This window comes from Conger conger, chromosome 2, assembly GCF_963514075.1.
Source record: "Conger conger chromosome 2, fConCon1.1, whole genome shotgun sequence".
NCBI classification, from domain to species: Eukaryota; Metazoa; Chordata; class Actinopteri; order Anguilliformes; family Congridae; genus Conger; species Conger conger.
The window spans coordinates 21,641,627-21,768,035 of NC_083761.1; the positions used below are offsets into that span (position 1 = coordinate 21,641,627).

General features: G+C 43.9%; 4 protein-coding genes across 8 annotated transcripts; 1 reads left to right on the forward strand and 3 right to left on the reverse strand.

The window, feature by feature from the left end:
• Nucleotides 1-2,074: 2,074 nt before the first annotated feature.
• LOC133111960 (synuclein-like) lies at nucleotides 2,075-16,211 on the reverse strand. 2 transcript variants are annotated; one of them, XM_061222613.1, is made up of 6 exons: nucleotides 15,785-16,211; nucleotides 10,354-10,395; nucleotides 9,718-9,845; nucleotides 8,765-8,782; nucleotides 5,152-5,202; nucleotides 2,075-4,519 (listed from the first exon to the last, which is right to left on the reverse strand). In XM_061222613.1, the coding sequence occupies exons 1-6, from the start codon at nucleotides 15,903-15,905 to the stop codon at nucleotides 4,511-4,513; spliced, it is 369 nt and encodes a 122-aa protein (XP_061078597.1). In that variant the 5' UTR covers nucleotides 15,906-16,211; the 3' UTR covers nucleotides 2,075-4,510. The 2 variants fall into 2 exon arrangements, with proteins under 2 accessions (XP_061078597.1, XP_061078605.1); XM_061222621.1 differs by lacking the exon at nucleotides 8,765-8,782.
• Nucleotides 16,212-24,305: 8,094 nt separating this feature from the next.
• On the forward strand, nucleotides 24,306-39,442 carry LOC133121100 (multimerin-2-like). Its single transcript, XM_061230389.1, has 8 exons — nucleotides 24,306-24,666; nucleotides 28,731-28,853; nucleotides 29,189-29,295; nucleotides 30,928-31,008; nucleotides 32,868-33,043; nucleotides 33,770-34,201; nucleotides 35,754-37,224; nucleotides 38,144-39,442. Exons 1-8 carry the CDS (start codon nucleotides 24,407-24,409, stop codon nucleotides 38,545-38,547), a joined length of 3,054 nt encoding a protein of 1,017 aa, XP_061086373.1. The 5' UTR covers nucleotides 24,306-24,406; the 3' UTR covers nucleotides 38,548-39,442.
• A 576-nt stretch (nucleotides 39,443-40,018) lies between these two features.
• On the reverse strand, nucleotides 40,019-74,717 carry LOC133112032 (bone morphogenetic protein receptor type-1A-like). 3 transcript variants are annotated; one of them, XM_061222717.1, is made up of 13 exons: nucleotides 74,423-74,717; nucleotides 63,042-63,174; nucleotides 55,647-55,866; nucleotides 48,245-48,419; nucleotides 47,756-47,858; nucleotides 46,996-47,095; nucleotides 46,038-46,134; nucleotides 45,486-45,621; nucleotides 44,928-45,120; nucleotides 43,900-44,197; nucleotides 43,553-43,728; nucleotides 42,822-42,952; nucleotides 40,019-42,444 (listed from the first exon to the last, which is right to left on the reverse strand). In XM_061222717.1, exons 3-13 carry the CDS (start codon nucleotides 55,711-55,713, stop codon nucleotides 42,319-42,321), a joined length of 1,602 nt encoding a protein of 533 aa, XP_061078701.1. In that variant the 5' UTR covers nucleotides 55,714-55,866; nucleotides 63,042-63,174; nucleotides 74,423-74,717; the 3' UTR covers nucleotides 40,019-42,318. The 3 variants fall into 3 exon arrangements, with proteins under 3 accessions (XP_061078701.1, XP_061078708.1, XP_061078716.1); XM_061222724.1 differs by lacking the exon at nucleotides 74,423-74,717 and adding an exon at nucleotides 74,323-74,409; XM_061222732.1 differs by lacking the exons at nucleotides 45,486-45,621; nucleotides 46,038-46,134; nucleotides 46,996-47,095; ... (3 more) ...; nucleotides 63,042-63,174; nucleotides 74,423-74,717 and adding an exon at nucleotides 45,389-45,402.
• Nucleotides 74,718-80,509: 5,792 nt separating this feature from the next.
• Nucleotides 80,510-108,850, reverse strand: ldb3b (LIM domain binding 3b). Of its 2 annotated transcripts, XM_061225029.1 has the most exons (10): nucleotides 108,702-108,850; nucleotides 108,224-108,444; nucleotides 98,760-98,911; nucleotides 91,440-91,515; nucleotides 86,499-86,521; nucleotides 84,848-85,051; nucleotides 83,762-83,785; nucleotides 82,014-82,180; nucleotides 81,626-81,662; nucleotides 80,510-81,079 (listed from the first exon to the last, which is right to left on the reverse strand). In XM_061225029.1, the coding sequence occupies exons 2-10, from the start codon at nucleotides 108,314-108,316 to the stop codon at nucleotides 80,983-80,985; spliced, it is 873 nt and encodes a 290-aa protein (XP_061081013.1). In that variant the 5' UTR covers nucleotides 108,317-108,444; nucleotides 108,702-108,850; the 3' UTR covers nucleotides 80,510-80,982. The 2 variants fall into 2 exon arrangements, with proteins under 2 accessions (XP_061081013.1, XP_061081004.1); XM_061225020.1 differs by lacking the exon at nucleotides 108,702-108,850 and having other exon boundaries at nucleotides 108,224-108,662.
• Nucleotides 108,851-126,409: the final 17,559 nt, after the last annotated feature.

Sequence of the window (126,409 nt, forward strand, 5' to 3'; positions counted from 1 at the left end):
TAACTTTCAGTTTGCAAGCGCATTGTCCTATGTGAGGTGGATTTAAAAAGCATTTGATCTCATGCTATATTGCTGAGCATGTACAGTACAACATCGCTGGCAAGAACATTACATTTTGTCAATGTACTTTTTTGAGTAGAATGTTTGTTTAAATTACGCCTGGGACAGGTATTACATGGGGCGACATGGCTCAGGCAGTAAGAACAGTCGTCTGGCAGTCAGAGGGTTGCCGGTTTGATCCCCTGCCCGGGCTGTGTTGAAGTGTCCCTGAGCAAGACACCTAACCCCCAAATGCTCCTGACGAGCTGGTCGGTGCCTTGCATGGCAGCCAATCGCCGTCGGTGTGTGAGTATGTGTATGAATGGGTGAATGAGAAGCATCAATTGTACATCGCTTTGGATAAAGGCGCTATATAAATGCCTACCATTTACCATTTATTATGATATGCAGCCACCACACAAAGGTGACACTGTGTGTGTGTGTGTGTGTGTGTGTGTGTGTGTGTGTGTTTGCTCATATTACAGTATGTGAGCGCTGACAGTCAAGTGACATGCAGTCTTATAATACAATTTCATAGAAAAATACAATTATAAAATTTGGCAGACACAGTGCTTTTCTACCAAAGGTCATTACGTTTGGCTTCATGCGTAATGGGAGTCAGGGGCGTAGATTTAGGGGGGGGCAGGGGGGACATGTCCCCCTCAATATTTAGAAGAGGTCAATTTCTCCCCCCCAAAACATAATGAATGATAACCTCCTCCCCATTACAGGTAAAAATAACAGCACAGAGGGTCTAAACGCTTAGATATCCTTCTTACCTATTTTACAATTATTTCTTACACCCCTACAGGACCATACCATCTTAACCTTGCTGGGTCTGCCGGCCTCGCTGACTCGCAGTTGCTGTATGTCTACCGTTGCGGAAGCATGATAGTATACTGAGTCTAGTGTAAGTAGTTACCACGCTTGTTTTACCTTCAATGTTTCTGAATGAGAGTATCTGCGGATGAAACGCAAACGTAAATCTAGTTCTAGCCTGAAGTTATCTGAGGTGCGTTAAAGTTCAGCAAACAGGCGAACGTTTGCAAACAATAAATTTTTTTCCCGTTAGCATTCTGTTTGCAAACGGTCTGAAAGATTTGTGGCGAACAATGAGGAAGCTGGACTGAGGGAAATGTGAAGATTTCGATTTGGAATGTGCTTAAAAGCCATCGAACAGTTACTATATGGGAAGCCTCCCTGAATGATGTCTTTTCCTTTACATAAATAAAATAAATGTGCACAGTAAATTGATGCAGAAGAAGAGCAAATTCATAAAAATGTACCAGAATGCAAGAAATGAAGTGAGAGATGCTCAGGATTTCCTGGGGGAGAACACCCAAACCCCCCCGCTTAATGTTGAAATGAAACCTACGCCCCTGATGGGAGTTTATGGTGAGAAATTAAATTCATTCATTCATTCATTCACTATCCTAACCTGCTTATCCTGAACAGGGTTGCAGTGGGACTGGAGCCTATCCCAGCATACACTGGGCAAAAGGCAGGAATACACCCTGGACAGGTCACCAGTCCATCGCAGGACACACACACACACACACACAAAATTGGGCAATTTAGACTCTCCAATGAACATGCAAACTCCACACAGAGAGGCCCTGGCCGACAGGGATTCAAACCCAGGACCTCCTTGATTTGAGGCAGCAGCGCTACCCACTGCACCATCCGTGCCACCGAGAAATTAAATTAGAGAAATACATTTAATGATTTACATTTTATTGAACTACTATATTCTAAATGTAGTCCCTCCACAAGTTACATTATTGCTCAGGCTAGGCTATCGCAACAAGGCGGAAAAGCAGGTGGAAGAGCCAAATGCCCAAAGTACTTTATTATTGCGTTGCATTAGATAGAGGAAAAGAGTCCCCCTGCTGGCCCACTAATGCTACATAACAGTTGAGTATTTTGGCTTTATAAAGTAAATGAAGAGCCTATTCAGTTGGGTCAAGATGCCCACCGCTATCTCTCAGAGACAAGCTGGCTTACCCTGCAGAACAAATAACCCTGACACATAGCCTGGATTTCACCAAAACTGCCTTTATTTCACTTGTACAGTTTATAAAATCAGCTTGTCTGCTTTGATGCCAACTCAAACATGGTGCACATCTGTGTGTGTGTGTGTGTGTGTATGTGTGTGTGTGTGTGTGTGTGTGTGTGTGCCTATGTTTGATGTTGCAGATGTATGGCAGGGTAAATCAGCATGTCTTGCTACATTCTACCTTAGACATTTGCTAGTTGGATTCTGCTTACAGTTTAGCCACACTTGTAGAGGGCTTAGTATAACTGCTTCATCCATGCAGAAAAACAGTAAGCAGAGCTGAACCATGGGCAAACATCCAAAGAATAGGACAATATTTAAGGGGACACCTTGCTGGTCTAGAGGGAGTGGAGTTTGTTCAAAAGAAAATGCTTATGCGCCTCACATTTCGGGACAAAAACACACAAGAAGAGATATATGGTGTATGATCTTTGGTGATTCAAACATTGGGAGGCACCATCATTTAAAGGTTGGTGGAGAGAACATGGCTGTTTCCTCCAGGGTTGGTGCTGGAACTGAAACTAAAATGTGGAGGTTTGACATCAAAGGGGAGGTTCGAAGGAAAGACACTAACCTGAGTCTTCCCCAAATGGGTTCACTGAACTCTGCTTTCACAGGTCTGCCTAAAGTGAGATACAGGCCCTTGTCTACATTGTCATTTTCACCTCAGGAGAACCCAGCTGAAGATACCTCCAGAGGACCTCTCTAACTCTGCCCTGTTGTAACCTCACAAAAAACAACTACAGCTAGTCTTATAACTGCAGTTTCTGGAACTACAATTAGATCATATGTGGGAAGTAAAAATCCCAAAAAATCTATAAACATATTGCTGGCAATTACATGACAAAGAGCCATCCGATGGGGTAGTGAGACATAGAAAACATTATCGCAGTTTGTCAATGTATTTTCGCTATAGAATGTTTGTTTAATTTACGCCTGGCATAGATATACTGACGCAGCCACAACACAAACTCAGGTGACAGCACACGTGGAAATGAGGGAGTGCATGTGTTTAGGTGTGTGTGTGTGTGTGTGTGTTTGTACATATTATGTGAGCGCTGACACTGTAAGGCAACATGCAGTCTTTAGTTTCCAATGGTTTCAACAAAACAACTCTGCGATGTTCAAAAGACCTGTTCTAGTCACCTAACGCAAACACAAGACTGGGTGAAGGGCTAAACACAGTGTTGAGTGACAGGGGTCACGGGGTCGTGGGGTCGTGGGGAGGGGCGGGGAGGAGGGGGGTGGTGGTGTAGCAGAGATGGAAGTCAGACGTTGGGATGGAAAAAATCTTTCTCCTCTAGGGCCAAACCTCCAGCCATCCCAGCATTCCCCCTTGGCAGCTTACGGTACATCACCACCTCGTCACTCAGTTACTTCATCAATCCCAAATGGTTACTGGCGCTATGTTTGTTTTTGTCAAATTTTTACTTTTTTTAAAGAAGTTACTGGTTGCAATAGTCCCTTTCCTCCTCTCTCATTCCGTGTCCAGATGGACAGATACAGCCCTGCTACGTGGAACACTTGATCTCGCCCCAGTATTCCTCTTACGAGTAACAGGGCAACAGCTTTCATTGGGTAAAATAACTGCCTCTGACAAGAGTTAACTTCTCATCCGCTACGAGGAGCCAAACCCAGATGCTCACAGGTTGCCTACTTGACTGACCTCCCTGCTCCTTGAACCCTGAATGGGATTTCATTGGGGGGTCATATGTGAGAAAGGGGTGAGGGTTGGGTTGGTGTGGGGGTGGCATTTTGGGCACTGAGGGCGAGAGATATCAATTAAAGAGCTCTTAATCAGTAAACAAAGTTATGCAAATGAATACACAGTAATTACAACTATTATTACTGGATGAGAAAAGCATTAGTTGCCATGAATGTACACCAGCTTTCACGTCACTAAATGTGGCAGCCCCCAGCTTTTCGTCTCCTTGCTCAGTGACTCCAATACCGTTGTCATCACTCCCTTTCATTTCCTCGCTGTCACAAAACAGTGAAGTTCCTCTCTGCCAAGGGGAGAGATTGTATGGGCGTGTGGTGTGTGCATGTACTAGAATTGTGTGTGTGTGTGTGTGCCTGTTTGAGAGTATCTGGTGTATTGTATTTGTGTGTGCGTGTGTAAATTTACGTATGTACGTGTGTGCACATGTGCACGCGCGTGATGGGGGAGGTGTGACATCGACATTGGTGTGTGCAGTAAAGGAGGCATTGAGACATCAATATCAGACGATGTGGATGGGAAAGCTAAGTGACACTGAGCAGGGATATGTGGGGACTGGGGACTTTTCCATAATATCACAAAAAAATATTAGTAACATCTGTTGTCTCGGAGGGGTGAGGCAAGTTGGGAGGGGTCTCCTGCTGGCAGAGGGCGGGGGTCATGGGGGTCAATGCAATTGATCCCTGGACACAGGACTAATACCCCTATGAGAGAACGAGAAAGACAGAGAGAGAGAGATTGAGAGATAAACAAGCTACAACTATATTATTACACTGTAAAAACCAGTCAAAGAATGTAATGTAACAATGTGCTGTAAACATGATAATAATTTTCACAGAAACAGAAATGATTGACTGTTCTCTAATGGCAAAGACATACATTTGTAAATTGTGAGTGTGTGCGTATGTGTGTGTGCATGTATGAATATATGCTTGTGTGTGTGTATGTGTGTGTGCATTTGTGTGTGTGTGTGCATGCATGTATGTGTGTGTGCCAGTGTGTGTGCATGTGTGTTTGTGTGAGTGCGTACCTGTGTGTATATGTGCTTGAGTGCGTGTATGCGTATGTGCATTTGTGTATGTCTGTGTGTGTGAGTGCATATCTGTGTGTGTGAGTGTGAGTGTGTGCCTGTGTCTGTATGTCTGTATGTGTGTGAGTGTGTACATCTGTGTGTGTGTGTGAGTGCATACCTGTGAGTGTGTGTATGTATGTCTGTGTGTGTGAGTGCGTGCGTACCCGTGAGTGTGTGTGTATGTCTGTGTGTGTGTGAGTGCGTGCCTGTGTGTGTGTGCATACATGCGTGTGCGTGTACCCCCGCCTCATGTGCCCCACTCACCTCGCCTCCATCCCCGCCTTGCTCCATGGCTCCACCGTGAGAGTAGTCAGCCTATGGGCACAGAAAGGGGGGCTACATTAGCCAAATAGCATGGAGGCACCCCCCCTTCCTCTGCATGGGAGCCAAAGACCCGGCCTTCCAGCAGCATGGGGCATGGCTAGCAGCCCAAATCTCGTGCCTTCAGCTTAAACATGTGTCCCGTTAACCCCTGCGCTTGCAGGCAGACCCAGCCGGTCTGAGCGATCAGAAGCCGACCCCTGCATGCACAGCGGATGTGTCTGTAGACCCCCGATCAACCCACTGTCACACACCACACACCCAGCGCTGGATGTAGCCAGGCCAGGTGGATGGTATTCAAATATTCACCAATTCAGCGGATTCAAATAAGCTTCATTTCCAGGACAGGAAGTATCAAGTGTTGCCAAAGCAACACCGATGGGGTTTACCTCTGGGCTCACTTATTGGCCTGGATTCAATAAACATTTGCCTTCTCAGTTCATTTTTGTCCGCAACAGTAGTTTTGCGAGTAATGGTTGAGTTTTGCTGTAAACCAAAGGACAAAATGTTGATCTGGACTATTGTCCCTCATGGGGTTAGAAGAAATGTTTTGGTGAGGGCAATCTTTATGAAAGATCATTGCATGAATGTGCAAACATTTTAAACAGAAATATAGTGTGCCCATATTTCATTTCATTATGTATTCATTCATTTCCAAATATACCATATTTGCTTTTACTTCCGTTTTAAAACAGGGTTACATCCATCTAAATAATTCAGCAGCAGTGACTATACTCACCTTTTCATTTTGAAGTTAAAATACTAACACACAAACATAAATGTACATGCAAGAGAAATCCTAATGGATTCAGGCTGTGATAAGAAAGAAAGAAAGAAAGAAAGAAAGAGAGGCATGGACATGGAATACTGTGGAGAAGCCATCATGGTGTTAGTGACAGAGCCTGGGAGTGAGGAAAGGCTTATTTCTCCCGTTTTAGTTAAGAGAATCCGTCAGACTGCAATGCAGTTGCTGCAGAAGCATGCTGAGTCACTGTAGAAGCAGGTTAATGCATTCATGCATACAGCTGTCTTTGTCTATCAACACCCCCCCCCCCCCCACACACACACACACACACACACACACATACCAGCAAACCTTAAATCTCCTGTACACTCTTGTCTGTGTGTGTCAGTGTCACACCCCCTTCCCTGAATGACAGTTTATTTACAGCCCTGGGACAGCTTGGGGTGAGCGAGCTCACTGCGGCAAAGAGAGACTGAGAGGGAGGGAGGGAGGGATGCTGCGGTGAAGAGAGAGAGAAAGAGAGAGAGAGACTGGGTGGAGAGGGGGAAGTGAAGACCAGATCTCTGAGATCTGTAGAGGAGAATGGTAATATAATTATGGGCAGATGTTTTACATGGTTAAATTAAGTGGTACAAAAAGTCAGAGGGAAAAGCAGATGCACTTTCAAACACACGCACGTACATACACACACACACACACACACACACACACACACACACACACACAAACACAAGCACACCCTGCTCTAAAATTCAGCTATGACCAACTTGTAATTACCAGCTACCCGCCGTTTCAAAATCTAGCTTGAGCAGTTTTTTTCAGCACAAACACACACACACACACACACACACACACACACACACACACACATGCACGCAGACATACAGACATACAGATGCAAGCACAGACAGACGCACATGCACACTTACAGACACACAGACACACATGCACAAACAGATAGACACACGCACACACACACACACTCACTCTTCAAAGGAGTCCTAATTTCTTGCCCAAGGCCTAGCTGGCAACATTTTGTTGCTTGCAGATGTATGTCAAGCTGTCAGACAACCAGTAATAACCCTCACCTTTTTAGCAAGGCCCAAAAAAAGACCCTCCCCACTACATAACCTTGAACTGCCCTTCCACAAGCAGATATCAGCAACAAAAAAATGTAAAGATGGAAAAAGCTGCTGTGACTATAGTTGCATTATGGGTCTGACTCGAAAGTGCATCTGAAGCCGGAATCTCAATACAACGACCTGCAAAGAGCAAACAAGCTCAGCTGCAAAAGACTAGATGGAACCTAGGAAACCTGGAAACCTGTTTGTCACATAATCTTACAATGCATGCCACCAACACATTCCTGATTATGGTATAAATGTTCTCTCATCCCACCTTTTTTTAAATAAGTTGCATCTTCTGGCCGAAGATGTTGTAACAAACAAGTGTATTTCTACAGTGCAGTCCGAAAGGGTATTCACATCCATATCGGGTGATGCATGTAGTCCCCACATTGTAGGGGACCCAAAGTAATTGGCTTCATAGTTGTTTCGGATTTGTCAGGTGTATTCAATCACTTGCTTAGTGCAGTTATCAGAAAGCACGGAGTATCTAGTCTTGATTCTAAGCCTTTGATCATCTTTGGAGTCTGTTATTGTCATCTGTCAAAATGAGGACCAGAATTGTACCACTGAAAGTCAAGGAAGGCTTTATGAGGCTGAGAAATAAGGAAAAAACTGTCAGAGGCATACAGTAGGTCAAAGAATAGGCTTAACTAAACAAAAGACAGCACTGGTAAGCTCAGTAACTGCAAAGTGGCCAATTGGCCAGCGAAGACCTCAAAGCTTTCTTATACCTGCAATAAGAAAACAATTGGATACACCTGACTAATCAGAAACAGCTGAGAAGCCAATTGTCCAATTACTTTTGGTCCCCTAAAATGGGGGAATATGTATTGCCACATGGATCACCCAATTAAATGTGATAGTCTGCACTTTATCCTCATATTCATTGTTTAATTTCAAAACCAATGGTGGAGTACAGAGCCAAAAGAAGATTAATTGTACCACTGTCTAAATACTTATGGACTGCACTGCACTCTCATTAATGCATTTATAACCAAAGCAATGACCATACCTGAAACAGCTTACTTTCTTACTATTGAGTATACAACTTGCATGCAACTTGTATACTCAATATTAGCGCCACAAGCGCCACCTTGTGGAGGAGTGGACGTTCTCTGAACAGCTCTCCGGTGCACAAAAATCAAATTGTTTTGTTCAAGACTCGGTTGGTTTTAAACAGGGTGTTTAGTAGGGGATATAATATTTCTCTTTCGGGACCATGGTCTCATCATAGTGTAAGTAATTTTTAATTATTCATACATTTTGCTCAGTTGAACTTATGTCTTGATTCCAATTCAGTCCTGGTAAGGTACTATAATACTAAATAACAAATCCTCTGAGATTTTTATAAACAAATTACGAAGCGCCTGGTCCAGCCCAATGAAATCAGTGAGAGTGATGTCGCTGGTCCCCAAAGAGCAGCATTGAATTAATGAAGGAAATGCATTGGTTATCATTGTGGGAATGTGTTATTATCCTGTTATCTTGCACAGCAGAGCCAAAGCAATCAGTCCCACCCCTGGCCTACCTTGCCCACCCAACCCTCCCTCAAACAGGCATCCCAGTCGTGAGGAAAAAGGAGATATCAGGCAGTTCTGGAGAGCGGTAACGGCTGCATACACCATGCTGTGCATTCACACCCACCCACCCCCGGACCTATCCGACCCCCTCCCATAAAAAGCACCTCGTATGCGGCTTCCTCCTGTCCTCATCCACAGTGAGGTTCCCAATGGAAAGACAGAACGGTTACAGGTTATCAACAGGAATGACTCAAGCTGTGAGACCAAGAGCTACTCAATTTCAGACCACTACTCAGGTTAGTGAACTTACCCAGGTTGGCCCATATGTAGTGCTGTAACAACCAGGTTAACAATAGGAACGACTGAATCTGTAAGACCTAGAGCTACCAGATGTTGGTAGCTTTCATCAGCCACTACTCAGGTTAATGATCTTACCCAGGTTGGCCCATATGTAGTGCTGTAGCAACCAGGTTAGGAACAGGAAGGACTCTGCAGTTGCACTCAGTTGGGCGCTCACTAAAGTTATATCCTTTTGGTCCCCAGCACTGTGTAGTACAGGCTTATTAAAATGAAATAATTTAAAGTCACATTTCAGTTCAGGCCAGAGGAAAATTGATAATTTTGCAATACCAATGCTTGCCAAGCCTGGTTCCAGAGAGCTACACGGTCTGTTGGTATCTGTTGTTAATCCATGGGCATAGATCTCAGGGGGGACAACAAAGAAGTTCTTGTTCCCTGTCTCCCCCAAAGTTGAAATAAGATCTAAATCTTTGTGTTAGTTGACACAGTTGAAACAGTTAGTTACACAGTTAGCCCACCCAAGAAACCAACTTAGCTTCAAGGTAATGACAAAAATGGGCAGACCCTGCTTCTCTAGGGACCTCTTTGCTGCACTAACCCCAGGATATGAAAGAAGATACCAGTTACGACAAAGATAATTAATACAAGGTTCCTATATCTTCTCTCCTCCTCTTTCAATCTCCAGGATAATTCCCTCTCGGTTCTATTGCAGATGGGATGCCTTGCCTGCTGAGGTACAGGGCACAGTCTTCCCAGTAATTCCAGAAACTTCTACTTCCCCCACCCCACAGGAAAAAAGACTGTGACACCAACTCACCGGGTTGACCAGGCCGGTCGATGCTGCCACGTTCTCCACCCCCTCCACGGTTTTCTGGGACAGGTCGTTGGCACCGGCGACTGCTGTATCTCCCACGATGTTGGCCTGCTCAGTGGTCCTATTGGCCACTAATATGGGAAGAGCACTCATTGGTTAATTTGCCATTTGCCACTTCCAATAATCTCTCCTTCTTTATGTTTTCAGTGTGGTGCAGGTTTGATTAACTTGAGGTGACCTATTCTCCCTTGTTCTCAATTTACACTCTCCTGTGTTTCCATCCTGTGTTTCAATTCTGGATACTGTCTTTTCAATTTCAAATCCAAGTCATTACGAAGAATCACAAATACAACACCAGAATATCACACGAGGTAGGTGAGCAATGTTTTTGTACAGTGTAATAAGTGACCTTTGAAATAATTGTTTTGAATACTTTTTGTCTTTTATTGTTTGAAAAAGCTATTTTTACCATCCGCAAAGAAGAAACTAATGGTCCTTTCACCTGCAGATGAAGACTAAGAAGCCAAAGAGTCACTATTCTGTCTATGTAGATCCATATGTATTTAATCAGTGGCTAAAATGTGTTGGCATAAGCAATATATCATCAGTGTGTAGTGCTGATGGAAGCGTATAACCTACCTGTATTTACACCCGAAACCACGCCTTCCTTTGTCTTTGAGCCTGCAGAAAGAGAAAACAAAAGGGCCCATAAACTTTCAGCAGCGGTATGTTGACTCCATTGTCTCAGAGCCTAGATGCTGTTTTAAAAACGGCTCTCTCGATACTCTCTCGTGGTTGACGTTCAGAAACTGGGTGCTGTCATCCTGTTTTGAAACCCTGAGAAATTACTCTGGAAGCAGCTTGTAGGTTTTAAAACCAGGTTGTATTAATCACTTTTTTGAAGACTCTTTGTCTCTCTTTTTGTTTGTGCGTGTGTGTACTTGCAAAGTAATGATCTAGTATATTTTTATGTTCAAACATACAGGAAAAATATACATTTTTACTTATTTTTACTTTTTACATATTTACTAATGTTTTTTATGTAGTAATCTCATGTTTTTCTGAAAACCACAGGTGCCAAAATGATTGGCACCCCTAACAATTATTGTAAATAAAATCAAACAAAAAAATACATGGGCTTCAACGGTTAAACATACCATTAGCACTGTAAAAGGTGTGAAACATATCAAATAGTTGCAAACTTGCCAGGAAGAGGATGCAAGTGCATATTATCCCCACGGACAGTAAGGAAGATGGTGAGGGAGGCCATACATAACCCAAGGATTGCAGTTTAAGAATTGCAGAGATTGGTTTTATCTTGGGGTCAGTAAGTAAAAAAAAACATAAAATGGCACCTCCATACCAACAAACTCTTTGGAAGGATGGCATAAAGACGGCCCTTACTGAGCATAATAAACAAAATCTTGAGTGTGCCAAACCTCATTGGAATTAAGACTTGAAAAGAGTATTATGGTCTGGTAAGACCAAAATTGAAAGTTTTGGCCATACACACCATTGACATGTGTGGTGGAAAAATTGAATGCATACAAGGAGAAGCACCTCATACCTACTGTCAAAATTCCCTCCAAATGTGTTCTCTAACCTTATCACAAATTATAGGAAAAGTCTCATGGCTGTCATCTTTACCAGGGGTGTTTCACAAAGTATTAAACCAGGGGTGCCAATAATTGTGGAACCTGATTTTTGTGGAAATTTTTTTAAATTAAATTTGGTTGGTTCCATTGAATCATTAATAAAGCACACTGCCAATAACTTGCACTGTATATAAGTGTGAGAGCATATAAACTGCACGGTGGTTCAATGTCCCTGTTGTAAATTCCAGCTATGCTTGAAAATTAGAAAACATAGATTGCTGGGAGTTGGTCCGAACTGGTCAACCAGCTAAACCATGTTGAGCTGTGAGCTGGTCTGAACTGGTCAACCAGCTACCAACTGTTTCAAAACCCAGCTTGAGTCTTTTTTCAGCAGGGGTGTGACCAGTGTTGATGGCTAGAAATGGCCTAGCAGCCTGAAAGAGTGTTTCAGGGTGTCTGAAGTGGATGTCATCCCTCTGTCCTCAAGCAACGAGTGGCTGTACCCCTGCCTCTCAAAGACCCCTTCAAGAAAAGGGTCAATGGTCAATCATTCCTTCTCCTGAATGTTCCATTGTTCTTGAAGGTCTCTGTCCAGCTGCATGTCACCCTTCTGAGAGAACTGGCTGCGTATATGTTTCTCCCATGTCTCAAACTGCTCTCCCGCCCCAGCTCAAAATGACTCGACTCTGCCCGTCCAAAGACTGTTGTGCTCGGTGCGGTGAGATAATCACAACTGCGAACAGCTATCAGACGCTCAGAGCCTACTCTGTGTCCGTGTCATTGTGCTGTCTAAACAAGAGGGACGCTTCAGTGTCTTCGTGTGATGACACGGAACGCACAAAGCGGCACAAGCCCTGTGGTGACACAAACACACAAAGCCACACGAGCAGCGCGGTTACACAAACCCTCGCAGCGTTGCTGCCGCTCTATCTGGTGTCCGATGCTGCTCGTCGAAGGCGCGGTGACCGCCATTTTAGCCATCGGGGAAAAGGTGTGCTGCAGTGCTCGCCTAAATATACTGTATGGGTCATATTTAATCAATCCATTTAAGTGGAATAGCCATGCGTAAGAATGGCAAAGCACCACATTCGTTTACTGCTAATAAAAATAGAAAAAAGATATTCATTATTTATCCTCGTCATTTGTCCTTTCTCTGAACTTAAAGTGAAAGCTAGCCTCTTAGAGGCTCAGAATGAAGGTTCATTTGAAGTTTCTTCCAAATCAAATACGAGGGATGTGTCATAACCTGTCCTCTGCACTCCACTCCAGACGGAAAGATAACTGCAATACTACTCCCATTCATGAGTTTGACGCAGGTAAGCAGATACATAGAGGGTTATTTTAAGGGCCTGGTCTGTTGCCTTTTTCAAAGATACCCCCCTCAGAATCATAGGGAGAGCCACTGTGCAGTGATCTCTCTCTCTCTCTCTCTCTCTCTCTCTCTTTCAGAGCACTTTCGGAACATTTTTTATGATTGAGATTTGGCCTACATGATGAAATGGTACTTATGTAACCAGCAGAGGAGAGAGAGAGAGAGAGAGAGAGAGAGAGAAAGACAGAGAGATTGAGAGGCATAGGTGCTGTTTAGAGAGAGAATGTAGCTGATGGCAAATCCTGTTCAAGCAGACAGAATCACAGTCACGCTTTTAAAAGTCATATGTCTGTTTGTGTGTGTGTACGTGCGTGTATAATTATTGTACCAAAGTACAAAGCATCTGTGCATGTGCATACGGTATGTTCATATGTGCGTGTGAATTTGCACATAATATCATTGAGCGCTGATGCGCGCGATTTCTTGGGCCAGGCCTAGCAGCTCTCGGCCCTAATCCGACAACGCACCGAACCCTCCCCGCACCTACCCCCCCAGCACGGCCGCGTGACTGCCAGACCGCCCACGAGCAGAGCAGCTGTCCCAGCGCCTCGTGCGGAGGCCAGTGCGCACGCTCGCCTGCCTCCCGCCCGCTCCTCCCTCCCTTGCGCCTCCCTCCGCCCCCCTCTCCCCGCTCCGCCTCACGTGACGGAGGAGCGCTGGAGCAGCTGCCGCACCGACGCTCCGGGATTATTCCACAGCCTCGACCTGCGCTCCCCGAAAACAGACAACCTCCCCCCTCCCGATCGCAGCATCACAATCGCCTGTCTGTCCCAGCCGCTGCTATTCTTATTTCTGTACGGCGCTCTAACTTACACCGATATATCTAAAGCAAATGTGTTCTTTGCCTCTTGAGTAAAATAGTGGTTGTCGAGTAAAATGGTCATTGTTTAAAGAAAGACAGTCAATATCTGGCTGGAATTCATCTTGTTACAATAGCTAGCCTCTGCAGAACACTGTCACTCTGATTCCCAATTCTGCTACCCCCTCTATGCAGCCCTGAACCCCCTCTCCATGTCCCCCATCTGTCAGTGACTTCTCTCACTGCGCCCCCTAATCCGACGCATCTGAAAATGAGACAGATGCTGGGAGATCCATGGTGCTTTCTGTAGCCACATCTCCTCACCTGGAGAGAGGGGGGAAATGTACACTACAAAAAGTCTTAAGTATTTTAGTCTTGGAATAACACTAACAAATTTCTCTCCAGTAGAAAATATAATTAAGTTAATGTTTGCTTGGCAAGTTCATTTTTTTTATTCCATTGGCAGAAATGTTTTTTGCAGTGTAGCATCTGGAAGAAGAGAGACCATTACAGAACACTGCTCCCCCTCCCCGAATTAGCAACCAAGCAACCAGCAAAACTTCCCCTCCATTTCAAAACCTGCAGGCCCCACAAGATGGTGTCCTCCAAGGGGAACTGACCTTGAGGGAAGAGAGGTGCGCCCAGGGGGAAATTCGAGCACATTTACTGCAGCATTCTGCAGAGATAACATGCCGACACCTGTCCTGGCACCTGAGTACCCCCAAACCCCACTGTGGTCTTACCAGCCCAATCACCTCAGCACTCCCTGCTCTGCTCTACACACCACGAACAGCCCGGAGACCCCAACAACTACAGCAACCTCCAGAACTCAAACATTCTCAGCACCCTGGCTGATATTGCATTCCCCCATACGCTCTCCAAACCCCACCGTCTGGGAGTAAGAGAGTAAAGCGTGTGTAAGATGGTGGCTAGTGCGGGCGGGGGGATGAGGGGGATGGGTTAAGCTTGGTGTGGTGCTGATGTCTGCATTCTCGGTTGCAGCAAACAAAATGGATCGGGCGGTTGATTGGGTTTATTGATCGCCCCCGGGCTGGGCAATAACTCCCAAATTAATGGCAGAAGAGTTAATCATCGAACAACGCGCTTAGACGAGTCTTGCGTGCTCTCCCCTCCCTCTCCCCCTCTCCTTCTCTCTTCCCTATGCTCTCTCTCTCGCTCCGTCTGTTTGCCGGTGACGGTGTGCGCTCTCCTGTGCTGACGCAGCCTGCCGGTGTTGTGGAGATGGAGTGACATAACGCAGTGGGTCTCTCCGGCTCCCCCTAATGGCCGCCGGGCGAAACGGCAGCACCGCCGGGGAGGCTGCGTCAGCCGCTGGACATGGTGGACACGGGCGAGCGCGCCTTACTGCGACAAGGGCTCAGCTTCTGGGGACACTGCGGTGCCCGGCTGTCCAACCACACACCGGCCCTGAACACCTCGTTTTAACAGGGTCATTCATTTGTTTAGTTCAATTTCTCTCTCTCTCTCTCTCTCTCTCTCTCTCACTATCTGTCTGTCTAGCTGTCTGTCTGCCTGTCTGTCTCCGTCTCTCTGCAGTGAATCATGCCCCATTTTGTCCTGCCCTCACAAACCAAAAAACGGTCTTGCCGCACACCTGGCCATTTGCAATGTTAAACAGGCAGATGTATCCTCCAAGCACTGCCAGACCTGGAATTATGTTCTCTTTTTTTTCTGCAGAAAAAGATGTTTGCTATAGAGCACCGAGGGTCACAGTGGAACTCGAAGCAGCCAAGGACAGATCGTGCACGAGGCACGCGGGGCTTTTTCCCCCCTTTAGAAACTGCAGTCCGTGCAACGTGTGCCGTCACGGTTTCAAGGTCGTTGCCGTCGTCATCGCCGGCATCGTCACCGGTAAGGGTAGCATTTTCGGGCTCGGTTACACGCATTCCCATTTCTGTTCTCTCTCTCTCTCTCTCTCTATCGCCTTCACACCCCCCTCCAACTCTGTCCCTCTAATTCTGAGACACCACACCCCTGCTCCATCCCTCTGCAGCAGTCTGCAGCCCTCCAGCTTGTCACAGCTATAGCAAATGCCCCCCCCCCCCCCCCGAAAAAAAAGACCATTCATAGTTCTCCCTTAACCCTGGTGCCGTTCTACACAGGGTGCCAAAGCGGGGCTGACCAGACCCCCAAATCCCCCCATCCCCCCCGCCAGGACAATAATCTCTACCATCACTGCTGCTGTCCTGTCATCTTCCTCATCAAGCAAGTTTCTGTTAGCATGTTCAGCCCCCCCCCCCCCCCCCACACCCCCCCCCCCCCCCTTCCCTCACTGGCACCTACCTACATACATGACCCCTTCCTTGGTTTTGGCTGCAGCCTCCTCCACTCCCGCTTTGGTCTTCTCTGCAGCAGCCACCACCCCCTCCTTGGCCATGGAAAAGCCTTTCATAAGTACATCCATCCTGGGCTGCGGCTACCGGCTCTTCCCCTCAGACGATCGACTGGCGCTGCTGGACGCGTTCGGCGTGCGAGTGTGTGACTGAACCGTTCGCTCTGCACGCTCGAGTGCGCGTGTGTGTGTGTGTGCCTGTCCCGCTTTTTCTCCGAGAAGAGAGCCGGAAAGGTTCTGCGCTCCGTCGGCCGGGGCTGGGACGAGCGAGATAGCGTGCGAAGGGAGAGAGAGAGACGGAGAGAGAGAGAGACGGAGCGAGCAAGGGAGAGACGAGCAGGTGGGTGTGAGAGCGGGACTCCAGAAAGACGGAACCGAGTGGATGCTGCAGCGTATTTAAGTCGGACTGCCCCCTCCCCTCCCCTCCTCTCCTCCTCCCACACTCCATCATCCCCCCCTCAACCCCCCCTCCACCCCCCTACCCCCTCCTCGCTCCGTCCCACGCACGCACGGCGGACACACACACACACATCCCCGACGTCAGACCAACCGGCTGCATGTTTAATATGCGGGATTCGACAGGCCCGCATCTCATTCACTCCAGAGCAGAGAAAATAACAACGCCATGTCTGTACTGCAATGCTGTCACTGTCCTTTACTGTAGATGTAATGTTTTCTCATTGCAATCTCCATTGTATCTCCCCTTACGTCATGTGCATTTTTACTCCGAGTACAAATCCGCACATAGACAACGCTCTTCAGCAAGCATGCACACGAACATGTAAACATACAAACACAGAAGAGCAGGCACGGGCAGGCATGTACAGGCACGCATGTGCACACGCACATGCACACGCAAACACGGACACACACACACAGCTGAATTTGATCCCCGGATTATCACCTCTCTAGATGCGAATTAATTTTTAACACCCTGAACTCTGAGGGGAGACTGCATCAGAAAAAGAGGCAGCTTGTTGGATTGCAAGCGAAAACCTTGTTTAGTGCAATAAAGCAGAATAATAAGACACATTTATTTGCATATAACGACAGTTAGGATGCCTAACATCAGAGTATGTTATTCTTTCCCAGATGCACTCCCATCGGCCCCTGCTTTCTTGTGAAAAATGTACCATCTGCTGAGTTACAATAATTCATTTTAAATGGAGAGAGCTGGACTCAAAGAATTACACAATAATCTGTTTAATATCCGCATAGCTGTATGACCAGATATGGAGACATAAACAGTTTAGGATCTTAAAGGGGGGATCTTATGAGCATGATTTTTAGAACATTATGCATTATTGTCCATAATACAAATTGACATTCTTTTGCATGAAGATTAATAAGTACAACTGAATGTGTTTTTTATCTCACTGTAATCGAGTCAAGTTTTTTTTTTTTTACTTCAAGGAAAGTGTTATCATGAAATGAATAATACTTATACCTTTATTATACATTATAGCAAATACTATTATTTGCATTATTTTTATTAGATACAGATTTTTTGCCTCTCACTTTTGCCTCCCAGATGGTCCTGCATCTGTTCTCATGAACATAAATGAAGGCACTCTGACTTAACGAATGTGGCCACACCAGCACAAATGAGCTGTGTCTTACTATAAAGAGATATCTTCAAATGATTACAACCTGAAGCAGAATTAGTGGGGGTTTCATGGGCGCGGTGCACCCATACAGGATATGAGCAGACACAGGGCTCTGGATATCCAAACAGAGACACTAACTTAGGCCTAATTTGTGAAAATCACGGTTTAATGAATGTTCACAAGTAACGTTGCGTACCCCCCCCTGTCCATTAAACAAAGTGCATTTCTCTGAGCTCAGTGTGTTCCACCGTCTCCTATTTCAGGCTAGTCCTGGTGAAGGAGAGTCATAATCTATCTGTCCTGGATGTAGAGTACCTATTTTATCTTCCTTTTTTTAGCTGACTTGTAGTGCGTTGGATATTGTACAATGCACTACTTGAACATTGTGTATAATTTGTGTATAAATACAAATAATATACACTCAGTGAGCACTTTATTAAGTAGACCTGTACACCAGCTTGTTAATGCAAATATTTTAATCAGCCGATAATGTAGCAACAACTAAATGTGTAAAAGCATGCAAATGTGGTCAAGAGGTTCAGCTGTTTTTCAGACCAAATGTCAGAATGGGGAGGAAATGTGATCTTAGTGACTTTTATCGTGGAATGATTGTTGGTGACAGACAGGGTGGTTTAAATATTTCAGAATCTGCTGGTCTCCTGGGATTTCCACACACAACAGTCTCTAAAGTTTGCAGAGAATGGTGCAAAACACAAAAAACATCCAGTGAGCAGCAGTTCTGCAGGCAGAAAGGCGTTGTTAATGAGAGGTCAGAGGAGAAGGGCCAGACTGGTCAAAGCTGACAGGAAGGTGACAGTAACAGAAATAACCACACATTACAACAGTGGTGTGCAGAAGAGCATCTCTGAACACACAACGCAGATAGGCTACAGCAGACGACTTAATAAGTCTAAAAAATAAATTGAATAAATACCTAATGAAGTGCTCAGTGAGTGTATATATTTTTAACCAGAGCTGACGTTGAAATGTATCATATCTTTAAAATGGATTCCTTTGTGTTCTTCTAAGTGCAACACGCTATTTCTCATCATGCTTCGTACCCACGTGTATGACAGGCTCCGCCCCTGTTTGCAATGGTTCCCCTCACAATTTTCCTCCTGTGGCTCCAATGATGAAATATTAACCAAACTCAGCCGTGTTTTAAAACTATACATTTCTGACCCTGCCAGTGCTGAATGTGACCCGTAGCACCGCACGCTGGTGCAGGAAGGAGCTGGTGGCGTGCGCATGTCTCGACCTGAACATCGGCTGCCTCCTTTTAATGAGCCACTACCTGTGCTCACTGCGTTTACGGTGTACTCCTCCAATACAAATGCAATATTCACCAATGATGAGTCTCCATGACTTCACATGCAAAAATGAAAGCCAGTTCAAACAATCTTTGCATTGTTTGATGTGACAAATTGGCTTGATGTGACAAATTAATTGTATTTTTTAGACTTCTACTGCTGTAGCCTATCCACTTAGAGTTATGATGCATTGTGTGTTCAGAGTTGCTCTTCTGCATACCACTGTGGTCAGCTTTGACCAGTCTGGTCATTCTTCTCTGATGTCTTTCATTAACAATGTGTTTATGTCTGCAGAACTGCTGCTCACAGGAGATCAGCAGTTTCTAAGATACTCAAACCACCCTGTCTGCAACCAACAATTATTCCACGGTCAAAGTTTCAGTACAATCAAATTTTTTCCCCATTCTGATGGTTGATGTGAACATTAACTGAAGCTCCTGACCCGTATTTACATGATTGTATGCATTGCACTGCTGCCACACAATTGGCTGATTAGATAATCGCATGAATAAGTAGGTGTAATAAAGTAAGAATGTTCCTTATAAAGTGCATGGTAAGTGTATGTGTATAAATATATAATAGATTGTCTTCATCAATAATTATAATTTATACCCTATTTTGATAAAGATGAGGATTATGTTGAGTAATTCACTAATATTAATAGTAATATCCTGTAGTAATATTTGTAGACATGCTTACAGTATGCTCACATTGCCATCTGCATACACACAGGATCAAATAAGTATTAAGCAACCAATTCATTATCCATTATACGGCTATTATTGATTAAGTTTCATTATTGTCTAAATACTGAGGATAAGCATGACCAATGACAAGGTAAAAGGAAAAGCTCTGAGTCATCTTTGGCTTTGACCCAGAGTTGAACTTAGTATTTTTCCCTTTGACCACTGCCAAGTCGGGGGTGTACAAGAGCTATAGCACGTTAATGCACACCTTGGGATAAAACACCTAGAAGATGCCTGGCTCCACCTCACTTGGCTTACTGAGGTCTGAAATCAACAAGCAAAATCTGCAGCTTACTGGAGTTCAAGGTACTTTTGTTGGACCAAAACTGTCTTTAAACACTTATTTGTTAAAAAAAAACACAATTTCAACTGAGTTCACCTTGCTGACACATCCTCTTGGTTGTTTGTTAAAAATATTCTGCGCCTATGATACTGGTTCTGAAAGGTGAACACAAGCTAGTTTGTCAAAGTGATTGATTGTATGATGATAATAAAAAAAATATTCAAATGGAGAGGCAAATATTTGGATAAAGTTTTCAGGAAAATCTCATAATCCTTTGTAAAATTCCACATTCCACTTCTAAGTTTCTAAAATATATACTTGGGATTATATTTTTAAGAACTGTAAGAATACATTTATAATGATGGCAATAGCTATTGGTTTGGTTCAAAATCCCTGGGTTTCAACACTTTCTAAATAGCGGGTACTTGAAGCACAAATCTTCTAGAAACCAAAGAGAAAGAGCTGACTCACTACCACTCATCTCCATTAGCAGTGGATTCTGCCAGGTACACAAATACACCACTCAGCACTTTCAATATCAAGCAGTCTGCAGTGATGTCGCTTGCCCAGCTCCTGTCACCGCCCCCTCTCTCTCCTGATTGGCTGAGGGCCAACCCATGGGTGTTCTGGAAACATGGGAGGTGTTCATTTGCAGGCACTCAGGGGGGAAGAGGACCAGTTTTAAGTACTGGCAAATCACTTCCCATTAAAGACATGGATTAATATATTGAAAAGTAGATTTTCTTATAGTAGTAGGCCTCAGTTAATGAACATCTAACATCTGTTAGACATACTCTCTTCTTGCATATATTCATATTGCCAGAGAACAGCCCCAAGAGGATATATACAGTATAGCCATCATGATAGCTTGTAACTGCTGGCAGTCTGCAAGGCTATCTGTCTGATAATTCACACATACACTCTGCGATCACTTTATTAGGTAGACCTAATAAAGTGCGCACTGAGTGTAAATCTTTGAAATCTCAATTTTGTAAGGACATCAATGTTCAGTGCAGGTCATTTTCAGTCAACATGATTTATTGTATAGAATAATAATATAATTATTAAGGGTGAGCAGGCATCAGTTAACAGACAGCCCACACGGAAACAGACAGAACATACAGAAACAGACAGCGCATCAGAAACAGACAACGCATCAAAAACAGACAGCACATGTAGAAGTAGGCATCACATGCAGAAACAGACAGCACATGTTGAAGTAGGCATCACATGCAGAAACAGACAGCACATGTTGAAGTAGGCATCACATGCAGAAACAGACAGCACATGTTGAAGTAGGCATCACATGCAGAAACAGACAGCACATGCTGAAGTAGGCATCACATGCAGAAACAGACAGCACATGTTGAAGTAAGCATCGCATGCAGAAACAGACAGCACATGTTGAAGTAGGCATCGCATGCAGAAACAGACAGCACATGTTGAAGTAGGCATCACATGCAGAAACAGACAGAACATACAGAAGTAGACAGCCCATACAGAAATGCAGACACTTTTGCTTTCTGTGGTCAGAGAGGGAAAGCATGCAGGGAAGGTTGAGGATGATCGAGAGTGATAGGTGTGGAAAGTAATCAGCTCTGAGGCCCAGGTCTCCGGGTGACTGGTCAGATAACTGAGAAGAAGAGGTAGGACATATGACAGGTATGGGTGATGGACTATTAGAGGTATCAAACAAGATTTATATAGTACAATATACAGTATAAAAAATAATTGTATCATTTTTTATACTGTATTAGAAATATATAATTACAAGAGATATAAATAAATATATGTATATAAATGTATAAATATTGCAACATGTTCTATATTATGTATCTATATATATATTCTATATCATTATTAGAAAATTAAAGAATTCTAGCCCTTCACTACCTGGGGTTCAGTAAATATTATTTTTAATGATGCATTTTGAATATAAAGTTGTTCATCAGAGTATTCAAAATGCATGAGCATATTCTGCCTCAAGAAAGATATCTGGAAAGCAAAATTCTTCCTATTTTTTCTGAAGCTCAACAAGCTGGGCTGTTTAATATTGTAGGCTAGTCGACAGCCTGCAGCAGGGCAAATTGCCATTGATTAGGAGCAAAGTGGTGGCTACATTTCACAGACATTGCACTAGGAAAGCCAATCCTCTCACTGTTCAGAAAGATACATTGTAAAACATTTTTAAAAACAAAGGGAAGCAGGCAGGCAAGTCCCCCCCCCCCCCCCCCCCCCCCGTCTGTCACTGTACTGGACCCATCCATTAGTAAACCGAGGGGGGGGGTGAAAATGCAGCATTCCTGTGGGGGACATCCTGCTGCCTGCCTGCCTGCCTGCCATGAGATGCCGGCTCCCTGATTGGACAATCTTTTTTGCACCCAATTGTGGGAGTGAGCCATTGGTCCCTCTCGCCCGCCTCATATTACATAAGAAATCGCTTCAGCTGCAGCCTGGCAGCCCGACAGCTTTTCGTTGCATTTTTAAGAAAAAAATCCAGGGGTGAAAGTTGCTGCCATTTTGTGAGCTCTCACCTGATTACATCAGTGAAACTGAACCGCAAGCTGCATTTCAGATTCCGATTGAGTAGGAGATGTATAGGATAATTGCGCTTTAAACATGCAGGTGGTAAAACACTGCCATTGATTTCTTTAGAGAAAGAAATGCCATTTTTGAATATTTTAATTTACATGGATACACCTGCACTTGTTCCCACAACGCAATGCATCTTCTGTGCGCCTTCAAAATCAGTACATCTCCAACATCAACCGTAGAATCCTCCATTCCACTGCATCCCGAGGGCTGTGAGAGAGAATGGCGCAGTCTGTTTGCACCCCCTTGCAGAGAGCAGTAGCTCTCTGTAGTAGTGGGTTACACCCTGCTGTTTCCTCCTGCCATGTCTCCAGGAAGCATAAAGTTCACCGCTCACATAAAACAAACCTGAATAAACAGCCTCGCACCAGGTCTGACGTGGAGTTTGGACCTTAGCTACCTCACCGTCGACCTCTGCTGGATTACTACTCTCCATCAATGACAAGCACCAGCTCAGGGCTTTTAGCTGGAACCTCCTTCACTTCTTATCAAAGGTTTTACCTGTGAGATGATCAGTATTTGTTTTGGTATTGTTCATTTTTCTGTATGAGCTGAATTGGACTCAGACAGCACACCCTGCCCTCAGGAACCTCTAATAAGTAAGTTTTCCCTCCACCTGAGTGGTGGGACCTGCCTCATGGTTCAACAAGCTGACAATTTAATTCTCCCTAACAAGCCCACAAGCCATATGGTGTATGGTTGTGGGCAACAAAGCAAACATACCCTTTGTATGCTTAACTGTAAAATTTGTGACCTAATTGGTACATCCATAACAATTGACCTTCAATAGAACTCTGCATGAAACTTCTATATTGCAGGAAATCTCAACTCTTGAGAGTCATTGAGAGAGTTTGGGTCCTGATGACAAGCCACAGGCCTTTCCTGTAATTGAATCACACCTGCACTGTTGTTCTGTACAGGAATTATGGTCTCATTTAGTGCTAGAATCAAGATGTTGATAAAGGTGGAAACCTATGTTGAAAGGTGTTTTGACGTAAACAAACAGGCACTCAGCAGACAGGAAATGAACACAGGGCCGCAGCAGGAAGTGGAGCACAGCCTCTCACACCACCTCCTCTGAACACCTCTTTTTCCTTCTACTCCACCAGCATTTCACAGTGTCTTTGTCTGTGTGATGCACTCCTCCTGGTGCAGCTGTCTTCTTACTCACCAGATGAAGGGTTCCTTTGCTGTGAAATGTTCCTTTGATGCTCCTAATGCGTAAGTATGGCACCACCTGCTGGTAGCATGGAGAGGGTTTAGGCATAAGTGGATTTGAAGGTTTTAGATTCCTGGTTGTAGGTCAAGTTTATGAGCAATTGTTCCCTCGGCATACATTTAAGTGCTACGCTGCTTTTGTCAAAGACAATGAGGAAGGATTTGTTTTCTAAATGTCTTCTCCCTTACGGCCTAATAGTTGGCATGCACCTGTGTCTCTGTGTTTTCCCGTTCTGGCACGTTCCTTCACAGCCACGCAACAAGAACACTGACACGCAGGCCCCATCGGCCCTGTGCGTGCCCTGCACATTTTATGACCCAAAAGGGTAGTCAGTAAGGAAAACAAATGGCACCTCCCTGACTCAGGTCACGTTTCTCGCCTGTTCCTTCACATCCAGTCTCACTTTTTGCTGACTTAAACTTCCTGGTCTCCAAAGCCAGGGGAGGGTGTCATGAGAACTCCCAAGGACCTGCCAAGTGAAGAAGAAGGAGAAGAAGGGGGCGGGGGGGGGCTCGATGCTCCAGCCTCCCCAAAGCAGGCCGGCATTGTTCCAGCACCCGCAACCTTTCCACACAGGGGCCTGCCCTGAGTGGGCGGCCCGTTTCCTCCGATTGTTGTGAAGGACTTTGAAAGCTCGGAGTGGCAGAGCAGGAGGAGAAGCGTGGTGGGGTGGGAGAGGGTGGGGGGAGGTGACCACCGGATGTCAAATGAGGGAAGAAGAGGGGGAGGCGTTTCCGACCCTGGAGGAAGCTGCTCTTAAACAAGTGCCCGCCCCGGAAAGGCCCTCAGAATCAGGGCTGTGGCGCAGAGCTGACGATGGCGAGGGTCCTCCTGCTCCTGATAGGGTTTCTCTTGGAGGCGCTCTGTGACATCAGGGCCCGGGACCCCGAGGTTGAGGATGACAGGGCTCAAGGTAGTGCAACCTGGCAGGGCCAGAGGTTCGGGATGTATGGGCACGGATCCCCTGTCCCCGGATACGGCCCCGTACCAGGGGGTCCCAGGCACACCTATGATGGAACCCCAGAGGAGTCAGCTCACCCTTCGGGAGAATTTCAAAACAATGCCCCGCGAATAGGGTAAGTTTGGTGAATGTCTTTGTTTTTGCCACATAGATGCAATCAGGTTGTCAGATATTTTCATGAGGGACAGATCTGCAGTACTGCAGTAGATCTGCAGGGTGTCAATTCCAGTGTCATGAGCAGTGCAAGTACATTTCACCATGTGGCATGTGGAACTATGGTGTGTCAAAAACAGAATTTGGAGTAAAATACTTGGTGCATTCTGTAGTATTACACAGTAAAAAGGTGATTTAATCTTGTAATGAGATTTGATTATGTAATGAGAAAATCTTACTTTCTTCTCTCAAGTAAAATATTAGCTTGTTTTCATGTACTGTTTGCTTGACAAATGACATTTTTGTACCACAAATCCTGAAATAAGTCAAACTGCCTCACGTCATTGGCTATACTTTTGTCTTGTTTAGCAAAAAAGTAATAGACACAAGATTTTAAGTCAAAATTATAGTTGATATAGGCTTATTATGTTGCCTTATTTTTTGTGTTTGTCAGTGTATTGACATAAAAATAGGAAAATACTGGATTTAATATACATATATTCTCATGTAAGCTGTGTCGCCCGCAGGCCTGTTCTAAAAATAGCACAACTCACAACTCGCATCTAAAATTAAATTTTATTCTGTTGCTATTTTTTTTTAATCACACTTGCATTTATATAGATTTAAAAATGACAATATCTTAAAAATATGTTTATTATACATGAAGTTTAGATAAGTTTAGGTGAACTCTGACCTACTCTAGTTCAAAGGTCAGTATTGTGCGCGTGACAAAACAAACTGGTAGCCCTTAGTATGACTCAGTACCCATGAAGTAGCTCTCAGTTTCAAAAAGGTTGGTGACCCCTGCTGTAAACAGTGTCTGGTTTCACTACTACTACTACTACTACTACTACTTCTACTACTACTACTACTACTACTACTACTAATAATAATAATAATAATAATAATAATAATAATAATTAATTACTATGATATTACATTAAATAGATTTCAAGCATTGTCCTATTACAAAAAATTGTCATCTCAATTTTATTGTCAAAGGACAGTTTAGTGTCATGGTGATCTCACATGCACATAATGAATATAACGGTATGTTACATTAGATGACAACTTCTTGAAAAATCATTCAGTCTCCACAATTTCTCTCCCTTTACCCTCCATTCAGCACGCAACGGATTGCTGCTGTGTTCCGGTCTGGATATTACTGCCACATTGAAATACGTGTCCTCTGTCACATGTCTGCATGCATTCTCTCTTTGCCAGCACAAATCAATAGCAATTCACTCTCATAAGCGGAAAGCATAAAAGGGTTATATATTTCCTGTGTTGAGTGATAGGATCTGACCTTACGACAATGCTTGGGCTGAAATCCAGCTCTGGGATGTAAAGGGGAATTGCTTGTATATCGAGCCATATGAATAGCAGATACCTGTAGGTAAACAGCAACACACCAAACTTCAACAAAATCAGTGCTAATGTGCTAATGCCCAAAATAACAACATATTTTTAAAGGTAGTTTGAAAGTTGTGTTAGTGTGGTTAATATTTACATTTTTCACTTAACAATGAATGTGATGAAGAGCAGTGTGTCCCTGTAACTGTGCATGCAGACCAGGCATCACCAGCTCTGGTTCTGAAGAGCCACCAGGTCTGCTGGTTTTCATCCTCACTCAGCACTTAATTGATCAATTAATCCATTAATAAGCTGATTATACACAGTTGTTAGCTCAGTTCACCTATGGCTGTGAATGCAGACTGTGCAGCCACAATTAGTCTACTGTGCAACTGTTGGGTCCTTGATCAAGGCCCTTAACCCTACATTTGTCCAGGGGGAGAAGCCCCTGCTTAATCTAATCAATTGTAAGTTGGTTTGATAAAAGCATCAACTAAATAACTGTAATGTAATGGGGTACAGTACTAAGAGCATCCATGACAGTGAGTGTGGACTCAAAATGTCCATTTGGTAGATAGACAAACTGACTTTACCTTTTTGGTAGTCGGAGCTTCATCCTGCATCCCACTATCCCCTCCTAAATATATATAAAATTAATAAATAAATGAGTCTACAAACTGCATTGTAGACTCTGTGAAGACAGTATGAGATTATAGTCAGCTGAGTATATAGTATATATTTTATCCATCATTGGTTAAATTAGGCCTAGTCAGCATTGTGTAATATACCTAACATGGCAGTAAGTTAGTAGTCTCAAGCTACAGCTCAAAGACTTTCCAGTGTCAGGTAATGGTACCGCAGAGAAAGCTGATCTGGAGTCTGTGGTGGGCATGCAGTTTCCTTAGCCCTCTGTGTGAAAGCTGATGTTAGATAAGGAGGCGGTGGATGTCCTGCCTGTGTGCACCCTCTGATCTTGGATCAGTGGTCGGTGTCTTGACTTCACCTTTGCGGCAAAGCAGGGTGTTTTGTGTGTTAGCTGCCTGTGGGAGAAGATCCCAGGATGTGTGGTCATGGGATGGATGTCTGCAGAGACAGGAAGGAAGCCATATAGCCTGTTTGGGTCTGGCTGTATGGGACACATTTTCCATGCCATTTTTGTTTTTACAGTTTAAGACTGACTGGATTGGAGGCAACACACCAGTTTTTCCTCACCCCTTCCAGTTCTCTCATTGGGAAAGGTGGCATTTTTGGTAAACATTGTACTCTAAGCCTACTCAAAGACTATTGGTGGCTGTGAACTGGTCTACTACAGCAACTTCAGTAAACCTGGCACATGTGGACTTGAATTCTCATTCATCAGACACATTGAGGTTACCAAATTCCAACATATTTCAGCCAAAGTTACTGTGTGGGTTTTTTAGCAGCTGGTACAGCAAAATTGGTACAAAAATGGAATTAAAGTGAAAAGATTTTGAGAGATTTGAGGTGCACTATGCATGCACGCATTATGTTAGGGTTTGTAAATCAGAATCTCTCTCTGTGGAAGTATGAATTGTAGTGTGCGGATATACACTGTGACTCATGTCACTTCCTGTGGGCTTTGTGCCACACCCGCTAATGTTTTGGCAGGGCAAGTGCTAATCCCTACATAATCCAGTTGAAATCCTGGTAGTGTTCTTTGTTTTTCCAATGGTTTAATCGGTGTGAAAATGATTTATTTACCATTTGACACACACCTGCACAAAAACAACTTGGTCTGATGCAACACAAAGTCTGCTTTCATCCAAATATTTAACTTGAAGGTTGCATGTTGGTTGCATCTACTTCCCAGGCAAAATTATTTGAATAAGAAATACATTTTAATGAGAAGGAAGAAGTCTCAGTTAATTTTCCTTTCGCAAATGCCTATGGTACATGGAACAAGTGAATTAATTAATTCAAATATAACTTTTGCTTTTTAAAGGGGAAGTGGCTCAAATACCATCAAAAACTTGCAGATACATCATTTACAAGTTTGAAAATAACACATACAAATTCTGTTCATTCCCAGTGGCCCAGATAGTCATGATGATCTGTTTGAAAATCTACTGATCTCCGAGTGGAACATCTTGTCCCATACTTCCCTTTGCTTGCTATTACCCTGTCTGAATTTACCTCTGAACAACCCGGCAAAAGTAGGGCTGAGCATCATCAGTTCTTATCCGAGCACACAGCTAAAACAAGAACAGCATTCAAATGTATGAGATCATTACTGCATGGCATGGATCACAACACATAGTTTCACAGTCACTTCTGAGGTGCTGCTCCCATTTCTCCTGAAATTTTGTTTAGGGATGAAGACCCTCTCTTCAAAAAGTCGGCAGAGACCAAATCGCAAATGGCATACCAGAACTGACTGAAACTGCTAAATCATTATGTATACTGCACAAAACAATATCTGCAGGTCCCCAGAAAAAGAAGCAGTGGCTTTAAAAATAATGAGCTACTTAAATGGCTCTTTATGTTCTCAGCAAAGGTGTTCATAATATTTAAGAGTACCTTACGATACAGAAGTAATTTGATCTGGATGTAACTGACAAGATGAAAATAAAGTACTCTACTTTCCCATTAATCATTGTGCCCGTCCTTTAGGGAAGTTGTCAACAAGGTTACCGTGTCTCCTCTCCTCTGTAGAAACTGGTGCGGTTTTGTACACCAGCACATGGTCACCACGGCTGTGCTCTTGTCCTCGGAGAGGTACATAGCCAAGTCCCTGAGCCCCTGTCCCAGGAGCCCCACTGACTGCCGGCTGACCCTGTGAGTACCTCAGATTCCAGAAACACAGCTACTAGCTGTTTCAAAACATGCAGTAGCTTTAGCTGGTCAAACCACATCAAGCTGGGAGCTGGTCTGAACTGGTCAACCAGCCAAGCTGGTCATAAAGCTGGTCTAGCTGGGTATGAGGTGGTCAATCATCTAGTGCTGTTAGCTTGTCTGAGCTGGTAGTTGGTCAACCAGCTAACAGTTGTTTCAAAACCTAGCTTGAGCTATTTTCTTCAGCAGGGAAGCACACACAATCAATCTCAGTCAAATTATGTGCTGCTTTGTTCAGGTTGTTTGAAAATGGCTGTTGTCCATGTGTATGTTATCAGGTACAAGCTCTCTACCAGGCCTGTTTATAAAGAGGAGCAGAAGATTGTCACTTCTCTGCTGTGGAGGTGCTGCCCAGGTTATGGAGGACACGAGTGTGAAGTCTCTGGTATGGTGATGTCATCGAGACTCAAGCCATTAATCACAGGAGACGTCATATCACTGGATTATAAAGCAATTTTAGGAGCTGTTTTTCTTTTTCAGGAAAACTTTAAAAGCATGGGGCCATTAAGTAAAAAGACAGAGATAATATTATACAAAGACTTGAATAGAACCCTACATTTTATCATCATAAGTGAACTTGGTTGAGGTTTTAATGTTCTGGCTAAAATTAATCGAAGGTCATTTTTTCATTACTTTAGTTTTCTCTGTATGTTTAAATATATAGCAGCCCACCAGTGTCAGGGAGTAGTTTAACTACATACTACGTAGTTTAATTACAATTTACAGCAGATTGCTGGTACACTGGTACCCAACACAGCTGCCCACTAATATCAGGTTCTTCTCCTGTGGTGGCATACTGAGGGGAATGTCTGAAACAATTATTTGCAAACAAACGGTTACAGATTTGGCCTAGTACAGATTTATCAATAAATACCGCAGCTCTTAAGCTTGTTTGCTTTTCCCTAAATATGGTTTTAAATATTTCCCTACATGTTCCCTTCAAATATAGAGCCTCCATTTAAGCACTGGATGGGAACATCTTATATAGATAGACATATTTTGGGCCAGCCAACCATCTTCTTTATAGCATATACAAACAACTGGTGAAATTTGGCTTGCTTACTCAGTCAGCTAGCATGGAGTCATTCCTCCGAGTTTAGAATAAACAAACATCTAATATGGACTTCCTGTGTTAGAAATGTTTTGTAATGGTTGTAAGCAGTATAGGGAAATTGAATTTATATGAACCCCACAATGGATGAGTTACTGGGAGCTGTTGATCACTGGCTCACCTGAACCAGTCTAAATATACACTCAGTGAGCACTTTAATAGGTATTTATTAGACTTATTTTTTGACTTATTGGTATTCTGCTGCTGTAGCCTGTCCATTTAGAGGTTTGATGCATTATGTGTTCTGAGAAGCTCTTCCGCATACCACTGTTGTAATGCGTGGTTATTTGCATTATGGTCACCTTCCTGTCAGCTTCCAGTCTGGCCCTTCTCCTCTGAACTCTGTCATTAACATTGCCTACAGAACTGCTGCTCATTGGATGTTTTTTGTTTTTCCCATCAACTGTAGAGACTGTTGTGTGTGCCCTGTCTGGCACCAATAATCAAAGTCACAGTTTATTTCTTCCCCCATTCTGACATTTGGTCTGAACAACAGCTGAACCTCTTGACCATGTCCACATGCTTTTATGATTTAGTTGCTGCCACATGATTGCCTGCATTAACAAGCTGGTGTACAGGTATGCCTAATAAATTGATTACTGAGTGTATACTTGGCTCTCCAGATATGTGGTTAGTTCAAATCACATGATTGCAACTTATTTATAACCCATGGAAATAAAATATGTTCAGGAGTAGAATTTACATTCAACAGCTCATAGGTGTACAGACTGCTGGTTTGCAACGCTCCTGCCTGCTTGTACTAGTCTTTGAATTTGTGGAAACAAGGCCTTGAGAGGTCCTGTAATCCTTCAATGGGAAGCATAGACACGTCTGGGAACCACGGCTAAATTCTGCCTCCAAAAGCTGGGAAAGTAACATCTCCCTTGCCCTCTGTGTGATTTATAGTGGCAGATGCCCATACCTCGGACCCTGGGGACCAGACCTCTTGGGACCCTCGGGCGGGGCTCGGTGACGCCCAGCAGCAGGGTGGGTACACTGGCGCTGCTGTAGGATGTTTACCCGTTTGGAGCGGGAGTGCGGCCTTATCCCCGCCGTGAATGTGTCAGCCTGTCACTCTTTCCCTGTCACCGCCCCTCGTTGCGCTCTCTCAGACAAACGGAGGAAACGCCGCGCTGCAGGGAGAGGGGAATTCTGAGAAGGCGAGCGAGAGCCTTTAAATACCGCCGTGCGGAGGAAAGGGTGGGCCAGCTGGTTCTCAGGGCAACCAGAGGTATGAGGAAGAGGAACCTTAAACAGAGCTCACGTGTAAAACACGCACTCACACTCACTCACACACACACACACGCACTCACACACACAAACACACACACACACACACACACAAACACACACACACACACACACACACACACATACACTCTCTCTTTCTCGCACACACATTCACTTTCTCTCTCTCTCTCACACACAGACACAAACAAGAAACACACATACAGCAATGCACATACTTCTATGGTGAATCCATAGAAGTTAAAAGTAAAAGTTCTTTGTAGGGCAAAATGGTTATTTGTCAGTGAACTTTCACACTTCACAGAGTCTTCATAAAGAACAAAAAAATTTTCCTCTTTGGAATCTAAATAACCCTTTCAGAACCTTTTTTACTAAGAGTGTATATTTTTCTATGCACAAAATCTTATAGTACACACACATGCAGACACAGTAATCACTCTCACTCTCTCACACGCACAGGACATAGACATGCTTTCAATAGTTCTTCAAGTTCTTGGCAGTCAAAAACAGGGGGGCGGGGGGTGGACATTCCCAGGTTATTAAAGCAACACTCTCCACACCCCTGTTGACAGCACTTCCTAAACCGGAGATCCCAAGCGACTAATACTCATATCCTGCGTGATCAAAATCTACAACCACTCCACCCCTCATGCCTCATGCCCGGGCTCTGAGCCTCTGCCCACCATTTCCTTTTTCCTCACCTTTGAAAAGCACATTCAGAACTTTGCTACTGAAATGCATGATGTCACCGAAATATGGGTAATACGGGCTAAATGTGTTGCAGTTTGACCAAACCTAGCTTTGGAGTCTTCCCTAGAGTTACAACCCTCCTTTTGGACACCAAGTAACGACCAGGATTGTGTCAGCAATGGTCTGGCTCCCATAGCAGAAAGGTCTAACAAAGCATGTGCGTGTATAGAGTGTATGAGATGACAACTGAAGTGTGGGCCAAGTGGCTTCCATGGATCACACTGCAAAAGAACAAAAAATAAGTTAGTCTTAACAAGTGTTTACTTAGTCTTATATTTATATTTATACTTAAACATCACATTCCTATAATTTATTTGCTAAATGAGACAAAAAACTGTCAATGAGGTGAGAAAATGTGACTAATTTCAAGATTTACCAATGGGATGAGAAAATTTCAGTTGTCAAGCAAAAAGTAACTGAAAACAAGCTAATATTTTTTACTTGAGATTAAAAAAAAGGAACAACAGGAAACTATCAATCAGCCCAGGGCCATTTGCCCAGCGCCTGACATTTCCCTTTTTCACACTTTGTTTTGTTGTTTTATGACAAGGCCATTCTGCTCCTGTGTTTATGCTCATCTGGCATTCACAAAACAAATGGATAGCAAATGCAATACGTGCAGTTTTGGGCACATAAAAAATGGGGTGAAACCAAAAAAGGACAAAGAACTAAAAAGGTGAACATTGGCTTCTTTGCATGCCTACGCTGGCAGGCAAATGCTAGAGTGTACACAGGGATGAAGACAATCTGACAGGCATTCATGGATTTGAGGAATGAAGGATCAATAGCAATGTATCAATAGCATGATATGAAATATTATCTCTGTCTCTCTCCCTCTCTCTCCAAAGGATCTGATAGGCAGACAGAACTGTCTGAGGACCTCAGCTTGGCACAGCGAGACTTCCAGCCACAAGGAGATCATCTTGGCAACTTACCACACCCCGCTGTCTCTCCACAAGACGTCAAACAGACCGGCAAGTGTCCATTTTCTGCCCCTGCGTTTACGCTTATCTGGCATATGAAAAACACATGAAAGCATTTCAAAATCTGCTTATTTTCAATATTGCAATGCAAAGCATATACGGAATCTCGTCATTTTTTCACTCGGGCAATTTATCGAAGTGAACCATGAACCTAAACACTGGCGAGTTCTTATGTGACCATGTGTGCGTATGTGTGCCTGGGTTTGTGCATGTTTCGTTATGTGTATATATAAATGCATAGTTTTGCCATGATCCCTTTCAGCTATAATATACATTCATCTTGTATCCCATTCACAGCAGTTTCCTTTCTGAGTAGAAAGTAGGAAACAAGCAACTATTTAAAATCCCTATAGTAAATCCCCTCACAAGTGAGGACCAGATGGTGGTAATGAAGTAAGCGACCCTGCTTTTGAATGACGAAAGGTGTAAGGACTGTTGGTGAAAATGAGCTTAAGCGGACTCTGATGCAATACATTAAATAGCAATTCATATATTCACATACAATATTGTACATGGTCCCTTTCTAAATAGGGAATAGCAGTAAAAAGCACAGATGAGGGCAAGGGTGGGGAGGTTGGTTGGAATCCATCCTGGAAGCCATTTTGGGATAAGGATACACAAAAGGAAATAAATGGTTCTCACACCAGGGCTGTCTATGACAGCTTATACCCACCTCTGTAAATCAGTTGGAATCTTCTGCCTCGAAGGTGGAAAGAATGGGACTGCATGCGTGATCATCATGCTCTTTGCGCCCATTTTGGCTGTCTCTTCCAGGTGAGGGCCGAGTGGGTGTGGCCTCAGTGCCTCTCCCTGCCCCGCCCGCCTCTGTGACCTCGCCCCTCCACCACACCACCGCAGCGCTGATGGCTCAGCTTTACCCCGTGCTGGACAGCTTCAACCACACCCTGAGGCGGCTGTCCCTGGAGGTGGGCCGTCTCTCCCACGGCCTGGCTGAGCTCCGGAGGGAAGAGAGGGGTGGGGCCCCGCGTGGAGGAGGAGGAGGAGGAAGAGGAGGAGCGAGAGGCCACAACCTCGAGGCCCGGCTCACGGAGAGCACCAAGCAGATGGGCCAAGTGAGGGCCCTGCTGAGCTCCAGGCAAAACGAGCTGGAGGGGCGACTGCAATCCCAGCATGCTGTGCTGCACCACCACCTGACTGCCTTCAAGGCGGACGCTGACAGCAAGATTGAGCAGAACGAGGTGAGAACAGAGAAGGCTGCTGCTTTGCTGATGGCCATTGTGTAGACTAACATGAGCCTGACACAGAACCCCTCTCCTGATATACAACATTATTTAAAGCAGGGATCATCAAATTGCTGGTCCTCGAAGGCCAAGACCTGCTGGTTTTCCACCTTCCTTTTACCTGGGAGTCAGGGGTGAAGACTGTCTGGTCAATCATGAGCGCTAATTGATCAGTTAATTACCAGGGAGAAAAGAAAGCCATCGCTGGATTTGGATTTGACAACCAGATTTTGTTGAATCCTGATTTAAAGTCTTGCCTGTAGCATAATGGTTAAGGTACATGACTAGGACCCGCCAGGTCAGTGGCTCGATCTGCGGTGTAGCCACAATAAGATCCGCACAGCATTGCTCCAGGGGAGGACTGTCTCCTGCTTAGTCTAATCAGCTGTACTTCACTCAGGATAAGAGTGTCTGCCAAATGCCATTAATGTAATGTAATGTTATGGCCAGATTTACGTATATATGAAACTCGCAGTGCAAAATGCAGCCTGCTGAGGTTATGTTGATGTGGTCACAGTTTGTCTGAAATTAACATTTTATTTATGAAGGCTACAGTTAATTTAATAGTTAATTTTAGATTATTTTGTGAATATTTTAGCTTAATCTGTGATTTATAATCATTTCTTGCTTGGGGACTTGAAATAATGCTTGAATGCAATGATTCTCTCTTTGAATATTCTAGGACCATGCCAGTGTCTATTATGGCTGGTAGTTCACTGGGCAATCATAACATCATATATAGTGCCATGGTGCTGGCATGAGGATGGCTTTCCCTTGGAAAGAGTATTACTCATCACTGCCAATGTTGTGCTTCTGCTCTTAGTTATTTAATTAGCTCAATCATATCTTTATATGGCCTCACAGCAAGGAGGTCCTGGGTTCGAATCCCCGTCGGCCGGGGCCTCTCTGTGCGGAGTTTGCATGTTCTCCCCGTGTCTGCGTGGGTTTCCTCCGGGTACTCCGGTTTCCTCCCACAGTCCAAAGACATGCACGTTAGGCTGATTGGAGAGTCTAAATTGCCCGTAGGTATGAGTGTATGAGTGTATGAGTGTATGAGTGTGTGAGTGAATGGTGTGTGTGCCCTGAGATAGACTGGCGACCTGTCCAGGGTGTATTCCTGCCTTTCGCCCAATGTATGCTGGGATAGGCTCCAGCCCCCCTGCGACCCTGATCAGGATAAGCGGGTTCAGATAATGGATGGATGGATGGATATCTTTATATGACATTTATATAAGTACTGGTTACAGCCGAAGACTGCAAGGGTATCCAAAAGACTTTACTGTGTTCAAGTACAGGAGTGAACCAGTGTAGCTTATAGAGCTATCAGATAATTAAACTAAGGTAATTGGTAGGAACAGAAACCACCTTGCAGACTGCCCTTCCACAACCGGAGTTGTACACCCCTGCATTAGATGTACAGGCCAGAGGATAGGAAGTAATTTACCATCCTGGTTGGATTTAGTCAAACAGACATAATGAATGTGAAAACCTCTGTCCCGTTTAATTCCAGGCCAGCCTTCTGTCGCTCAACGCAACCTTGGCAGAGGTGAGGCAAAAGCAGCATCAACTGGAGGAGACGGTGCACGGGCAGGCCGATGGGAGCAGAGCTCAGCCTTGGCAGGGAGCGGCTATGTGGAAGGCTATAGGGATGCTGGAGACCAATGTGTTGAGCAACACCAGGAACGTCGCCACCCTGAAGGAGAAATCAGACCGGGCAGCCCGTCACCTCGGGGACCTGCAGAGGGGGCTCCGGAGCCTGGAGGGGAAGCTGGCCCTGACGGGACGCACGTCCCAGGACCACTTCACCGACACGGCGCTGGACGTGGAGGCCGCCAGGGCGGCAGTACTGGACAGGGTGACCGAGCTAGCCAGCAACCTCACCATCCAGGGGCAGCAAGTGAGCGAGATGGAGTCTGACCTGAGGTACCTCCAGGAGCGGCTTGACGGTGAAGGTGCCGCGTCGACCTGTGACTGTGCCGCCATGGTGAACGCCATGTCCATCCTGCGGCAGGACATAGCCAGAGCCCTCGAGGTGGACAAGGAGAACCGGCAGGCCTGGGAAGAGGGCGCCGGGGGACAGTACCCCTGGGAGGGGGGCTGGGACGGCTCGCTGAGCGGCCTGCAGAAGGAGCTGAGGCAGGTTCGGGAGTCCCTGTCCTTGGAGCAGGACAGGGGCAAGGCGGCAATGCTCAATGTGTCCCGGCTGCAGGCGGCCCAGCTGCTGATCCAGCAGGACATCCTGGTCCTGCTCCAGAGGGACGGGGAAAAGACCAAAGAGATTCGCCGCCTGTCCGGCTCCTTCTCCTCACTGCTGAAGGACGCCATCCGCCACTCAGAGGTGCTGGAGGTCCTGCTGGGAGAGGAGGTGCTTCAGTTTAAGGAGCTCCCTGCCCAGGAGCAGCGTGAGTACTCCATACCCCTGCTCAGGAGGAGAGTCCTGCTCGCTGAGGAGCAGATCAAGAGCCATGCCCTGACCATGACCGCTCTGGAAAGTCCGGTCATTAATGACGACCCTTCAGCCGCCCCTTCAGAGAGGTTCAAGAGAGAAAGCGATGTGGTATACAGCTCCGAGGACTACTCTGTCAGTGACTTCTGGAGCTTGGGGAGAGAGGTGGAGGAGCTGGAGACCAGGATGAGGCAGCTGGAAGGTCAGAGTTGCATCTCCCGCTGTTGTAACTGCACCTCACACACTCATGCTGCTGCCCCTGCAGGCCTGGAGGTGGAATTACAGGATGAGGTTGTTGCGCTACGCAGGGGGTTGGAGGATCACCTGCAAATGTTCCGGAACATCTTTGGCAACATGGATGGCGGAACACATCCCAATGGCACGCTAGACCTGGATATGTTGTGGGCTGCACTGAGAGGGAAGGAGGGGAAGAAGAAGTTAAAAAAGCTGAGAAAAGACAAAGAGAGGAGCGGCCATCTCAGTGCAGGGATGGTTAACTCACGCAACAAAAGGGAACTCACCCCAAAGACAGAAGGTAAAAAGAAATTCACTTTGGTTTAGTATCTTTGTTACACATCCAGAATAGATATAGATCCTTTATCACAAAAGAAGGGAATTTGTAAATAGCAAGTCACATAAAAACAATGTACTGATGCACAACATTTATTCAATAAATGGAAGATGAATACTTCCAAGATGTGAAACCAACCATTAAGTCATATCCAAAACTCATAGAGGGATATCTGGAATATACTGCATAGACGAGACCAGGAAAGCTCTGACAAAGGCCAACAATAATTTATGGTGTATATTTTTATTCAAGCCACAAGATAACTACATACCGAGGGCCAATAATAAGCCACTAGATATATTTGAATCACTGATTTTCAGAAGTGGTAAAATTTTCTCATTGAACTTGAACTAATGTAATTCTACCATTTGATGCAGTAAGAATATAATGACATTCAACTAAGTTGTTCAAGACAGCCTCCTTGTGGGGCCTACAAAAACTGCAAGAGCATGTACAAATGAATATATTAACTAATATATTAGTGTTTCAGTGTACTCTACATGACTATAAAAGACAGTAGCACTGTAAAACGGATTGTTCAACATAAATCATTTGTCTTAAGTCATTTCCAGGTTCTGTTCACGTACATTCAACTCAAAATATTAGAGCATCGTATTTGGAACATCCTAATATAATTCACATAGGCCTACAGTATATTGTTATAGATTTGTACCTAGATTTTGGCTAGGTCATAGCCTAACTATGACTGCTCTCGTCTAGGACACAGTGTTGCCTTGTGTTACAAGCTAGTTTGTGTGTACTTGGTCACTGTTGCATTAGTTCCAGGTGTTCACAAGTTATCGGCCATAGGTGAGAGAATCTTGCTCGGGCAGGCATTTTGAACTTGTCTTTTTAACCTACCCCTACCCCATCTCTCTCTCAGACCTCTCTCAGTTCCCGGACGCCCCCATTGCTTTCCTTGCCAGCACCCATGATGGCACGGAGCGACCTGGCCCACTTATCTTCGAGAGAGTGTCACTCAACCATGGACAGGCGTACTGTCCGGGAACGGGTGTATTTCGAGCGCCACACGCAGGGCTTTACCTCTTCCTGCTGACCTTGGAGTTTGGTCCAGGCCCCGCAGTGGCCATCCTGAAGCGAGAGGGGGCGCCAGTGGCCACCTTGCGGCAGGGACCTGGGGAAGCGGGCGGGGCCGCTACCAGAGTTTGCACCCTGGAACTGGGGCAGGGGGAGCAGGTCACCCTGGAGCTGGTGCAAGGGACCGTGGGACATGGGAACCCACCAGACAACACCTTTGCAGGTCTACAGTTTCTCAGGACCACCTGAGGAGCAACCACCTCAAGGAGTGAAACCCAGCTAACACATAATGTTCTCACAATGTTACTGGTATGTTCTGTCAAAGTTATAACATTGCCACTATGTGGCAGCACCATTGTGAGAATGTTAAAGGCTAGCTGGATATAGTTTATCCTTCAAACACTGACCCAAGATCAGCTTAATGCCTCGTTTTTTTAAAACCCCGTCATTTTGTGTATAAAGTTGGCTACTGAATGAGGATTAGCGCTTGGGGACATCCTTGGACTGCTGCCATACCACCATAATGATTGTGCATGTGGGATGGGCTAATGCTTTGGGGTATCTTCTTCTAGTATTCACTATACCTTACCCATGTCTTTCAGGCACAAGCCCATTACATGGCTTCAGGTAGTAACATCTTTAATCTTGACTGTATATTAGAAGCCAGTCACTTCCCCAAACATGGGTACTATACGCACCAAGGCTCGCCGAGCACCGCAGTCCTGAGTCTTCAGGAACGAAAGAGGGTGGGGGAGAATCAGTCTGAGGTATTCATGGTGCAATGCTTTTGCTTTCCAGCAGATGGGGTTAATACCATATAATGCTGACACTTTGATGATGCCCACTTTTGTACTAATGGTCCTCACTCCTGGTTATTACTCAGCACTTCATTGACAAGTAAAGCAGTAAAATTACACATAGTTAACTCTCTTCACCTGGTTTCTTAGGTCTGAATTGGTTGCAGATATTAAGGTGAAAACAAAAACCAGCACACCCAGTGGCTCTCCAGGGCCAGGAGTGAGGAGCACTGTTATAAACTATATCTACAAAAGACTGATCTTTCCTAAGCACCATAATATATTTATAGTAAACATCATTCTGGTGTAGATTGCAAATAATTGTTTCATAAATATTTTTAAATACACCATTGCTTGCGTTTTTTCTGCATCATAGTATGTACATTTAATGCACTTTTCCATAAAACTGCCTGGAGGACAATGGGGGCCAGTGTAAAAAGTGTTCATGGGTGGAAGAAACACGTAGCAGGACTTTTACATTCTGACCCCTGGAATATCAGAGTCCACAGCTGTGACGGTGACATTCTACATGTAGTCTTCATCAAGTAACAGTAACAACATGGCTGATGACAATCACCTCCTTAATAAACAAATGCATTTTTGTCTTCCACCCAACATGCAATTGCAGCCAGTAATGGAGAAATAAAATATAACATTTGTTATAACATGCCATATTGCCACCTGTATCTTCAAGTAGTGCAGTGGTAATCGCTGGAATTTTAATTATATATACAGTACTGTGCAAAAGTCTTACAAACTCCCATCTTGGTTTCAGCAGTAGAATCGGTTCTGGATTCCAATTTAGGAACCACTCCAATACCAAACCTGCCCAGGACCAAAGACAACCAAACTTACTTCCCGGTTGCCAATGTGTAGTCTCTCCTGAATGACTCCATTGACCAAATAAGACAAGACAACAATGCTTTGTACTAAAATAAGCTTATTTAATTAAAAAGATAAATTGGACATAATCTGTGCACTGAACATTTAATTTCCCCTTGGTAAACATATTAAGGCACATTTTACTTTGACCAGATGCTGTACAAAATACAAAGAAGTTATAGTTGAGGTTATTCTTATATGCACATATATAACATAGAAAAAGGAGAGAAAATACTAGTACTGCTTGGGTGTCCCATTAACATACACTACAAATAGCTAATTTTATTTACCTACACAATGGACTTCAGTACAGATGCAAAACTGCAGACCGGGTTTCCAACATCCGGCACAAATGCTAGAACAGCTTTTGTCCAACATTGTTGTGAAGAAGGGAATTTGTGAACGCATAATGCTTCGTACCTTGAAACAGATGAGCTGCAACAGCAGAAGACCAGTTTTGGTTATACTTGGCGGCTAAGAAGAGGAAGATATAAGCTACAGTGGGCACGTGAATACCAAAACTGGCCGAATGAAGGTGGAAAAAGCTGGGAACTTGGGATAAACAGCAAAAGCCTTGTGTCAAAAGTACAGGCTAGTGGTGGTGGTGAAATGGTGTGGGGAATGTTTTCATGGCACACATTAGGCACCTTAAAGGCATACTATGCAGGATTGTGACATTGAAAATATAAAATAACCATGCTCAGTTATAGCCATGAGGCACATTTGCCAAATCCTTGCTCCTCTACCTGTACTTCGTCATCCAAGATGTGTTTGGGAAGTTACTGGGCATGATGCTCTTTCCTTTGTGGAAAGTGGTGGTGTAGCTACAGAGCCTGTGGGGCGGGATCAGGTGTCAGCGGAGCTTTTGTAGCTAGCCAGCTACTGTGATGGCAGAGTTGAAGAAGCACAAGTAACGTGAAGCAAAATGAGAGGCCAGCAGGGCTAGTTCAAAAACCAGTCAACCACAGAATAGTTTTTTTGCGATATAAAAATAAAAACGGCATAAAAAGGGATATAAAGTATGAAAACAGGCCGGCGAGCGGGGCTGAGGACGGAAGAGACGACTGATTGTAAACACAGGACCATAGCAAGGCAAACAATCCTGCATAGTACGTATTTTAATAGAAATTCAGCATCATTTAAATAGCACAGCATACCCAAGTATTGTCGCTGACCATATGCACCCCTTTATGGTCCCACAGGGGAGGTTTCGTGGCATGAATGTGTGGCTAAAAGATTAAGCTCAACCGCTATATATGGTGAAGGGGTTATGGGTTAAGCGCCAAAGGCGGTTAATAGAGGGGCTCTACCAGGGACTAGCCTGTATACACGTATTATGGTATTAAAAGTATTAACTCTAAGGAGTTGAACTATTCCTAGACAGCACCACAGACTTCTGGTATCAGATCAGATTTCTGATGCCATCAAAGTGTTGATTTCATTTTGTGGAATATTTTGTAAATATTCATGAAGGAAGTCAGTGAAGATAAAGCATCCAGATCGAGAGCATCAGCACAAGTGGAAAATCCGGTTACCACGTGGAAAATTGCCAAAGGAAACATCGAAGACGGGTGGAAAGGAGCTGGTTTTTACACTGAACATCCATTTGTACCGGAGCACTGAGGTGTCCACCTGTACCTACTGAAATGTGCCCAGTGCCAAGGATGGGTGTTGAGCGCAGAGAGCACACACAGACCTTACGCATTCACCTCGTAACTTTACACTCAAGCACAGCATTTTGTTAACCAACCCCAACCCAATTGTCTTTATAGAAAAGCTACATCTTCTAAGTTCATGTGACACACACCAAGTCATTTTGACCAGACAGTGAATCGCCCGTCCTTGCCCTATTCATAGCTGCCAGGGGCTTACAGCAGCTGATGTGGTCGACCGAGAGATCGAACGATCGACTCAAACTCGGGATTGAATGGTCGCCTAGTTCTCGGTCACGTTTCCCTCGTTCCTGATGAATGTGTACACATAACGTGTGGCTTTCACAGAAAGCACTGACGTCACTCTCCCCCTCAGAGAGTCTGGGTTCAGAAGGAGGGGGGGCCGAGGGTGTGGGAGGATTGTGACAGCGCTCAGGCCCATGGAGCGAAGAGCTCACCCTGAGCCTTATAGTCCGCAGTGCTGTCCGGCAGAGGGCGCCAGAGTCAACGCCATACACGGGGGCGGGAGGGGTGCCACTGGCAGGTCCTCCCTCTCTCCACTCCTTTATCCCTGCCCCTTTTTCCCTTTCCTGTTCCTAGAGGTGAAGCTTTAATTCCTTGCAGCCGCGACATCAGAAACCACGCCCGAGTTCGCAACTCCGTCCTCGGGAGCGAAACGGACCGGCGTCTCATATCTTGATGTCCTGAGACTCCACCATCTTGACGAGGGTCTTCTTCACCCGCAGGGCCGTTAGCCGAGAGGCGGGGCTCTGCGTCCAGCACTCGCACATCAGCTTCAGAACAGCCCGGAGACACTGCGGAGGGAACCTCACCATTACCTTCCACAAGACTTATAATGAAAACCATTTTTCATGTGAACAGACTTCATACAAGAGCAGCTGCACCACATCTTTAATAGGAGGTCATTGAAATCAAAAACTGATATGTTAAAATAAAATTTACCTATCATTGCTATTGTGATCATGACTATTTTTTGACATTCGCCTTTACTTTTTTTGACATTTACTCACACTATCCTAGAACCAGCTTCCACACACACACACACACACACACACACACACACACACACACACACACACACACACACACACACACACACACACACACACACGTCTCCTTCTCCAACCCCTCTTGCTCCCACCGAGACCCCCTCCATTCCTGCTGCTCCTACCTCGTCGCTGCTCCAGCGGTTAGACACGGAGGGCCTCAGGCCTTTCACACACACCACTTCCCTCATGTCCTCGAAGGAGGGGTCCGCAGGCACCATGCCCCCGTACGGCGGCTGGTACTCTTCCGCTATACCTGCGCACAGGAGAACGCCAGTTAACCAGGAAACGACAGCGCAGCGCACCGTAAAAAGGCCAGAGGCAAACTGTGTAAGAGTAGCTGTGGCATGGGCACATCGGTTATTGGCACAGTAGCAATGGATACAGTAGTTGTGGGGACTAACTGTCTTGTGGGGACAGTAGCAGTGGGGGCCGCAACAGTAAGAACAGAACAGTAGCTGTAGTATAGAGACAATGTCCGTTTTGTTGGGACAGTAGCAGCAGTGTGGGAACAGTAACGTAGTGTGGGGACTGTAAGGATAGGGACAGTAATTATGAGCGCAGTAGCTGTTTTGTGGGGACAGTAGCTGTGGGGGGACCGTTGTTGTGCGGCCAGTAACATAGTGTGGGGACAAAAGCAGTGGTGTGGGAACAGTAACAGTGTGGGGACAAAAGCAGTGGTGTGGGAACAGTAACAGTGTGGGGACAAAAGCAGTGGTGTGGGAACAGTAACATTAGTGTGGGGACAATAGCAGTGGTGTGGAAACAGTAACAGTGTGGGGACAAAAGCAGTGGTGTGAGAACAGTAACAGTGTGGGGACAAAAGCAGTGGGGGACGGTAGCTACGGGGCCAAACCTCCTGTGATGCAGCGGCGGGCCATCTCCCAGACAATTAGGCTGTAGCTGTAGATGTCGGCCATGATGTATGCCTGGAACTGGTTCTTGTTGAGGGTGTCGTCCAGCACCTCCGGGGCCATGTATCGCCTGGTGCCCACCCGTGAGCTGATTGGGATATCCACTTCGCTGGTTTCACTGAGAAACAGACACACACACACAAATATGAACACAAACGCACAGATGTATAGGTGTAGTGCAGTTTATTGCACGGTAGTGTATACATACCTGTTGAATTTGACAGCCAGCCCCAGGTCTGAATGTAGTGTAGTGTAACATTGTCTTGTCTGAGGTACTGCATATAAATACCTGTTGAATTTGACAGCCAGCCCCAGGTCGGCGATGCAGCAGGTGCCGTTCTTCTTCATGAGGATGTTCTTGCTCTTGAGGTCGCGGTGGGCGATGGCGGGCTTGCCCTGCGTGCCGTAGATCTCGGTGTGCAGGTGGCAGAGGCCGCAGGCGGTGGAGTAGGCCATGCGCAGCAGGGCCTTGGCGTCCAGCGTGGCGAAGCGCAGGTAGTCGTACAGGGAGCCGTTCTCGTGGTAGTCCGTGATGAGGAACAGCTGCGTGAAGGCGCCCGTGCTCTTGATGTCGGCAGCGATGAACCCTGGGGTGCCGAGGGGAGAGGGGGGAGTTAGTGCCCTGATGACGTTGTAGGGCAGCAGTGCTCACTCCTGGTCCTGGAGAGCCGCAGGGTGTGCTGGCTTTTCTTCTTACTCAGCACTTAATTGGTCCATTAAAGCAGTTAATTACAGCTAACTCGCCTCACCTGGTTTCTTGGGTCTGATATTAAGGTGAAAACAAAAGCCAGCACACCCTGCGGCTCTCCAGGACCAGGAGTGAGGACCACTGGTGTAGGGAAAATCTATCTACAAACATCTAATTCGCTTTGAATAATGCCAGGGAAATCCGACTGGACAGACGCACCATGCTCACTTGCACAGAGGGAGACAGACCCATACACAGATGCACAAAGTGACATCCATTACTTTGCAGGCGTTTGGCAGACGCTCTTATCCAGAGCAACGTACAAGAGTGCATAACCATAACCAGGGACAAGTGCACTGAAAGACCCAAGAGGGAAGTACAGTTCTAAGTGCTAGGGAATGACCACGAAGATAAGAAATCAAAGACATCCAACCAGACACAGATGGGCAAGCGTGCAGAAATGCATTAAAACACACCACACACACCCCACCACACCACACACACCACACAAAACATGTCCGAAAGCCTTTGGTCTGACAAAACACTCCCAGAATTCAACCTTGGGGTTAAACGCATTACCGTCCCCCCCTAACAAAGGAAAAGCGAAAGGGCTGGAGAAAGCGAGGTACCCAGGATGTTCTCGTGTCTCATGAGGACGGTCTGGTAGATCTCGGTCTCGCGGAACCAGCTGGCCTCCTCGCGGGTGAAGAACACCTTGACGGCCACCTTCTCCCCCCGCCAGCGGCCCAGCCACACCTCGCCGTACCGGCCCTTCCCGATCTGCCGCACCATCTGGATCTGCTTGGCGATGGTGCGCTGCACCTAGGGAGGGGAGGGGAGAGGACAGGGTGGCGTGAACTCTGACATTCAGTAACAACACACCCGCTGCAAACTTTGACCTTTGATACAGGAAGCTGAATGCACCCCATATTTCACTAAAACAGAGTCCATTGGTTCCCAGAGCTAGTTGACCACTCCACAGACACTGGCCATTGCATGCCAACTCCAGGAGGTTGCACCTCACAAATTTGTTTCTTTTTCTGTATGTTGGTAGATAATGATGACATATAAAACAGAGACCCTCTCTCACCAGTAAGGGGAGGCCCAGGCCACAACATGTACTGGATATCACAGAAAGCTATGGGCCTATCTGAAGTACATGTGAGCTCACAGAGACCCTCTCTCACCAGTAAGGGGAGGCCCAGGCCGCTGCCTGTGCTGGACTGGCTCATCAGGTCCTTCAGCGACTCTCCCGACGGGATGAAGGCCTCGTCCCGCACCAGCTCCCGCTGATACCGCCGCCTCTCCGCCTGCCACTTATACCTGCAAAATGTGAGTTACAGGGTGAGTTACAGGGTGCGTTACAGAGAAAAATGCTAAAAGGGAATACGGATTGCACACTTGGCTTAGGTAACAGGTGCTAGAAGAGTGCTGCCAGCCAGACAGACAGACAGACAGACAGACAGACAGACACAGACAGACACAGACAGACAGACAGACAGACAGACAGACAGACAGACAGACAGACAGACAGACAGACAGACAGACAGACAGACAGACACAGGCACAGGCACAGGCACAGACAGACAGACAGACAGACAGGCACAGGCAGACACTGACAGGCAGACACTGACAGGCAGAGACAGGCAGACAGAGACAGGCAGACAGAGACAGGCAGACAGAGACAGGCAGACAGAGACAGACAGAGACAGACAGACACAGGCAGACATAACCTGTACCTGTAATAGCAGACGACCAAGACGGCGATGAGGGTGCAGCAGCACACCGAAACCGATATCAAAATGGCGATCCAGTGGGCGTTGCCGAACAGCGGATCTGTGGAACAGAGGAGCGGGGAGGGGAGCATAAATAAAAAGTTCACATTCTGTCCGTGACAGGCCAGGGCCGGGTTTATGAGAGAAGACCGAAGTGGAACGGGAGGAGAAGGACCTCACTGGGCTAGAAAACAGATCACAGTCACCAGTGGTCTTGAACCCGTCGCCATGGAGGGCCGTGTGTATGCTGGTTTTCATACCAACCAACTAATGCTACCTTAACTGATTCCAATGACTAATTCAGCCATATGAATTTAACTGCATTAAAGTACATCATATACGCAACAGTTGCTACTTAGACAACAAAAATAACACATTTCACTTTATTTACATTACGTGCAAACCGACAGTGCAAATTCAACAAATAATATAACTAATTATATCATCAAAATCGGAGGCAGGAAGAAAAGACAGCATACACATGGCCCTCAGTGGCACTGAGCCTGAGACCACTGACCATTACCATCGATGCTAGTAGCAGTGATAGTGTCAGTGGTGGTGGCGCTAGCATTGCCGCTCCAGAATACGCAATTCGAGACCACAGAATTACAAGGTCCTAACATTGACAAAAATGAGTTGGGTGCCATAAATATGTTGTTTGTAGGGAAATTTGATAGGATTTTTATATTGTACAATCAGAGTACTTAGGGTGGCTGCCATTTTGATCTATGAAGAACTGCCCTGCATTTCAGCTTTGTCGTGTTAGGATGTGAAAACTTATCTCAAAACTATGCAGAATGCAGATAGAACCTTATCTCATGGTCACAGATTTTCTACAGGCACTTAAGGCGGTGACCAAAATCATTAACGATGGTGAAAGTACAGTTCCACTGGCGAGCTTTGAACCCTGATCCGACCTCACCTCGCGTGACAGGGGGGGGGAGCTCTGGCTGCAGGTCGCGGTTGCAGAAGTCGGTCTGGCAGCACTGGATGGTCCGTCTGGTCTGGGAGAGTGAGGAATCCTGGGATGCGAGAGGACCGTTAAATTAATGACCAGCAACAACCCTCAGGCAGTCATGTTCATTCCTGGTCCTGCCGGGCCACAGGGTCTGATGTTTTTTTGTTGTTACTCCGCACTCGTCTGACCAATTAAACCAGTCGATAACACGGTTACATTGCAGCACCTGATTTCTTAGGTCGGAATTGGTTTCAATTCCATTCAATTCAATTCAATTCAATTCAATTCAATTCAATTCAATTCAATTCAATTCAATTCAATTCAATTCAATTCAATTCAATTCAATTCAATTCAATTCAATTCAATTCAATTCGTACAGGGCTTTTTACAGAAGACCATCACAAAGACACTTTACAGAGTGACAGAAAAAGGTCAATACTAGGCATAAACTCACAAATAGCAAGCAGGTGAATACAAAACTGCCAGTGGAGAGAAAACTGCTGAAACCGTGGCGAGAAAATCTCCCCAATAGGAAGAACAAAAACGAGCAGAGCTTATGACCTGCCAAGACCAGGAATGAAGACCACTGTTGTAAGGTTATCTTTTTACGAGAGCATCCAGTTAACAAATAAATAAACAAACATGGAGACAAGCATTACAGTGATGAATCGTGGTAAAACTGTTGTAATATTTTTGTAATAAAGGCAGAATCTAGTCCTTTTACCTTGCACTGAAAGTGAGAGCCTTCATATTTCACGCAGCCGAAGCTCAGGATGGCCTCTCCCTGCTCGTCCTCCTCTATGATGGCGAAACACTGCCCGTTTGTCCTGTGAACAAACGCGCGTGTCAGAAACACACATGGATGAATGCAGACAACCGGAGAAACGCCACAAAGCAGAGGTGTGGGGTGCGGCATGGTCAGGTGGTGTCATGGCACCAGTGAGGGAAGGATTTTGGGTATGAATTGCATTTGACGGGGGGGAGGTCAGGATGGTTTCCGGTACATTCCGGTCAGCCCAGGAGGAAGAGAGTACTGACCACAAACCAGTCCCCAATCCAGAGGGACATTAAATGACAGCCATTTAGCAAACTCTTATCCAAGCGATGTGCAAAACCATAACCAGGGAAAGCGTACTGAAAGCCCAAGAGGGAAGTACAGTTCCAAGTGCTAGGAATGACCACATGGATAAAAATGTGAGCCCCAGGTGCCCACCTGCAGGTGCTGTTAGTAGCGTCCATGGGGCAGTGTCCAGAGCAGTAGCAACTGAGGAATCGCGGGGCGTCCTCAGGGGACACCGTCCCTCCTTCCCCGGGCCCCGGAGCCCTCCAGGGGCCTGGACCGTGCTTGACCCCCGTGCCCTGGAGCACGTAGTCTGGGTCCTGTCCGCCTGAGGAGAAGAGGAGAGGGGAACAGTGAGAAAAACACGGTGCTCAACCAAAAATGTACTGTAAGGATGCTGTAAGCTCAGTCCAACATCAGGGTCAGGGTGGCAATTCGATGGTAACAACAGAGACTACAACTGCAGGATATTTGGGCAGTAAAGCCCAATACACCAACATAATAGAGACTGAAATTATTATTTTTAGTTATTATGGGGTTCCTCCTAAAGAAAATAAAGGCACAGCCTCTTCTGTAGCTGTATTGGACTATCACACAAATATCAAAAAAGTGTAATGTCAGTTGCTGTGGAACTGCCCAGGGGGAGAAACCCTAATGGATTGTTCACCAGGTACAAATGAAACCAACAAGCCAGTATCCAACCAAGCTGGCCAATCATGCAGCAGGAAGACAGGAAGGATGAGAAGGCACTACCATAATGGAGTACACTTTTTGCTCTTAAATATACATTTCTTTCAAAACAATTAGCATTGAAAAATCCAGAGAAAAGGGAAAAGATTAGGATGAGGACAGGCAAAGGCAGTGGGTGAAATTTTCGCTATGGAAGGCTAAATTGTTTTTTAAAGAATTGCTTTGAAATAAGTGGATGCTAATGGCCTGAAGAGAAATTACATTTTTGTATCACAGGTTCATTTTTGTGTGTCATAACATCACAGCTGATGCCTCTGGGGATGGCAGAGGTGCTGAGAAAGGAGCTCAGAACATGTGATTCAGCATTGCCGAACAAGTGCTGCCCTGCACTGCACTGCTGCTGTAAGTTGCACTTGTTGACTCGGTCACCCGACCCCAATTTTAATTCAATTAATTTATTAGAAATTAAGAAAGGTTTATCCTCCCCAAGGAAGAGAAGGGTAGAGGAGAGAGAGGGAGAGAGAGAGAGAGAGAGAGAGAGAGAGAGAGAGAGAGAGAGGGGGGGAGAGAGAGAGAGAGAGGGGGGGAGAGAGAGAGAGAGAGAGAGAGAGAGAGAGAGAGAGAGAGAGAGGGTAGGGGAGAGAGAGGGATAGAGGTAGGGAGACAGACAGGGAAAGAGGTAGGGAGAGAGGGTGGGGGAGAGACGGATAGAGGTAGAGAGAGAGAGAGGGAGAGACAGAGGGAGAGAGACAGAGTGTGTTTGATATTTTGAAACATGAGAAGGCCTCCTTCTCTCCCTCCCCATCTGCCTCCCTGGGGGGGGGCTTCCTGTAGACTCGCACAGCACACCTTCCAGTTCAGACACGTCCACAAAAGCCCTCCAAACCTACACTTTACAAAGCTCTGTACTCTTCTCCTGCTCCCTCCTGTCTCCAACACAGCCCACACTCCCAGCCTGGGCCACTTTACAGCCATTATGCCTCAGGGTCCTGACAGCACTAACATTTTCACTGCTTAAAATCAGCCTTGGCGTCCTTAATACTCCATGTCTTCATTTAAAATCTGCTACCCGCAACACACTAATGTTCCATTCTCCAAATCATTTGACTCTCTGCAGGCATGAACTATGGGGAACAGGACTCCTTTTGTTGTATCCCAGTATTCCCGCACATCTAGTGATGGTAATCTAAATGCCAGTGGGTACGTGCACGCTGCATGCCTGTATGTACATAAAAATAAAAAAAAGTCGGGGGTGTAGTTATGGAGAAGGATAAAAGAAGAGGAGTGTGGAAATTCACAACAGCATTTCCTAAACGTACGACATGAGACGAAGGGAAAAAAGGAAAAAAGAAAGCACTACACGCATTCTTCTACTGAACAACAAACCGCAAACTACAAAGGGCAAGAGTCGCAGCAAACCGAGATTAGACAAACAGCGAGGCGGGGTCCATCGGGCCGCGAGAAAATAAACAGTAATGGGAGACAATTGGCTCCATTATCGGGGGAGCTATCTAAATCTCTGAACCCGGGGGTGGGGGGCTTGCAGCTTTGAATCTCATGGCACTTATATTGGTGAGAAAACAGAGAGCAGAGATAACAGGCCTCACAAAACATTAACCCCCCCCCCCCCCCCCATTACTGCACAAGCAGCTCTGTGACTCAGAACTCCCCTAAACTCACCCCCACCAACTCCCAAACCCCGACTCTCTACCCTTAATCTCCAACCGCATTCCTTGTGCTGCCTAACAAATACACAGCCCCACTCTGGGGGATAACAGCCTGCCTCAGTGCGTGTTCGGCTTTAGTGCCGCCATCTCTGTTTCTTTACAATAAATAAATGTTAATTACTCTTTCATTTCAGGTGCTTCAAACCAGTGAGTTTTACTTTTGATTAGTTATGATAATCGGCATCTGAATGAATTCGATTTCACTCAGCTCATCGGAAACCCTGTGAAGAAGAACGAGGCCTTCGCATTGGAGAGATGACCCATGCGTCCGTCGTCGTGGACAGGGGGAGGAAGTGGCTTGCTTTCACCGCTTCAGCCTTCCTCTCCTGTCTCCTAGGTGACTGAAAGCTGACTTCGGCTCGGACGACTCCTGTGCGACTCCTACTGACTGCCAGAACTGAAATGGCTCTAGCCCCTGGTGGGTTGAGTCTGTGGGTCAGTCTGAGAACGGTATAGATGGGCTCGCTCAACCCTTGGTCAGGTCAGCATCTTCAGTCCATGCGACAGAAGCAATAGAATAAGAGTTATATAACAGAGGATGTTTCTGAGGAATGATGTTTCGAGGTTGGGTCTAAAATGGTGGATGTTTCTGAGGAATAATATTTTGAGGTTGGGTCTAAAATGGCAGCTGTTTCTGAGTTATGATATTTTGAGGTTGGGTCTAAAATGGTGGATGTTTCTGAGGAATTATATTTTGAGGTTGGGTCTAAAATGGCAGCTGTTTCTGAGGAATGATATTTTGAGGTTCGGTCTAAAATGGTGGATGTTTCCGCTGAATGATATTTTGAAGTGAGGTCTAAAACGGTAGACGTTTCTGCTTTAACTCTGTGGTCAGGGCTAAATCAGGCCGTGTTTGTTTTATGTTTATCGGATCGCACTGAAAGACCATTAACCAAGAAAGCCCTCAAAAGCCCATGAGGGCCTAATGCACTCCAGGCTGGAGGCAGATCAAACACCCGGCACTTTAACACAAGAGCTGGGGCAGAGCTCTCCCTCCCTCTCCCATTTTTACTATTCTGGTAAAAGTAAGCAAAACAATAAAACAGACTCAAGCGCTGCAAGCATCAATCATTTGCCATGCGTCATCTAATTATATTTTCCTTGTTAATAGTGTAATAGTTTCAATCATGTCCGGAGGATAAAATCAAGTCATAACCTACAGAAGACCAAAAAGGGATAAACCGAATGTCGCCAGGATGGACAGTGTACTCCCAAAAAAAAAGCAAGGAGGCAAAAGATGGGTGCCCATACAATAGAATGTAGTGGGTTTCCCAGAGTGTATTCTGGGTACAATAAAAAGCCATTTACAACTACAATACAGCAGAAGAGAGGCTTGAAAACTTAAAACGTGAACCCCAGGTGCTTAAACCATTCCCTGGTTATGGTTAACCCTTGAACTGAGGCTGAACCTTTTCTTGAAATTCTTCTGAGATCCCAGCGTCTTCTGAGAGAAAAAGGTGATGCACGGAATTTCCTGTCCCTCAAAGAAAGGTCTCCTGCTCAGCTTCGTAGAGCCCGCACATGAGAGCTCAACTTTACTGCTAGTCGCTAAGGAGGCGAACGCTGAAGTGTACATGCAGGCACACGTGTGCGCACACACACACACACACACACACACACACACACACACACACACACACACACACACACACACACACACACACACACACACACACACACACACACACACACACACACACACACACACACACACACACACACACACACACACACACACACACACAGAAACCTATACTTAAAGGCCTGGCAGCACCATCACATGAGGCCAACAGCAAGAACTCACTGGACGCAGTGCTGCACATGGCCAGCAGGAGGCCTGGCCAGCAGCTGAACTGAACAGGGGACGGTGGGGGAGGGAGGATGGGAGTCATTTAGTAGTAAGCCCTGGAGGCATGCGGGGTGTCTGCGCTACACCTTGACGGGCCTCTGTGTAGGACGTGCCAGCTGTCCTGCCCTGTTGTCAGCAAAACAAAGACTAAACAAAGGATGAATAAGCAGCTAAAGGGAGGCCCATTAACCCACTAACAGCTAATTTCACCTCTTTGTTTCCTCTGAAAACCTTCAATGCGAGACTTAAGGGAATGCAAACCTGCCAGGTGGCTGGTTGTTTTAAAAACAGAGCTGGTGCAGACAAAATTAAGCAGCCTCTGGCTACGATTACTATTGTTATTTTAAAGCTGACCACAAAAAACAAACATGTTTTTTAAGTGTTTGTGAGCATGACCCAGAAAAGTTTTAGTTCGATACGTCTGAGCTGAAGCCGTGGACCTTTCTGCAGAGACTGTACTAGCACTGCCAAGTGTTAACCTCTCTGCAGCGTGGCTTGGTGGTTCAGAGGCCTCATAATTCAGTGTGGGCGACCTTACGAGCGATTCCTGTGGGCCTGTAAATTAGACTTCCCGCCTCTGGCATGGTTGACAGCAGGCTCGGCCCACCGCCCCACCCACCCCCCTGCCCAACCCCCCCCACGGAAACTTCTGGAAGGCAGACGGGTGTTTGGAGCGTTTGTGCTCAGTGACAAGCTCCCTCCGGCGCAATACAGGAAACGGTTAATGTGTCAGGGAGTGCAGAGCACTGACATTACACTCAACAAGCTTCCTGTAGTAGAGCCTGGCCAAGAGGCCCAGAGAGAGAGGAGAGCTCACATGGCGGCGTCGAACACGGCAGCAGGGGACACTATAAATTAAGCCCCGCTCAAGACCTCGGGATTAGGGGAATTTTCGATGTCATGTCCCTTTGGGAAAATAACTTAAAAAAGACGGAAAAAAGGGAGAAGGTGAAGGGGTGAGCCTTGAACCAGGCCAGATAGTTAATGTCTAGCACATGGCTCCCCTGTCATCACTGCTCAGCTGAGCACGGTAGACACGTCATTGCGGAGGTCCCAACTACCTGGGACTGTCCTTGCTATTATCCTGCCCGGAACCAGGTTTGGCCTGCTCCTCTTTTCCTGGCTGCTTCAATGTTTTTCCGCCTCGGTTTGTCGCCGGAACTGCCAAGCGGGGACCGAGCGTAGGGCGCTGTGGTGAAATGCGCAGATGGGTCTGACGTGGTGTGCGTCGGGGAAGGAGTTAGGGAGAGGGGGCGGGCACCGCTGCAGCTCTTCCTAATGACAGGGAAGCGTGTTTTTCCTCCCTGTCAGCCACTTTTATTCCCTTCCCTTCGGATTTTACATCACTGCAAAAAAATTACACCAACTTGTGCATTAAAGGGGAGAAAACTGACTCCACCTCCAGCCTCCCCAAAGCCTCCACACACCCCCCTACACACTGACCCCCCCCAGCAGAGCTTCCCCCAAGCCCCTCACTGTGATTTTTATGAAGACAGGCTCAGCTACTTTTTGGTTTTGGTTTGCATTGCTAGCCCCAAGTGGGTGCTCTCTATGTACATGCTTTCCAGGAGCCCCCCACAAAAATGGCAGAGGGGATCAATCATTTTGATCCCCTCTACTGTCATTAGTGTCATTCAGAAATGTTAGCACCGACTTGGCACCAAACGATTTAGCATAGTATCTTTTTAATGGTAAAACTGCCAAAAGGTGTGAGGAACCACGCTCCAACCAGCGGTAAGGCAGGCTGGGACAACGTCACTGTACCTTATTGGGCTGCTGCCCAAAATGTGGTGACAAATTCACATGGCTAAAGCATCAGAAAAACAGGCATACAGAGGGGAGAAAAGGAGAAGAAACAACAACACAAAATGCTGGTCTCTAAACCGGTGACTTCCATTAAAAGCTAAACACTGTGCCAAAACATTTGACGTCAACTAAGTTCAAGCACTGCCAAGGGCACCGAACAACACGCACTCCCCAGCATTTTAAAGGGCTAAATTGTGTTTATATCAACCTCTCCCGCTACGTTCGGCTCTGCTGAGCTGAATAACGGAGCTCTCTGATCAGAGCCGTCTGAACGGTTCAGCGTTTGGCTTCCATTGTGAGGTTATCTGGAGGGTAAACATCATCTAACTCAAAGCTAGGAGAGAGCAGGGGGGTGTACCTCAGCCAAATGGCACACAGTGGGACAGCTGCATTCACTGAGTGCACTCAATCAAGACCCCCTACCCCCTCATGTTAGAGCAGTGAAACAGACACACACACCCCCCCTCCCAACACACACACACACACACACACACACCCCCACCCCACCCCACCCCACCCCCCACATTCCAACACAACCCACCACACACTTTTCCTTTCCTCCACAGTAACACACACACAACCCTGCAAAAATACTTTCAGAACTCCAGATAAAACACATCAAGCTGACCAATCTGATGTAATGGCCTGGTTTGAAGTTAAGTGGAGACAACAACACCCATCTGGGCAAATCTCTACATGTAGGATCTTGTGGACTTTAGCATGCGCTCGTTGTCCGTAAGCAGCCATTAGCCATTATGGCTGCCAGCTGTAAGTCAGTACCAAGAAATGGCCTCACCTTGTATGAGGGATCAGAAAGTTACCTACAACAGAAAAGACACAGCTGCTAGCTGAAAGCCACATGCCTTACAGTCATTAAGAAAATTAGCTTGTAACCAGATGACTGGACAGGCTCCTTTCCCAAAATGGGGATCCTAGAGCAGGATTATACCCATAGTGGGCCCCTGGACAGAACACTTTTGAGCCCACCCCCTCCCCCTTCCTGTGTTAAATTAAATTAATGCTATCCAACAGGCATGTTAACCTATGGAGACCCCCTGGTGGTCTGGGGCCCGCGGGCAGTTTTCTGCTTTGCCTGGTTGGTAACCCAGTCACCCAGGCAAGCAGAAACTCTCCCAATGTTGCTGGCATGTAGTAGCAATGGTATAACTTTCATAAAACATTCTAGTAACACTGCGATAGCTGGGATGAGCAGGACATTACTCTAGAAGCTTCAAGCTGCAGAAGTGAATACCAATGTACTTTAAATGTAACAAACTCAAGACCGAAAGTATATTTATCAATAGCTGCTCGGCCGCTATACATTTCAGACCCAAATTGTATTAGAGTGCAATGACCAGAGGCTGAATGTTGTGCCCTTGTTTAACAACTGAATTCAGGCTGCATGTGGTCCTACACACAGCAGCAAAGAGAGAGAGAGAGAGACAGGGACGGGGTGAAGTGTTTTTGCCTGGTTGGAGCTTACCTTCTGCTCTTAGTGTAAGGACGAAGCAGGCTCCTAGAACAGCCATGTGGGCTAGAATCCCAGCCATCCCGCAAAATTCTTGAAGGAGTTTCGTAACCCCACTACGCGGTTCGTCTGTGGTCGTCGAGGGAGTGATCGGGTCCCACCCTGAGGATGGAGGCTTTATGAGAGGGCCGAAAAAGGAAAGCTACCTTCTCACTGGTTCTTCTCGCCCACAATCCTGAAACATAAAATAAAAATTTATTCAATTCATACTTTGATATCAATTCAATATCTGAAAAGGAATCAAGCGGAAATTTGCGCAAATCACAAGAGTATATTGGCCCAAAAACTGACTATTCTGGCTATTGGAAGCCTTGAAGATTTGAAGAGGTGAACAATTTTGTTTCTGTGAAATGAGCCCCTGGAATCACAAACTACAATGGCTAACTTATGAGGGTGCAATGGAAGGGAACAAAGGAAAGAAGTGACTCTAGTAAGATGCATGTGAGGTGAAGGGTCAGAGGTGAGGGGTCGGGGGTCATGGAGAAAGGTTAGCCCGTACTCTGATGAAGGCTAGTCAACCATGGCAGCTAACCTCTTTGCTCCCCCCCCAGCCTTTCCTCTTGATGTTACTCTTGAGTAAAACGGTGCTCTCCAGTGAATATTTTAAACAAAGCTATTTAAACCACACACACAGGCAAGGCATGCTCAAATTTAAAACTGGAACCAGGCACAAATACCTGCTGGGCTTCACCTGCTCACCCGGTTAGCCTGGCGCACTTCCTTAAGCAGCTAAAACCGGTCAATGTCCGCTGTAGTAGCCAGGGCTTAGGCTCCATGTCATCGTGCCCCCATTCAGTTTGAGGCGGACCAGTGCACGAGGGGGACTGCGGGCAGTGACCTGTGGTGCACTTTATACACCACCGTGTCAAAGCTCAACCCAACAGGATGAGACAGGCGAGTGTGGGCTAATCTCAGAGGGCCAGCAGGGGGAAGGAGGCTAGAAAAGAGTTCAGCGACAAGGGGGGGGGGGGGGGGGTAGGCACACAAGCAACCCCCCACCTGCCCAGGCCAAGAAACTGATCATGGGAAGGTGTTCCTTTCCCCTATCCCACCCATGTGGTCCAACCACCCTCTGCTGGGAACACGGGCGTCACTACATCAAACGACCAGGCCCCGAGCGTAATGTCATGGTGGCAAACAAAACAGTCGCTGTCCCAGACACAAAATGGAGGCAGTGTATCAAAAAGAATTGGGAAAAATCCTTGAGGGAAGAAGGGTTGTTAAGAGCTGCTGTTCATCTCACACATACAGTACTTCTCTGGTTATACTGGACAGCAGGTCATACCTGCGGCTGCTCCACCCTGTGCAGTCTTGTCCCAAGTCTTACTGGAAAGGGAGGAAAAACCTACACCAAGAGCAGAAAACAAAGCTTCTTCGCACTGTGAAGAGGGTGGGGGTGGGGAGTTAGCCACAAGATCACGGGAGATAAACATACCAAGTACGCTGTGCTAGAGGGCCTATGGAGAAGCCAGTCTGTGGCGGTGGGTGCCCCAGTTAATTAAAAGAGAAGCAGAACGAGGAGAGGGGTCACCGTTATCTGAGAGTATGGATGGCATGCGTTGTGCAGCGGCCCCTTGTAGAGGATCAGCCTTGCGTGACGGAGGCGAGGGGCAGCACGCTGGAGCCAGCTGTGTTTCAAGGGACACAGTGGAGACCGCGTTTCAAATTAATTCCTCGTGTCAGACTTTATAGACCACACTGTGGTACAACCAGAATCTAGTGATTGGAACACGTGGGACTGAAAAGCTTGATGACTCTGAAGATGACTCTATAAAATAGTTATGCCAGGGCACCAGCCGGTGGTTTGACTTTGTTTATAAAAAATGTCTCTCGGTCTCTTTCTTTGTCTTCGGTCATGCAATTGTGGGGGAGAGCAGCCTGTTCTATGGAGAGGAAGAAAGGGTGGAGAGATTTTTCGTGAAGTGTGGCAGGCTAGAGGGTTTGCTAGCGGTGTAGAGGACTAGTTATGTTTTTTCCAAGGGGACCATATATGAAGAAGGCCAAGGTATACACCGTTAGTAAAGAGGAGTCTGGGTTTATTACATTTTATTTTTTGGCCAGGCAAAATTAGCTAAGTGGAAAAGTAGGAAAAACACAACTGGTTCAGGAACAGTGGAGGCAGAAAGCATTGTTGATGATAGCAGCAAGGTTGACGAAAGAAGCAAGGTTTTCTTTGAAGCTCTATACTTTCTGATTATGAATATTGTCCCAATAAATGTTAAAAAAGAAAAACTCTTCTGTCTTTCTTGCTCTCTCTCCTGTGATCTTCCTCTTCATCTCTCTCACTCTCACTCTCTCAGACGCACACAAACTTTTATCTGGTTGAGATTTCCACAGATTGGCCAGCATCGACTCAGGGTGCACACACCCCACATTTCATACCAGATGCTCTGGAAAGACCGCCGGCAAGCTCCCCTGGTTCAGGAACAGCTACGGGACTCCAGCTGGCTGTCAGAGCCAAGGCCTTGGCAGACCCAGTAATGGAGATTGAGGGAAAATAATGCTCCATTGTATCACGCCAAATTGTGAATACAGACCACAGGTGGAAAAATCCAGGTTCATACCGTAAAAGGCCTCCTCGCTATTTTGTTCCAGTCATCTGGATTTGCTAAACGGCACAATTGTTGAACTTGGAGGTAGAACTAATTAGGGTAATCAGGACTTTTGGCAGGTCTTTTACGTTCTGACACTGTACTTTCCCCCACCGGTATGGAGTAGGAAAGGGACTGTTTACTCGAGTAAAGGAGTATTTGCCAGCATATTCTTAAATGATCAGGAATAAAATGCAATTGGAAATCTGTTTTTATTTTCAACCCCCCCCCCAGCTTGTTATCATAAAAATAGGAAACTCAACACTACGAAATCCAGCAAGAGTCAGAGCCACATATTGCATCAGTGATATTTCAGCTAACTCAAGTACATGCATTTAATCAAAAAAACCTGAGAGAGCAGAGAGGGGACTGGCACCTTCCACGATGTAAAACACCACGTCCATTCCGATTCGTGTTTGATTTTCAGAATTGCTAACAGATTTCATTTTGTTTTGACTACAACTGCACTGATTTTTATTTATTTTGTTAAGCACAGCTGCATTCCATAAGAGTGAGCAGTGTCTTCCAGCCAGTGTCGAGGCCTTGTGTTTGGTTTCCCAGCATGGAACAGACAATAGCCCCCAAGAACTGGACACACATATACCAGCCAATAAACACTGGCCCTCTATATACGCTGGCTGTCTCATTCCTTCAGAAAACATGCTTTAGGATGGCAAATGTATTGTAAGAAAAGCGAAGAAACCATGAGATTGTGGAAAGATTGAGTGGGGATGGACGTTGACAAGATCTCTCAAGGGTTTTTAAGCAAGCCACCTTCTTTTTCTTTGTTTTAAGAAGATGCGGGGGGAGGGGGAGCACTTACTTGAAGTTGAAAGTCAGACTTGTGGGGATAAATTGGGGGGCACGGGAATCTCTGGCAGCTCTGTAACGTGGCACAGGTTGCCACATTCCAACACCCGCCCCCCCCAAGAAAAAAAACCCTCCTGCCAGTAATCAGTTCTTCAGGCTTTTCAGTAATCCTGGATGGTGTGAGTGCTCTCAGATTTCCATTTAGGAAAGCTTCTCTTCCAACAGAGACCTACAGCTCAATTTCACACAGCCCCCAGCCCTTCAAACAATCATCAGGCCAAAGCCAGTTTACACACACTACAGTATAAACACAATTATCTCACAATGTCATTGATCAGGCACCTCTATCCAAGGGGACCTCAAGCACACATTATTTTACTCAGGATTAGGCAGGTAGTGTAAATATGAGAAGACTGTATGCATGCCCATTCATCTTCCAAGGGATTACATGCGGAGATCAGCCGTTTATCCACTTCTGTCACTTCATGCACTTATTTAATTATACTTATGTGGACTGTTCTTTTAATTATCATATAAGCCGTAAGCAGTCTAAGCATATCAGCATAACTGGTAGTATAATTGATAGCAAAAGGCTAGCATTAATAGCATACTGATTGTAAGCAGAGTGGCACATATTTTTGGCATGATAAATACATAGTACATTTGAATGAATCAATCGATTTTGACTGAAGTGCGGTGTTCAGTAAATGAAGTGCCATTTCTGAAGACAGAAATGATTAGCTGACATTTCCCCAATGCATTCCTCTTACTGCATCGCAAAAAGCATTCCTGAGAATGCACGGTCCAAGAAATGACAGCAAAGAACATGATAACCTACCCGCAGGAGAGTATAATGCGTACCACTGTATCACACATCAAAACAATATCTGCGGGCAAATACACTGTTAAATGACTAAATGCAGATATCAAGTAGAAAGGATTTGCAAACAAGTACTAAAGGAAGACTATTTCAGATGATATCAATTTGTCCCATTACCTTTGCTCCCATAAAATGTGGGAGGGGGGGGGGGCTATGCATAAAAGGTTTATAACTCCTACACAGATCACCCGATATATGTAGATGTAACCACCGGCAATACCCGCTTTCTGAAGAGGAGCAATATGGCACTGCATTCTCAGAGAAATGGTGGGAGGGCAGTGAGCTCAGCAGCCTAAACTGTACAAATGAACTGAAATCAGTGCACAAACCGACGATAAAGAACAGATTGAGCTTACGCACCCACCCTTCCCCTGTTTTCACGCCAAAGCAAACACAGGGACCCGTACGAGGCGAGGAGCTCAATCAGACGAGCATTACCCCGTCATACGGCGCGCTGCCTGCCTGTCTGCAAATCTGCAGTTTCACACTCCCGCGACTCCGCGCGTTACAATGCGCCCGTATCATGAGCGCTGTGGGCTTGTCCCGGGATGCGTTGAGGCTCATTTCAGGTCTCGGGGCTCGGTTTCCTGGGCTCGGCGGTGGGGCCGTTTTGTTTCTTTATGGCGTCACCACCCGCACCCCCCCCGACCCCGGTCTGGAGTCTGAGATCTCCTCGCGCTCTCCCTGGAGGTGCCTACGTTGGAGGTTTGGACAGGCAGGGCTACTTTTCCATTACCTGCTAATGCACTCCGGGGGAGTGGAGAGGGCACTCATGCCCCCCCCCCCCCCCCCCACCAAGAGTGCTGCAGTGGGGAGGGAAGGAAGGGTAGTGGGGGGTACGGTCCCAGATCAAAGGCCTAGCCTCCAGCCTTGGCAAGCAGGGCCAGGTCCAGCTGTAAAGGTTACAATCGCTCAGCACACTTCTGTCAGTAGCCCCGCTCAAAGCACGTCATAAAAGACCAGTCTGCGCGTGTGACTGCCCGCGTGTGACTGCCCACGCAGACAGACACACACACACACACACACACACACACACACACACACACACACACACACACACACACACACACACACACACACACACACACACACACACACACACACACACACACACACACACACGCCCACTTCCCAACACATGCAGGAGCCCACACAGGCCTGAGAGACTAAAAGACAGACAGAGCTTTCCATATCACCACCCTGATGTAAACTCTGCCGTGAATTCAAAGGTTCGGCACGCTGACTCACAAGTCAAAATCCAAAACAAGGCTAAACAGAAAACACAAATACACAGGAAGACACACCTCCCCCTTCCAGAGTGCCATGAAGTGGCCAGAGATGGGTGGGACTCAGTGAGGGGAGGTGTGGTCAGGAGAGGGGCCAATTCAGCTTCACTGTGGTCACATTCCTGGGAACTAATGTTCATTCTCCTTCCCCGGACGGGGTGAGCACATACAGTGTAGGGGGAATAGGGCTAGTTTTAGCTCTACATTGGGAAAAGGCTATAAAGAGCCAGCACAGTCCCAGCTCTATGGGGGGGGGGTCCTAGGTCTATAGGGGGCAACGGGCAAAAATGAGCCAGCTCCTTCAAAATGTATACATTTTTCTAGGGATAAAACGGCAAGAACAGTGAGGCAAAGACTGTTAACAGCACTCTGAAAATCATTTTGTCTAAATAGAATGGCAAAGAAACAATAAAACCAGGAACTTTTATGAAAGCACATTCCCAGCCTCAGCCCAAATGCTTCTGAAGAGCCAAAATGAATCTGACAACCGGCCTAGCAGGTGTTGCTCCATCCACAAGAGTCTGACTGCGACAGAATACAGAGGCACACTGAGTCAGTGAACAATGCTGAAGCTGAGAAAGCTTTGTCTTACATGGCTACTTTGAATGGCCTGGCTTCCTCCCCAACCTCGGTCTGACTCCTCACTGAACCCCAACCCGCAGCCAGAAAGCAGGGACATACAAGGCATTTGACATAACTGTTGCGTGCTCTTGTGAGTAGGGCTGTGTGCGGGCTGACTGGGTGTACGAGTGTGTGTGTGTGTGTGTGTGTGTGTGTGTGTGGCGTGTCAAAGCAGACAGAAGAGAGAGGGAGGGAGGGAAGGGGGGTGAGGGGGGGTTAAAAGACTGAATATCTCCTGTCAGGCTAATAGAGCCTGATTGCATCCTTGACAGGGTGGGGGGGGGGGGGGGAAAGTAGATAAAGAAAGAGCGCAAGAGAGCTGGAGTGTGTCAGTTCTGCCCATAGGCGCAGGGCTGATGGAGTCAGTCTGGCGCGTCACGCAGTCAGACTCGGGAGACATGTGGCTGTGATTGAGTGAAATGGGCTCTTTCGCTCTGTAAACACTCCCGAGTGCACCCAGTCTCACGCCCTTTCACAGAGCGTGTAGCCGTGCGCATCCGTCCAGCCACCTCCCTCTGTCCAAACTTTCATTCCCTCACACAAATAATCTAAGTAAAATGGAAAAAAGACTTGCTGAGGATGCAGCAGACAAGCTTTGGACTGGACAAACCTCGTCACAGAAAACTGCATTCGCACACACACTGTGGCGTCTAGAAACGAATATGAAAAATAATCATGACAGATCTTCGGATTATTATGCTGACAGGCAGAGAGTGGTTGCATAACACGGCTAGAACACGCGGCCAATAAAGCATATGGAAATTCATACTTTCATCCAACCTTGACAGGAGAGCAGTAGAGTATCCAGTTTTCCTGGAGGTATACAGAAAAAAAAAAAACCCAGGTTCACACTGGGAACCTCATGCTTCATATGTACCCCAAAAGTGGCTGATGCTACCCTACGGCAATGCTGCAGTGGAAAACAACATGATACTCCCACACCTAGCTGTGCCAAAATGGCAGGTCCATGTCGAAAACCAACCTGACCATCCAGGCATTTGTTGTATATGGGGAGAGAGGTACAAGTATCCTCATTTTGACGGTGTTTGGGGGCCAAACAACAGCAGAAGACCAACACAGCAGCTAGTGTCTAGTCATTGCCAGAAGAAGTGAACAGGAGTTTCCTGCCCCCTCAACCACAAGCCGCAAGGGAGTGTCCTACCTTATAAGAGAGCTGAAGACATCCAGGAAGAGCGTGTGGATGGTCAGCAGCACTGGTCGCTCTCATCTGCGGCCAGACCGATGTCATTCCAAAAGTGGGGAGGGAAGATCAGTCAGCATAGTATCATGCAAGCCTGGAGGACAGAGAGAACAGGAGGGAAAGCACCATCTTGTTAATAAAAGCACTCTGTAGTAGGACGTGGAACAAGAGCCAACTGTCGAGATACCTGCAGACAAGCTGGGCCCTCCAGTTTCAGGGTCGAGTCTCGGCTATGTGCTATGTCAACAGCCCGTTATGACCAGAAGTCCCTTGTGGTGAGACACCTTTTGCTCTGCCAAGGACAGAGTATGTTCAAGCTGGCCAGGGCTCCTTGGGCTGTCACTACATTCCAATACTGTGTCCGACAACTAAAAACTACCAGCTGCTCGTGAGAGGGATGCGTTTCCAAATGTGCCAGTACTCCTCTCTTCTGTAGTAATGCATGAACCGTAAAGTGTAATATCATTAGTGCAACTGGATCTGAGAACCCATAAGGGCATGTAGCAACATGTTGCATTGGGCTGACCCTGGATCCCTGAATCCAGCATAGAAGAGATTCAGTCACAGTGTGCGGACACCTCGTCAGCCTACCCTAATCACCATTAAAAGGAATGGGGAAACCAAAAGCATAATCACATTTTCATTGTCAATCTTAAAATAACAGGGGGGAGAGAAAAACTATGCCCAATCCCCTAGGAAACAGACATAACGTCTCTCAGGCTAATATTACCTCCAAGTAACATAGTCTAGATCTAAACAACAACAAGATTACAAATGGCTAATCCACAATGCTCGTGCTTGCTAGGCAACATCAAATGTACCAAGAGATGCATGTAGAAGGAGCAGTATATATCTGGTGTAGAATGGTAGTTGCTGAAACTAGTTTACAGAGGTTAAGGGTCAAAGTGTCCAGATATTGTCATAGCATACAAAAAAACAGTATGTGCGAAACCTTTTAGCTCAAATTTCATATCACTGTTGTTTTTCAAAAGAAAATGAATGTTAAATGAATGACCAGCAAACCTTACAGTGTTGTTACTGTACTGTTTGGATAATGATGACACTTAGCTAAAAGCCTGTGAGTAAGCCATGCATTATTGACAATGCATCTGCAGCCTTTTAAAATGTCTTTTATCAATGGTCTTATCAGCCTCAACCTACACAAGAGATCAGTTCTGCATGGGGGTGAAAAACAAGCAAGGAGGGGGAGGGGGAGAGGGAGAGAGAGAGAGAGAGAGAGAGAGAGAGAGACGCAATATCTCACACTCACACGCACACATGCACACAAATTTAGACACAGCCTTTCCCAACTACATATTCGTTGATGGTTATTACATAGCTCATGTAGGCATTTCTTTCATTGGGAGAAAAAAAAAAAAAAAGGAGAGCGTCCATTTTTATTTATTTTTTCCATGGGGGGGTGGGGGTGCAGAATAGCTTACTGATAGAGAAGGGAACACTATAGAATGGACTCTCTGCACTGATACTAATATTGCACTGTAAGTTAATTAACCTCTACTCATTCTCAGCTTTCCATTGGTGGGTTTCCAGGAGAGAGCTTACGGCTTGCATGAAACGAGACCTGTGGCACGTCTTCCAAACCAAGGTCTGTTAAGGAGAAGCGGTTTACGAAAATACGGTCTAATTAAAAGCCCATCTCAGGCTATTGGCACCACTGCATAGCACATATTTCTCCTGCAGACCTTGGCTATCATGATGGGAAGGGCGCTGGCAAACTCAGCGCACTCAACCAATAGAGGCAGGGGGAGGGGGGCGAGGAGTTAGGTGGCAGAGCAAGAGTGTAACAGATCAGACATCCCGTCACCAACCTGAAAGACATGTTTTGTCTAGGACACTCGAGAAATGACCCCCTCGACCCTGACCAAGACTAAACTACCACTACCATTCCCAAACGTTGACAAAGAGAACTTACCCACTTTCAGTGGCAAACTTTTACATTAATCAAAGATAAAACACAACCTGAACATTATCCTCATCAGACCAAAATATTGCCTTTTTGCCCTTCTTCAAGAAATTGACACTTGAATTTAAACAACAACCACAAACAGTCTAGCCAGTAATTTGAACCCAGGATTAAGAAACACATTTCATATTTATAAACTGAGTTGAATAGCAAAATATTTAAAAAGCCAAATGAACTCACTGAGAGGCTCACCCCGTCATTCCAAACTATGCTACATTGTCTTAACCAACAAACTATATCAGGTCATCTTTGCGCAAAGGCAGTAGTGCAACCATTTTCTATTATGCAATACAGGAGAGAACGCAAACGCAAACACACACACACACACACACACACACACACACACACACACACACACACACACACACACACACACACACACACACACACAGAATGTTGAACGACCTTAGAGCAGCCACAAAACGTATAATGCTCAAGTACCAAAGAAAACCATACTCAAGTGAAGCGTGTGTGCATCGGAGAGAAAGCGAGAGCAAGCAGAGGGGCTGTTATAGGAAGAGGAGATCTGAAGACTCCATCGCTTAAGTTAATTCCAGAGGGTTTAGCAAAACCAACAGGACAGCACCAGGGTACATTAAACCATGTAGGAGCTTGGTGGGGGCAGCTAATGTGATCACAGTGAACAATCAACGGTCTCTAAACGAAATTAAAAACTGGAGAGGGAAAGCCAGTAGATGCACTCTAGTCCTTACCATGCGCATTACTGTCTGGAGAAAAATCTCAGTGTGATTTGCCAGTGTGTTCAAATTGAGTTTAAAGTGAACAGAATACCTGCAAACAAGGAGGCCAATGTGAATTCAGCAAATATGTTGAGATGTCTACAATTACGGAACTGCAAAGTGTGGGACTAAGCTGTGTAAAGCCAGGTTGAGTGAGAGCAATACATAGGCCTAAAATTCATTTCAAAGATGCTCTCAACCAACCTGACTTCACAAAGTCCAACACTTCACAGTTCCAAAATTACAAGGCTAGACAGACTGAATGGCAGCTCTCCTCACCATATTATCTTCTTCTGGGAGAAGTTTGTGCAATGTAACCCTTTCAGTCCCAAGAGTGCCATACGACACTCTCAACCTTCGGCTATACCTTATCAACCAATCGAAATGACCGCAATACTACGGTTTTGAGCCCCGATTTAAAACCATACTAAATTGACTCAACCAAAGCAAAAACCCCAAAAGCCACTTCATTTTGGGCTTGAGACTGAAAGGGTTCAACTGGATTGCTGGACTGTGCCTCTCAGTTGCAATTATTGTATGTGGACTCTGTAAGTATTTGGACAGTGACACAATTTTGTTGTTTTGGCTCTGTACTCCAGCACATTGAATTTGAAATGAAACAATGCATTACAGATCATCAGTTTTTCTAAACAGTTACGATCCCATTTTATAAACAGTTAACCATGTAACCGATACTGGTTATGACCGCTAGGAGTCATAACTACTGATAAAAATTTGATTGAGTTTTCAAACTTTATTTTGGGCCATCTTAAATAGCTCTATTTAAATGTCAACATTATAAGGTCAAAATGACAAACTAAATCCGTACATGATAAAAAATATGAATGCATAGCATCATAGCACCCTATATATATATATTTATATATTGTTAAGCCTGAGAAAATGTGACAAATAACATGCATTATGGATGTAGGGCGGCTTGCAAATTTTTATGAGCAGATATCAGTATTATGGATGTGACACCATTGCATCATGGATGTGAAGTCTGTAATGCACATTGTTTGACAATACACTTCCCAATTAAATTTAATCATAACACATTTGTTCTCATCTGAAATGGCTCTGAATGTCAGTTTTGACACTGAGAAAACCATCTGAAATGGTGAGATGTTTTCAAGATGGCCGCCAAATAGCCTTGATTTCAATGGTAATGGGACTAATGAATCAATTTAAGCATTTTCCTGTTGATAGCCTACATTTTATCAGATTTCAAAATGGTCACAATATGATGTATTTTTCAACTTGCCAACTTAGTAATGTTGCAAGTAACATTTGTCCAAGTATTTTATGTAGATAATGCATAGTGGAAGCCATGTACGTTTGTCGGCAGTATGAATTTGCGTGTCAACGAATAAACGTTCTCCGTGAAGTGAACCACAGCTAAAGATTTAAAAAACACAGAAATTCATAACTATAATATGCATTCTTAACCACCTGAAATAGTCAATGATTGCTTGCAAGAACTAGCCTGTCAATTGCTTGTGTGGAACGTAAACAGGAAGTTATCTTTCTTTCAGTTGTCTGACCGATTTCAGCATTTTGTGGTGGTGAAAGTGCATTTATTTTAACCTGAGCGTAACGTTTCAGCTTAGAAAAAGATTGGTTATCGGTTAATAATTTTCTGTAAACGTTTACAACTCAAGTTTCAGTTTTTAACCGTTCACACCCCTACAATGAATACAAGGTTGAAGTGCACACTGACAGTGTTATCTGGTGACCCCCGTAGGAATTGCAGCCATTTTTATACATAGGGTTGGAAAACAGTGCCAAAACAACAACGATGCACCCAATTACAAAATAGGCCTATATCATGTAATTTGCTGACGCTATGAATCCTACTCATGTCTTTGTATACTGCACCCCGTAGCCTTTTACTGTGCGAGTGTACATGGTGCACATTCACAGTAAATTTCCTCAATCAACCCTACATCACTCCTGGATCTAGTAAGTGTGAGACTACAGACCTGAACTCAACATGCTCACATGGTGCGGTGTGTGTGTGCGTATGTGTGTGTGTTAATCATCAAACCTCAAACACATTTCCTATATGTGTAGCAGTCACATCTGGTGCAAGTTATAGCTACATTTCACATTTCTACAGGGAGACATCCCTGCCAAGGGTCCAATACGTACATTCAGCCTGCACCACATCACAGAGCTGAATGCAGGCGGTGTTGGCTGTGTGCATGCGTGTGCTTCAGTGCAGGCATGTGAGGGAGAGAAAGAGAGAGAGAGAAAGAAAGAATGATGAGCGAGAAAGAGCGTGAATTTAGGGAGGTTAGGAAAAGAGGGAATAGGAAAGAATATGGCACACTTTGAGGAGATTATTCAGGCAGCTAGTGGAGATGTACATTACTTCCGGTTGCTGTCTTCACACACACACACACACACACACACACAAGGAGAGTGAAAAGTGAGAAAAAAAAAAAAGTAGAGTGAGTAGCCCCAAAGCAAAAGCAAGCTGTCAGTTGCCTGCACTTGCTTATTATTTCCATTGTACGCCTGTGTTTACTTTTCCTGCCGGGCGGACAGCCAGCGCGAGAGCTCTCATGATTAGCTCTCAGTACCTGGCCAGTGACTGACACGGGAAGGTACCGAGACTCCACTGTTTTTGCGGGGGCCAGTAGGCTGTCAGCCAATAAAACTCCTCATCTCAGCCCCCGCCACTTCGCGAGGCCCGTCTGGTACAGTGGGAGAACTGCACATTTCCAGGGTGACTTGCTGGCCCTGGCGCCAGCCTGCTGTAAACTAAGACTACATTCCCAAGTCAGGAAAAAAAAAGCCACACACACACAATCACCAACACCTGGCTGATTCGAGTCCATGGAAGAGAGTGGGAATCCCACCCCCACATATGTTGTGCAATCATGTGATCTGCCCATACTGTGTGCTGGGAGTGAGGGAAACTGTAGTGGCAGGCTGCAGCGTATAGTGAGCTAGCTCTATAAGCCCTGTACAGGGAAAAGCCCACACACACACACACACACACACACACACACACGGTAGGTTAGGTGTGCTTGTGCCAACCACACAGCCCCTCCTGAAGCTATCACATGACACCATTCCCAGAAAATAATAAAAAAATAAAAAAATTAAACGCAAGCTAGGCTTCTGGATTTGGCTCATATCCCCTACTTCACACAGAAAATGGCACAGAAGATTTTTAACTAAGAAAGAATAAGCTGCATATTACACATCGATTTCAATTGATTCCAAAGAACCACCGCAGAGTGCAGTGACATCATACAACCACCTCATCTCTCTGGGGATCATCCCTTTCTTACCATGGTCACTTGTGGAAGAAATTTAAACTGCCCTGACATTACTGCCCCTCTCATTCTAGCCAAGTAGCAAGCCAGCCTTCACTGCCACTTGCACAACTTTGTTCTAAAATTCAATTGGATCGAGGGTCAAAATGGTCTCGCAGTATGTTTTCCCACCATCAATAGCCATCAGTAAGCCATCGTAGCAAAAACAGATGGGAGTCAACACAGCCCAACAATACAGCACGATATAGTTTGTGGAATCTTGCCAAATTGTAGAAATATGGCACATATTCACACCAAACTACTTCGCTAGCTCAGTGTTAACGTAACCAAGATATTCAATGTAAGAGCGTTACATATTACGCATGCACAAACGCATGCACAAAACAGCAGAAGGTCTACAACTGCTGCATGCTCAGAACTGCTAATAGTGCTGCAATTGGATGAGTTAAACGATTCTCATTGATTACTTCCATTTTCATTCTCTAAATGTCACTGCACATTAATTACTTACTTATTCAAATTCATTATTCTTACAGGTTGCCATCTGTACACCATAAAAATGAAACAGGGCACAAGATATGTCAACGTTGGATAGAAATTATTGTTTGATTGACACACTACACTGAAATTGTTTGACAGCACCCCAAGAAGCCAGATTTCAAAAATCTAAACCACTGCAATTTATCATGATTCAGTGAAATCTCCCATATAGCTACCTTAAATCTAGCAATCCCTGATTTAGGGTAAAAACAAATGTGTCCAGATGTCCACTCTTATAATAGAATGCTCCTGCAGTCAAGTGAGGAACAAATTAATAAAATATAGTTAAGTTATTAGTTAAATATCGCAGTAATGAGCTTAGAAGCTTAGCTTAGTGAATTGCAAAAACAGAAAGAATGGCAATAGTATCGTATCACAACAAGTATCAGGATAACATCGTATCATGAGGTCCCAGCAGATTCCCACTCATACTTGCCAATCAGAAAAAGAAAACCCCACTGTGCATTGGAACTACCCTAAGAAAAGGCACTAATAAAGGACATTCTTAATGAATTAAGATCCGATAATATGCACTGCATCCCATCAGTACCAGGCACTCATTTACCATTCACACGCTGACAAGTGCACATTATTCACTTCAATAACACAGCAACCTACGAAAAAATTACAGTTAAATTACACTTAAAGCCAATGGCAACATTGTGGGAAACTGTGGAGAGTAGGAGAGTAGAAAAATAAGGCCATCTCTACGTCACACTCGCTCCCTTCGACAGACTCTTAGACTCCTAACGGTGGATGGAACGGGAGCTCTATGCCTTTTAGTTGGCCAGCGCAGAGCGGAACCCACAAGTTGGCGGTTCAGCATCCTGCTTCCGCCAAGAAGGGCTGAAACTGCTGCGCAGTGGGAGGGCCGGGTCCGTCCCTGCAATTGCATCTTAAAATAGCTTTTTGATATTGCTACATGAAACGGTTAAAGGCCACATTTGCCAGATCATGTTAAGCACTCTGAGACGCACGCAAGGCAGACGGAACACTGCTGCTTTCATGAAGAGACTGCACGGGCCCCATCGCATCATTGCATCAGAATTTGAGGACTGCTGCCGTATTGTTTGTGTGGACAAATTCCCACCATTATTCGGAATGGACTCGCTTCAGAAAGGGAAGGCCGAAAGCGCTCTGTCCTGTGGAGGTTGGGAACAATCATAAAATGACAGGAAAGGGGGCTCTGAAGTGTCTTGGGGGCTCAAAACAAAATGGCCGTGATATAACCCGCATATCTGCCACCGGATCCGGTGAGTTCGAGCAATGCAAGAGGGCTATGGCCAGTGTCAGCTACCCTTTCATAGAAATTGTGAGGGGTCTCAGTGTTAGGTTATAGGTAGGGGGAAGGGCCATGAACGTTGTGGCCATACACACCATCAACATGTTTGGAGGCGAAATGGTGGAAGCACCCCATACCTACTGACAAATATGGCGGCAAACATACATCAAAATCCACACAGAAATGGTTAAGTAAAAACGACAACCATATTCTGCAATGACCATCTCCGACTCGACTTAAATCCCATGAGGGGGCTATCCCAAGGATCTCAATGATTCTGAAATGTACTGCATGGAGGAATAGTTAAACATCCCTCCAAATGCGTGTCCTCTAACCATATCACACATTATAGCAAAGAGTACTAAACTGGGGGTGCCAGGCGAGCTGGAGCCCGCCAGGCTGTGAGCTGAGGCCCAGCCGTGGCACCGACAACCCGGGGAGCAAAGAGCAGACGGAAAACCTCAGGAGCTGAAACGCGATCCGTCCACTCCACCCCCCCAAACAGTCACTTCTAAGGCAACTCAATCCCTCCCCCCACCCCAGCTCCCTACTCAAAGCACATTTGCACATGCCTGCTGGAGAGATGGCTGCATACGGCCAGGAACGAAGAAAAAGAACACTGGTTTTGATGTTATTTTCTTTTGATAATGGCAATATTATAGGGGGGGTGGGGGTGGAAGAAAATAGTAGCTTTTAAGGAGGAAATCAAATGTATTTTGCCTTTAATCCCAGCTACCACCACTCCACAGCTCACAAAGTAGCCTACCCTGCGTGCTTTTCTCAGCTACACACCCCCCTTACACCTTCTGACCCCCCTCCCACCCCCATTCCCATTCCTGAAGTTTCCTTCGTTTTCCCTGTATTTCCCGTGACAGAGGGGTTGCTGGTTGGCCCTTGTGCTGCACTTAAGACTCCCAAGAGCATTAATTTGTCAGAAGGCAAGGGAATGTCGCATTTAGGCCTTCAAAACGAAAATGACAGGAAGTCTGTTCCTCTGGCTTTTTCAACCACGTCATGGACACCAACCCACCAACCGCAATTACCTGAACAGAGCCGAGTTAATATGAAACAGCCAGGGCGGCTTTTAAAGAAATGACTAATTCGGCACAATGCTCATAAGTCTCCGTGAGCCACACCACAACTTATTTATCTCCCTTGTACCAGTGAACAGTGAAGGTTGATTCTGACAAGACAAGCGGAAAAAATTGCTTTACAATAAAATGTAAATGCATGCTGTATACTGCAAACCATTATCCTGTGGTGTTGGGGGGGGTTGTGAAGTTATTGCACAATTTATCATTTCTGAATGCCATAACTTTTTTTTCTGAGCAGTAGCCCATAATGAAAATCAAAATAATCTGAAAGTAGACAAGAAATTGTGTCAGGCTACACATTCTCAGGGGTTTTCCCTGCTTTAAATGCCAAAGATACGGCGCTCCAAAATCGACACAAATCACAATTTCCACTAGTGTGTGGCTTTTTGGGTGGGACTCAACCCTTATTTAAAAGTCAATAGCTCTAGAACAACAAATCCAATGAGGCTAATGTTGAAGACATTTTTTATCGAAGATATAAAGAACATTTACACAAAGTTTGAGAACTCCCACACCTCTGGTTGATTTTTCACAGAATGACCCAGTAGAACTGTGGCCAATACTCAATTCTTGTGTAGTCTGTCTGTCTTAAATTGGTTTCTTTAGCAGTCTTGGAACTCAGGTCTCTGAAAGTGTATACCTCATGGCTGAAATATGTGCACCTCCTTTCTTTTATCTTGCTGTGGAGGTTCACACACAGCCCGGGACCTTTTATAACAGGTGATAGTGAATCACTGCCATCTCAGCACAAAAAACAAACAAAAAAAACAACAAAGTGAGATCACCCAGACATACAATCAGACAATGGTCTGCTGGGGACATGTTTGAAATGCAGAAAAACTTTTACTCTTTGAAAAAACATGCTTAACGCAGACCCCATTAAGTCTGTTTGGGCTGTTCGGGCCTGTTTGTATTGGGAAAACTGAAAAAGGATCCCAGTCTGGCTTACCAATCCCCTCACTGTCACTTTCTGAACTGTAAAGAGAGCAAGCGATTGCAACCCACTTTTATTTGCTGTAGAAAAAAAAACATAGAAGCCAATAATGTCCAGTCTTGACCAAACAATACTGGGCATTAGCCTATGTGATGTTTGCTACTTGTACAACTGGTCACTTTTTACAGTTCCAGGTAACTGTAAAAAGAGGTTTGAAGGACCAGTTACATTTTCCCTGTCAGTGGGTGACATATAGCAAAATGTATCATGATTTGCACATCATGAATAGGCTATATCATTTTCTTTTCCTGTTGCTTCACTTGACTCTTTTAAGATGATACATACCAAGCCCAAAAATACAGGCTGCATAAACACCTGGGCTACGCATTCGATTGGGACACTACTTTAGCATATTGGAACCAGATTGTGTGAGATGTATCCACACAAACATCCACCAAAAAAAAGGCATCAAATGTGCATGCATACAAAACAAGATAAAGACACACATTAAATATAAAACAATTAGAAAGTGTACAACGCTTGATATTCCATAAAGCTAAACTGTTGTACAAAGAATGTGATATGTACTGATTTTGAGGCTTTTACGGTTAAAGACATGGTATTGGGTTGATCCTAAATTATAAAGATGTTTTAGTTTCTTCCAAGAAACCAAAACGTGGCAAGCCCTAGGGAACGTCAATAAAAATAACTAGGCTTTCCTTCTCATATACAGCGGTCTGCCAGACAATTTGGATATCTTCTGAGTTTCTTATCGAGCAATATTATAGAGTTTGGAGAAAAATGTTGCACATAAAACAACCCCCTCGGTAAAAACAGATAAAATAATAATAATTAAGCGTAAACGTTGATAATCAACATGTATTCAATTGTCAAGACTGTAATCTAAATCGCAAAAAAACAAGTATTCCACTTAACTAGTCATAATAGTATTACTTTAGCTACTTGGTTAAAACGCTGTCTTAAAACTTACAACTTTATCCCATTGTTTTGCCTGCAACCATAACTTACTCTAACCACGTATCAAGTTTTGCCGCGACTGTTTTGTGTACTGGCAACGCTGACCTGTAACAACATTTACGATACACCCATAGACTTCATAATTTTGCCACAATCGATATAAAATGGAAAATACTAAATAATGATAAAATATAGAGGATACGTCAACTCCAGCCCTGGGACATTTAAATGTTTTGACGACTCTGTTTCAGGCTAACCTAGGCTACTAGACTAAGTTAGCTCGCTAATGCCAACTACGCAATTATTCACCCATAATTCGTTACAAATAAAAAATATGCGAGCAATTAACTCAGCTACCTTACAACAACGTTACACAAGAATACAAACGAGTCGTCCTTACGGTGCAAAAGCAACATTTAGCCAACTCTTTTTTCGCCAACACAACAACTTTCTCCCGCAACCGGAAAGAAAATACGTAAAGATCCGGAATTCCCACTCACCTAGCTTTCTCGTGCAGTAAACGTTTTTTAAATCCGTTCTCCAGACTTTGTTGATGAGCCAAATATTTTTGTCGCTACAGCTAGGAAATCTACATGGAACTGTAGCAACGACATATACTTTCCAAGGAAGAGTCGTTTTGTATAGGAAAGCTTGAAGTAGCGTCGCTTTCCAACCAATCGTGCTTTCTTTCTCTTACTATCCTGGTTGTGCCTCTTGCAGGGGGAACATTCCAGCCAAATGCATAAACGTGATCCACTGTGTTCCGACCCCTCCAATCAGTGCAGTCCTAGCACTCCAGACTTTTACCGGAGAGATAGCGCGAGAGAGGAGCTGAGGGGGAAGGGGGAATTTTCGCGACAGCCACGATACGCCACCTAGTGACCTGGGCAAAGCTACCACGGGGTTGCTTGGTGCGGCTAGGCAGTCTGTTTAACGAAGAGAGATTAATGAGCTTGCGAGCATTTTTTTTTGTAATATTGTGCAACAACCTGGACTTACAGGTTTCACGATGCAAATGCAGTTATTTCCATGGAAACACATCTAGTCATACCTTAAACCATTTAGCAGGCAAATTTCAATCTACCCTGGCCATCATGTCGATTTAAGTTAACCATGGTCCCAGTCAATTAAACCAGATTCTCAGTAAAAAAAAAAAAAAGAGTCACTTTGATGCCACCAATTTAAATACAAACTGCGTAGACTAAACTTGGATTTGTGAAAGCAGGTCTATATGAAACGCCCCCCAGGTCTTAATTTCCAAGTCACCTTTGAGGTTGTTGTCGTTTAGGGTTTTAAATGTTTTATTTTTCAAGAAAGTGGTAACTGTACGAGGAAGTGGAAGTGATCCTAACACGATATTTCCACACATGTTTTCCTATGTAACTCAGTTTCTTTCATTCTGTTAACATTTGGTTGCTTTCATGTTTCATGGAGTGATTCAAAATGCAGTCATAAAGTAATTACTCAGTCAAATCTTACTTTAAAATATTTAAGAAAGAGACATTGAAGACACATGGCAATCATGTGCAAGTCATGACAGCATATTCCACTTTTTGATTAATATCGACTGCCATGCTGTATGCACTGACCAGGTGGAGAGTTCAATGCCATTCCAACTGTGCCACACAGTCCCACATGCTTTCGGCAGATTTTCATTGATTTTCATAGACTGAACTGAAGTAACAGAAATTCAGAGCACCAGTAACCTGCTGAAGTCTCCCTCTAGTGGTGCAATACTACACAGCATCTGAAATATAACAATTTGCAATGAAATTATTTAATAGGGTGCTGAGCCACCACATGCTGTCAGGGTAACTTTAATCTGCCATGGCTTCGAATCTGTATGCGTCTACAGGAAGGATGTGACACCAGGGGAGACATTGACCCAGGAGGTAAGGGCAGTCAGAGGGTTGCCGGTTCGATCCCACCCTGGGTGTGTCAAAGTGTCCCTGAGCAAGACATCCATCCATCCATTATCTGAACCCGCTTATCCTGATCAGGGTCGCAGGGGGGCTGGAGCCTATCCCAGCATACATTGGGCGAAAGGCAGGAATACACCCTGGACAGGTCGCCAGTCCATCGCAGGGCACACACACCATTCACTCACACACTCATACCTACGGGCAATTTAGACTCTCCAATCAGCCTAACGTGCATGTCTTTGGACTGTGGGAGGAAACCGGAGTACCCGGAGGAAACCCACGCAGACACGGGGAGAACATGCAAACTCCGCACAGAGAGGCCCCGGCTGACGGGGATTCGAACCCAGGACCTCCTTGCTGTGAGGCGGCAGTGCTACCCACCTGAGCAAGACATCTAACCCTTAATTGTTTCTGATGAGACCATTGGTGTGTGAGTGTGTGTGTGAATGGGTGAATGAGAAACCTTGCCTTGAGTGTGAGTGTACATGAAACAAGCCTTGAAAATGCATCATGCACCATTTCGGAAATTTCAACCATTGAACCTGTTCACTGTTGAAACCAAACACTCTTGTTTGGTGCCACAACTGCACAGTTGTCAAGAACATAGTGAAGGATGATTAATCTGACCACATCACAGTTCTCCCTCCTATACTCTGTGCTCTTAACACCACTGTACTTGTGAGCGTACAATGCCAGGGGTCATGAGTGGTTTGTGCGCTGCAACTTGACTATGGTACCCTACTCTGTGATGTTGATGAAATAGTCTGCTTAGGTTCTAGATTGAAATTTACAGTCAGCTGATATACAGTTGCTTGCCAGTTCCATAGTGGCAAGAGAGTCTGCTCTTCTGACCCTGGTTGGTCTGTTCCTTGTAAAATATCAGCAGGTTGAGCTGTCCTCATCACTGAATCTTTACCAATGTGTTTCAACATTCATCCCTGTTTCAATGTCGTTGTGGTCTCATCTTTTATGCAGTCAAACTATACTGTATATATACTTATCGTATATAGGTATATTCTGGGATGTTAATGACGTTATTAATTCAGGAACCACACCTGTATGGTAGCACACACACACATATATATAGATACTTTGTATCCCTCAAGTGTTGGCCTGTAGCTTTACTACAGCAGTCTAACACTAAGGGAAAATAGCTCAATTAATTCACAAATGCTAGTTTTGGTAGGATAACTGTAAACCAATTAAAGCAACAAGGGGAACCTATGGAGGCACCCGGCGAATATGCAAACTCCACACAGAAAGAGCCCTGGCAACCACTGGGCCACCATCCATGCTGGCCTGAAGTTTTGTCAATGACAAAAGAAAAACTGGAAAATTAACCATTCAAAATGGCAGGACCACTGGACCACCAGCAGGGTTGTTTGTTGTTTGATGTTTTGGAAGAAGCTTGGTCTAAGGAAGCAGTACCCAATATTCATGCAAATTTGTCTAGGAGAAGAAGCATTTTAAGCGTTTCTCAAGAAATTTGCTGAAATCCAATATGGGGGACATGGTGGGTCATTGAAGCACATTTGTTCTCCAGGCATAGACACATATGGTTCAATAAAGCTGATGACAGTGCAAACGCAGTGATAAATACATGTGTTGAAGCACTTGAAATGTTGATATACAGTGGGGTCCAATAGCTTGAGACCACATTGAAAACCTGGGATGTATCTTTCATGTAATTGTGTAAATACACAGAAAGTTTTAAGATTTAGAAAATTATTACTGTACTTCAAAGCTGTGCAAGAACTACTTGAAGACCAAAGAAGAGCATTGAATATTTATGGGGGCACTTGAAGACAAGCATTCAGTAATATCACAAGATGCTCTTTTGAACATTGTCAAATAATGCTGGAAAAACATGGATCATCTGTTTTTGAACCAATTTGTGGAGTCCATGCCAGCTCGAGTGCATGTTGCCGTTAAGTAAAATAAATTCAACTTTTCATTTAAATGTTTATGCTGATAATAAAATAATGAAAAGGTTTGTATGACATTAGAAAATAATGCAAAATAGAAGCATTTTCACTAATGGTCTCAAACCTTTGGACCCCACTGTACGTATTACCTTTGCGCTACCGATTGGTCAATTCTCACCAAGTTTTAATGACTGCTGAATTTTGACTGGCTCATTGTGGCCATATTTTTTTCAGACATGACCTTCTATGACCCTATTGGCCAATTGTCACCAAGTATTTGTCCGAACACACTGACCAGTAGTCCACTTTGACCAAATTTCAAGATGATTGGACCTTGGTAAGATCATCAAATGCAATAAAGCAAACCGACGCAGGTGCCTGGAAAACATGCAAACAACATACAGACTGGATTCAAATCTTTCTTGATGGCAATTGAGCTAATCTCTGGACCACTGTGCCAGTAGGAAGCAGTGACGTTTTTAAGAAGCTTGGTCTAAGAAGGCAGTACCCCCAAAGTTCTATAGGCATATATAATTTGTCCAGAGAATCATAGACTACATAGGTGTTTGGTAAGGATAAGACGTAAGATTTACAGCTGTGAATGGCTACACCCGCAACAAATAATTGTTCGGTCATGGACAAATGGTTTGTAATATCCCAAAAATCCCAGCATACTCTATGTAAAAATTTGGTGAAGATTAAATTACATTTATAGAAGAAGATTTTATTTTTAATTTTTTTCTAAATGGTGGAAAAATGAAAGGGATGCCGACATAATTTCTTTTAGCAAAGTTGTTCACCTGTAGGAGGATCTACTGATGTAAGTTACAGGATTTTCCTATAACCGTAGTCAAAGATGCACTCTTGGAAATCATGCACATTTGCTAAAGCTGCTATAGCGCCCCCTAAAGTCTAGAAATGAACATACACATGATGATTGAACATTAGTAAGCCTGTCAAATGGCTGTTTATATCTGATTGACTGATGGCGGCCATGTTTTTAAAGATATCTTTTGATCTTTGAACATCCTATTGGAGACTTGGAAGATACCAAATTTTGAAAAAATTAAAAATGGAAAGATTATTTGGCAGACGCAAGTTAAATCGGAAATATATGTTTTGTTTGGAATAAGCCCAGGAATCTATTCATACTTGTACCACCTAATAATAATAATAATCCTTACTGATGCAGAGACTGGCAGAGATTGGCAACTATTTATCCAGTAGATCCATATTTTTGGACCCAAACAGCCGATGTCAGGTGATGTAACTCAAATCCTTCCCGATATTGTTTAGTTAAAAGATTGATCCTGTATCAGGCCTGGACCATAAATATGCTGCCCTGCTGCAGAAATGTCAGAGTGCACTGATATATTGCCATTCTAACTAAGTTTAGCGCACAACTTTGTTCAACAGATTCCATAGAATTTTTTTCTCTGAACCACCGTTTCATTGACACTTCTTTCAACACAAAGCCTTTTTGAGGAAAAAGCAGTTGGAAAAAAGCCTTTGGAAAACAAGACAAACTCAGCCAAACCTGGAGCATAATCCACTGATCGCCTGGCAGTGGCCAAGGGTGGAGGCATTGATGGCCTCCGTTCCCTTTGAGGGAGGGAGAGTTACGTAAAATGCCGTTATGCTGATGCCACAGGGTGTAATCCTGCTAAACTAGGCACATGTGTACCTGGGATTATAAGATTTGTAATCAGTTCTGGGTGATGATAGAGAGTCGGTAGAAAATGTTGTTTTGTGTGCCTGTCATCTCATATTGAGAAAAGAAAAATGTAAATACGTGGCCAAGCCCTCTAATGCTTTTATCATTAACAGCCTGGGCTGGCCTGATGTGACCTGTGATTACATGCAAGCTCAGTTTGTTTGAATAACAAAATTACTTGTATTTCTCCTCGAGCGCACGCACATATGCACATGGTCCAGTTGGCAACAGCCTTCACACCCTTTGGCTGTGCCACATCTGCTTCCCTGTTAAAACATGCAAATATGCTTTTCCCTCTATTGCCTTTGTTTCTGCAGAAAAGGAGAAGAAACCTGCTTATGTTGTGATTAGACATGCTTTAGCAAGCCCAAACTTTTTTTCCAGGAGTGGTTTTTTTTTTGGTACTGATTTAATATTTCTACGAAATCTCTACACAGGGTCTTAGAATTAGAATGAAAAAAAGAAAACAGACGCATATGCACATACAGACACTTGCTCTTGATTCAGCTCTGTTTGTATATGCATACGTATGTCAAGACATACATTGTTACTCAGTACATCTATAGTGTATGGCCTAATACATTTTGACTTTTAATATTAAAATACATACGTAAGTCAATAGATAAGCTCAAAAAAGATTGAATACTGATACACATATTAGATGCAGGTGAGCAGATTTGCATTATTTGCCTAAACAAGCTGGTGTACAGGTCTACCTAATAAAGCGGTCACTAAATCTATATAGACCATACTGTGCAAAAGTCTTAGGCAGATGGTCTTAGATGTTTAATTTTTCTGCATATCTGAGAACATGTCTGCTGCAGTCCTTTTTTTACTTTCCAGATAATCCCAGAAAGTGGCAATCAGGTTTTTATCAGAAAAGTGGTCTATGTTCTTTTCTACTGACACACTAATGTAGAAAAAAAGTTGTAGTAGCAGTAATGTTTTAGTATTAGTAAAAATTAAAAGTAAAAATAAAAGTTTTCCAATTGCAACTCAGGCACAAAGCTGACACAAAAGCATCCATGTGGCTCACTTCATTTAAAGTGGTATTTATTCACATTAATGAACTCTTACATTAATGATTGTACGGGAGAAAATACAACGTAATAAGGGAGAAAATACAATAAGTTCTTTCATAATTCTTTTTTTGTACAGTAGTAATATGTTTCTTTTAGGATCAGCTGAACAGCCAAAAGAAAAAAGAAAAAGGAAAGAGCAGAGCACTACATCATTACCATTTGTTAACTGGCTGAAGGATATGTCCTTACGGTGGCGGAAGGATATATGAACTAAAAAAAACACAAAACAAAGTGAAGTACAAGCACTTTCAGGGCTTTCAGCGTTTCATGTTTTCTTCTGGGCTATTCTACCACTCTAACACACATTCCAGTTGCGTTTATTCAAGTCTTCCCCTCTCTGCTCCTCTTCTTGCCAAACTGTTCAACTTGTCTGCGTCAATGCGGTTACTCTGTCCGTCTGTCGCCTTCACTGAGGACTTATTCCTGCACGTTAAGGATTTGCGCTGATAGGCCGTGATGCCACTTCCTCAATTTGGTGAATCGTGGGCCTCTCAGTTCCAGTTCAAACTTTTCCCTGGGATGTAAAGAAATAGGGGGTGAAAAAATCAAGGGAGAAGAGATGGGTTAGGGGTTGTGAACTCCATGGCTAGGGCTCTAACAGTGGGAATCTTAGACTGTAAGTAGCACCACGTTAACTGCCTTAATGGTATCATTTTGCACTTGATTCAGTTGCTTTTATAGTGAATGGTAAATGGCAGGCATTTATATGGCGCCTTAATCCAAAGCGCTGTACAATTGATGCTTCTCCATTCACCCATTCATACACACACTCACACACGATGGCGATTGGCTGCCATGCAAGGCCCCGACCAGCTCGTCAGGAGCATTTGGGGGTTAGGTGTCTTGCTCAGGGACACTTCGACACAGCCCGGGCGGGGGATCGAACCCACAACCCTCCAACTGCCAGACAACTGCTCTTACTGCCTGAGCCATGTCGCCCTGGTATAGTATGCAACTATATCGGGTGTAACAGTATTGCAAATGCTTTTGGAATGAGCATGCAATATCCAAAAGGCCACGGACTCAAACACCACCACTGACACTACTACTGATGGCCTACCTTGATTTCCTTAGGGCCTCTTCATCTGGGTCTTGCACTAAGAGAGGTAGAAAGAGAAAGCAGGAGAAATGTTTCTGCATCCCACATATTCATAATTTTTTCAAGTTGGATGGGTAAAGAAATAATTAAGATGAAGAAGTCTTGAGAAAAACATAGGCCATGAAGTCATGGCTGCTGCAGCTTGCTTATGTATTACAAGTGTATGCTTTCACCAGTATACATCAGCCCCAATGTAGCTCTGACATAACTGAATGGTTTTCTTGCAAGGTTTCAGTTATTCAGGGAACCCTGTCTCATTTCTGTCTAGAGAGAGATAGAGAGAGAGAGAGAGAGAGAGAAAGAGAGAGAGAGAGAGAGAGAGAGAGGCTGAGAGGGAGACTTGACTCACTGTACTCGGTGCCTGTAATATGGGCCAGGACACGGAAGGACTTTGACTGCAGGTTGGCGGCACGGCGAGCCCATTCAGCCATGTCCGGGTCCTTTTCCTGAGTCTTGATCACAGCCTGGTACACTGGGGAAGCACTGTCTATGAGACGGTCTTTAACAGGAAGCGTACTGCAACCACAGGGAGAGCCAATGTCAGGTGCATGACCTTTCCGCAACCCATGGAAATACCTTTTTTTTTAACCAGTTATAATTAGTATTATATTATAAACATAGAGAGCTGTGTTCATGTCAGGTGTATGAACTTTAACCCTGCCATTTTCCCTGATGAGAAAAAAGCCCACTCCACAGTCTTTAACAGGACAGGGAGCATGCTACAACCACACAGCCCAGAGAACCACAGCAGTATCACATCACTGACTTTTAATCTGACCCCCTGCACCTGTTCCCCCATGCAAACGCTGACACCCCCCTCCCCTTCCAACCCATGAAGCTGTATTACAGATGGTCTTTCCTGCTCCAACCCTGTGCACAGTGCAGCGTACCGCACTTTTACGTGCAACTTAATGGCTCAAGAGAGGCAGCGATTATGAGCAAGTTGAGGCTTTATGAGTGATTGTATGGTTCCGAGCGCCTCTAGGAAATGCTGTGTAAAGGTCTCTCAATACTCACCCTCAAGCCTGCAGTCATGTATGGTTTTCTTCGTTACTGAAAGCTACTGCTTCACAGCACACCTAGGTTGCAATGTATCTGACCTAACAGTATTTATTTGATATGTTTTTTGGGTAACAGTTTCTTTGAAGGGTCCTACATAAGAGCTATTTATCTCCTTCATAAGCACTACATAAGCATGACATAAGCATTCATATGTGCTTACGTTTATAATCACAAATAGGCATATAGTGTTATGTCAACATTCATGCAGCAAGTCACATTATCATGACATACCAAGTAAAATGACATAAGGATCTTGTTGTCATATGTCATTGTTATATAGGACCCGTCTAAGAAAATATTGCCGGTTTTTTCATACCAAGTAAGCATTTCTTTAACAGGAGGGCAAAATAGGACCATTCTCAGAACAACCTTCAGTCCTGAAATGGGCAATCCTTAAAGATTAATAGAACGTGAATGGAATGAAAGCAATAGGTTCATATGGTGGTAAAAGCCTTGGACAACAACTCGAACTGGAAACATTTTACTGAGACAGTTGAGTTACTTCATCACAAGTCATGTGCTAATAGAACTGTGAATGTGCACATGTAAATGTGTGTCTATGTGTGTGTGTGTGTGTGTGTGTCCAACGATACTACTATGCTTTAGTGTTGATTGAGCTGATCCTCCCCCCTGTAACTGTACTGTAACATGCTGGAAATGTTGTAAATGCACTCCTTCATCAACGTGCTGAGGTGAGAGTATGCATCACTCTGCCAGGGATTGTTTTACTGAACCACGAGGGAGAATGAAATGTGTCAGCACAAGGATTGAGAACAGCAGCCGGGAGAGACGGAGCAGAAGACATAGAGAGAGAGAGAGAGAGAGAGAGAGAGAGAGAGAGAGAGAGAGAGAGAGAAAGAGAGAGCGAGAGAGCGAGAGAGAGAGAGAGAGAGAGAGAGAGAGAAGGGGAAAGGAAAAGATCAAAGCTAAGATAATGAGAAAGTTAAAGACAGAAGAAGACAGGAAGAGCATGTTAGAAAGACAGAGATGGAGAGAGACTCGAGACCACTGTGAGATGACCATCAGTCTACTTACGCCAGGGGAGAAGCAGCTTCCTCACTGCGAGACCAGGGCGGGAAATGGGTGAGGCCAAACCACAGGGGGGGAGGGTAGGGGTGGAGGGGTAACGAGCAGTGGGGAGCAGAAGTGAGATGGAGGGCGAGGTGTGGATGTTGGTTGGTTTGGTGATAGAAGGGTTGAGGGTTTTGGGGAGAAAAGGAGAAGTAGATATGAGTTTGCCGATGGAACACCTCCATTCAAGTGTCATTCCTGATTTACACATGTGATACACATATGGATATATTGGACACTCATGCATGCATGTATGTATTCATATTTCACAGACACATATGGAAATGTATGTCTTTTCAGGCATAAAGACAGTCATACGTGTGTAGACAGCAGATACAATGGCAGTAAGGTCCCTGGTCCTTATTGAAATAAAACATGCAGTGATAGCAAATAATCATGCACATTTTCTCAAGTTGTCCATGTGTTAATTCCTCTCTTTGTATGGAAATAGAAGGAGCTTAAACTCTGAGTTAGACTATGGGTGCAGTGACACCCATGGGCTAAAGAGATAACCACAGATATTGTTTATCCATAACATGTAATGACTGCTTGGTGTACAATGAACAGTGACAATGATTAAATGAGTAGGTGAGTGATTCAGTGAGTGGGTACTTATGAGCACACAGCTACTTGCTTATTAGCATGGTGACCAAGTGTACTGGGTATCCCCTCTGTGTTCTTAGCCTGTCACAGCGTCAAGGGAAGGCCAAATCACTCCTTTTCTCTCTAAAACCAGCCTTTCATCACTGCACCCCTGCACCTTAAAACTCTCAGTGGTCCATGCCCTATACACAACTGCTATTTTTTTTTCACAGATGGCACACTTCACAAATCACACATCATGCCTCCTTAGGAACTGCCTTAGCTTGAGTGCTATATGTACTGTATGCAGGTAAAGTGAAAAAATGTCAAATAAAAATCAAGAACAGCATGCAAAAATTCCATATTGTCCCTCCAGTGGAAGGAGCCAATCATAGTTCCAGCCGGATGCTGATGATTGCTGGCGAGCAGGGAATCCATGCAGGTCAAAGGGGGAAAGGGGTGTCTTACCCAGACATTTCATTGCCTCTGGCCTGGGCCTGGCCAGCTATGGCATCCATGATGGCGTCTTGGGAGTACATGCTAATAGGAGTGTTGTACTGGGCGTGGATTATAGTGGCCTTGCCACCTGGGCCCTTAACCTCAATTGGCTTGTGAGTGGAGAGGGCAGAGTCCTTCAGCACACTGGGGTTGAAGCTGGGAACATACTCAGAGCTGCAAAGAGGATGTGATCATAGGGTGGCAGTGATGAGCGTACGAGAGAGGGAGAAGAAGGTAGATGGAGAGAGGAGAGAGGCAGAAGACAGCAAAAGAGAGAGAGAGAGAGCAGTAGATAAGAAAGAAAGGAAGGGAGAGAATAAGAGAGGAGAACATTTTGAGAGGTTATGCTGTGCAGTTGCAAGGTACAGTGGGATGAGACCGTGCATAGAATAAGTCTTGAAATAACATAGAAGCACAGGTTAAGCCTTACCTTAAGATATCAGAGAAATGTAAGACTTGACTTCAAATATAAGCACAAACAATGCTGCAATTAAACAATGTGCAAAGCTTTTTCTCTGACAAAACATTTGTGCTTTCAGTCAGCTGCTGCCTTTTTGAGAGCCAAAAGTAACTTTAACTTTGACCTGCTTAGTCAGCATGCTATGATTCCATTTTAGCCAGGTTGGATCAAATGTTAGAACAGTTTTAAGGGAGGGAACTAGTTAATTATATATTACTAAAGAAATTGAAGTCTGCTGTTCATTTTTACAGAACCATCCCCATGTAACCTTGCCTGCCTTGTAGTGGACTACAAAATAAAAATTAGAAAACCGACAATATTTCTGAAATATGCAAACAAATGGGCTGTACTGTACAGCATAGCTAGCATCATATTTAAGGTGACCATATAAGTCGACATACTGAAACACTGACAAAGTCACAACCAACATGTGAAATAAAACGGACACAATCACACAAACAAATAAAAATATTTGAGCCGAATAACAAGCAGCTCACGTCTACCATGCATTTGCACTAACTGCAACACATGCATATGAGGGCAACACAGGAAATAAGGCTCTCTAAGCCATACAGAGAATTAGACTCACATGAGAGTAAAATCATTCAGTTCATTGAATCAATCATGCCACCTTACAGCCAGCAGCATGCAGAGCAAGATCTCCCTATGTTATCACCAGAGAAAACCCTATTCATCACTCTCAGGATTCCTGTGGTCACATGCCATACACACAGTAGCTCCTGCAGTGGCATGGTGCAAAAATCATATCATAGATGTCAGCACATGTCACAGCAACAGAGACATAAGAGGGAATCAAAGGAAAGTATCAAAATGATACCAAGGATATCAGAGGACAACATCAAAGGTGTCACTGAAAATCTAATAATTTCAGTGTCTTTCTGAACACAAAAAAGCATGACACCAAAGACATCAGTGATGTCAAAGATGTCAAGAAATAACATTCCCAAATGTGCACTTTCTCTTATGTGGAAAGGTCACATTGTTTTCCGCATGGACATGCAGTAGACAGTGATGTCTCAGTTCACTTGCTGACTGAGCACCTTTGCCAAAAAAAATAAACTAAAGCATATGTTCATAGTCAAGCACCATGCTCCACCTCACACAATCCTAAGTACAGAGAACTTAGGAGATAGTACTAACGTGGCAGCAGTGTTGGCAATAACCTGTAACAGCAACATTTAGGGAGAGCAAGATAGAAAGAGAGATAGATAGAGAGAGCGAGACAGAGAGAGAGAAAGAGAGAGAAGGATTAAAAGGAGTCATCATGTCACCACATATGCTTCATGGAGCCAGATGTTTTTTTTCACAGAGTTAGGAGAAAAAGTTCAGAAAACATAAAAGGCAGAAGGCAGAAGAGAGGTGTGAATGCTGAAGACTGCCTGCAGATTTGGACAGGTTTCACAGTGCACACCTTTCTTTGTGAAAAGTTTATCTCCATTTACTCGCTCAGAATAGTTAATCAGCTAATAAAAGAACACCATTCATCCACGTCGTGGCTCAACCTATAGGAATACACTCAGCTTGGGAGAGCAACGTTGTGACTTTGACAACTACTACAAGTATTTGGACAGCTTCCTTGTCAAATTATGGAAGCAGTTCAGGAAGTAAACCAGGAAAGAAAAAGCTTTGTCCAGGGAGGGGGCATGACGGAGGTGATGTCCTTCCCCTCTACCTCTATAATAGGACAGGAATGTGGAAGCCGTTCATCATCGTAGCTATGCTCCCTTGTCCAGGCCTCAGAGACTGGGAAACACCAAGCTCTGCGACCACCAATCATGTCAAACCACCGCGAAAACATGTCAACGCCCCGCTTTTCACAGAATTCTGTTAATAGGGTTCTCACCTAAACTGAAACTTGGTAGCGAATAACTACATACATCCTACTCTGATTACACTGGCTTCCTGTAAAGTCGCACATGCACATCCACTTTAAAATCTTGATGCTGACTTTGAAGGGATAATGTGCTCTGACTCCATTATATGTCAGTGAAGTTCTCCATTTGCATTTCCCGGCTTCCCGTTTCCATTCCCATTTACCATTCCAAGGAATCCAGTCCCGTGCTTATATTTTCAGAATTCCCAAGTTGCTCCTTTGGGGGAGTTATTTTTTTTCAGTGTTTAACAGATACACAATCTTTCCATTTGGCTGTGGCTACGTTCTGGAACACTCTTCCAAAACACACCCATCAGGCAAACTCCCTTTCACTGATCAAATCACCTTCAAAACACAAATGTTCTCTCTTACCATTAGCTCTACATGGCCTCTAACATTGTCTATTTCATGTTACCTGTTGTCTATGTTTTTCTATCTGTCTATGTTGGGCCTGTAAAATTCTGCATAATTTTATCACTGACTGTGCTGCTTTTTGTATACTGCATGGGTGACTATTTGTTGCATTGGACTGATCCTATACACTGGGAAGCACCCTTTGTACCTGTAAAGGTGTTATAATTATACATATATAACATGTTTTAAGCATGATAAATTGTTAGGAAAAGCCTTACAAGCAAGAAATGCCCTCTGGGATTTCCGATTACATGGTGTTGCCACATGCAGTGTGACCGCACCCTCCGCCCATGAAAATAACACTGCACTGTACAAGCAAAGTTAAAGGGAGGACTACTGTACTGCATCTAGGGAGTTGAGAGTATACGCAGGGGGTGTGGGCAGGGGAAGGGGTAGGGGTTGGTTTAGGATACGCAGGAACTTGAGCCCTGACATGGCGGAGGCCTTTAAAGGAGCGCGTGGAGCAGGTGCGCTCCTGTTTTGATGCAGTGAGAGAGAAACCCTACCACCCAATGCTGAGGACATGCTGTGCATTAAGGCACTGTTGCTTAGCAGCAAGGTATGAGGTCACCTGGACCGCTTACAGGTCCACACAATCTGCAATCCTGTCTTTATTTTAGGTCTCTGTGGTTACTGCAGTGCCTCTTGCCTTCAGACTGGAGGGGGACTAATTAGTCCGGTTGTAATTGGGCTTATCGTGGGCAGTAACTGGACCTCACTTTAGAATTTTTCAGTTAGAATTTGAGTTAGATTAAAATGAAACCTGATTTTTGACTCAATGATTAACATGCTTTTCTAAAACCCAAAATAAGGACTGGAATGCTACACGACAGTGAAATAGTATCCTTCGAACCAGATATTGTTAGAGAGACCGTTCATGAGGCCTTCTCGAGAGGAGTCCATTTCACAAAATCGGACACAGTGAGAGGATGGCTGACATGTGCAAGGAACTGTGGCAGTAATGAATTATAAGTGCTGGTTAATATTACCAAGAGCACAGCAGCTTACCGAAAGCACATTTCTGTGCTCCCACCATCTTGTCAGCATGGAATAGAATCTCAAAGGAATGTTTTTTGCTTGTGGAATCCATGCCACAAAGAATGAAGGCTGTTTTGAGATCAAAGGGAGGCCTTACCCAGTATTAGTATAGTGTTTATAATAAAGTGCTCAGTAAGTATATATAAGTGCAGTGGAATCTTTACATGAAATTGTCAACATTCAATAAATATGATACACTTGATAGGAATTTAACCAAATTTAGCATCTCACAAGCTAGCTATATTTGTGTAGCTAATAAGCTAACATTAAGCTAACAAAATCACAACTGCTAGGTACGTAGCTGTCTAGTGTAACTCAAAACTGCTAGCTAAAAGGGCTATCTACTGTTAGCTAGGTAGATAGCCATGTTAGCTTAATTTATAGCTAATAAGGTTATCTACAAGGCTGCTCAGCCAACTAACATACCAGTAATTGAACGCATGCACATAGCACACAATAATGTGATAGTGTTGCATCCAATAAGAGGTCTAAAATCACAAATGCATTGGAAGCAGAAACAGGGGGATGCAGCCAGCGTTGTTACCACTGCCCTGGCTCCCACATAACTAAATCACCTCAATGAAATCATTGTGCGAAGCAGGAACTGTTGACTTTGATTGTGGAGGTTAAAGAATTAATGTGCTGCTGTTCTCATCACCTTCCAGTTAAAGATGTGACCACATGACTCCAGGTGAGCCCTGCCCCCCTTTCAGTGGCACGGGTCACATGTCTCATCACGTACCCTACAGGAATACCCGCGGGAGAAGCCACTCCTCCTTGCACCCACTGAGCCAGAGCCATCTCTTCGAGCGTTTCGGCCGAGTACAGGCCAATAGGGGAGTTATACTGCTGCTTTAGGCCACAGGCCTGCGTTCCCACAGGGCTCAGTAAAGCAGAGTATGGAGTGAGGGAGCCCGACATGCTCTTTGAGTGAGGAGTACCGCCAGGAGTGCCAACATCCTGCAAGTCAGAAAGTTAGGTCAGTAACCCCGTCGAGGGGAGGAAGGTGTCCTGACCAAGCTGATGTGAAATCTTTGCAATGGCGTTTCTTCATCCGGGCTGCTTTAGGGAAAAAAACCTACTTTATCATCATCATTCACAATTAAATGCAGAAGTATTGGTAGAGTGACTCTTTTTGTTGTTTTGGCTCTGTACTCCAGCCCAGTGGATTTGAAATAAAACAATGGGTAGAGTACAGACTGTCAGCTTTAATTAAAGGATTTTTACAACCATATCTAGTAGGAAGCTAGTAGCCAGCCTTTTTATACATAGTTCCCAATTTTAGGGGAGCAAAAGTAATTGGATAAATTAACATAATCTGGAATAAAGTCATGTTTAGTACTTGGTTACAAATTCCTTGCATTTGATGATTGCCTGAAGTCTGCAGCCTATAGATCACCTGGTCTGTACGGCAGCCATCTTCAGTTCCTGTTTAGCATTTTGTCTTCTGTCTTGTCTTCAGCAATGCAACACATGTCCAATTGAATTCAGGTTGGGTGATTGACTTGACCAGGGAAGATCATTCTACTTTCTGGCCCTGAAAAACTCCTTGCTTTAGCATTATGTTTGGGGTTATTATCCTGCTGTAGAGTAGTCTCAAGGTATTTGGTTGGATCAGAGCGGATGTTTCTGTACACTTCAGAATTCATCCTGCTGTCACATCATCAATTAAGACAGGCATGGCAGTTCCAGTAGCATGTCCAGGCTAGTATGGCTGTCCAGCACTTTGACACATGCATAAATCCTGGAGAGTGTTCTTGATCTGTTCAACTGTTCAAAATTAGTTTTTCATTGCAATTGAAAACGTATTCAGTAATCCAATAAAGTGATCTTCCATGATCTACCAGTGTGTTTGCTAAGGCTGAGCTACTGCCCTTACTCTTTCGCAATGTACCAACCAGTTAATTTTGACAAACCCAATGTTTTGGCTAATGTATTAATTATGATTTTCTCATCCTCTTTTTGAGAGAGAACATCAACCAACTCAAATGCTACACCTAGAATGAAATCTAGACCTTTGTTAGTGTTCTGGTTCATGAACTGATGATGAAACAATATGCAGCAAGCCAAGAAATCGTCCAGTTACATAAAAAGGCTGACTAATAGAAATGGCTGCCACAAATTAAAGCTGACAGTCTGCACAACACAAATTATGTCACTGTCCAAATACTATTTTATATACTGTACATTAAACAATTAGAAATTACTAGTCACAATGGGAGCAACCCTCCTGATATTCACCGATGTTGCATGCACACTTCGATGCCACTAGAGGGAACCTAACTCCCACATCAGCAGTTAGGGGCACTCTATTATACTAAATGAATGTGAAAGATAATGAAGAGGCTGGTGGGGACTGGCCAGGCCTCCCCTGTCATTAATAGAGTCCCTTTTTGTTCCCACACCGGGTTCGTTCTTCGTCTCCACCAGAAAGTCTTGATCTTGCCGTTTGTCTGCTCTGTGATCAACATCATCTTGGAATGGGATATAAAATAGAAATGCCTTCTCAGAGTCAGTATCAACCTAGATTTTCCTTAGGCAGGTGTGAGAGAAGACATGTTCAAATGCACATACTGTACACATATGCACCACACATGCACACATGCACACACACACACTCTCTCTCTCTCTTTCTCTCTCTCTCTCATTTTACTTCTCTGTCTTCCTCTCTGGATCTTTTCAGACCTGTTTTCTTATTGGGTAGTGCAGTGCCATAATGGCCGCTCATACTGAGTCGTCTGGTGTGGTTTCTTTACCTTCTGATGTGGGATGACCGGCATGGGGGAATCCATTCTCGGGGTAGCTGTGGGGACAGGAGCTGGGCGCTTCGACCTAAAGCAGAAAGACAAACAAATTCATGAAAAGCCACAACAACGGCCTTTGTGACTTCAGCCAAGGGCTGTGGACACAATAAACCTTTAATGGACAACCATAATTAGCAGTGTTTTATTTGGCAAAACCAAATCTAGACTTTCGCAGGACTCCTAGCATTTGTCCAAATCTTCCTTTAAGTCTGCATATGGTGCGAGGATACTTGAGTTCCCCTGTCAGGAAAGCTGACCATACTTATAGTATAATTCTGTTGTTGTTGTTTTTATTTCTGTGTAATCAGCTGCAAGGGTATTCACTACAGTGCTTGTTTTTGTTTATTCTTATAAAGGCATGGGATGCATGTACTGTACATGCTTTTGTATGTTGCTCTAGCAATGCGGGTGTCATGCTAAATGGATAGAATGTTCAATGACGTAGTGGAGATGTGGTCAATATCTGGCTGCCTTAAGGGCTAATGAACTGTAGGATCGATGAGCCTCACAAAATGGTGGATCGCTGAAACCTCCCAACCAACAGCGGGAATAATGACTCTCCGATTCTATGTATCAGTGCCCCCAGAGACGACTCAAATTTGACACAGTTCTGCGCCGCTCGTTTTATGAGAAGGCTGTTAAACTCCTACTGTGTGAATGAGTCAGAGGCTAAGCGTTGGCCATGGGGACTCCCTGCATGTGTGATCTGGTTTCCCAGACACTTTACTCAGTTCAGGCCACTGGAAACACCCATTGAGTTTGCCATCTATGCACCCTCACCGTGACTAACCCCACATAGGCCGGGCTCATTCATGGTTTACTCTGTCACTGACCTCTCCCAGGCAGCTGTTTAGCTCCAATCACTCCACTGCTCCGTGCTCTCAACACCAGTGCCATTCTATCTCTAATTAAACCATCAAATTACACTCAGTGTAATCCGCCATTTTAAAAGCTATTGCCACAGAACATTAGGGAAATGAATTCATTGTTCAGTCTATACTCACACTTTGGGAATTACAGTTTTGGTTAAAATGAAAAGTAGTGTACTGAGAGGGATGGGGCAGGGGGTGGTCCTGGGAAACTCCTGAATGCCATTTTCCGTGTGGCTGCAGGATACTGCAATGGGTTGGTTTTTTAGACATTGGATCAATGTAAATGCCACGGCACAGGACATTAATTAATAAATTAAGTTAGATAATTAGTTAGATAATTTCAGGATCCACTGAATTGCTGATGGGTTGCAGCAAGGTTCTTTCTGGATTGTGTGTCTTTCTGTTTGAAGTGACCCCTGAAAATGCATTAATTAACTTACAGTTCTTTCTACCATCATGGTCATTCATTTTTTGTATGTAACTGAATTCCATGTACGAGTACAGTGAACTGATGTCTGGCTGAATGCTTTTTTTGAACAAATAATTACACTATGCCTTCCTACACAGCTACATTTTATCATTTAAATTGTGCTTTTTGGATATTTTGGGATGCTATATATTGTTGAATCAAAGAAAACAGTTCTGGAGAAAATCCATCCATAATTCCCCAAAAGCAGAGGATTTCCACAGTGGCAAGAGAACCAGTATTCAACAGAAAATATACAGCATGACAGAAAAGGAAAGAGCCAGAATGCAGCTCTTTCAAGTCAGCCTTCTCCAAACTCCCTCGACTTTGCAGTGTGAGAAGACACGCACTCTGCAGACCCCTGTGCACAACACAGCTCTGGAGATTGTGACTCCGAACATAAGTCAAAGAAAGGCCGCAACCTAAAATAGGACTGCACGCACGGCCCAATACCCGTATCCCATGATGCAGTCCATATTGCGGTCCATATTAAGTCATCTGTAACGCTAGTAGGCCTACACTATTTATTAAGTAATCAACTTCTGCAAGCGCAAGTGTTTTATTTGGGTGATTCTTTGAAAAGTGTTACAAATGACGTGAGAAAACGCTAAACAATTATTTTGACTGGTAATAGTATTGCATTTCAGAACATCTTGCTACTATTTTCCCACCAATTTCAGATTTTAATAAATTTTGGATTCTTTAATAATTCACCTATTTTAACACTCATTAACGTATGTGGTGTTGCCATTGGGTATGATCCAACATCAAGATTTGTTTGATGTGCCCTTGCACTTTGTACTATTGTACTGTACTAATGCTTAAAAATCTATATTATGAGTAAAGATTAGTAGATTTAAGTAAAGTACAAAAACTTTTTCTAAAATGTGTTGATCTTTTGTTCTTCAAGGCCATCCATTTCAAGTGTCACAAATATTATAACCCTTAGCGCTTTCATATTGTTTAACTCTATTGCTTTTCTGCTACATGCACATACAAGTATCGCAAAACCGTCCATTATCAAATACAATTTTGAAAATTGCAGGACAAAAATTGACAGTAAAACCACAGATATCAATGCCTATGAAGCTGCTGCTTTTCAGCTGGAGTTAATCCCATCCCTAAAATATATAACAAATAAACTGACTAAAAATATGGGCACCCCTGGTTTAAATGTCTGTTACAATGAATCTGTATGTGATCGAAAGAAAACCTGAACTTTAAACATGAGATCTTTCCACAAATCTTAAAGCTTTTTATTTTCATTTTTTACAGTTGATTCATTATAAAAAAGGAAAAGGACCCTGTGCAAAAGTTTGGGAACCCTTCTGGATTATTCTTTGTTGCTTTTTAAAAAGATGATTACTTTTTAAAGAAGGTGATTTATTTGTTAGGGCTTCAATGAGTCAGGTGAGTATAATTCCAGGGGGGAACTTGTTGTTGTCTGAAGTAACTCCATGCCTTCTATTATCCTGGCTGTTCTGTCTGGTGTTAACAACCATGGATTCCTCTAAACAGTTGTCCAAGAATTTCAGAATTTCAGAATTGATTCAGAATGAAGATGCTTCATGTCCACCAAGGTGAAAGGAGAAGGCTAGTCAACAAAACTCTCTCAATATTTCAAACTACCTATTTCCACTGTAAGAAACATTGTTAGAAAATAAATGGAACAGTTGAAGTCAAGGCAAGGTCAGATAAATTGGCCCTAGAACTGGTGAGAAATGTTCAGAAGAACCCACCCATCACTGCAAAAGAGCAAAAAAAAAAGAACAAAAAGAGTAGCAAGTACAGGTCTAGCTGTACATCAAATCTCTGGACAAACTTTTATATAATTTTGTATACATTTTTTCACAAGTAAACAACATTTTAACTTCTTTTCTTTAATTGTGACGAAAGTATAGCCTTCCAAAAATAAAGTTGATGTGGTTAAATTAAAATTATACTGCAAAAGTCCGGCTCTGGACATCTGACACTGATACTAAAACTAAAGTTCTATAAAAAATACAAATCAACAATTGTTCTTACAATAACTAAATGTATATGTTTTTTATGTTATGTGAAAGCCTGCACATGGCTTGCAACACTTTTAAAAGTGGATTGTGTCAATTCAGGCCTCCAATTTTCAGGACTATCGAGCATTGGCTTTCATCAGGGCCACTGTAGTCATTTTGATTACTACTAGAAAGCAAGCAATTTATCTTTGAATATAGCCTACATTTACCAACAAAATCAATTTGGATAGATTGATCGAAATTCTTGTTCACTCTGCCTCACAAGCTCTTGTTTAATGGGTTTGTTGTTAATGTTTGTTGCTTATTCATATCAGAAAGCAATTCATTTGTAGCAGTCAGTACCACCTTGACCGAGGGTTCCCATTCTGGTGTGAATATACCAAAATACCAGAGAGAAAAATTTCCTGAATGGCCTTGTGACTCTGGTCTGAAGCCATTGTTACCTTGGCAACTTTGATGTTGAGATGTATTACTATGATTCGATGTATTGCATTTCCTACTTGAGTCAATATAGAAAATCAGTTGCTGTCAGGTGAATTGCGTACAAGGGCAAACCTTTTCATCTCACTAATAAATACTAATACATCTCAACAAGTTTCTCTATCAGGTCAAGTTTGTACTTGAGGTCCCCTTTCAGATTTGACAGTATATGACACGGGTGACTTCCTGGAGATAAACAATGGCTATGGTGGTGCATAAAGAGGAGCATCAGAAGCTCAGAAGTGATGGCCAAGCCACAAAAAATCACATTGTGTCAAATTCCTCAAACCACACAGCAGTGAATATTTCAGATCCTTCATTATGTCCTCCATCTTATCTTTGTTTTACATACCAACTGCCTCTCTCCTCTTTTTTAAAAGCCAAAAACCAAACACTTACACAGTAGCTGGTTGCAATGGTATGTATATTCTATGTCTTTGGATTTTGCTTACCCCTCAACAACCTGAGTGAAACACAAAACCCACTCAGAAATTGGATTGGATAACACAGTGAAGGAGGACTATTCATAGACCAAACCTTTTGGCTGATGGAGTTTTGAGATTTTGATTGAAGCCCATGGTTAATTTAGTGTGGTGTTTAGTGTTAGGAACTGGCTATTGCAAAATCCAACACCCATTCCAACATCCAGTAGCCCAGGTTAATATTATTACAAACCATAATGCCTGAATGATGTTGCATTTGCATTTCCATCTGCCCAGTTAGCAATGGAATGTTACTGAAACTTGCAGTAAGTTTGAGGTGAATAACAACCTTTTTCAGATAAACTTTCATTTTAATACCTTGATGCAATTTGTTTTCCTTTTATGCTAGAAAGGTATTTTAACATGTTTAAATAATGCCTTCCCTTCTTTGCATCAGTGGGCATGGAGTTTGAGAGCTGGAGTATGGGATGGGGTAGGTTGTGGTTGGAGGGTGGGGGGTTGAGAGCCGGGCAGAGAATGACAAATTGCTGATCTGATTAATGATACTGCCATGGCTGGCAAAGTACTGAATTGAAAGGGGGAAAGAAATGAGAGAAACAAGGCCTCCCACTGGTAGGCAAAACCCAAGGATTTGATTAACAGTAATTTTTATCGGTACTGTTTAAGGGCAGCCTAGAAGTCTTCAGATCGTCAATAACATTGCAACTGAACATTATCCATGGTAGAAGAAAATGGGCAGCGCAGAAATTATTTATGAGCTCACACTAATGAGGCAGAGCAAAGGACAGCATTTCAACCAGATTTCAGCGCACTGTAGATGAACCACTAATGAAAACATTTATTTTCCCAACAAATTGCTTATTATGTGGGGGAAGGGCTTAGGTTACGCTACTGTAATAACTGGCAGAAATGTCTATTTGAAACAGAAGCCTGCAAACCGATCTGCAAGTATATCAGAGTTAAGTTTGCTGTAGGTTTTCTCATATTCCTTTACCAGGGTTGACATGCCATTGAAGTTCACATGATAATGTTTCTGTACACTTCTACACAAAAAGATTCAGATCAATTATACTGGGCTAATTTTGTTTGCTTAGGTCTGGCATCTATAAGGACAATCTACCCCATCAAATGCTCCTTGAAGGAGCAAGGAGCGGGATGTTAAACACTTCCGAAGAATTCTTGAGCAAGTACATATGAGTAATTGAAATGAGCCCACGTTTCCTTGATTCCTTTGTCCTAACATCAATTTACTTGCTTCCTTTCCTTGCATCCTCTGATGGGTGGAGTTAGGAGCTAGGAATGGACACAAGGAAAGGAAACAATGAGGTAAAAATATGTGCCTTCTGTCAACTGCACCCCACTGCCTAGTCTACCACATCCTGCACCACCTCTTCCTACCCTTCCTAATCAATCAACACAGCTCTGGTTAATAAGTGAAATAAATCACCACCACCCTTCCATCCAGGGAAATGACTGCTCTGTTATGCAGGAAGGAAGAAAATGCAGAAAGTGGAAGAAGAAAATGGAGTGGACTTGCTCTTTCATTTATCCCAGGAATAATCAGTGTTAGGGGGGACCAGTAATTGATGAAACAAGCAGGTTCATTAGAGGTGAATGTGGGGCAATGCCCCAGGGAAACATATCAGCTGTTACGCTTACTCCAAAACCTACACAGCCCACTGACTACACCTCTCATAAGTTCCTAATGCAGGCATTTGTTTTCATTGTAAATGCTGTAAGAAAATGTAATTTCTCCAATTAAGTTTTTTGTCATGTGGTTTTTATTATTTTCTTGATCTCTTGCATTGATATTCCTTTCACAACACTACATTTCACATTTTCCAGTGGGGATGAATGGGGATGTGAGTCATGCGTATGACTCATCCATGTAAATGAAGCTGCTGCATGTTCCTCCAGCGAGGTGCTTTGGCGTCTGACTGCAGGAGCTCTGCGGGAGCTCTATAAACACCGTGGGGTAGATATGCTAGGAAAAACTATCAAACACACCTCCTGCTGCTTATTAAGCGACAGGTATGAACTAGCAGAAACATGTTCATGACCGTTTCACAAATGCAAATGAACCACGGCCAATTAGTCTGCAAGAGTAGGAGTTCATGATATGAAACAAAACCAAATCCAACTGAGCAGAGACCTAACGGAACTACAATATAGTATGGATTGGAAGAAACTGTCCAATAAAATCAACCAGAGTGAGCAGTCTGAGTGCATGATATTGACTCTCTGGAGTCACGCATCAAAGGTTTGTAAATTAAATGATGCCATGTTGGTTTCCATATTCTATTGCTATGTTGGCCATGGACCATGATTTTAACGGGCGTCTAACAACAAATGGGTCTTACATGGATACTTCACTATAGTACATTACAAGTAATTTAGTGGAGCTTACCCCATTTTATGCGCACAGAGTGAATACAAGCAACATCAGCTGTCCCTGCCCACCATTAACAGTATTGTTGTATCTCTCAGGGGGTGACATGGCTCAGGCAGTAAGAGCAGTTGTCTGGCAGTCAGAGGGTTGCCGGTTCAATCCCCCGCCCAGGCTGTGTCGAAGTGCCCCTGAGCAAGACACCTCAAGCTCCTGACGAGCTGGTCGGGACCTTGCATGGCAGCCAATTGCCGTCGGTGTGTGTGAGTGTGTGTATGAATGGGTGAATGGAGAAGCATGGATTGTACAGCGCTTTGGATAAAGGTGCTATATAAATGCCTGCCATTTTTACCATTTGTCTGGCTCGCAATACATTTTTGGGACATCACCAAAATTAATAGTTTTAAAGTACACACTAACTATGAAGAATAATAGATTGCTAAAAGAGTTTATCTGAACAAGAATACCATAAAAACCAAACATAAAATTAAACAGGACAAACATGACACAAAATAATAATTGTTGTGTGCAGCAGGTTGTACTCGTGCGGGCTTGTCTTTGTGCGCGTGTGTGTGTGTGTGTGTGAGAGAGAGCGAGAGAGAGAGCTGGGCACCTTAGCATGTTGAGTGTCAGGCTATGGGTGGCGGCCTTGATTTTGTTCTGAGTCTCCAGATGGGTTAGGCCTTCTGTGCTGACCCCATCAATGGCGGAGATGATGTCGCCAGAGGTCAGATTGGCCAGTGCCGCTTTGCTGCCTGACGAGATCTGTGGATAGACAAACAGGCAGTCATATTACTGGATATCCACCCTGGATGGCTGTGGGTTACACGCTGATGCTCTCCCAGTGCTGTTGTGCCTCTACTGCTGGGAAAACATGATCATTAAGAAAATTTCAAAAAAATCAAAAAAGGGCAATCAACCAACTGGTCAACCAAAACCCTGCCCATTAACCAGTCAAGTGATCAATCAATCAATCATTCTCTGTACCATTTAACAATCAATTTTAATCAGTCTTAAAAAGAAAATAATATTGTTGGTTAAGTATGGAGTGGTGGAGATCAGCTACCAGTGCAAGCAATGGGATTGACTCAACCCAATGATAATGGCTTCATATACCTCTTTAACCCCCTCCCCGATTCATGGATCTGCACTCTGACCCAATCAATCCTGCCATTGTGAGCACCTGTCTTCTCCCTGGTGAGCCGATGTGAAATCCAACTGTAATAGGCACTCCTGTAAATGTCAGCGCTAATTGGCGATCGGAGCTCTGGGGGTTTCCCAATAAAGGTTATTGCAGGTGTAACATGCTTCCTCAAGATGACTCATCTCTGCACAGAGCTGTCCAATGCACCTTCGATCCCCCCTACCCTCCTGGTGGTCTTCATCTTGGTTCATTGGAGGGTGTGATGGGACCTAGCCATTTGCCAGTCCTTTACCGTGTCTGCGTGGGTTTCCTCCGGGTACTCCGGTTTCCTCCCACAGTCCAAAGACACTTGGTGTGCTCTTGCCATTACCCTTGACCAAGGCACTGACAACAGAACTGGAGTTGGTCCTCAGGTACCGCATTATGGCTGTCCACTGCTCCTAAGTAATTAGGTTGGGTTAAATGCAGAGGACGCATTTTGTTGCCTGAGAAGGCAATGATAATTACGAGTGAATAACAATAATAATAATAGTAATAATAATAATAAATAATAATGTGGTCCCGGTGACAATGAGAAGTAAAGAAAAAAGGAGCCTTCTCTTCTGCTATGGATTGGCGACCTTCCTGCCTGTCGACCCTTCATGACCCTGACCAGCAATAAGCGGTTTAAGAAAATTGATAGATGGATGGAACCTTCCTCCTCCTTTGTAGCTTTAGGATGCCAAAGGACATTTTGGGGATGAACTGCATAGCTAGCCAGATAACATATAAGTATTCAGCAAGGAACAAGAAGGCTGGCACACACCTTTTATGCATGCCCAAACAGATAAAACAAAACTGATACAACAAAATGTTGATGAAAAACAGTGCGGCATCTTGTGTTGGTATCTATTCTGGGACATCTTAACTGACCACAGACGGTGTGCTTGGGGCTGCAATTGGCTGCTAGGCTGTACCATAAACCCCATCCCAAAGGATCTCATAGGCTTGGCATTGTCACAATGAAGAGTTATCTGAATGCCGTAATATTATAGTTATGGTGTTATCCATAACTATAATATTAACACCATAACTAATTTTCTCAATAGTACAGTTTTTCTTTGCTTCTTCACATTATTCTAGAGAATTATTTTCAAGGGAAGAGGTCATTGATGATTCAGTTGTAGTTGTGTACCTGTGCAAATGCTGATTCTATTTAAATACAGTATGTGTGGTCAGGCCTACTGAGAAAGACAATAGAGAGGAAACCCTGACAGATTTTCAACACATAAAAAGATGCATTTTAGATGCTATTAAAACAAAATAAAAAAACTAGTCTTCAACACTTTTACCTTCATGCAAATTACTTGTGCGCCCATCCTATTGAAAGTTTGAAAGCTGTTTATAGCATTTTATTTTACAACTTACAGCATTTTATTAGACAATGCATGATTTCAGTGTAATTCACACAGGCACCTTATCCATTATCCTGACCTCTCTTCTGAAAAGCCAGGCAGCAATGCAATTCTTTAATGGCTTCACCACTGGGTAAGCTGCTGAGGATTCAAGCAAACATTCTCTTTGGAACAACAAAACACAGATTAAAATGTATCAATGATGTGTCTTGTTACTGACTAGTAAGAAATGTTCTGTAAAAGAAATGCTGCCAAGTGGCAAATGAGGTAATGCTGCCAAGCTATATAAGTATATATCTGAACAAAATCCTTTCAAACACCTTGAGCCTTGATTGAGCCTGCCCTGAGAGCTTGATGGGTGGTGTTGTGCATTCAGGCTGATTCCACTTGATCAGGCAGGCTCAGTCAAAAACATTTAATGTATCTGAAATGACCAGGTCTGATTCACCATTCATGAAATGTCAATTATCCAACATATTGCACTTGACTTCTGGACAAGCGAAAAATAAATGCTTCCGAAAGCATATTGTGGAGGCCTGTGTATGTGGGTGCGTGTGTGTGTGTGTATGTGTGTGTGTGTGTGTGTGCGTGTATGTGGGTGCGTGTGTGTGTGTGCATGTGTGAGTGTATGTGTGTGTGTGTATGTGTGTGTGTGTGTGTGTGTGGGTGTGTGTGTTTGTGGTAAACTTGCTTACAGAAAGCACAGCTGGACTAGCAAATAGCGGGTTGCAGTGACAGCCAAGTGGAGCCATATTCCCTCAGGCCTAGAGCTGCTACAGTCAATAATATCAATAATGATCTGGTGAGAACTTTGAGTTGATTTCAGCATGTAGCATAGTGGTGAGGGAACTGATGCGCAACTCCATGGCTGTTGGTTCAATTTCCAAATTCCCAGTAGGGGCACTGCCATTGAGCAATGTACTTAACCAGAATTGCTTCAGTAAATATTCAGCTGTATTAATGGATTGTGTGCAAAAGGAAAGTATGAAAGCCACCCTGGGTAAAAGCATCTGCCAAATGCCTAAAATGCAATGTAATGAGCCCAAGCCAGAACCAGAGCTGGTGCCCTGCATTTGGACCAGACAGCGAAAAAAGCCAGCACCTTGCCAGATCCATGATCCACCTGATCCGCTACAACTACACTGACCTTCAGCTCCCTGCTAAAAACAGCTCCGCCTGTCAGCAGTGTGGCTGCTGCCTTTAATACCCCAGGCCTGGGGGGTTGGAGTGCAGGGGGGTAGGGTGGAATGTCAGCGCTTGTGAGGGCTAACAGGGCTAACATTAGTGACATGTGCTATCTCACTGTAGCCACTTAAACAGGGTGGCATCGGGCTGTAGGCGAACCACTCCCAGTGCAGCTGGAGACCGTTCAAAACTCCTCTCTTCCTTCAACATTGGCCATTAGGGACAATGCTAGATTCCTCTGTGAGCAATTCCTACCATCTTTACAGTCCTTCTCATTACTGTTAAATTCTACGGCAAATCCACTGCTTAGCAACAACCTTCATTAAAAACAGAAGTAACATTCACATCAGCTTAGAAACATCCTGGCTAGCTCTTATCCCAAAGCCTCTACTGGCACGTTGTGGGTGGCTCGGTCTTGTCGACATTTCCCTTGTAGCAATCAGTGTTATATTCACTGCTGATAGGAGGCTGATCAGTTACCCTATTGAATTTGCATGTAGTGCGTGTGCATGTGTATGACTGGGAAGGAAGGAGTGTGGGGGGGGTTGTGTTACCACAGTTACCCAGTTTGCCTCCACACCTGACATGACCGCTAAAGAGCACGGTCTCTTCACTGCTTCGCACCTAAAGGTGTAATTCTCATTCTTGCTCAGGTGTAGCCATTAGCACCCTTGTAAAGTATGCTTCATGGCTGTAATACCAGTTAGCAGTGGACATGCATTAAATTGCATTGTGGTCATGACTGTTTGCCTGTAGTTGGCACAGCACACATCAGTGAGCATTAAAATAATGCCTCCAATTTATCTCTGAAAATGAATATTGTTTATTAATGTACTTTATTTGGTTAAATTTGTTTCAGTAAAATACAATTGTGGAACTGTTCTAATATTGTAGATCAGTAACTTCCCTGGTTTTATGGGAGAAACTCCCAAAAAACAGAACTTTGTCTTAATCCACACAACATTTATTGGGTGTACAAAAACTTTTAAATATGGTTTTGAAATCCAGGTGGTTCTTATAAGCACCTGAATGGGGGAAATATGCATTTCTGCAGTATAACACACTGAAAATAGCATTTTAGTGAGGTGAAAATGAAATAATACCATACAGAAGTCACAAGGGGTGGTGGAGGGGGAAGGGCATACAGGGATGTATATGTATATGTGGCATAGCTGTTTCCTATAGCCTGGGAGACCATCAGGACCATAGACAGCAGCAGCCTCATTTACAGGCATGCACAGCTGAGGATGATTTGTAATAAGCCCAGGAATTTCTCGGTACCATAATCAGTCACTTTTTAAAGGCACAGCCTGCTTTGGAGAGAGAATTCCATGGACAACACAGGTAATAAATTGCACTTTTTCATCATAGAATCATGGCACCTGACCCTGAAATTTCAGTTAAAACATCTGTAAATAATCTGTCCAATTTTCTGTTACTGTCCAATATTCTCTCTATATTATTCTCTCTCTCTCTCTCTCTCTCTCTCTCTCTCTCAGTTTCTTAGTTTTTGTGCATCTGTATGCTTTTCCTCCAATCACCGGTGACCCAACTGTAGCCAGTAAGAATTATGCTTGTCCTCCAATCAGCTTTCTGCAAAATGAGATGCCAAGTGAGAGTCACATGTATCTGCATGACCCAACCAAGAACACAAGCTTCTTCATATGCTGACCTATCATGTACTTAAGTGTCTTTTCAAGTGGCAAACCACAAGCTACATTGTACTGAGAAAGTTAACAAACTATTAGCCCAGCATGTGGTTAATATGATTGTGAGGTGTGCCACAAACTGAAGACGCACAAAAATAGTTAGTATTTTGTTTCAGTTATTTACCAGGGTTCCCCATCGACACTGACATAAAGGCTGTGATACCCATAGGGAAACACACCCTTTAGGAAAACTTCCTTTTTTTTAACACTATATCAAGTGTCTGTTGCAGGTGTGTCTGATCTCATCCAAGAGGAGCCAAATTACATAAGAGAGAATCAAAATGGCCCTATGTTGTCAGCACATAAAACTTGTAAATGTGGTAGTGAAGCATTAGGGTGAGGGTGGCTTGCCTCTGATTCAGAGTAGCCCCTACAATACCTGCCCATAAAATGTTGAGACATTTCAACCAGCTGAAAGTATCCTTTCCTGGCATCACCTCTGCTATTTCATAGAGTGTGAATAACTTCAAGCAGCAAAACCATCTGTTTGAGAAACTTATCACGAGCTGTTCGCCTGTGAAGCTGACCAGATGAAATGTGATTTCTTTTCTCCGAGTTGTATCTCTATTTTTGATTTTAGATTTTAGACGCTCTCCCTGTCTACACAAGGTAATGAACACTCAGCTCGAGCTGTTATAAATCAGATGAACAAACTGCTGATGCTGGTGTGAGAAGAAACTGATTTGAAATGATTGAGATGTGAGATGATTTTCTATTTATTTTTAGCGTTGCTCCATAAAATTTCATTTTAGGAGGTGCTGGCACTTTATTCCTCCTAGCCTGTCTGCCAAGTGAAATTTGCAACTGACTACAGTTGCCAGGATGAACCCTTTCCACTTTGGGCCCTGGAAGGCAATTGTACTTGTCCTATAAAAGTGTCAATATCTCAAAAACTATATGCACCTGTGCACACACATGGTTGAATCAAAACACCTTGTGTTTTTATATTTTAACACTGAATATCTCCATTTCTAATTCAAGGACCAACCCAGAATTACTTTATAGTTTTGCCAAAACTGTACCCAGATGTGCTCAAGTGTCCCCAAATCTCTCCAAATAAAAACATCTGCATATCTTTTAGTCCAGACACATGAATGACTGAATGACTAGAAAAGCTTACTTTTCTACTAACCCCATTTTTTATACAAAATGTAACAAAAATTACCTTCAAGTGTGTTTTATTCAGATTTCTGAGATGTTTCATAAAGCATGCCCAAGGTGTCAAAAAAGCTCTCCAAAAAGGATTACTCACTGCTGTTCCATTACCTTGCTTTGCAAATAAGAGACAGATAAGAATATAAAGTGCTGTTCGCGCAAGCGGAGAGTCTGTTTAACAATCGGCATCGCCATCTTGCAGTTTTATTACGTCGCAGTTTTTATTATTATATAAACCCAACAATAATTTGGGATGACGACGACTCAACCAAAAGGGGTGAGCGTGGATGGGGTTAAAGTTCACCTTCAGTGTACCATCTTCTTTTTTTCTATTTGTAAATATTTTCTCTAGTAAAACAGGATTCATGGTCTGATTTAAAACATAAGGTCTATGCATAGTGAACTGTTCCATTGACAACCCACTTCGCCAAAAGGAATCAACACATGTCATCACTGAAACATTGTAGTAAAGTCAAAATGTGAACTTACTGCAGCATTTTGTTACAATAAGTTACAGTACAGTAATGCATCTAATATAAATCGGCAAAATTATTGTATTGAACCTTCACAGTGAGTGAAATTATGCAACCCCAATAATATACAACAGGCAATAAAAACACATTTAAGTAAATTACAGTGAAATATAAAAATATGTATTAAAATATATTTTATTAATTGTCTAATCAGCCAATTGTGTGGCCACAGTGCAATGCATGCAATCATGTAGATACGGGTCAGGAGCTTCAGTTAATGTTCACATCAACCATCAGAATGGGGAAAAATGTGAAGTCTAAGTGACTTTGGCCGTGGAATGATTTTTGGTGCCAGACAGGATGGTTTGAGTATTTCAGAAACTGCTGATCTTCTGGAATTTCCACACACAACAGAGTTTGCAGAGAATGGTGCAATAAACAAAGAACATCCAGTGAGTGGCTGTTCTGAGGGCAGAAATGCCTTGTTAATGAGAGTGATCCGAGGAGAATTGTGAGACTAGTCAAAGCTGACAGGAAGGTGACATTAACGCAAATAACCCACATTACCACAGTGGTCTGCAGAAGAGCATCTGAACACACAACACATCAAACCTCTAAGTAGATAGGCTACAACAGCAGAAGACCAATAAGTCTAAAAAATATAAATACCTAATAAAGTTCTCACTGAGTGTATATTTACAGAAATAACCTACCACAGAATGAACACTACAAGATGTTGGTTTGAATGTATTTACTTAACAATTAAATTGTCATCTTGTGTTAAGTGAATGCAGAATGGTCTCCACAAACGGTGTATTTTCTAAACCTGACCAAGGCATTCCAAATCACAGCTCAACAGTTGATATTATGGCACATGCAAGTGCAGTAGAGAAACCACTTCAGGGTAAAGGAAAGGAGAGGAAGTCTGAATTCATATGACATAAGCAGCCTTTTTATTGGTTAATTTACCCTCCCCTACCCCACTGACACCTTTACGCACATCCCTTGAATGATTGCCACTCATTAAAAAGCCATCCAAAACACGTAACATTGACACCCTCTCTATTGCACCATCCACATAAAGAGATTGACATCTGATTTGAAGTAATGATAAGCGAATGGAACTAGGAAGAAGGACTAGAGTCCATGTATCTTTTAATCAGTTCAATCAGTATTAGCCTTCAAACATAATTTTACAAATAAGGAGACACTTTTCCAATACACAATTGAAAAACATTTTAAATATTCATTTTAGGGCTGGCTTCACATACATAGATTAAGCTTAGCCATGGAATAAATTGAGTCCTGTATGAAGAATCTCCATTCAAAACAGTATTTAATCAAGAACTGGGCTTAATCTGTGTCTGTGAAACTGGCCCATTGTGATTGCTGAGTTTGCCAAACTACATTTGGAAAAAAAAAAGTAAACTCATAATCAATTGTGGCTAAGTTAAGAACAAATTGTGACCAAGCCCAGAAAGTAAAAAGAACAAACAAAAAAACAAACAAAAAAACCTATTCACAAGGCTATTCACATTATCTCAGGCTCTATTACTCTATTAATGGCAATAGAATAGATGCTCCTGGATCTCAGTCAAACCAGCACTAACTTTTTACAGCCAGTTTTGGCCCTCAATCAAGTCCTGAAATGCTGCCAGACAGAGAAAGTCAAACAATGTTCCACTGATATCACCCTGACAGCACAGACAGTATGAGGTCATGCTCCATTGATACTATCTCAGTGAGAGGGGAAAAGGTAGCATTGTTCCTAAATTAAAATGATTACAAAGCTGTGCCATATGTCCATTATTGGGCGTATTCAAGTTTACACCTAGAGTATATCTGTGTTCGCAAACCTCCCACTGTTTAAATCATGTTAAAAGCCAGAGCAAATATATCTTATGAGGGCAGCAAATAACTCCCTGCAAATAAATGCACAGTTGGACTGTGATGAATTTCCATCTGAGAAGCAGGAACTAGAATCAGCTCTACAACCTCAAGTGCTAAATGTGTACCAACTCAAATAATTTGCTCCCACTACTGCTAGACCAAGACCTGGATTCAAACATTTGTCCTTAACTTTAAATAAATGTAAAAAAGTGTAATTGCATTGCATTTTTAGTAAAAAAAAAAAGTGATGATTGAATCCTTTGGCTTAGGTCCTCAAAACAGATTAGCCTTGCCACAACAGATCTTAGAGAAAACTAAGTTTGATGACAAACTTGGTTATGCTATACATCGCATTCATGCTACAGTCAGATAACTTGCAATCAGTCATTACAGACTCAATGATGTGCTAAAATGCATTTCCGCACTGTAGGTGAGGTCAAAAGAAGCTCAGCTTTGATTTAACAATCAAACAAAAAGTGGAGTGAGACAAAACACATATAAGGTCATAAAAGGTTCAGCCACTAAAAAGCAGAATTTCAAACAAGGCAAGCACATGCAACCCAACAAGTTCAAAACGGCAACAAATAACCAGAGCCTACTGAAATATGGAGGGGAATAAAAAAAATGCATGTTAACTAAATGTAAAAATGCCTAGCTTCATCTCGATCACATATCCTCTTACAAATATTGTTTTTCGTAGAGTTCCTTGTGCTTGACGCTATACATAGCCGTACATTCTGTGAATGCATCTTCAGTTGTCGCGGTTTATTTCATTGCAGGGGGTAGGAGATGAGGCAAGGGTGGTTTTGGGAGATACAATTAAGTTTCAGATATTCTAAATATTCAGATATTAAATTTAACAAAATTTAGTGGAACAGGACATGCTGTGATGAGTGCACAAAATGCTGCTGTTCTTGTCGCACCCTCTAACTCCTTATATACGTAACAACCTAACCCAGTTCCATTGATAATTTTATGCACAACAATAAATGAACATACTCACTGATGACTCAATGTACATAAATGAGGACTTGATGCCCATCAGCAATGAAACAGAACCAGAGTAGAGAAACAGTGTGCTTGTGTAGAGGTCAGTGGCAGAGTTGCGATTGGGGTGTGGTTCTTACCCGGGAGATGGTGAGGGGCATGTTGAAGTCCTTGCCTCCTTGCAGTCTGAAGCCCCATGGTGCAGGTCCTTTGAGGGTTACAGTGTAGCTCATTTTGAAAAAAATAAAAATAAAAAATATAGATACGTATATTTATAAACAGATATTCTGTCTTCTAATTCTCCTCCCAGTCGTCCGGGGTAAAAAACCGGGGAGGGGAGCCAGCGAGCACCAGGGAGCCACTGGAAGGAAAGATCAAGAAATGAAAACAAAAATTCCAAACGTGAGAATCGAAAAGAGGAACAGAAACAGAAAGGATGAAGAGATAATTCACACGTTTCCCATGTAAACCCTGAGCCCACTTCACTTTTCACTCCCCGCCCACACACATCAACACCTGCCTCAACCACACCAACTACTGCTTGTACACAAACCCCACAAAATGAGAGACATTGGCAGAATTGTAATAAAAGAAAAAAGGGAGAGATATAGGTCTTGCCTGCTCGGACGGGCCGAAGTGACAGCCTAAGAATAGCCCGGCTCTGCAGAAAGCAATAGCACTATGGCCCTGGGGGTCCTTATAAGGCCTGTAAGGGGACACCCAGAATGCCAGGTCTCCATGATTCACACAGCTGATATAGCCTCTTCTTTAGCCAGACATTTCTAGTCTGCCTCCACCCACCCACACAAACGGGCACCTCCCACTCCTGGCCTAACCCCCCTGTCACAGCGTGCTAGACGAGGGTGTGGAAACAACAGATTAACTAATTAACAGGAAAACGTCCCTCTTACTGCTGGAACGCCCCAGGTCACCTTTGACTCAACCCCATAAGCATGCACCCCCTAAGGGCTATTTTTTGCTTACCTGTGGGGCCAGAAGCATGGCAGTTATGAATTGTGAGAACACTTTGACAACGTTTTATGAGTGAGTGACAGGCAGACAGACAGACCGACAGAAGATTGAATTGGGTGGACAAAAATAAAATGTCATGGGATTGTGTGTGACCACTACAAGAGGTATGCTGTAAGATGTTAGACAGAAACATAAACCTTCATCCAGCAATACACTCAGTGCAGCATGTACACTAAGTGAGCACTTTATTAGGTATTTATTAGACTTATTTTTTAGACTTATTGCCGTAGCCTATCCACTTGACGCATTGTGTGTTCAGAGATGCTGTTCTGCATACCACTGTTGTAATGTGTGATTATTTGCATTACTTTCACCTTCCTGTCAGCTTTGACCAGTCTGACCCTTCTCCTCTGACCCCTCTCAATACGTTTTGTCCCCGCAGAACTGCTGCTCATCGGATGTTTTTTGTTTTTCCAGAGACTGTTGTGCATGAAAATCCCAGGAGATCAGCAGTTTCAGAGATACTCAAACCACCCTGTCTGGCACCAACAATCATTTCACGGAAAAAGTCACATTTCTTCCACATTCTGAGATTTGGTCTGAAAAAACAGCCGCACCAATTGATCATGCCTGCATGCTTTTATGCATTTAGTTGTTGTCACATGATTGGCTGATTAAATAATTGCATTAACAAGTTGGTGTACAGGTCTACCTAATAAGTGCTCAGTGAGTGTATACATGGAATGTGTAACTTGTGCTCTTAAACCAGATGGTTGTGTTAAACCAGGTTCAGCTATTGTACACTCAACTAGGATACGTAACCTGAGCTACTTCTATTAATCCCCAAGTGTATAAATAGATGATGTGTGAATATTATTTCAGTCAGACAACTCACAATGTACTAAGCTATATTTATTGAGGTTTAATGTAAAGTCAAATTTTGGCATTGGCTCTGCCTCTCATCACTCCCTGTTGTAAAGCCTGCTGAAACAGGGAGTGGCTATAAATCCCCCCTCATGGGGATCTTGAGAAGCAGAGCTCACCTATGCTGGGATGGTGGTGGGAGCGCAAACATTTTGAAGGCATGAATTAAGAATAACAGGATAATTTGAGCAAAGCAGCTAGCAAAAGTGGCAGTAGCATGTAATATGGGCAGCATTGCAAAATGGGCAGTGCAGCTGAAAGAGCCAGGCAGCGCAATGGCTTTAACATGCAGAATGAACCAGGCAGCAGGGCAGCTTTGTATGATTGTATGATCAGGGCAGATACGGCAACAGCTAGCAGGGCCGTGTAAAATGAGCAAGGGCCTAAACAGGTATGTTTGGTGCTTTTTATAGCCCCTCCCATTAGACGTAGACGTAAATGTGAGGGGGCATCACTTCTTGAATTGTCTGCCTGAACTAGCTCCACAGACTTCACATCATTGAATTTATTGAACTTTGACTCATCAGTCCAGAGAACCTGCTGCCATTTTTCTGCACCCCAGTTCCTGTGTTTTCATGCATAGTTGATTGGCCAATTGGTTTCTGCCAATTCTGAGCTGATGCCACTGCTGATCTTCCAATTGCAAAGGGAAGTAAGCATGATGTGTTTTTCATCTGCTACATTAAGTTTCCTTGGCCGACCAGAGCGTCTATGGTCCTCAACATTGCCTGTTTCTTTATGCTTCTTCAACGGAGCTTGGACATAACGTCTGGAAACCCTTGCTGATGCAATAAGACTACATGTGTCTTGTTGCTGTGCTCAGTCTTGTCATGGTGTATGACGTCTGACATTAAACTTTCTTCAGCAACCTCTCCTTGGAAGCAGAGTTTGACTGTTCCTCACCCAGTTTTAACCCTCCTACACAGCTGTTTCTGTTACAGTTAATGATTGTGTTTCAACCTACATATTATATTGATGATCATTAGCTCCTGTTTGGTATAATTGGTTAATCACACACCTGACTATATGCCTACAAAATCCCTGTCTTTGTGCAAGTGTACCGAGAAGAATTGATGCTGGTTTGACGGCAAAGGGTGGTCACACCAAATATTGATTTGATTTAGATTTTTCTTCTGTTCACTCACTTTGCATTTTGTTAATTGATAAAAATAACCTATCAACAATTCTATTTTTGAACGCAATCGTACTTTACAGCATTTTTTACACCTTTTTTTGGTTAAAATCCTTTTAAAAACTAAACTAAAACCCATTATCCAAAATTTAGCTAAATACATTTCCTCTGAGGGCACTGGAGTGCGGATTTTACATGTGTATTATTATCAGCTATCAAAAACAGGCTCGCTGAAAAACTAATTAACTACTGGTATGATGCAATTTCGGTACTGGTATCATGAGCAGACAGTCAGCTGTATAATTTACTTTAATCCACATGTGCAGGTTAGGTTTCTGCCTGTGGTGCACATTGCTGATTTGCGGGAGACTTCTCCCCATTTGAGGGTATCAGGGAGCAGGCGCCAAATTCCAGGAGACTCCCAGACCTTCCGGGAGAGGTAGGATTTAACCAGTTAGTTAACTTATAAATTAAATTATACAACAGTTCTCAAATCTTATATGCTTAACTTACAAGTGCACCAACAAGTCAACTAGCTGCCTAGAATACAAGAACATAAAATTGCTAACTTGAGATGCACGTGTACTGCACCGTCATGCCCCTCCCGACCGTAACGAAAAACGCATCCGGAGCAGGTTAGCAACTGATATGTCATCTGGCAGCTAGCTAGCTAGGCCTATGTAATAACAGAAAAATGTTAAAGGTACAATAGGTAATTTCGTACTTCTAACAGTCGAGAGGAATTGCAGCAACACGCTCAAACCACAACACTGTTTATCCCACCCCTTCCCTTTGAACGCGCTGAAGCTGAAACGCCATTGGCTGTGGCAATTAGAAACAATGTTCAACCAATGAGCTTGAATTATTGTACAGCTATAGATGTTTAGGTACAGAGTGCTGGCCCGTCAAGTGTATATTTTGAAATGTCAGTGAGCCTTTTTCAAAGATAGCAAGGGATTTACAATGGTCTTGTAACAATATTTAAACACAAAAATCGTACCTAGTGTACCTTTAAGATGAATGAAAACGTGATGTTCGCCGCTACCATTAGTCATCTCCAGTGTCAGTGACGTTAGCTAGCATACAGTAGTTTTAAGATCACGTGACCTACTAGGATGATGGCTGCCTACTGCTTCTGCTCTGTGCCCTCTCTCCTCTTTATAGATTTATTTTCAAATAAATAAATAACAGAACTCTCCCGACTCAGTTTATTGGTACTGTAGTGACCTAGGAATGCGTCTTGCATTGTTCATCAATAAAGTGATGTTCTCATATCCAGTTTAAAGGAGCACTGTCACACTTTCTTGACTTGAGCTTATTTGGATTAAATGCCTAAATTATGTGCGTAGGCATTTTTAAAATCAGCGTCAGTGTAGCCGTTTCCTAGATATAGGGCAAAACTTATTACTTGGCTTGACTCTCCAGCCTGTGTTTCCCAGAAGGTAACGGACACTCAAACTCCACCCTAGAGCGCATGCCTCCTTGGCAATTGGCACACTACATGCAGTCATTATAACATTACATTACATTTATTTAGCAGATGCCTTTATCTAAAGTGACATACTGTCCTACTATCATAGCGTACTAGCACATGATGTCCCCCTAGAAATATCTGAGAGCTATTCGAGAGCTATCCACACAGAAGTTCAAGATAATGTGAGCTGAGTAACGTTGGTTATGTCCTATTCACCCCACGTGTGTTCCTCAGGAAGCCTGGTGGATGGAGACTGTAAACCAGTCCATCTTAGTAGGGAGGGTGGGGTTGTGTGGTGCCAGTGAACCACCCTGTGTAGGGTTGAGGTGTCAAGCTATGGAGGGTTTGACAGCTGGGGATTTGCCCATGTCTTTGACTTCTAGGCTGAAGAAGCAGTACTTGTAACATAATTAAATGATTAACTTCCTCATTTGAGGAAATAGATCTGGTTGTGTCTCCTCTTTGTGTTTTCACTCGTGCGGTTATGCTGTTCTTGTAAAAACTGTTGATGAAAATAATTCTTGATGGTTTATAATTCCTTGTTTGTCAGTTTATTTACATACATCTATGTTTCGTTGTCTAACATATTAGATCTGTTGGTCAGAATTGTAGATTGTTTCTCTTATCTTTTGTGTTGTCTCCCTATAAAGAGAAGCTGAGTTGAAATGTATATTACAATATCCTCTATATCCGCCCTCAACCTCAGCCATCTAGGGTAATTTGAATGAATTTATCTTTCCACTTTGTCAAAAAAAATGAATCCATGCTCCCAAGACTGAAAGTTAGGTCATGTTTCAAGGGGAGATGATGGCATCATATGAAGTACATTTTTAGTGGAAGTATTAAGTATTACGTACTACCAACATCAGGTGTCAAGTAGGCTAATTGGGACAACATGGTTACTATTTTCTTGTTTTTCATTGTTATATTAACCCATTAATACAGTTTATTAAGCCTCTAAGGTTAGGTTTAGATTATTGTTAACTATCTACAAAATTAGTTATTTTAATATTGGCATATTAAATGCTTTGTCTTTCCATGGAATTATAGAGGTTGGAGTTGTGTACTGGCGCATGTCTGTGTGCCTGCGTGTGTGTACATGCATGCGCATGTATGGCATCCCAACCAGGTAAATGGCCACCAGCCGTCACTGCCTTTCACGCTCTCCGGAACCATATCCATGGCTACGCCCACCTGTGAACAGTTACGTGCCAAGTTTTGCATGAGATACAAGGTCAAAGCTGTGAGCAGTTCGTAATAACTATTTCCAATAAAATATGTTCACTGAGGAGTGTCCAATATGCTCTTCCAGGACGACAGGACCCTCCATTAGCACTGGTCACAGAGGCCATGACTGGATGTCCTTCCCAATCGGTGGATATCTAACAGCAGGTGATGAAATAAAACTCAATATTAAACTGTGATGTCAAAATCATAGTTGTCTGACTCATGTAATTATCCCAAAATGCAGGGGATTTGAAAAGATTAGAAGGGTATCCACTTTTTGGTCCAATGATTTTTGTCAAAACATTACACCAATGTAGAGATACATCTTTTTTTTAAAGTGGGAATGCCAATACCAGTCCTAGGTACACTAAAGAATGGGCAGAAGCACATTGCATTTCATGTAGTGAAGTAGCTAGAACGTGACACTAAACAGATGCCTGCATTTGCTGATTTTAGTTACATGCTCATTGCACCATGTGAAGGGTGGGCATGTGCTCACTGAGATAACAGTGGCAAACTTGGAAAGCTGTTCGTCAGGCTGGGTGATAACCATTAAGAGTGGCAGCAGTCCTAATTAGGCAAACTTGTGGCAAGCTGCAAGGCTGGCAATTATAGTGCTCTCTGTTAATGGAGGAATCGAGTGAACACGATAAGAGAGCCAAACATGGAATGTTCCTCCGTTGTTTTCTGCAGCAGAAAACACAGAGAGCAGAGGTTTGGTAATTACCTTATCCTCTCTTTCTCACTCTCAATTCAGAAGTAAATATTTTGATTTTCCAGTTTTAGCCTGTAAATATTGCCAAAGCATGGACGTCTTAGAGAGGGCATCATACAAAAAGGATTAAATAAATAACATTCAGTTGTATAAATATTACATGCATTTCATGAGGAATAAAACATGGCAATTGGCAAAAGGGGTGTGATATACTGTTGATATATTATGACCATTTACTTTCTTTTTAAGCTGGTGTAGTATTTGCTGTTCCTGGCAGGCTGCTGAGCGCTTAACTGCCAGCATAATGCAGTTTAATATTTGCCAAATTTAGGAAGCTGCACAAGCTACAGTCAACATGTGCTCCTCTGCGGTAATGACTGGACAGCTCAGCTGATGGACTGTGAAGTGAAAAGTGTCACCCAACACAGCACAAAGTGTTCAGGAGGAGCTGCCTCTGTGCAAATATAATGAAGAGGCAAAATTGCTGTTGATATAGTACTGTATGTTTTTGTAAGGGATAGCAAATAAATAAACTCTACTCATTACGCACAGCTTCAGGGATGTGCTCAGAATAAGGAAAATAAATAAGAAATTAGTAATATATTCCATTGTTGTTCCACAGTCTAGTCTGCGGGCAGTGGGATTTCAGCTCTTAGTTTAAAGTTTTGCAGCGTCAGTGTAATATATTCTATAACCGAAGGCCAATTTGTATGTGACAACAAGAATGCACATTTATTTATGCCTGAATATATTAACCATGGTACATGATGCAGAACATGTCGTCAGACAGGCCCTTAATTAAGTACTTTGTAGAAGCCCCTCTGGCAGCAATTACAGCTTTGGGTCTTCATGGGTAAGTCTCTATAAGCTTACCTGGATTTGGGCATTTTTTCAGATCCTCTCAAGCTCTCAAACACTGGTGCAATCCGGATTTTACATATCTCCCTGTGTTCTGTTCTTTCCTCCCAAGGGTGTGTCATGGCATGTAATAAACACGTTCCACAATTATTGGCACCCGTGTTTTAATATGTTATGCAAACACCCCTGGGAAAGATAACAGCCATGAATCGTTTCCTATAATTTGTGATATGGTTAGAGAACAAATTTAGCAGAACTTTTCTGAATCATTGATATCCGTGGGTTTGCACTTATTGACCTCCACTTCTTCAGTTCAGACCACAGGTTTGTGATGGGATTTAAATCTTGAGACTGAGATGACAACAACAGGTGGATGTTGTTTTTACTTAATTATTTCGGTATGGATTTTTATTTTGATATTTGGAGTCATTATCCTGCCGGACAAGCTACCTATGACCAAGCCTCAGCTTCTAAGCAGAGGCAACCAGATTCTCTGCCAAGATCTCCTGATACGTTGTTGAATTAAATGTGCCATTGATCTTAGATAGTGCCCCTGGATCTTAGATAGTGCCCCTGCCATCAATGATCCACGTTGATATTTGACAGTGGATATGAGGTGCTTCTCCGTGTATGCGTTCCCCTTTTGCCGCTAAACATGTCAATGTTGTGATGTTGTTTTTTCCAGTCATAATTCTAATCAGCATTGACTGATACAAATACCATAATTAGTACAAAAATGAATAAATAATCGGTCTAATCAAAGAATCAAATTCTTTGGATCAAAAAGATGCAACCATGAGCTGCAGTTAATCATAAATTTACAAAAAGTAAAGTGTAGAAACAGGGGAATGTCAAAGTGTAGTTATTAACCACCATCCACCATCATTGCTATTTAGATCCTGCTGGTACCTGGAAGGAATGAACCAATGCACATGACTGTCCATCATGCAACAACAGCCCCCCCAGGAATTTCCCCATTCAGATATTTAACATGAGGATGGACCTAACACCCCCGTCTCTACAAGCTTCAGAGTGTGGTAAATATGCAGGAGAGTCCATTGTGTTGAGATATAGACATCTAACCACTGGTGTTGGTATTTAAACCATGTGTTTTCTTTTACAAGATTGTAAGTAATTTCTTAGTACTTAAAAATCTAACCAGAGTAACCAGATGCAACCAGCAAAAAAGGGCCTTCAGAAGGTTTTTGATTATTTATGCATGTATGTATTATTTTTTACTTAGCTCTCTATAATGTCAAAATGAAGTATATGTACATGTATTCAAAATTATATGCCCAGGCAGTAATCAGAAATGCACTGTGAATACACTACCTACCTGAGGCTGATCTGTGAAACCTCACTCTAGCTGCTGTCTGTCTACAAAACAGGGATTTTAAAGATTTCCTTTATTAGATCTGGCAAGCCCCTCCGAGGAATCGCCACCTTAACGTGGTGGAGGGGTTTGTGTGTCCCGGTGATCCTGGGAGCTAGGTTGTCGGGGGCACTGTTAGCCCCCAGTAGGGTCTCCCAAGGCAAATTGGTCCCGGGGGAGGGGCCGGACTAAGAGCGATTCAAAGACTCCCATGACACGGCCACACAAAGACCCAGTTACCTCGCCCGGAAAAGGGAAACCGGGGCCCCCTGCTGGAGCCAGACCCGGGAGGGGAGCTCGTCGGCGAGCGTCTGGTGGCCGGGCCTTATCCCATGGGGCCCGGCCGGGCACAGCCCGAACTGGTCACGTGGGGTCGCCACCCTGTGGGCTCACCACCTGCGGGGGTCGGCATCGGAGTCGGGTGCTTTGCCCAACGGGCAGTAGGCAAAGGCGGGGATCCGGGCGTGCTGATCCTCGGCGTCGCAGACTGGTTCTGGGGACGTGGAACGTCACCTCTCTGGTGGGGAAGGAACCGGAGCTAGTGCGGGAGGCGGAGCGGTACCAACTAGATATAGTTGGGCTCACCTCCACGCACAGTACTGGTTCCGGAACCAAACTCCTGGAGAGGGGCTGGACTCTGTTCTTTTCTGGAGTTGCTCAAGGTGAGAGGCGCCGGGCGGGTGTGGGGATACTCACAAGCCACCGGCTGAGCGCCACTGTGTTGAAGTTCCACCCGGGGAACGAGAGGGTCGCTTCTCTGCGACTACGTGTCGCTGGGGGGAAGGCTCTGACTGTCATTTGTGCGTATGCACCAAATGGCAGTTCAGAGTATCCGGCCTTCTTGGAGTCACTGGGTGGCATCCTGGAAAGGGTGCCACCCGGAGACTCCATAGTTCTGCTGGGCGACTTCAACGCTCACGTGGGCAATGACGGAGAAACCTGGAGGGGGGTGATTGGGAGGAACGGCCTGCCTGATCTGAACCCAAGCGGTGTTTTGTTATTGGACTTCTGTGCTGGCCATGGATTGTCGATAACAAACACCATGTTCGAGCATAGGGTAGCTCATAAGTGTACTTGGTACCAGAGCACCTTAGGCCAAAGATCGATGATCGACTTTGTGGTCGTATCATCAGACCTGCGGCCGTATGTCTTGGACACTCGGGTGAAGAGAGGAGCAGAGCTGTCAACTGATCACCACCTGGTGGTGAGTTGGATCAAGTGGCCGGGGAGGCTGCCTGACAGACCCGGTAAACCCAAACGTGTAGTGAGGGTGAACTGGGAACGTCTGGCGGAGGCCCCTGTTCGCGAGGTCTTCAACTCCCACCTCCGGAAGAACTTCTCACGCATCCCGGGGGAAGCTGGGGACATGGAGTCCGAGTGGGCCATGTTCAAAGCCTCCATTGCAGAGGCGGCAAGCAGGAGCTGTGGCCAGAAGGTCATCGGTGCCTGTCGGGGCGGCAACCCAAGAACCCGCTGGTGGACACCAGCGGTGAGGGAGGCCGTCAAGCTGAAGAAGGAGGCCTTTCGGGCTTGGCTGGCCCGGGGGTCCCCTGAAGCAGCAGACAGGTACCGGGTGGCCAGAAGGGCTGCAGCTTCGGCAGTCGCTGAAGCAAAAACCCGGGTATGGGAGGAGTTCGGGGAGGCTATGGAGAAGGACTTTCGGTTGGCCTCGAGGAAGTTCTGGCAAACCATCCGACGACTCAGAAAGGGAAAGCAGGGCTTGTCTCAGGCTGTTTTCAGCAGGGGAGGAGAACTGCTGACCCGGACTGGGGAGATTGTCGGGCGGTGGAAAGAGCACTTCGAGGAGCTCCTGAACCCGAACAACACGTCCTCTGTGGAAGAGGCAGAGCCTGAAGACTCGGGGGAATCTGCACCTATATCCCTGGCGGAAGTTGCTGAGGTAGTCAAAAAGCTCCTCAGTGGCAAGTCGCCGGGTGTAGATGAGATTCGCCCTGAGATGCTGAAGGCTCTGGACATTGTTGGGCTGTCTTGGCTGACACGCCTCTTCAGTGTCGCGTGGAGATCGGGGACAGTACCTGTAGAGTGGCAGACCGGGGTGGTGGTCCCCATTTTCAAGAAGGGGGACTGGAGGGTGTGCTCCAATTACCGGGGTATCACACTCCTCAGCCTCCCTGGGAAAGCTTACTCTAGGGTACTGGAAAGGAGGCTCCGACCGACGGTCGAACCTCGGATTCAGGAGGAGCAATGTGGCTTCCGTCCTGGCCGTGGAACAGTGGACCAGCTCTTTACCTTGGCAGGGTTGCTGGCGGGGTCATGGGAGTTTGCCCATCCAGTCCACATGTGCTTTGTGGACTTGGAGAAGGCTTTCGACCGTGTCCCCCGGGGAACCCTGTGGGGTGTACTGCGGGAGTATGGGGTACCGGGGCCGTTGTTATGAGCCATCAGGTCCCTGTATAACCAAAGTGAGAGCTGTGTCCGCATTCTCGGCACAAAGTCAAGCACGTTTCCGGTGGGTGTTGGACTCCGCCAAGGTTGCCCCTTGTCACCGGTCCTGTTTGTGGTATTCATGGACAGGATCTCAAGGCGCAGCCGAGGTGAGGAGAGTGTCCGGTTTGGTGACCTCAGAATCGCATCTCTGCTTTTTGCGGATGATGTGGTTCTGCTGGCTTCATCGGACCGTGACCTTCAGCACGCACTGGAGCGGTTTGCAGCCGAGTGTGAAGCGGCCGGGATGAGAGTCAGCACCTCCAAGTCCGAGGCCATGGTTCTCTGCCGGAAAAACGGTGGATTGCTCCCTCCGGGTTGGGAACAAGTCTTTGCCCCAAGTGAAGGAGTTCAAGTATCTCGGGGTCTTGTTCACGAGTGAGGGTAGAAGGGAGCGTGAGATCGACAGGCGGATCGGTGCGGCGTCAGCAGTAATGTGGGCGTTGCACCGGACCGTTGTGGTGAAGAAGGAGCTGAGCCGGAAGGCGAAGCTCTCGATTTACTGGTCGATCTACGTCCCAACCCTCACCTATGGTCACGAGCTTTGGGTAGTGACCGAAAGAACGAGATCGCGTATACAAGCGGCCGAAATGAGCTTCCTCCGTAGGGTGGCCGGGCTCAGCCTTAGAGATAGGGTGAGGAGCTCGGACATCCGGAGGGAGCTCGGAGTAGAGCCGCTGCTCCTTCGCATCGAAAGGAGCCAATTGAGGTGGTTCGGGCATCTCATCAGGATGCCTCCCGGGCGCCTCCCTTTGGAGGTTTTCCGGGCTCGTCCAACTGGGCGGAGACCCCGAGGGAGACCCAGAGCCCGCTGGAGAGATTATATATCTCTCCTGGCCAGGGAACGCCTCGGGATCCCCCAGGAGGAGCTAGAATGCGTTGCTGGGGAGAGGGACGCCTGGAATACCCGGCTTTGCCTACTGCCCCCGCGACCCGACTCCGGATAAGCGGGTGACGATGGATGGATGGATGGATCTGGCAAGGATCAAGCACAATATTACTACCCAGCAGATATCAACATGAAAAACAGACCAGGAGAGATGATAAGCAATACCCCGTCCTTGTCACTCCCAAGTGCAACAATGCGCTCTCAGCAAGCTTTCATCTTTTCTGCACCGCTTTACATGCATTAGGGAAGCTCGCTGTTCTGCATATCCTCGGCACCTATATAGCACACACACCATTTTGGCAGCACATTTAGTATACAGCTGTTGAGTAGCTCTCAGTGCCAAGCTGCATTCTTTTTCATATAACATAATACTAAACACAATTTCAAGCATACTGTGTACGTACAATTATAAGAAATTAAGAAAATATAAGGATAGTTAGGGTAAAAGATGTATATCAGCAGTTGACAACTTGTGGCCCTTATGCAATAATTGTTGACCCACCAACAACCATGTAACTGAAATAAAAACTCGCATGATAATATAACATTTACGGTCAATTAAACATTTACTTAATAAAGCTGGTGTTGCATATGAGCGTGAAAGAGCCCATCAAAATCCAGCCACCCCAGACCATCTAGAGTTGCAGGGCGAGGAGCCAAAAATCTATCATTTTCATTACAGTAGGTGTGGGTATGTAATGCATACCTACACCGTAATGCATACCCACACCGAGATCATTTTTATGAGAACAGTGTGTCCAGCTCACTGCTCTATTATGCGGAGAGACAACAACAAACTGCAAACAAGACATGACTGACCATGAGACGCATGCAAGATCATGATCTGCAAGATCTTTTTAGTAACGGTGTGCTCAATCCTCAGACAGTAGTTACTTTGCTGCTGACACCTTGTTCTTGTCGTATTGCCTGAATGCTTATTTTCAACGAATTGTATTGCTTATTATTGGGCTAAGCTAAGCCACAAACCATGGTAATAAACATTTGATTAATCATTAGCCAACATCCATTATTTATCATTAAAGTCATATCAGCAAAGGCAATATTCCTTCAGTTGACAAGAAAGTAGTGCTAACAGATGTACCAAAGTTTTTCCTGTTCGGCCCTCCTGCAGTAGCAGAATTAATCAACAGAGGGCACCAGCACCTGGGCTGATATATGAGTCAGATATATGACCCAGAAGATCGTTGAAATCGCAAGACTGTTTCAGTCTATGAAAAAGCTCAGGCTCTATGCATAAACCACCACAAACTCGGGGAGAACTGCATTTCTTTAAATTGTCAGGCCCGGTTTGAACCTTAAATTGTCTATTGTCGCAGGGCTTTTATTTGATTTAGTTCAAATAACTAAATTTTAGAGTCCAAAGCAATTCTCTTGGGTAGAAGCAGCCAGACTTTCCTGTCTAGAGACTGTGATTGATGTTTGTAAGAGTGATCAGGGTGAAGGGTAAGAAAAACAACAGCAATAAAAAACCTGCACTTTAAATACCATAATAAGTTGGAATCCAATCCATTCTAATCCATAATCAAATAAAATGGCACAAGAACTGACAACATGGTCCAACAAATGTATTGCTCTGTTAAGACAGCTCCAGCCCTGTTCATACTGTAGGTTCCTTGAACTGTTTAAACATGGAAAGTACTGAATTAATGTCCCATATTTTGTAACTAATAACTATTTATTCCACCACATGACTGTTTCCAATAATCAGTCTAGGATTGACATACATGACTGTTTCCAATAATCAGTCTAGGATTGACATTTCCCTCTGTAAGACATCATCAAATATTACGGATAAATTGTGCCAAAAATCCTGATTCAGTATAAATATTGTGCTTTTTTTGTGCAACCAAACTAACCACATACTTGGGAAAATGCCACAAAACAAAAATCAGTTTTTCATCCATTCCGTCTGTTTGCTTTGGCTGATGATGTACAGGGAAAAGAGAGATGACATAACCTCCTCAGGCAGGGTGACATAACCTCATCAGATTTAGTTAGTGGGAATATACAATGCCATTTGAGGCCCACCTCCCCTTCACCCTGTCTGCCATAGTCATTATGATATCAGTTTCAACATTGTGTGTTTACAACTGTGATGGAAAAGCCACACATGCTAAAAGTCAGTGTTCTAAATATACAGGAGTTCTTCATATAGGCAAGAATGTACTCAATCACTGCCCATTTCCATTCATGTAAATATTTCTGAATGTATTGGGAAAGGATAGAGTAAAATATCTGAAACTGTAGAGGTGATGGTTTTTTGATATAAAAAAAAGTTTAAATACAACCAGTTGAGGAAAGGGACATAGCTTAGCAGACATGGCCTAAAAATAAATACCAGAGCCTGCTGTTTAGAATATCAGAAAAGAGAAAAAAGAGTTCTAGTATTATCCCAATTGCTTTATTATTGGTTAATTTATTTTCACGTTTATACCAACACAATGTGGGTAGCATATATTATATATAAAATATAAGGCCACAGTGATGTAAGTAGAAATTTCAAACAATAAACTACTTAAATTCTTTCAACTTCCCCTTCCATACTGCTCACATATACAATATACTCTAAATACAAATTAGCGATTGTGAGCAGTTAAAAAACAGACATATGTTTTATGTTGAGCACAATAAAAAATCACTACCACAGAGTCATCACTACCACACACAACTGTGCAAGGAGTTATGGTACATACAAGTGCTCCAACAAACTTGCATCCTAATGATTACAGTACAGTATGGCCACTAGGAGCAGAGGGCGCTCTATCTCTCACTGAGGGTACCTGGCATGAAAATAGTACTGGATACAAAAAAACTGCGGTCGACTCAATCCAACCCTAACCCTGGCAGAACATTGACCTCATCCCTTCTTGGTGAACTGATGGTCAAAGACAGCTAATGATGTGCGAATGTACAACTACAGGGCGCAGTCAATGTGCTCACATTGAGAAAGTTAACAGACTGATTAACAGAGGTCATTTCTTTAGGCTATCCAGCAGAGAACATTCGTCATAACTGGTATTATGGATATTCCATTTAGATAGACCAGCAGGCTGTGTTCCACTTCCTCAACATGGATACTTGGAATTCCACTAATGCACAGCATCAACAGTCCAGAGCAAAGACCAGCATGAATAAACATAGACTAATCAAAGTAATGTCCTCATTTATATGATGGAATTGCAAACGAATGTACAAAAAAAATGTATGTGCATTACTGCATTAAAGCACATTGTATTACATTGTGTGTAGGCATGGAAAACACTATTATCCAGTGTTGCTAACTGTGATTACATTTTCAGTTTTATACATTTATGCAACCTGGACATTTACTGAAATAATTTAGGTTAAGTACATAGCCCAAGGGTACAACCATAGAACATTTCAATACCAATCAGCTTACTTATCATGATGGAAAAGCGATAGACAATTAGGAACCACAGACTGGATAGAGCATCCACACCCTGTCAACTGCCAGTTGATTTCGAAAGTCAAAATGATTTAATACCCATCATACCGTTATTAATGTAGGCAAACCTCTCTTGACAAAATTGCATTGCAGATAATTGTAGCACACACTTGTGGCATGAAGTTTGAACTATATCTGAATTTTTTATTTTATTTTTATTTTTTTCTCTCCCCTCTGGAATGCAGTGCTAGATACCATAAAATCAGCAGAAAAGGAAAGAAAGGAAACAAACTACACAGTCTTACTGACTAATTCCAGATTATTCTGTGTGAGAACAGACCCGATAGTACAGAATGTTGGATGACCTTCCAGTTCCCAGTGAGCTAATCAGCAAGTTCAATCAGATGTGTATAGTGTCCCAGGTCTCATTTGAACAGAACAGCAGAACATAATACCAGGCCCTTACCAAGCCTATGTGTTTGCGTCCTAAGAGAAATTGTCAAGTAGCCTGGGACATGGTTCAACTCTCACGTTGGACAACTCTGAGGTCAAGACATATGAGTATAAAAAAAAACAAAGAACAGCATGCCTTTGACAGAGAGAATGCAAGAAGGAGGAAGAATCCACTAATACCCTCAACTTCAGTAAACAGCATGTGGGCTGTTGTTCCTCATATAGAATACTGCTTCATTGTGGTCATCTCACCGGTTAAAATTAATAAAGGAGGTCACCCCAAGATTGATGGTGTGGGGATTATGAGGAGGAGGAGCATTTAAAATACCTTCACCTGAGATACTGTACATCAGTGCATTGGTAAACTTTCCAAAGCACCCTCTCATTATATCTCATTATATAACAATGTCTCTGTGTCTCTGTAGGGGGGGGAGACCCAGTTAGGTTGACAGCGAATGGATGGCGAATGGAAAAATCATTTTCCTACTTGATGCTTGCCAAGGGTCTTTTGGCATTGTGGGTCCAGTCTTGTGACAATAATGCAGGATTAGCAGCATGCTATCTTTGGAACGAATTAGATTTACAAATAACCTCACACAAACATGCATACACACACACACGCATGCATACACATACACATATAAAATTTGTAATTGGCCTGACAATGGTATTTATAAACAGTATATATGCACGTATGAACTGTTAACAAGTTGACAAATTCAAATTGCCTTGACATCCATATTTATGAACTTGGATAAATAATTGGAAAGCAAAATATATACATATTTAAACAAGCTGAAATATATACACCCACACAGGGGGAGGTTACACAAAGTACTGAAAACAGGAGGGTGAATAATTGTGACATATTTTAATTCATTCTTTTTCTGAGAAATTATTTAAATATTAAAGAATATAATTTCCAATTTCTACCATATTGTATAGGTCATTACCTGTATTGTTTATTTACCCAGACTTACAGTATTTTATACAGATTCATCAAAGATGTCAATAATTGTAGTAGTGTGGCTGTCTCTGGCCTGAAAGTTTATGTCTAAGATCAAAATTTTAATGGCTTTTGTAAAACTTTGGTAATGATAAAGACCATGTGGAAACTAACTCCTTTGTGAATGATTATTAGAACTCCACTATGTATATTCAAAAAAGTAATGCAACAACAGAAACAACAGAATTTGCAATTCCAAACCTTTATTTAAAAGAAATGTCTTTCATCAGCATATTAGACTCATCGTGCAGATCTAGTCACTTACATTGTGACTTACATTGTGTGCAACAAAAGCTCTGAATGAAATGACAAATATTCCAGAATTCATTTGAAATTACCCCCCTGGCTTTATAAACAATTCAGTCTGGATGTACACCTACAGTCTGACAAGTTGTGAAAAATAGCCTGTAACTGGGATGAATACATCAGAAGACAGTTAAGCATGTGCATTTTTAACAAACTCTAAAAGGCATCTGAATTTGTGCATGAGGTACTCAGCTCCAAGGACCCGTGTCTTTGGAGGTACCACAGATTTAAACACCCCCATCATTTTCAAGGGAAGTTTACTTGGAGTGTTTCGGTACATCTGGCTAATAATTTCTGTACATTACATACGGTAACGATAAAATTCCAATTAAGTATAGACCGATGTGTTAAATGATACTTGCATGGAAACATTCAGATTTTTTTCATAGAGCAGCCCTGGGTGATTTTTTATCAAAATTCTATTCAAAGTATGGTCTTCCTCAGTCTAATGGAATTTTTTATATGCCATCATATTCTGCATATTGCACCAAATAATCACTTTTCCATTAGAAATGAAAGGAATATTATTTTTTGATTTTAACCTTTCATATTTGAATTTGCAAATATTCAGGATTTTTATTATTATAGTTGCATTGCAAGTCCCAAGAAAATGTGTTAGTGTTATTTATGTAATGTCGAAGCTTTATATACATAGTAAACTGTGTCCCAACATCCAAGTAAATGAAAGAACACAAATCCTGTAGGTGGCAGAATACATTTAACAATTTAGAAATTGTACACTCAGTGAGCACTTTATTAGGTATTCATTAGAATTCTTTTTTACACTTATTGGTCTTCTGCTGCTGTAGCCTATCCACTTTGACGGTTTGCCAGTTACTGTCACCTTCCTGTCAGCTTTAACCTGTCTGGCCCTTCTCCATTGACCTTGCTCAAGAGGTGTTTTTGCATGCAGAACTGCTGCTCACTGGATGTTTTTTGTTTTTCGCGCCATTTTCTGCAAATTCTAGAAACTGTTGTGCGTGAAAATCCCAGGAGATCAGTAGTTTCTGAGATATTCAAACCACCCTGTCTGGCACCAACAATTATCCCATGGTCAAAGTCTGTTAGATCACATTTCTTCCCCATTCTGACCATGTCTGTATGCTTTTATGCATTCAGTTGCTGC

Coding starts and splice junctions, on each gene's coding strand:
- LOC133121100 (XM_061230389.1), top strand. CDS start 24,407: ATGGCGAGGGTCCTCCTGCTCCTGATAGGGTTTCTCTTGGAGGCGCTC. Junction 24,667..28,730: donor AACAATGCCCCGCGAATAGG/GTAAGTTTGGTG, acceptor TCTCCTCTGTAG/AAACTGGTGCGGTTTTGTAC. Junction 33,044..33,769: donor CGCTTATCTGGCATATGAAA/AACACATGAAAG, acceptor TTTTGGCTGTCT/CTTCCAGGTGAGGGCCGAGT.
- LOC133112032 (XM_061222717.1), bottom strand. CDS start 55,713: ATGGCTGGGATTCTAGCCCACATGGCTGTTCTAGGAGCCTGCTTCGTC. Junction 43,729..43,899: donor CTGGCTGTCAAATTCAACAG/GTATTTATATGC, acceptor TCTGTTTCTCAG/TGAAACCAGCGAAGTGGATA. Junction 42,445..42,821: donor ACCGCTGGAGCAGCGACGAG/GTAGGAGCAGCA, acceptor TTCCCTCCGCAG/TGTCTCCGGGCTGTTCTGAA.
- ldb3b (XM_061225029.1), bottom strand. CDS start 108,316: ATGAGCTACACTGTAACCCTCAAAGGACCTGCACCATGGGGCTTCAGA. Junction 85,052..86,498: donor ATTGCCAACACTGCTGCCAC/GTTAGTACTATC, acceptor TCCTCTTTGCAG/CTCTGAGTATGTTCCCAGCT. Junction 82,181..83,761: donor GAAGCTGCTTCTCCCCTGGC/GTAAGTAGACTG, acceptor CTGTGGTTGCAG/TACGCTTCCTGTTAAAGACC.
- LOC133111960 (XM_061222613.1), bottom strand. CDS start 15,905: ATGGATGTACTTATGAAAGGCTTTTCCATGGCCAAGGAGGGGGTGGTG. Junction 10,396..15,784: donor GGAAGGGGTCATGTATGTAG/GTAGGTGCCAGT, acceptor CTCTTTCTGCAG/GCTCAAAGACAAAGGAAGGC. Junction 9,846..10,353: donor GGTTTCGGGTGTAAATACAG/GTAGGTTATACG, acceptor TTCCCATATTAG/TGGCCAATAGGACCACTGAG.